This window comes from Plectropomus leopardus, chromosome 6, assembly GCF_026936395.1.
Source record: "Plectropomus leopardus strain MGB_pleo_1.0 chromosome 6, ASM2693639v1, whole genome shotgun sequence".
NCBI classification, from domain to species: Eukaryota; Metazoa; Chordata; class Actinopteri; order Perciformes; family Serranidae; genus Plectropomus; species Plectropomus leopardus.
Window position 1 is genome coordinate 36,442,028 of NC_142181.1, and position 144,179 is coordinate 36,586,206.

The following is a 144,179-nucleotide window of genomic DNA, read 5'->3' on the forward strand; positions in this document are numbered from 1 at the left end:
AAATTGTCAGGGACCCATTTCACCTGAAAAGCTTCACTCACATTAAAATGTACTCTACCACAAGTAGATGCAGATGATCTACAAAGAGACACAAAACGACTGGAGAGAGACAGAAACAAACAAAGGGAAACTCTAATGAGCACAAACAAAATTAACCTCAAAATACACAAAATAACGTGGCCAGATACAAAAGAACAAAAAAACCCAAAAAAAACCAAAAACAAAAAAAAACACAAACAAGCAAAACACACACACACGCCCTTAAGGACAGCACGTGTGGTGGTTTCGCCTATTATTATTTTTGCCTCGTTATGTGTCTCTTTCCCTGGGAGATCTTTACTTGGCCTATTTAACGTACAATTTCTGTTTTTGTTTCACACTTGCTTTTGCAATGTTTACATGCTTCCCGTGCCAATAAAGTCCACTTGAGCCGAGCTGAATAAACCCCCTTCATAATAAAAGGCAGAGCGCCTTCTTAACACTACATGTTGTTCCACCGCATCACCGCTGAGAAGTCACTTCTGAGCTCCGGTTTGTCTGCGCTGGGCTGAACGCAGCCATGATTCTACTTGACGCATGCGTTCTAACCGAGAAAGAGATTTAATAACGGAAGTTAAAAAACCCAAACAACAACTTCAAAATAAAACAAAAAGAATTTCACATGTAAGCGGTTGCAGATGTTTGAGGAAAACATCTAACGTTAACGTTGGTCTCGTTATGTAGGTTTTTCTTTCACTTTAAATCCGGAGACGGTGACGTCCAGTTCACAGTTTAAGTTGCCTTCCAAGCAGAAGAAGGAAAACTACACACGACTAGAAATACAGAAAATACAGAACTTTGAACAGGACTTTTTTTTCCTTTTAAATGTAGACTTGACCTTCGAAGTGTTCATTCGTGTGCATTCGTTTTTATCAATTCGAAAAACAATTTGTCAACAATCTCTAGCGGGGGACATTTTGCCTGGAAGTGGTCTTTTTCAATCCAGCTAGCTTGACCCTGGTCTCCAATACCTCCCATCAGTATCTCTGAAGAAGACTTCCGGTGGTGTGTCATGGCGGTGGCATGGTGAAGCCTCCAGAAAGGGAAAAATACTCGCCCCTTTCGTCCTTTCCCATCGATTCAGGACAACTTTTCATGCCTAAATAAGCGTGTGAGCTCCGGCCTCAGACGTTGGATTGAGCAGCGCAGCGTCGCGGTGTCCTCCGCCCGGCCATGGCGGCTCACAAACCCGTGGAGTGGGTCCAGGCCGTGATTACTAGATTTGATGAGCAGGTAAAATGGGTTGATTCAGTGGATGGGTGTAGCAAGCTTTAGTTTTGTGGAGGTCCTATCACCCCGGCAGACGTTTCATTTGCGCAGTAAACCTTTTGAAAAGTAATTTTGGGAGCGTTTCTCTCGTCAGGGCTGCTTCGGGGCTGTGATGTGTTATGTGTTGCTTGTCCCAGCTGCACAACACTAAACATCTTGACTAGCTAGCGCCGTCTCCACCATCAATTAGCTCATGTAACGTTATCCAGCATTTGTCCCGGGATTTGACGGACCTAGCCGCTCAGTTGCAAAATACTATAGAAAAAGCATTATGTCAGAGACATTTGGACTTGCACATAAGCGTCTGTGCATCTCTTAAGGTTCCCTGGCTAACGTTTTTTTTCGTGCCAGCTAGGTAGCTAACATTAGCAGGCCTGGCTTTCTGATGTAAACAAATAAGATGTGGCTGGGTTAACACGCTATGTTCATGGGAGCTAATCAACTCAGTGGCATGTGAGGAAAGTGAATACTGCTCTGCCTGATAGTTAAATAATTTAACTTTACAACCACTGTCTAAAGGTCCACTTGACATAACAGGTAAACAGCTAACGTTATTGTACAGCTTTATTTCACCATATTGAATCTAGCTAAAGCTACACCGACACGACCAGCTATTTTAATTTGCTCACGTTGAAACTGTTCACACTAGCTAGTTGGTTCATTTAGTTAGAACGTATCAGCAATGTTTGTATAACTTTTGTCATCTGGTGTAAAATGAAACCTACAGCCCTGTCCTTAAATAGGCAGGCTATGGACATATCAGTAAGAACTATTACAATCAGATGCAGACTATCTTCAGATCTTGGTCAGTAGTCCCAATTGGTTTGTGTTAACAAAATTAATTGTCTTTGTTGTTTAAAGGTAAATCTGACTCCCACTTTGTGTCAGGGGAAAAAATAACAGTTTGCCATTTAAAAGTAATTTTGGCCTTGTTTAGTCTCCAGAAGTCGTTGTGTCTGGTGTTAGTTGCCACAGATCATGGATTGGAGCTGGTTTAGCAGCTCAGCTTGGATTACTACTGTTGGCTTATGGTGTTATATCCACTTCTTTGTTATTGCCACCCCTAAGCCCCAACTAAAGCCTTCAGTCAGTCTGTTATAGTTTTTCCCTTAACAAATGTGTATTTTATTTAAACTTAAGAGGGTACTTTGCCAATTTTCAACCAGCTATGTATCAAAAAAATGTGGATTGAATGTGTAGATGAACTGAGGCAAACTTTCCCCCATCTAACCAGTACCTAATAACCCTCCTTCTCCCTACTTCCAGATTTTCTTATTGCCCACCTACTTCCGCCAAACTTTCTGTTGCGTTAGAACTAGGCAGTGCTGATCTAATATAAATCAAGTTAACATTGCTGCGTTGCCTATTTCTTGTCTAAATATTTTCAGAAATCTGTTTTAATGGCCAGTTTTGCTGTAATGGTGAGAGTCTGTAAACATAACGAGGGCAACGTGCTCCTTCCTGCACAGCTAAAATGAAGGCCAAAAAACTTTGATTGCACAGTGAAACTAAGCAGCGCTGATCAAATATAAACCAAGATTCTGTTACTGAGTTGCAGATTTCTCACCTCAAATGTTTTCAGAAACATGTTGTAGCTTAGCGTTTTACTGTAATATGAGGTCTAACTGGCTGCCATTTTTTCACATGGACCGGTCCACATTATGATGGGCGCAGTGCATTCTGGTAGTTGAGTTTTCTACCTCTTAAGCAAGGACCTTTCTGCTGCAGAGTCAGCCTAGTTCTGTGTGAGGGCCTTCTTTAAATCAGTGAAATTCTTCTTTAAATATTGTTACTTGTTAACTTGCTGAACATCATCTAGTTTGTAGTAATAACAGTATATTTTTTGGAATGGGCTGAACATATTGGCCATGGTGTATTTCATTTTTATACATAACACAGCTTTGCAGTGAACAGTTAACCTAGAGGGCCTACATTAAAATTCGCAAAGCCAAAACAGTTTAGAGACAATGGCCAGCTGAGGGGTTCTCCATTTAAAAAATGTAGTGTGCATTTATTGAGTTATGAGTGCAGTGTCCTACAATGTTTTGTACAATAACGGAATCAGTTTCATTGTCCAAGTACGTGAACGTATTTAGAGTATATTTAGAGTAAGGATGCTCTGATTACATTTTAATTGCTGTTGTTACCGATCGCTGATCGTCTCTTTGCTTTTGAATAGCAGCTGTTATAGTCGTACAACAGTAAAGGTCAGTTGGACTGCTTTGTAGTGTATTGAAATCCTCAGTAGGTGGCAGCATTACCTATGAATGCTGTGTGCCTACAGTTTGACTATAGCATACCAAAAAGTCAATATTGTTGGCTTGTTTTTCTGTCAACAACATGCTTCTACTGAATTTGTTCAGTCAATAGAGCAGTACAAAGAACTCCCACAGAGCAGTGCAACAAGTAGCCAACAGTAAGTCTGGAAGGACAACAGGAAGACACAGTGTGATCTCTCCCTTTGCTGTTGCTCTGTGCACTGGCAGTCAGTGAGTGGGTGGGTGATGAGGTGTCAGTTGTAGTGAGGTAAGAGCAAACAGATTACGTAGAAATGTAATATATTTATTGTTCTGGCCTGGGTATCCCTACCTGGCAGTCTAACACACAACAAACGACATCCTCCAAAATAATGATAAAGTTGAGTGATCACCTCTCTAAAATTGTATCAACAAAAAATGAACATTATATTCTTCATGAAGGTAGGATTTATTGCAGGACTGGTGTATTAGACTGCATTAGTTTGAGCTAGGTGTACCTAATAAACTGGTCACTGAGTGTATGACCTTTAGAGGAATGGCATAGCCTAGCTGTGTGAAACAAAGAGCTCACTGACTGCAAACAGAGGCATGGCCTGTTTTACATTGTATATTACGTGCATGTGATGGTGTGACAGTCTGACTTCATGATGGAACCATGAGGCTGCAGTCAGTTCCTATCCCATGACTTTCAATTAGGAGTCCAATTTTTAGGCTTGATACAACTGACCATTGTTGGGCAAAACATGGGTCAGATATGAGAATAACATTCAGAGGAAACGCTTCAGATAAAGTGAACCTAGTTTCCTTTGCATTTGAAACAAGAAAGCTTTATGGTTTTGTCATCACAGTATAATAACTAATGTGTTGTATTTTTTTTCATCATTTTGGAACAGTAGATTGTTGGTCAAACAAAAGAGGAAATTTGTGACAGGCATTTTTTAGTCATTTCAGTCAGATTGTAGACCAAATTTCAACTCCAGAAAGCAATCTTTAAAGTAGTAGACAATGAAAATAATTCTAAGTTGCTGCAATAATTTTTGTTTATTGTGCTTGTGATGATCATTAGGCCATAATATTGGAACATTTCTTTACTTCTGTAGTTATAAGCAGTTTTGTGATTGCTTGCTGATTTAATGGAAAGTTTTACTGTCGTATTGTCTTTCAAAATAGCGTCTTATTTTGCATTACAGTGCAGAGAGACTATAAGCAGAATCCAGTGCAATTAAAATAAGACATTTTTTGTGAGACATTTTGTAGTTTTGATCAGAACGTATCTCGAAATCAGCAACGTTATGACGACAGACAATTGGTGATGATAACATATAGCTTAGCATAACATAGCAAATAAGAGTCAGTTTGGCTATAATGTGGCCAACATAAACACATACAGGAGTCATTTCACATGACACATTTGTCCTGTCCATTTCCACAGCTCTGATTCCATCAGTACAGCGACACAGTCATTTCATACTAACTCACACAACCACTGTTTTCATTTACCAGTTCTTTCCAAAACGCTTCCCGTTTTTTAACTTTTGTCTGTGAAACTCCGTACCTACAGGAGAGGGAGGTGTTAAATGTAAATTGTCAGTGCAGGAAGGCTTCAGTTTCATTGGTGGTGATTGAAAAACTGAGAAGTAGAAGCAACTGGAAATACTAAGTGAATGAAAACCAATGATGTCAAAAGATGAGAGAGAGCAGAGTGGTGAGTAGAGCATGACTGTGTGTTTGTACTGATAGATGTAGAGCTGTGGAAATGTACATTACACTGAATTTATCAAGACAACAGGCAAACATGATGGAAGTGCTGAGTTTGCAATAACAGCAAATATAATCTGAAGCAGATTAGAAAATAGACGAGGTTCTTACTGAAATTAGATCTATTATGCTTTTAAGTAGGAATTAGGAATGAAAACCTGACTGGTTCTCTCTGCAGTTGAGTTTTTAAAAAGGCCCTGGCCAGTATTTGAGAATTTACAGTGGTTTATTCGTAATTTATTTGTTTTCTCTCCAAGTGTAGCTTAACATATGGTTGCAATTACTCATCTAATTACCACTTAATTAATCAGTCATTTTCTACAGTGGTCAACACAAACAATCTGTACTGAAGGATTTAGAAATTAGGAGCCGTATTTTTTTTAATAAGAACTGTGTATGGCAGAGGCTCTCCTACATTAAGGCAAAGCCACCATGTCTAATACATCATGTATATCGAGCAATAAAAGTTAGGAATCTGTGTGTGTGTGTGTGTGTGTGTGTGTGTGTGTGTGTGTGTGTGTGTGTGTGTGTGTGTGTGTGTGTGTTAGTTAGTTAGTCAGTCAGTTAGTGTGTCCTTATCGTATCTCGGGAACTGTTCATCCGAATTACTTCACACTTGAAGTCTGGAGTATTTTGACTGACTCCTATATGTCTCCTGCCTGCGTATGCACGGCGACATGTGAGAGGGACAGACCCACTGCAGAAACTTGCTAAAAAGGTCTTAATTTAAGTTGCTAGGTCTAGTGAGATATAGAATATGTGTGCGTGTGCATGCGTGTGCACACGCGTGCACACGTGTGTGCGCATGTGTGCTGTATCCCTTACTAAGGGGCGGCTGTTGATCAGAAGTAGAGGGGGTCATCCTCTAATCCGATGGTTGGCTGTTCAATCCCCAGCTCCTCCAGTCAACATGTTGAAGTGTCCTTGGGTAAGATACTGAACCCCCCAAAACTCCCCGATGCTACGCCATCAGTGTGTGAGTGTGTGTGAATGGTTACTGAGTAGCAGGTGGCACCTTGTACTGTAGCCTCGGCCACCAGTGTGTGAATGTGTGTGTGTGAATGGGTGGATGTGACTTGTAGTGTAAAAGCGCTTTGAGTGGTCGCAAGATTAGAAAAGCGCTATACACGTACAGTCCATTTACCATTAAAAATATTTGATATTCCATGCTCCACTCAAAAACTTGGGTTGTGCGGACTGATGACTGATTAGAGCATGTCCTCATTGACTACTTCCACTGTGTAAATATGCCTCATTAAAACTTTACAGCAAGCAAAATATCTCTGCAGATTAATCTATGCTCTACTTGCACTGGTTGTGTAACCATTTGGAAATAAATATGTCTGCTAAGTGTATTTCATTAGTGTTTGTAACTGCGAGTTTGGTCTGGGGTGTATTTTCTAGGGATGGATTTAATGATTTTGGGGCTGTGGGCAAAGGCTGTGTTAGCTTTACACCCTTCCTCTGACTGTGAATGTTGATATTGGCCGAAAACTTTTTCTCCAAAGTGAAACTATTACCATTAATAGTAAAACTCTTAATACAGCACAGTAAAAACCTGCATTCAAATATTAACTTAGCTCTCAGTTTTCATATAACGCTGAATAGTTTGTTGACTAATTCTGCATCATATTTGAATTGATATATTTTCTAAGTAAAATCTGAATCTGCAACATATTTAGCAGCCTAACATGTCACTGTCAGGTAAATGTAACAGTAGATCTGCAGTGCTTTTCCTCTGAAGTAAGGGCACTGCACTAGCACACTGAAAATAACAAAGCTGACAATGCTTTCAAACACAGTCCACTATTGTGTAATGGATAAATTGACTTTACTGTAATGCAGTGTGTTTTCTGCTTCATCATCATCCTCTCTTGTTTTCTCCTTTAGCTTCCCATTAAAGTTGGACACCAAAACACCCACACCAAAGTCAGCACAGAGCACAACAAGGAATGTCTGATCAACATCTCCAAGTACAAGTTCTCCCTTGTCATCAGTGGCCTCACCACCATCCTCAAGAATGTCAACAACATGGTGAGTGGGGAGGGCAGTGGGTAGATGCTATAGTTGTTGGCGGCTGTAATCGTTCCTGCTCTTCATACTGGAAGTGAAGCAAAACTTTCCTAGTTCTAACAGTCACAGTCCTAGTCATAGTCCATGAAGGCATTCATGTAGTTGCAAAGTGAAGGAAGCAGTTGTGTGAGTTAATGTTAATGTTAAAATCCTGCCTCCTTTCACACCTCTACACAGCTGGCCAATAAAGACAAAAAGTGATGTAATGGCCATTTCAGGAAGTTACAGAAATGATTGGATCCAGTCCCATAATTCCTTAGTAAGGAAGAGCTACTGAGGCTTTGAGGGAGGGCTCACTGGGTATATCATTTATGGGGCACACCTGTACAATTTAATGCAGTCCAGCACAACAGTCCTGCCAAAACATCTATCTTTACAATGTCTTTTTGGTTACATGTCAGCCATGTGTACATTGAATTCTGTTTTAGGCCATAGTTAAATTCATTGTTGATATTGAGAGGTATTTCTACTTCCCAGTTTCCAAAGAGTTGGGGCACTGTGTAAAATGTAAAACAAAGAAAAAGAAATGTTTTGCAAATCTTTTCTGATGTTTACTCAGCTGAATACAGGTCAAAAGACAAGATACTTAATGTTCAAACGGATAAACCGAATTGTTTTATGTGAAATACGCACTCATTTTTAATTTGATCGCTGTAACATGTTCCAAAAAACCTGAGACAGGAGCAACAAAAGACTATATATATATATATATATATATATGTATGTATATATACACACACACACACACACACACACACACACACACACACACACACACATATATATATATACACAGTCATGGCCAAAAATATCGGCACCCTTGCAATTCCGTCAGATAATACACCACTTCTCCCAGAAAATTGTTGAAATTTCATATATATATACACACTCTGCGTGTGTGAGCAGTGCTGGCCAGTCACAGCACATCAATAGAGAATTGGTGGCTCGCTGATTTTTTTCCATGTGCCACACTTTGTTGTCGGGAAGAAATAGACAGTGAAAATGGTGTTTTGATAACTATATTGACTCTATACCACCTTTTATTACAGTTTTGGTGTCTTTATCTGTCACAGAGATGAGGAAATACATCTCAAACTTCCCTGCTTCTGTTTCAAAATAAAAGTCCTCTGACAATGTCTCTGCTGACAGAATCCCATCAACTGTTAAGACGAGGCGTTTTATTGTGAAACATTTGCAGGACCGTGTTGCTGACTATGCAGAAGCTGCACGACTTCATAAATAAGTGGAGTATGTGCTTATAAATGAGGAAATGCAGAACTCACAGCAGCAGGCAGCTCTGCAGAAGCGTCACAGCAACAATGCTGTGTATGAACACTGCGAGCGTGAAACATGCAACAGTTCAGCAAGGTTTCCATCACAGGCTGCTCACACATATAGTGTGTTGAAGGCGGAGATAACGATGCATACTCTGACATCAAAAACAAAGGAGTCCATATCCATTTCCAGTAACCAAAAACTTAGTTTGCGTGTGTATGAAAGGCCCAAACGCACAGAAAAAAAAAGTTTCTAAAAATAAATAATACATATTCAGCACATATATAAACATAAATATATGCATACACATGTATATACAAACATATCTCATATGTCATGTATACCTATAAAAGTGTGTGTGTGTGTGTGTGTGTGTGTGTGTGTGTGTGTGTGTTATAGATTTGCTGTATAATTATAATGTATAAATGTTTGTTTAGGGTCAGTAAAGCCAAGTTCAGAAACAGTGATTCGCGACATAACTAAACCATTTTAGAACGTTCCAGAGAAAAGTTGCAGCGATGTGAACTGGCCAGTCTGAGCTCAATTTAAGCCGGAAGATGATGTCACCTGCAACTCAGCTGGCCATACTGTTAGATGCTGGTTTTAGAACATCAGGTTCGTCACTTGTTTCAGCAGCCAACAGGCTTGTAGCAGAGTCAGCTTGCCAGGTCAGTAAACTGTCCACAGATGGTGTGTTTCTCTACTGTCCCTGTCCTCAGTGAGTGAGTAAACGTTACTTTTAGAATCAGCACAGTGAACAGTTACATTTCAGTGGAATCCAGCTCCAAAAATCTAATTGTGGCAGCAGATGTTTTGATTGTGGCAGGTTGCCAAATATAAATATGTGTGTGTGTGTTTGCGTGTGCGTTTGTGCGTGCGTGCGTGCGTGTGTGCGTGCGTGCGTGCGTGCGTGTGTGTGTACTAACTGTATCTGTCTGTCTCCCTGACTGTGACTGACAGCGGATATTTGGAGAAGCCTCTGAGAAGAACCTCTACCTCTCCCAGCTCATCATCCTGGACACCCTGGAGAAGTGCCTGGCTGGGGTGAGTCTTCCCCTCTGAACACCCCGACTCACCAGCACTGTAGCTCCTAACGTCATGTTTTTATCTTCCAGATAATGTAGGCTGTCTGCAAATGCAAACGCTAACTTAGTTCACTGACAAAGTGCAAGTACCAGGTAATATTAATTTAGAAATTAGCGCCACCTCCTGATGATACCAAGAAACATTATAGAGCTGGTTAACATCAGGCCCCCTGAATAATATATAATATCATTAACAGTTTGAAGATTTATTAGCTTTTTATATCAAATACATGCACCCCACAACGCTACCTGCTAACACCAGGGAGGCTTGCTGTCTGGGAGTGCACAGGGGCTCGAGTTTATATGCAGCTGCCTGACAGAGCTGTGATCTGTTCAGAGACCAATAACAAGGAAAATGCACACATTTAGATAAAACATGTTACTCAACATAATGTGACTTTTGTTTTTTTAATTTTGTGAAACTATTTTTTTCAGTTAAATATGAAGCAACAAAGATGGTGATGGTTTACAGATTGATTTGCGGTGCCCGCTCAATTCAGTGTAATAGAAATTGCGCCAATTCTGGCTCCAATTCAAAATTTAAACACTCTCACTGACATCATTTCATCTCCGTGTATTATAGTTTATTATAGTTTATAGCCTAGTTTATCATAGTGTATAGCCTATAATGTCGCTATTGCTGTGGCCAGAGGCATTTGATTTTTCAGGTTGTGTGTTCGTCTGTCAGACAGTCTGCCCGAATCTCGTGAATGCCAGTATCTCAAGAAGGCCTTTAGGGAATTTTTTCAAATTTGGCACAAACTTTCATTTGGACTCAACAATTAACCGATTAGATTTTGGTGATCTTAGTTGAAAGGCCAAGGGCACTGTGAATAGGGGTAAATCTCCAGGCACCTCATGATTTGATTGATGAACAAATTTTATAAAATAAAACATGTAACGTCTCTGCTGGCCTCAATGGAAACACAGCATATCACAGCCTGGAGTGAGCCATTGCTCTTATAAATTGGTTACAAACAGCATTGTGAAAGTTATAGACATATCCCAATTTAAACTTTTTTTTAAATAAACCTTTAACATTGTTAAGACATAGGCCCTCCTGGCTGTGTGCATGAAGTGCGAGGGGGTTGCTATGCAATGTACCTATCGTCGCTTTGCTCGGAGGAGAGTCCTCTTCTCCATAGGTAACGTTAGACAGCCTCAGAGGTCAAAGTTGACCATCAGTTTGTTAGCTGGCTAACATGTTTGTTGGGCTAATTGTTTCCTCTTCCCACATGCGTTTGTGTGATATCAGACAGAATTATCAACTCTTTTCACTCAGTCTGAACTCGATGAAGATTTAAGATCCAGGCAAATGTAGAGTGATACTGAATTGTGTAAAGGAATTGTGTCATTTATTAGATCACAGCTAACAAACAGTCAGATTGCTGACACAGTGTGTGTATCACATTGCTTCAGTTGGCCATTTAGTAACAAAAACGAACCGATTTCTTCGGGTGTTGGCCTCGTGGAGGATCACAGCAGTGATCTTTGTCCTGAATGTCGTCCTCCTCTCTGTCCTTCTTCCTCAGCAATCCAAGGACTGCTTGCGTCTGGATGAGACCATGCTGGTCAAACAGTTGCTGCCGGAGATCTGCCATTTCATCCATACGTACCGCGAGGGGCACCAGCATGCCGCCGAGCTCCGCGCCTCTGCTTCAGCCGTCCTCTTCTCTCTGAGCTGCAACAACTTCAATGCTGTTTTCAGCCGCATCTCCACCAGGTAACTTACTTACCGAGTTTGTCAGCAGGCCAGGCTGCTCTAATGTGCTGCATGTGATCGTCTCCACAATGACTAGAAGTAAAATTTCTCTGAAATCTGCGATGATGTCTGCCCAACCAGTCTTGTTTACCTCTGATATGATTCTATTTATTTGTTGTAAAATGTGTCAATGCTGAACCATTAGTGGTCAAGGTGCTCCGTCAGAATCCCTTAACTTGATTTGTTCCACTTCGATATTTAATGAAATAAAATGTGCATAAAAATAGCACTGTTAATATTACCCTGACCTTTCATGGTGAGATGGGTCAAATTAACCCCTCTGACATTAAACATATTATAACTGAATTCTTTTTCCCATTTTTCATGTCCATACATTAAAAGGCATTGGTTGGCTAATTGAACTCACATGAACTGTAGTAACGGATGGAGTTAGCGAGATCATGTTTATACACAAACTGCCAATGTGGACCCAACGTATTTTCCCTGAGGTGGCCGTGCTAATCACACAACCACTGCTTTACACTTTGGCACATGACCATCAGATATAATTTTTCTACACATAATGTCTTGTAGAAGTGAAAGGAGGTGCACAACAACAAATGCATATTGGCCTTGAGACACCCATACTTGTCACACTATGGCTTGTTCTGGCAATAAGATTAAATTGGACGTTTTTTGAGCTGCTTCTGTGATCAACAGTAGTCTGCTGACTTTGACAGGTGTTATCCAGTGGAGCTGAAATGATTAGTTATTTTGTTGATTAACTGATATAGACAGAATTGAATTGGCAGCTGTTTGTGTTAAGTAAAAATGCCAAATATTCAGTGGTTCCAGCTTCTTAAATCTGATTTTTTAAAAATGATGTATGAGAGCAAACTGAGTGTCTTTGGGTTTTGATTGGACAAAACTGGCAACTTTAATCTGTCAGATGGGCTCTGGGTATTAATGAGGGGCATTTTTCTCTATAAGTGCCATTCTGACATTGAATAGACCAAACCATCAATTTATAATGAAAATGATCATTATCGAGTTCATCAGTTATTATTTAATTAATTAGTTATATCTTTATTTCTTTATGATTTTAGATGTCATGTTCTTATGTTAGATTTCTACAACTTTTGTTATTTATTTGAATAATCTCCAATAAGCTTTAATTTCAAAAACAAAACATAACAAAACCAGATATTTAGGCATGTATTGCCTAACAACTGTAGACATTTCATATAATCTTGATATTATATGTGGTTTGTTTTGCGTTAGAGTACCAGAAAATAAAATGTTACTTTCAAGACTGGATAGGCATAAGCAGCTATGATCAGGATCTAAGCAGATTTTTCAGCATTTGGATACTTGTCTCTACTTTACTTGACAAGAAGCAAAGCTCTTCTTCAGTGGTGCTAATCACTATGAGCTGATGCTCTGTTGACATACATTAATCTACTTTCAAAGACATTCGATGAAGCTCATGACGTGCTGGGAAAACATATTTAACATTACTACATTTGTGTCAAAGTTTTATGTTGTTCAAGATCTGAAATGCGTCCTATGTCCAGTAATTTATACACAAATACTGCTACGGTGTGACAAGTGTCTAAACTTATTCTGGAAATACAAAGATTCAGAGGTAAACTTATTTTTGTTTACTCCCTAAACCACTGACAACATGTCTCCCAAATTCCAGAAAAATATTGTCATTTAGAACATTTCTTTGCAGAAAATTACAGCGGGCTAAAATAACAAAAAACAGGCAGTGTTTTCAGACCTCAAATAATGCTCAGAAAGTAAGTTTATATTCATTTTTAAACAGCACAATACTAATGATGTAACTCTGCGTTGTAGCAGCAGTCTTTCACATGGCTGCCACTCCGGGCACAGAAATTGAATCCACACCTTGATCGGCCTGGCTGTGTGGCATGGAGCATCAGTTGGGAAACTGTCAGAACAGAAGGAAACAAGTTTTCTTCCAGGATAACCTTGAAGGTGGACTGATTCATGTGTAATTCATGAAGATGAATTTTCCTGATTCTAGCGTTACTGAAGCACCACCAGATCCTCCACCAAATCTCACAGTGGTTGCGAGACACTGTGCTCGTCGGTGTTTCAGGTCTCCGTCAGACCATTAGACGAGCAGGTTTTGGGCAAGCCTGGAAATTGGACTCATCAGAAAAGATGACCTCACTCCAGTCGTCCTCATCAGCCAGGCTTGTCACTGATGAAGGGCTTTTTTCTAGCTTTGCTCGACATAAGCTCTGCCCTTAGGAGCCTGTGTCGAACCTGCCTTGTTGTGCCCCTCACTTCCAGCTGCTGTTTGCAACCCTTTGTGTAGGTCACCTGATGTCATCCTTCAGTTGTTGAGTTACATTTGAATGAGTTGGCGGTCATCCCAGCCGATGGAGTGTCGTTTTCACCCTCTGCAGCTCTGTTGTCCCCAGTTTGTCCCTTGTCCACTGCTTGACCTTGTTCTTGTGGACAGCTGTCTTTGAAACGAATGGAAGCAACCTGATGCTCACTGTAACCCTCTGGCAGTTATATATGTGTGTGTGTGTGTGTGTGTGTGTGTGTGTGTGTGTGTGTGTGTGTGTGTGTGTGTGTGTGTGTGTGTGTGTGTGTGTGTGTGTGTGTTTAAAAATGAGATTGAACAGAAAATGTTGTGCCGTGTACACAGCCCTGGTCTACTGGCAGTAGGTAAAGCGGTATTTAAAAAAAACCTGCATCCACCCTCTAGTTTGGGTGGAAAGGCAAAGTGTTCTTTCATGTGTCTTAGCATTGGGAGGAATTTTCAGCCCACCTGCAAATTTTTTGGTCTTTTTGGTGTTTCCTGCAAACACATTTATTTGAGAAATAGTAAGGAAAGAAACAGAAGAAGATATCTTGGGGCACCAGCAGCAAGTGCTGCTGCTTGGACCCCTAATAAGGTTTTCAACCATATGCTCATAAAAAGGTTTTCACTCCAAAAATGAAGGCTAAAAGACAAAGTAGCAGAAGTCATGTGTGTTGTGGTTTGTCTCCCCAGGCTACAGGAGCTGACCGTGTGCTCTGAGGACAACGTGGATGTTCATGACATAGAGCTCATGCAGTACATCAATGTGGATTGCTCCAAGCTGAAGAGGCTGCTTCAAGGTTAGCTTCTAATGTTCATACAGCACAATATTATTAGGGTCATAACTTCTTGTCCTCTTCCACTCCACCCCTTCATACCAAGACCCTTTTTTCCTTTGGGGTGGGGGACAGGGTGTTTTTAGGGGGAAATTGGAAATCAACAGTATATGCCATGTAGAAGTGGTATACATCATCTAAAAACAGCGAACCTAAAGATTAATTTGAGATGCTGCTCAGCAGTACGTGTCAAGTTTTACAAAAATGTCACAAACATTGGGTTTTGGTTAGGCCAAGGGATATCAGTTTTGGTTAAATTAGACTCAGGTGTGGCGGGAGCTAATGTTAACAGGCTAGCAGAAAGGCTCATTTGCTGATCAGCTGGTAACACCGTCCTTGTTGCTGGGGTAATATTGTATCCACCTTTTGGTCTCCCTCAAGGTTGCCCCAGTGAGTAAGAGGCTTCTCTTTGACCCTCAAAGCCCTTCTGAATTGTTACCTCTGTTGGCCGCACTACCTACTGGCACTGACAGAGCTAACAGTGATAACATAGTTAACAATGCTGAAGGGGTTTTAAGGCTAAAAACTGAGCTGCTTACTCACCGGGGACACCTGTCGGGAGACTGGAGGGTGGACACAGTGTTTCCACAGCAGTGTTGTTGGGTCAGGGAGCTGTTATTAGCAGTAAACTGCAAATGAGCCACTCCGTCAGCTAGCTCCTGACCCGGGTGGGATACAGTGCAGCAAATGGAAGAGTAACAAAATAAACCTATATACCAACATGTGAAACTGGTCAAAAATAAATGGTAAATGGTTAACAGTTGACATCCCTAGTAAGGCCCTATTTTAATTTTTAGAACATAATTATCGCTCAGTTATGTCTCACATGTTGTAGCAGCAACTTTTAGGTTGATATTATTGATTACACAGATTTGGTGCTAATTTTAAGCACTTTTTACAAGTCAAAAGATAAAAGCAGTCAAAAATCCCTCCAAAATATCTCATTAAGACACTCAAGGTTTTGAGGGAATAAAAACGTCCACATTTGAAAAGGATCACAGAATAATACAAAAGGACGCACAAACAAGAAAAAAGAAGAAGAAAGAAACAGAAAGTTTGCTTCCTCTGTAGCTTAAATATCAGGATCCAGGAGCAGTCTCACTCCATTTCCTTTCATTACAGTTACTCATACCAGAGCAGCTCGAGTCTTCGTTTGTCTTGTCGTCTGTGGCACGGCAGCCTCCAGTGTTGAAAGGCTTTTACATGAGACCGTAACCATTCAGAATGTGCAATATATGAATTTCAGTTACTTTATTTTATCAGCTGTCGATTTAAAACAAGAAAAGAAAAAAAAGAGATTTCAATTCTAATGACAAAGAAGGGTGTGACCAGATGAGAAAGCGTGCGCAGCAGCGCTGCCAGATTAAAAAAAGTCAGTGTGGTGCCCTGTTGAGGTCGAATCAGTAGATGTGTTAATTCTGTCATTTGTTTTCTTGCAGAAACTGTGTTGAAGTTTCGAGCTCTCAAGAAGCCTGCCCAGTTAGCAGTCATCAACAGTTTAGAGAAGGTACCTCTGCTGTCCATTCTGTCTCAAACTATCACTTGACATTTGTCTTGCTCCTACAAAACGTTGACTTTTGTGTAGTTGTGTAAAGACACAATACAGTCAGTGCTTGATAGGCCTCGTACTATTGAATAGCTGTAATGTCGACAATAACTGAACAGTTATTAACTATTAGCAGAGAAATGTCTGATTGCTGTCAGTTTGCTCATTCGTATGGAACCCTGAGCAGCCTGTTTCCAGTTCTTTTTTTAATGCCGTTCTCTGGAGATCACTAGCTATTTACTTGAGTCAAGAAAATCAACGTGCTGTCATGAGAAAACAAAGCATTGCTTTATTTCATTGTCTCAAGAAAATCAGCGTTGTTATCTGGAAATTGTAGAATTACACTAAGTTATTTCCTCTTATTGGGCTACTTGTAATTCTCTATCAGAGATCAGATCTGCTGCAGCAGACAACTGTAGCATCTGATTGAAGCTGAAAATTTCCGATCCAGTAGTGGCCATTATTGACTGATTATTGATATTGATTGATGGCATCAGAAAGTAATGATATTGAAGTGGTAACACCTCTGGTGTGCACAAGAGCAGCCAGACTGCAGGTGCATCCTTCCAAAGGCTGTGAAACTTACAGCTCATCACGTTCAATACTCTCACCTTCTTTATTCATCGGCCTCCGTCATGATGACACAGGGACAGTTTGGAAATCATGCGGAGAGTTTTCCTCAGAGGAAGCTTCTTGTTGTCTGGGACTCTGGATGGAAATGACTTTTTTAAACTTCAGTTTAACGACTTTTTGTAACGATCTTGTAATCTCAGGATCACAAAGCTTGTTTTCTCAAGATAACAAAATATTTATCTCGATCTTAAGATAACGGCACGCTGCTCTCTCTCTACAGGCTTTTTGGAACTGGGTGGAGAATTACCCAGATGAGTTTACCATGCTTTACCAGCGACCACAGGCAGATATGGCAGGTATGAACAGATGCAAAGGTGAAAAGGCAGTTTTCCAGCTGGCTAGGATCCTTTATGCAAGTAGAGCTGCTCTTATATTGTGTTAAACAGAATGAACCACTCCATGCAGGACCCTGTGGTTCTTGTTAGTGCTGTTTCTGTGCTCGGCATATATGTCCCTCGTCAGGACGCTGTTGGTGGCCCTCATTGATATGTTATTCAACAGCCTAGGACTGGGCAATATATTGATTTCATGAATATCGCAATGTGAGACTAGAGATGCTCTTTTATTTTAAAAATGGTAATATGATGTTGTCTTTCCTGGTTTTAAAGGCTGCATTACAGTAAAGTGATGTATGTCCCTCACTGAACTTACCAGACTGTGTCATTATTTGTCTTTAGCCACCGCATGATTATATCTACATTACTGATCATTATTGATTAAAAAATCTCATTGTGTAAATATTTTGTGAAAGCACCGATATCAATATTGAGATAATTTGTCACAGTGTAGTCAGTGATTTTCTCTATATCACCCAGCCCTATGATAGCCCCATTCATATACAAGCTATATTCATACTGATTTAAATGAACGATTTGAAAGCATTTCCCATTTTGCTGAACAAGAGCTTGTTGTGAGCAAAGGCTTCAGCTGATGCAACAAAAGCAATGGGAAATGACAGAACAGGATGTGATGGAGTGGTAGGAGGATGGAAAACAGACACTGCATTACTGATCACTGTACACACTGTAAACTAACAATTCACTATCATAGTACCACTGCTCCTCTGTGTCACATGCTGTCACACTCAACACTGCCACATGCTGATTTCTGTATGTAGTCTACAGAGCAGCGCTACTTTGCTCTTTCTTGTGAAGGCAAACTGGGACCATAATCCGTCGATGGCATAAAGTGGCTTTTCATTTACTGACTCAAAAAAGTGGATTTACTCTTTAATAAACACTAGCTTTGTTTGTTTGATGATGTTTGCACTGTGGACTGACCTCAAATGCTGCAAATCAAATATTTCTTTGTTGCTAATGGCAGTTTCTCTGATATTTATCATGATTGTGGAAACAATCTTTTTGAATGTGGAGTTGTTGCCATTAACTGTGTGTGTTGGTGTGTTCAGAAGCTGCAGAGAAGTTGTTTGACTTAGTGGACAGCTTTGCGGAGAGCGCCAAGAGGAAGGCAGCTGTGTGGCCTCTACAGATCATCCTCCTCATCCTTTGTCCAGAGATCTTACACACCATTTCCAAAGACACTGTGGAAGACAGCAAAGCCAACAAGGTAGAAGGAAAGAGCATGCATGCAAGCAGGCACGCACGCACACATGCACATACATATACTGCTCAGAGACAGACTCCACCACTCACACACTTTCTTGGCCTGTTGTGTCTGCAGAAGCTGTTCTTGGACAGTTTGCGGAAAGCGTTAGCAGGCCAAGGTAGCAGCAAGCAGCTGACGGAGAGCGCTGCCATCGCCTGTGTCAAACTGTGTAAAGCCTCTACCTACATCAACTGGGAGGATCACTCCACCATTTTCCTCCTGGTCCAGTCCATTGTCATGGATCTCAAGGTTTGGCCACTTACACAAATTAGACTTTTCCTTTTTCTTGATGTGTTTTATTCTCTCTTTGCATCCATTTTGGTCAGACCAGGTAATAAGGCAGAAGGACGCAAAAAGTGCTGAAACTGAAAGAACGTTTATTCACATTGAAGCAAAGGCATTTCTGCGTGCTCTCATATTTCATGTCAGCCCTTTCTTAAAATACTGCTGCGTTTCAAACAAAACAAACAAATATCAGGTAGATGCATTGAAAAGATAATGATGATAATAATAATAATGATAATAATAATAATAATAATAATAATAATAATAATAATAATAATAATAATAATAAGACATTTTATTTATTGAGTACTTTTCACAATACTCAAAGATGCTTAACAGAGACAAAAACAGTGTCAATTAAAGTGAGTCAAACATACAGAATAATTATAAACAAAATCAGTAAAAGCAAGACAGACAAGCATGAAATGTGGATAAATCAAACATTAAATGCAGATTTTAAAAGGTGTGTCTTGAGGTGGGATTTGAAAGTGTTGAGGCCAGTGGGGTCTCGCAGAGGTTTGGGGAGTGAGTTCTAGAGGGTGGGGGCAACAACAGAGAAGGCTCTGTCCCCCTGGGTCCTGCGCTTGGTCCTGAGAGGGGCGGAGAGGAGGTTGGTGTCCGAAGCGTGGAGGTTACGGGAGTGAGTATACGGGTGGAGCAGGTCAGCGAGGATGTGGAGGGCTTTGAAGCTGAGGAAGAGCAGTTTGTACTGGATTCGGTGAGGGGTGAATGAGGGTTTGAGCGGCTGCAAAAGAGAGAGATGGGCAGAGACAGGCGATGTTATGGAGATAGAAGAATCTGGTTTTGGTTAATTAACGTGGGGTTCAAAAGTGAGGTTTGAGCCGGATATCACGCCGAGGTTGCGGATGTGAGGGGAGGGAGACAGGGTGGAGTTATAATAATAATGATAGGGGGGAGGGTTTCTGTGCAACATCTGCCACCTGCCATATTGACAATAGTACTGGCTGTATCTAGGGCTGTCACAATCGTGACATTGATGATAAATTGTCATACATATATTTGCGGTCAACAGCGGTTACAGTATTACTATTACTGTATTTTTTTTCATATGAAAGCTTGATCTCAAATACACACCCTCAACTTGGTGATCCAGCAGCACCCACACTTCACTAAACATGACATCTCTTAGAGGACAGTTACAGCTACATCACTTTGCTATACATTACTGCATTAAACATATCAAATCACATCTGAAGATGAGTGCTATGGAAGAGTCACACGTTTTTCTGTTTATGTTATTACACGCTGTAGGACAATTAATTTACTATGACTTGGGTCTTACTTAAATAGTTTTGTCCATGGGCCTCATTCACCAAGTGTTAGGAAAACATTTGGTCTCAAAATGCACTTCAACTGTTTTCACAAGGATTATGACATTCGTCATGTTTTCTTATTCTGGATTTGTGCTCAGGTAAGAACAGAATCTACAGACACTTAAGAGCACGTTGACACTGTGCTGACATGTTTGTGCAAAACTCTTGGTTTTGTCTTTTCTTGTCTTTGTCTTGTCTTCAATTCTACAGTTGTATAATATTATAGAATTTAAATTGCAATAATATTTTACACTTTAATATATTTTTTATATAAATTTTTTAGTGAAAAGCATAATGGTCTTCAATTAACATCAGTTATAATAATGGGAACTGTGCCATCTAATATTAGTGATTGAAAAGTGACAAAGCAATGTTCTGAAATCAAATTCCCACTGTGGCTTGAAATTTGATTTCCTTTTGGTTCACTTTGTGTGGAAGTCAAACTGAAAGTACATCTGAAAAGTAAAGTAGGAAGAAGCACAGTTGTCCTCATGGAGGAGGAGTGGATTGAAATCCAAAATGAAATTTAATCTGCTCATTCACTGAATGCTTTACAAAACAGCTGAAAGAATGGACACTGAGTAAGTGTGTATACAGTTTGAAGTTTCTGGTTTCTGAATTTCAGTGTTTTTTATTTCCTTTTATGACGGTATAACATTAATTTTTTTATGTCTCTTTATTAGATGTATCAAGATGGGACCTTAGTAGCATACACATGTGATTTCCTTTTGCTGGCCTAGACTAGTCTAGCCTAGACTTCAAAGGCCATAGTCACAAAACTCCTTGCTGTCACTAGGAGCTCCGAGAGCTTCTCCTAGTGACAAAATTATGTAAATTCTCAGAATTATGATGCTTTATAAGAATTTCTTAGTGAAAGTTAAGGTCAGGTCCTTGTAAAGATAAAAGTTATCCACAAAGCATCTTAGCCCACAAGAGAACTCCTAAGGTGACAAACTGTTAAAAGCACTGACTTTCAGGTGGCTAATAGTTTTCTTAAGCAGAGGAGACAATGGTGGAAAGACATCTGCTCTATCTATCAGAATGTGTGTTACATGTGAGTCAGGTTTGATGTGGCATCCAGTGGGGCTGGTGTGCCATAGAATCACCTCCGGCTACATGACCGTCCTCGCCCACAGAACACCTGCTGAATCTACCTTGCTGGATGCCATTGTCATGTCCTCGTTGTCACAGAGCTGGTAACATGGCATGGGAAAAAAATGCCTCATGTTGGATGCAAGAGCCAACAGTCTCATGCACTGCCACCATCTGAGACAGCGAAGACTCAAAGGATTGACTTCAATTTTGACTGAAATGCCGCCACAACAACTGGAAAACTTCTTCTCAAAGGGGCTGAGAAAGTAGGCTTCACTTCAAAACTTAGGCTCAAGAATGGATTGATACCAGCAGTCAGTGACCCAACCAGAAGAAAGTAAGTTTTGCCATGTTTTTATTGATTTGTACTGTTTATTTTGCATGTTATCCTGTTTAACACAGCATATAATGTGGCTAGCTTCAATTATAGCAAGGTACAAGGTAACTTTATTGTCATTTTTCTTAAACGTAGTTTAAGAAGACATGAAATTTTAAGGTGATCCTAAACCCTGCTACATCTTTTGGCGTCGAAGGAGGAGTTGAGGAGTTTCACAGCCTAGGAAAAGAAGCTCCTCCGTAGCCTGGTGGTTCAGCAGTGGATAATTCTGTATCTTTTTCCAGATGGCAGCAGGGTGAACAGACTGTAGCAACTGTCTTTCAGTATCCTTTGAGCTCTGTGCAGACACCTCACTTCACTGAGGTCACTGATGCTCTGTAGAAGTTAACCAGGATCCTGCTCTGGAATTTAGCCTTCCTAAGTTTCAGTAACCTGGGTGGTGATGTGTGATGACCAAGATAGGTTCTCAGTGATCGTAATTCCAAGGAACCTATAGCTGTTCACCTGCTCCACCTCAGCTCCACTGATGTAGACAGGGGTGTGTGTCTTTGCCTCCTCCTTTCTAAATTCAACAATCAGCTCCTTGGTTTTACTGACATTGAGCAGTAGGTTGTTCTCTGTGCACCACTCTGCAAGATTGTTGATTTCCTCCGGTATGAATTCTCATCGTTGTTTGTAATACGGCCGATGATGGTGGTGGTGCCGTCTGCATACTTCACAATAGAGTTCTCCTGATGTCTGGGAGTGCAGTCATGGGTGCACAGTGTGAACAGGAGGGGGCTGAGCACACAGCTCTGGGGGGCTCCAGTGTTGAGCACTAATGTAGAGGAGGTGTGACTGCCAATCTGAACTCTCTGGGGTCTGCATGTGAGGAAGTCCTGTATCCAGTTGCAGAGTGCTGTACTGAAGCCCAGAGTGTTAAGTTTTCCAACCAGCTTCATAGGTGAGATTGTGTTGAATGTTGAGCTGAAGTCAACAAACAGCATCCTGATGTAGCTGTTCTTATTCTCCAGGTGAGTGAAGACTGAGTGAAGAGCAGTAGATATGGCATCCTCTGTGGATCTGTTGGTTCTGAAAGCATACTGGTGAGGGTCCAGGCTGGCAGGGAAATTGTCTTTGATGTGCTGGAGAACCAGTTTCTCTAAGAACTTCATCAGGATGGGGGTAAGAGCCACAGGGCGGTAGTCATTAAGACTAGACACAGCAGACTTTTTGGGTACAGGAACGATGATGGCTGTCTTGAGGCAGAAGTCTCTTGTGAGAGTGAGATGTTAAAAATGTCAGTTATAACATTAACAAGCTGATCAGCACAAGTTTTTTGTACTCGTCCAGGAATGTCTGGGCCTGTAACTTGTTTATATTCACTCTCAGCAGGAGTTTTCTCACATCTGCTGTGGTCACTGAGAGTGGCCGGTCCTCTGGAGGTGGAGGAGACTTCACTGCTGAGTCTTTAGTGAGGAGGTCAAAGCCAGTTTAAAATGTGTTCAATGTGACGCTCGTGCTGTTAGTAAATAGGGCTTGGACGATATGCTTATCTGTTCCATACTATCAGGATACTTGGGTGCTGATGAGACAAACATTGCAATGTTTAAGTATTACAATTCAAGAAGTATTGCAATTTGATATTACAATTTCTTATTATTTTTATTTTTATTTATTTTTCTGCTAAACACTAGCAGACCATGAAGAAACTCATGCTAGCTTCAAACACAGACCTTCACATAAGCAACTGTAGCAACTCTGATGCAGCCAGCACCAACCCCGTCACCAGGGTGACAGCAGGCCAGGTCTAACCTCTGCCACTGCAGCAACACAAAGTTTGCTGGTGTGGGGTTTGCACTAGCTGAATTCAAGTGGCTATTCAGGCCCATCATTCAGCTTTTTTTTTTCTTGAGACAGATATGACATCAGTGGAAGTTTCTCTCCACCTCCACACTTCAGTTACATCGTTTTAGACACTAGAAAATAGATTAAAGAATCTTAAAAAAAAAACACCAACGCATAATAAATCAGTTTTTTTCCTACCAAGTAGTTAGGCTTCCTCGGCTGTCTGCATGTGTGTCTCTTGCCGTGACATCATTTTTTTACACGCTGCCTGCCACCACCTACACAGCACAATTGAGAAGTGTTTACAAGTTAAGGCTTCACCCTGTGAGCTTCTGTAAAGCCTGCTGGTTTTCGTTATAAACATCTTCAGAATTGTAACTATAATTAATCTTGATTTGTCTCTCAAACTGTGCCATGTTGGTTCTTTCATTTGTAGGAACTGAGCCTGGAAAGCCCTTGAAAAGTCATTGAGTTGTATGTTTAAGAAGGAACTGGAACCCTGACATACAGAAATAATGTCAGCAGCCCAGGTTTCTCCTGTCACGAGCATATAGTCTCATGTTGCATCACAACACCGAGCCTCACGAGGTAAGTGTGACTTTCTGCAGCAGGAGCTGATTTAAAAAGTTTTTTGTACACATTTGAGATGATGATGGAATATTATAACTTAAATCACCTGGATATTGACGGGACTGTGATCCCTGTGCAGCCTGTTAAATACATGCTTCTCTTTCGTTCAGATGGATCTGCAGTGAGACTTGGCTGGCCCTGCCCCTGAGTCTGCCATGTTTCACAGATGATCTGAGGGACCCAGCGCTCAGTCCTGAAGCTCCTGCTTGATGGGATGAACCCCCCAGACTCTCCTCGCAGTATTAGAAAGCATCAGAGGAGGAAAATGTTGCTGGGCACGTGTCATGCCTCCAGTCATGCCTCAGAGCTACTTTACCAGCTGACACAATATCTACACAGTTCACATCAAAGTGTGCATTATGTAATACCCAGTGTATATTTCACTGTCATTGATTATGAATAAAGTGCTTTATTTTTTAGGAGAGTTTTTGTCATTTTTAAATACAGTAGTAAGTTCCCTTTGGTTGTGGAGAAATACAACATATTCTTTCAGAAATGCTTAGTGTGAGTACACAGTTTAAACAGGTGATATGAAAAACTTGATTTCCTCGGGTCAGTTCTATGTAATGACTCAGCAGTGCAGATCAAGTAGGGTCAAAAGAGAAGTCACAGTTTCAAATGACATCACACCATTGGGGTACAACACACATGCAGTGAAATCAGGTCTATTTTCCAACGGTTATTCCTCTCTGTGAGTGTGTTGTGACTGGTCTGGAGTATATCTCACCAGTAAGTTTGCTTTTGGATAAACTGAAGTGACCTGTGGCCCCCCCTGTCCCACCAGGCTCTGCTGTTCAACCCAGCCAAACCCTTCTGGAGGGGGACAGGTAGCCAGAATGCTGACGTAGAGCTCATGATGGACTGCTTCGTCTCCTGTTTCCGCATCAATCCTCACAACAACCAGCACTTTAAGGTGGACTGAAAAGTGATAATGATTTGTTGTGTGTAGCATTTCCGCCCCTCAGCTGGTATGTACAGTCAGTTACTCTGACTAATTCTCATGAGTGTATCTTCTTTATCCTGAAGGTCTGTTTGGCCTCCTCCTCCCCATCCACCTTTCACTTTGTCCTGGTAAACTCGCTTCACAGAATTATCACCAATGTAAGTCTGCAGAGCTTTTTCACACATTAACCATGATGGAATAGTTTGATGTGTGACTTAATGTGTCTCACCCTGCTCTGTCTGCTTTCAGTCTCATCTGGACTGGTGGCCTAAGATTGATGCAGTGTACTGCTACTCTGGAGAGCTTCGCTTTATGTTCTCAGACACCCTCAATCGGGTCATTCAAGGCGTCGGCACCCACGCTCCACTCCGCATGACACCGGTTAGCGGACAGTAATTTCTTACATCACTTCACCACATGAAAACATGCCAAATCACAGCGGGTGTAAAGTTTGAGAATAATTAGCAATTAATTAAAATGAATTTATTAATACACCCCCCATTTAAAGCGCTACAGCTTATAAACTAACAAACCTGTTGAACTCCTAAATCTGAAGCTGTGTGGTATATCCAAGAATTACTAGAAATCGAGTTTATTGCTTTATGTTAATGACAACTTGAGTTCACTATCACTTGGGTCTAATCTTTGCAGTTTTGTCCATTATTTCTGTCTCTTATGATAACATTCAGATACTTTCAGTGTGGGTTTTTTTCTCTGCACATGTAGAATACAGAGCATCTCAGCATGCACATCAGACGGACATGAGACAGGGAACACATTTCACCATCTCTGGATTTTTCTCGCAACTTCTTTTGGCTGCCTTCATTCAGAGTGTAGAATAAACACGTGAAATTAGACCCATAGTCCACTCCTCAGCAAAACCCACACTCACTGCTCAACATACACTCTGGATGTCCTGATGCAGTTTGAAAGCAGTGTGCCTGGACCTAACACAGTTTGCTGTCCTCCCACAGAGTCTGACATTCAAAGGAAAGATGACCACCAGCCTGAAGTTCAAAGAGAAAACCACAGACCTGGACACTCGAAGCTACAAGTGCCTCCTTCTCGCTCTGGTCAAACTCATTCACGCTGACCCCAAACTCATGTTGCATGTGAGTCCACCACAACACCCATGTCACAATGACTCACTGGCATAGGAGCAACTTCTCTACATAATAGCTTTTCTTGCCTTTAGGTTTTGACACACTTGTACGCTTTAGATGTTTATTGTTCTTATTCTTGCCTATCAGTCTAAATTAATTTCATTTGTATGGAACTAGAATGATAACTTTTTGAACTTGTTTTTGTGTGTTAGAACCCAGTGAAACAAGCTCCAGAGATGCAGAGCAGCACAGCAGAGCTCATCACTGGCCTGGTGCAGCTAGTGCCTCTAACTAACACCACCCAGCTCTCACAAGAAGCCATGGAGGTTAGACACTGAATTCATCACAACACTTCTCATGTTTTTGGCAGAGGAAGAGGGCACAATTTGGAGAATTCACCCAAATTCATTCTTTTCTTGCTAGTCAGATTTTCAGTAGATTATTATGGCCATAATTGTAGACAAAGAAAATACCAAAACTATGTTGCATGTCCATTTGGTCAATGGACTTACAAAACACATGATAAAAAGAGAGGAGTAAAAATTACATACGGCAGAGGCTGTCTATTTCTGCTGACAGCCGCACACAACAAGTGGAAAAAAATCAGCAAGCCACTGTTTCTCTGGATGTGCCGAGGCTGACGGGCAGCTGAGGCGTGCCTGACCATCACTGCTCGTGCAGGCAGTAAGCATGCTCTAACTAGTTAACATGGGTGCCGAAAAAAACCAAACAGGTTCGGCGACGCTCACGCACTGTTTCCACCTGCAGTGTGAAGCGGGCCTAAAAGAGTAGCAGGTGGCACCTTGTACGGTAGACTTGGCCACGAGTGTGTGAACGTGTGTGAATGGGTGAAAGTGACATGTTGTGTGAAAGAGCTTTGAGTGGTCAAAATCATGAAAAGTGCCTACAAGTGCAGTCCATTTAATATTTTCAACTGTTTTGTCACATCACACCTCCACTGTCTGTCAACAACTTAAAAACACAATCTCGTCAACATGAGGGTGTTGACAGAGCTGTGTTCTTATGTCATATAATGAACAGGCTTAAAATCACATCTTTGCCCTCAATGCTTATATGCTAATTTTGTTATTTTAAGTTATTTTATTTTATATGTATTCAACAGTTACTATTAAACTATAATAAAACTGTAGAATTTACTGTAAAACAATTTATATATAATATTTCACATCTGTTCTTGAGTAACCCAAGTAAAAAGAAACATCTTTAACCGTCAAAAAGTCTGTTTTCCAAAAAAGGGATGTTTTAATTTGATTCAGTATGTTTCAAATGTAAGAATAATAATATGTACAATAGTGACATTATACTTATCTGAATAGAGTAATAATTAAGTCATATTTTTCACCAGTTTGTCTGTTTCTGTAGCATGCATAAAACAAAGTTGTCAGAATGCACAAGGCGAAGTATTTAAAATAATAATAATAATTATTATTATTATTATCATAATTATGATAATAATCATAATAATGATAATAACAATAATTATTATAATAGGTTAGGCTACTCTTTATTAATAGAGCACATTACAAAGTGCTTCACAAAGGCAGCAAAATAAAACAGAAATGTCATCAAATAATCAAGTTTTAAAGGAAAATGCATAAATACAAAACACACATACACAAGGTACAAAGAGAGATTTAAAAAAGTATTTTTTTTTTGTCTGCGCCTGAAAAAATTGAAGTCTAAATTAGTCCCTAAATCCTGCTACATCTGTTGGTGTCGAAGGAGGAGTTGAGGAGTCTCACAACCTGGAGAAAGAAGCTGCTCCATAGTCTGGAGCAGGCGCACACACACACACACACACACACACACACAGTCATCCTGGAAATGACTAATATGAGAACGTCATTGTATAGTTTAAGCAGTTGGACGAGCACACAGTGATATCATATATGAGGGTGGTGTATGATCAGGGTGCACTGGTATTTTGTGGCATTGTTGCATGTGGGAGCTGCATATATTTTCCTGCTTTTTGTACCTTTGGTAATCACATGACTGATAAAGTTTGAGTCTGTGTGGAAAGAAAAGCAATTCAAAACATCTGTGTTGTATTTATTTTTATTTGCATAATTTTAACTGTAAAACAAGCCAACGTCCTGTTTCTCTCCCTCTCCTGTCGTCTGACCTGTCTGTTTCCAGGCTCTGTTAGTTCTGCACCAGCCAGAGACCATAGAGTTGTGGAATCCTGATGCCCCTATAGAGACGTTTTGGGACATCAGGTACTCACCAATCCTCTCATCATTCCATAAAGCAGCGGGAGCTCAGATGCGTTGCTCTAATCCACACTCACAGCCATGGAGCCACAGTTGTATGCCTTGGCTCGGCTGCAATGTGTTGGTTAAAGTGACACAGCAGCTGTGAAGCGTCTTCAGACCTCTTTTGTAGTTTTTAAATATTTTGTTTTTATTATAGTAAATTTGAGATGTACAAAATGTGTTTAAAGCAAAGGTTTGGGGACTGAAGCCACAAAGTTACTTTAATGTGATCCCAGGAAATGTACAGTTTATTGATCTGAGTGGCCGTGCTGTGCGCGCTACAGCAAGAGCTGTGGAGTGAGTCACTGCAGCTGATTGAAAACATGAAGCACGATTGTGGATATTGGCTTTGACTTGATTTTAGTGTGTATAAAGTTGGTGTTAGATTCTTAAGACAGGCTTCAGTGGTGCTGTCAGCAAGGACATGTGTGACTTGAGTCTGATAAACATTTGTCAGTGGCAGACTACAGAGAGTCTTCAAAGACAATGAATGTGCTTGTGTGTGTTTATCATGATACAGATGGACATTTTCATGATTTATTTGTGATGAGCATTTAACACTGGAAAGCCTAAAGGTTCTATATGATATCCAGAGCAGCCGCAAACCACTGTTTGCTACGTACAGATATAGATATAGATATATAGTTAATTTTGAGCAGAGAACGAAGTCACGCTCCCTGTGTGTGTGATGTAATCTGAGTGTCTCTGTTCTTTGTTGTGGTAGCTGGGCCAGCCCCGTGTGCATGTAACTGTGCTTCCAGTTGCTGCTATTTAGGCTCAGCCACCTCAATTTTTGCTTGTGACATCAGAGGTGAGAGCTGTGTGCAGGCAATCCTGGCCCATGTATTCCACTTTTATGAAACAACTGTGATCGGTTTCTGAGACTTTGTGGAAATCATTCTTTTGCCAGTAAAACAACCTATTTTAAAAAGGGCAAATCTCTGTGATCCTGTATGATTTTAAACGTATCAGTAAAGTTTTCAGGAGAATGACTCCCCTCTTTTTTTTGCTGCTTTGTTTAGTTCACAGGTGCTCTTCCTTATCTGCCGCAAACTGATTGGTCAACAGATGGTCAATGGGACAGAAGTTCTCAAATGGCTGAGGGAGATCCTCATCTGCAGGAACAAGTTTCTGCTCAAGAACAAGGTACAGTCCCGTTCCTTCACTGTAGCAACAGGCTGCTTTGTTGGTTCCAACCAAAACACTGAGGGGAAGACAAACAAAATCAAATGTTTTTATTCACACCAAAGACGAAACAATTGATAACAGCACTGAGTGCCAGTGAGACATTATTATTATTATTATCCTCTTCCCTTACCCACCCCTCGGACCTGGACAACTCAAAAAAGCAGAATAGTTAAATGAACGAGAGACAGGACAAAAACAGCTGCAACAACAAGTGTTTAACTTAGTTTCCCAGTTTGGCTTTACTTTCCTCAGCTGCCACATGCCGAGACATAATATTCTCTTGTTTTGCATTGTGGATGTCTGCTGTGGATATTTCCAAATAAATAGCAACCAGGGATGTAAGACACCAATGTGAAATGCTGAGTGTGTGAGGTGGCTTCCATCTTTCGCAATATGTTTTTTTGCTGCTGTTAGGCCAGCAAGTAATATTCATTTATGACATTGTGAAATCTTAATCATGGACAGATTATTCAAAATAAGAATTAGAGGACTTACCGGCATATTTTGTGCCACTATCTCAGATAATGCAGCTGTCACTTCTTGCCAGAAGATGGCAACAGGTTTGCATTTCCAAAGCATATGCATATAAGTATGCAAAGCAGTGATGATGACACTGGTACGGGCTAGGACTGCAAGATTAATTGGAGAAAAAAAAAGGAAAAAATCATGATCTCAGTTCACACGTTTATAGAATCTTTATTTCTACTTGACGACAATTCACTCGTTCCTATTTCCCTGTGCATGTGTGTTAAGTCACTGCAAATTAAAAAACAATATTTCTGGTTTTGGCTGCTTCACAATAAAAGCCATTAAATAACATAACCCCTAAGGACATTTTTGTGAAGAATTTTGGAAATGAAACAACCAGAGAAGTTTTACAGCTGCCTAAATATCTGTTAACCTTAAGGTAAATTGTTAGAATGTAGAAAGATGCCATTGGCTAGTGCTAGCAATGTTAGCATGTAATGTGTTGTTTATTGCATTCTACTTTTTATATTCAGCAGTATTTAAGTTCATTACTTTGATGTTCTAACCTAAAAAATGAAAAGGGACTTGAGGTTTAGTTTTTGTTACAAAAGACTTCTAAGTTTAAATCCAGCACTTTGTTATGTTTAATCCAAGCACTTTGATCTGTCTTATGTAAATGTCATCCATTTAAAGCTCTCTCTGCACAGCAAGCATCTCGCATTAAATGTTTTTGTTTAAAAAATAAGAATGTTGAGAGAGAATCTTGATCTCGATTCATAGGATGGGATTCATAGACAAATCCTAATTCACATTTTAACAAGAATCATGCCATGCCAGGCCGGGCCGCCGAGCAGGGGAGTCCTCTTTGAGTATGTTTGGCTGGCTGAGAAGCAGATTTCTGTTGGTCTGAATGCTCTAAAAGCTGTAAGATCTGGTGTGGCACATTGCCTGTGAGAGAAGTCTAATGATGTCTGGTCCTTGATTGTTCCAGGAGTTTGCCACTATGGGTGGTGGCATCCCCATCTGCCGGCAGGCGCAGACAAAGCTAGAGGTATGTCTTTACATGTTCCTGTGGAGTCCGGACACCGAGGCGGTGCTTGTGGCCATGTCGTGTTTCCGCCACCTCTGTGAGGAGGCTGACATACGCAGCGCTGCTGACGAGGTGCCAGTCCAAACCATCCTGCCCAACTACGCCACCTTCAGTGAACTGGCCTCTGTCAGCAACATGATGGGAACAGGTCAGTCCTCCTCCAGCTGAGTCCATTCACTCTCTCAGCCTGATTACCACAGCTTAGCTAATGTTCAGTGCTACACCTCATCGTCTGACATATGATAGCATTTAAATTCAAATAGAAACCTGAACAAATGCCTGCGTTCCCTGTCATTAAGAATCATCACATGGTATGGAGGAAAACAAAGAACAGTTTCACAACAGAGAGCATAATCTGCGCATGTAGAGCAGTGGAGATTTGTGCACTTAAGTGTTTGCATGTCTTTTAAACTTTGGCAGTGAGCTCTGACATCTGTTAAAGCTGTGATGGACAGTACATGGTCCTAATATGCTGTGATTTTTCCCTGCTCAGCACCGGTGACATAGAGGTGTGCAATCAGTTGTTAAGTAAGCGCTGAGGAAAAGGCCTCAGCTTAGTTCACTGTGAACTTTTTTTCAAGATTCAGCAGCATGGCTAAAGTCAGTACAAGGCAATGCATATGAGGCTTGACACAAGGTACAAGGTAGATTTATTTGTCTTTTTTTTAAAAATATAGTTTAAGAAAAAATGAAATTCAAATTTCATCCTAAATCTTGCTACATCTTTTGTCGTCGAAGGACAGGACACCTGCGCTCTCTCTCTCTCCCAGTTCTCAACATGTTCTGTCACTTTCCATCTCTCTTCACCCTCTTTCTCTCTCTTTCCCTCTTGATCCACTCCATTAAAACTCCTGCAAAGAGCCTTTTAAGCATGAGACAGTTCACATAAAAAAAAAGAAAGAAATTAAATCAATAAATGTCAAATCGGCAAGAACGCGACGTGATTCAAGCCCGAGGGAATAGTGAGAAATTACAGCCTGGCCAGGTTCAGGCAGTGAATCAAAGCACTAGTACAGTTCTAGGTACAAGCTGGGTTATTATAGGTCTCATTGCAGCTCACTCTTATATTTTGGGGTGGTCACACTGCTTATGGTGATGCCCAGCTATTCTGGCTGGGTGGAAATACAATGTGTGCGGTTATCCTGCTGCAGTTAATCCAGTCCCTGCCCCTTTTCCAATGTTATAAGGTAGATCTTTGTCGTAGGCCATACTTGCTCCAGCAACAAAGGTGAAAAAATAATGAATGAAAAGACTGTGCACTATACAGAACTGCACTGTGGAGGTAGACTGTTAAACTCTCGACTTGATGATGCACTCGCATCAATATAAGCGCTCCCCTGCTACAGAAAAGCTAACGTTAGAATACATGAGACCAGTGTTGTCCCACCCTCCATGTTTGTTATGTCCCATGAGCTCCCTGAGCTCCTTCACTTAAATACATGAATGAACATCTATGTTTGATGCCACAGTCACATAAATACAAGCAGAATATCCGTCACTAATGGACCTGACAGTCTGTCAGCCCACATTGGCTACCCGGCTCGCTGGCAGTCACTGCTTACTGCTGTGGGTGTGTGCTTTGTGTTAACTTTAGCTGCTGAACGGGAGGCTGGCACTGTGCTGTGGCTCGCTTTTCGGCTCACTCATCAGCTCATTCTTCAGCTGAAGGGTTGTGTATTGGTTTGTGTACTGTGAGACTGGGATAGCTGCTACCAAAAGGCTGTTCCTTCATAGGGGCTTGATCTTCATTCCTGCTCCTTCAGCAGTTATCTCCAACGGTTCAAAGCTGTGATTACAGCATTAATCTAATCCTCGGTATTTGGTGATTTCTTTAATCGTTCAGATATGGCTTGGTGGTCAGTGACACATTTTTCTGTGGTGTGACAAACTCATCATACATTTAATTTTGCATTACCTGGCCTTCAAAACAAACATGTAGCAACGTTTATTGGAGCAACTGGCTGTTAGTTTTTCTTTTTTTTCTTTTTGTGTTGTAGACAATGGTGTCTCCAGTCACCTCTCTGTCTAAAATTTGGGCTAAATTTATGTTCATGCTCTAGTGTTAGTGGTGCCTTTTGTGGTTGGCATTCAGTGGTGGTGGCGTGTGGCTGCCAGTCACTTTCTAGGATAAGGAAATCAATTCACCAGTCTGTAAACTCTCCCTCTGCTGACTGCTAGCCAGCTAGCCAAATGGAGGTTTTCAAATGTAAAGATTGAAGAAAAAATGGAGAAGATGGGCACAGCCGAACTAGCATGCTGCCAGCGTTTGTACAGGTGTTGGATAACGACCACTGTGCCGCATCCTTTTCCAATAGGATATCAGAGCTCTGTACGAAATCTGCAGGCATTGTCAGTGTGAGGACTTTCCTCCATCAGCAGTTTAAATCTTGTTTCCACAGGCCGCTCCACCTTGCAGAAGAGGGTGATGGCCTTGCTGAGGAGGGTAGAGCACCCCACACCAGGAAACATCGAGGTAACATTCAGCTCCAACTGAAACCCATATACATGTCAGTTTAGGATTTTTTTCGCTCAGTTTTCTCTCACTCTTGTTAATGTTCAGTTTATTGTCACTTGGTTCCACCATCAGGCTTGGGAAGACACATATGCTAAATGGGACCAGGTCACCAAGCAGATTCTCAACTTCCCTAAAAACAAGGCAGATGATGGGCAGGTAAGTGAGTGACAGAAGGGACCTCTTCTCTCTGTGTGCTTCTGAGTGACGGATCTGTGATCATATGTGATGCTATGATAATCTGGGACTAGAATCCTGATGTTGCCACCAAATCTGTGCTTGTGGCTGTCAGGTCCCCTAGATCAAACACTTTAGAGATTTGTCTTCTCCTCATTGTGAGCTGTCCCAGATTTTCTTGAAGCTAAAAACTGGGTGCGCCTGAAGTTGGGGCGCTTTGGAAACAAGTATGAGACAAGAGTAGAGCATGAGAACACTTGGAAAACCAGAGGCAGCACACACACGTACACGCATACACAGAGAATGACAGTTTACATGTAATAGAAATCCTGGGGACGACATATAAACCATCCAAAGAAGATAAGCCCATAGATCTGATCTCAGTAAAGCACTGAGGTAAGTGCAGTTAAAAAAATATGAACAGTAATGTCAGTTACTCTCGGCCAGTGAGGGTAGCTGATATCTTTGGTTGTGGTTGTTAGCTGAACTTGAAATGGGAACGTGTGGACAAAGACACTGCGAGTAAAATAAGACACATAGAGCCTGTCTGCCGCTCAGTGTCTCTGTGTTCTCCTACAGCAGGAGTGGATCAACATGACCGGCTTCCTGTGTGCTCTGGGTGGTGTATGCCTCCAGCAACGCAGCACCCCAGGCCCAGCCACCTACAGTCCACCTATGGGCCCCATGAGCGAGCGAAAACCCTCCATGATCTCCATGGGTCCCTGCGATGCGTCCAACCCCGCGGCCTCTGCCTCCTCCTGCTCCTCATCGGCCTCCAGCGAGACGCCCGTCAGCCGCTTCCTGGACCGACTGCTGGCCCTGCTGGTGTGTGGTCACGAAAGGGTGGGGCTCCATGTTCGCACGAATGTAAAAGACCTGCTGGGGCTGGAACTCAGCCCTGCCCTCTACCCCATGCTCTTCAACAAGCTGAGGAACAGCATCGGCAAGTTCTTTGACACACAAGGACCGGTGAGTGACGCTATGGCAGTCAGTCCTTCAGACTTGCACTTTGACCTGTACCTGTTTGCCATCAAATGGTATGGAACTGATGAGTGTGGTAAATTGAATCCTAAAGCCTCATCCCAAATCTCTCTGTATTTGAGCAAGAGAAAGCTAACTGATCTGTCTATGAACTAGTTTATTTAATACTGGTGCGAATCTGTGGTTTCTTGGTCTGCCCCTTTGTACGTTCAAAGCTGGCTTAATATACAGCTCTCCAAATCTGCACAATTTCCTCCTCTTTACAGTGTCATCTTTTTGTAGCAGTTTGATTTGTCTTACAACCTCAGTTATCTTTCAATCTGAATTATGAATCTGTTTCCAGGTTCCTATCAATGAAACCAACACCCAGTTTGTGGAGCAGACCATAGCCATCATGAAGAACCTGTTGGATAACCACACAGAGGGCAGCTCGGAACATCTGGGGCAGGCCAGCATCGAGACCATGATGCTCAACCTGGTCAGGTCAGTGTGGCTGAGTCCCTGGAGAGTGCTGACGCTTGCCTTCATACTTCCTTTAGTTACTGTACAGTAAATAGTCCTAATGACCCTGACAAAAGGAATCATTCCTTTTTGGTCTTCATTGGTTAGATTACTGTTGGAGTAGTTGTGGCGACACCCTGTGGTGACTGGTGGGACCTTTTACTTCAGATCTCAGAGTACTGTTTGGTATAATACAGGGTTCCCATGGCCATGGAAAACCTGGAAGAGTCATGGAATTAGTAAAAATCATTGTAACTTTTGGAAAGGTCATGAAATTTTGTTGTGTGTAATGGGATTGTTTTAATAATTCTCCATGGATAACCTTCCAAGTAATGTAGTAAAAGGGGTTATTTATTTTCTGTAGCTGTAGATGTAGCATCGCTCAAATATGTGTTTGGTTAACCATTAAATCTCTTTTTTTTCTCACCATGTTCCATGTGTCTCAGACAGCTGAAATTATGTTGTAATAGAGTTTTAAAAATTTTGGGTAAGTGGGGCAAATAATTGCTTTAAGAGGCTCTTGAAAAGTCATGGAAAGGTTTTGAGATTTGGTTCATGAAAATGTGTGGGAGCCTTGACAATACATTTTATTAATATAACAAATATTGAAACCAGACACAATCAGAGTTTACATAAAAATGAAACATTAAAGACTAAAAAGCAAGACTGAAGTATCTGGTTGCACCTCAACTGTTTTATCTCCTTTGGGTTGCCGAAGCTTGCACACAGTTGGCTAACATGGTGAAAAGCTCCTTTTCATTGTATTGTGACTTGCGGACAGAACCTTGTGTAGCTGTTCTCCGTCTCTCAGGTATGTGCGCATCCTGGGCAATGTGGTCCATGCAATCCAGATCAAAACCAAGCTGTGCCAACTGGTGGAGGTGATGATGGAGAGACGTGACGACCTGTCCTTCTGCCAGGAGATGAAGTTCAGGTCAGTGACCTCAGCTGATCTGTAGGTACACACACATCACTCTGGATGTTAGCTCCTCTGCGACTCCTCACCAGTTTCCATATTTCACTGTGTTCACCTTCAAAACTCTGAGAAGGACAGAGACGTAGGAATTAGGTTCCAAGGCTGACAAAGTAATAGTTTCAAACCTGGTTTGAGGTCTTGTGTTTTCCTCAGCTTGTACTTGTTTATTTTCCCTGGGTCACTGTGGAAGGTTTCAATCATGCTCTTGTCTTCCCTTGTTGTTTGTAGGAACAAGATGGTGGAGTATCTGACCGACTGGGTGATGGGAACCTCCAACCAGGCTGCTGATGATGACATCAAGTGTCTGACAAGGTGCAGCTCTGTTACATGTGCTCAACTCAACTCATGCATTGAGAGAGGTCTCTCCTCACTATTGTCTCCTGTGTGTGTGTGTGTGTGTGTGTGTGTGTGTGTGTGTGTGTGTGTGTGTGTGTGTGTGTGTGATATGCAGGGACCTGGACCAGGCCAGTATGGAGGCAGTAGTGTCTCTGTTAGCAGGTCTTCCTCTTCAGCCTGAGGAGGGAGATGGAGTGGAGCTGATGGAGGCCAAATCTCAGCTCTTCCTCAAGTACGAACACACCTTCACTCAACTTCTAACTCATCTCCATAAAAGTTCAAAATCATTTTAAGTGGGGCTGTCAGCTTTAACACGTTAATCACAATGCCATAGGGTCCATAATCAACACATAATTTTTTAAAATCGCGTCAATCGCCAGCCGACATTCTTGTCTTAACAAAGCTGTACGGGGCTGAGTTTTACAGCTGCATGCTGCGGGTTTCATCTGAAACTAGAAGGCTTGAGGAATCCAGTGGTATCAGCTATGTCATGCTAGCTTTTTAGTAAAGGGGGTGCAATAATGCTCCAAAACCTAGACTTCTGGCGATGGAAAAATGGCATGGCCATTTCACAGGTGTCCTATGACCTCTGACCTTTAAGATATTTGTATGAAAATGGGTTCTGTGGGTTCCTATGAGTCTGCCCTTTACAGACATGCCCACTTTATGCTAGACCCATGCAGTTTTTGCCTTATTTGATTCCTAATCAAGAAAATCTGGTAAGAATTGCTTCACCTTGTCAATATGGACTTCAAAACTGTTTTGAAATGTAAAATATTGGAATTGAAAACATGGTAAAAAAAATGCAATTCATCTTGATTAATCATAGAAATTCTGCAATTCGACATGATTAAAAACATTAATTATTTGACAGCCCTAATTTTAAGACATTTAAAGATGAAGCACACCCTTAGTTGTTATAAGGACACTCTATACAGTGGTACAGCAGCATCAGCCAAGAAAGAGACAAAGACAGATGGGAACTGGGCACAGGGCTGAGACAATATACTGAGCTCACAATCCTCATCTATTGCAATTTTTAGGTATTGCAATTCAATATTACAATTCATTGCAATTTTTCAACACTTGATCATGGTAAAAGTGGACTCACTTCTGGAGACTGTATGTCATGAGACGTATTCCCAAAAAAAGCACATCACATGTCATTCAGCCTTTCTGACTTTTACTTCAGTACATCACATACTGCAACAGATTCTTGTGGTTCATGGCTCCATAAATCTTCCTCTTGGTATTTGGTTTCTGCTGGTGCCATGTGAAGAGAAAAAAGCTTAATATCATGATGCTTTCACCTCAGATCTTTAAAGTAGGAACAGTATTTCAAGGGTCATGTGGAGAAGTATTTCTCCAAACATTGCCCATCATATTGTTGCTAATGTATGGTCTAAATTTCATGTAAATAGCTACGTTGGTAATACGTTTTAAAAAAAAATCTTGATCTGTTGAATACTTATTTCCCCCACTGTACCGACTTGATAACTAAAATATATATGTACAATAAAACTGATAACAAATGTATGCTTTTTGAGGTAAACTTCAATCGCTATATTTAGCTGTTCCTGCACATCAAGCTAGTGCACTGTTTCCTAAACGTTTATTTATTTGTGGTGGCCGCCACAATATCAAAACAGACCGACACATATTGAGTCTCTATTTCTTTTAGCCCTTGAAATAGGTAAAATCTGAGCTCAGCCCCTCCCTTCCCCTGTTGTCACTGTGTATATCAAAGCACAGATGAGACAAGAATTAGCTGGATTGCTGACCTACAACACAGACAGACACACAGCAGGCCCTACTGAGGCAGGAAAGCCTCACACTGCCCTCCAAGGGTCATCCAACCCAGGAGCCAGAATCAGACTCAACAACACAATATTACAATATCCATCAAACTCTTCAGTTTAAACGTGAGACCAGCAGGCCTTCACCAGAGGTTAACAATGAACTTTTTATTTATATGAATTATCATCATGGACAAACACCTGATCTGGTGCTTACCTCTCACCTGAAGAGGCAGTCTTGGACCTGCATGGAGAGGCCTTCAGGAATGACTGAGTTGTTGTTGTTTGTGCTGCTGTGCAGGTACTTCACCCTCTTCATGAACCTGCTGAATGACTGCAGTGAGGTGGAGGACGAGGGCCAGGCAGTGGGGGGGCGAAAGAGAGGAATGTCCCGCCGTCTGGCCTCCCTCCGCCACTGCACGGTCCTGGCCATGTCTAACCTGCTCAATGCTAACGTGGACAGTGGCCTCATGCACTCTATCGGTAAGGCAGTCTCAGTATTTCAAGCTGCAGCTTTTAGAAAATTGTAGCTTCCACATTGAAGTTACCAAAAGAGTTTTCCCATCCTCCTGCCCCAGGGCTGGGCTACCACAAAGACCTGCAGACTCGAGCCACCTTTATGGAAGTGCTGACCAAGATCCTGCAGCAGGGAACCGAGTTCGACACGCTGGCTGAGACGGTTCTGGCTGACCGCTTTGAACGACTGGTGGAGCTGGTCACTATGATGGGAGATCAGGGGGAGCTGCCCATCGCCATGGCACTGGCTAATGTGGTTCCTGGATCCCAGTGGGTGTGTAACTCTACTTGATTTATGATTTGTTTCAAACATAAGACTTAAATACCTCCATTCAACATACAGTAAGCGCTCAGACTGAAAATATTTAAGTTGTGAGAAGTTGATGGCGACTGCTCAGCACAGGTGTGGTTCAAAATACAGCATGCATGTGGAATACAAAAGTCTCAATCGTTGCATTGAAATTTTTTCCAGTAGTGACGTATCTGTGTTTGTTGTATTTCCAGGATGAGCTTGCCCGAGTCTTGGTGACGCTGTTTGACTCCCGCCACCTCCTCTACCAGCTGCTGTGGAATATGTTCTCTAAAGAGGTGGAGCTGGCCGACTCCATGCAGACTCTCTTTAGAGGAAACAGCCTGGCTAGCAAAATAATGACCTTCTGTTTCAAGGTAGGAAACACAGCATTACCCCTACCATGAAGTCATCAGGAATGTCTGTGTGTGAGCTGAAAGCCCTTCCTAAGAGGACATGTTGTCTGTGTGTTATTGACTATATTTCATGTTGTCTTGTGTCAGGTATATGGGGCAGCATACCTGCAGAAGCTCCTGGAGCCTTTATTAAGAGGGGTCATCACCACCCCTGAACACATCAGCTTCGAGGTGGACCCCACCAGGTAACTACCTGCATCTCTGCTCTGACAGCCTTTACTATTAAAATTGCCACACAGGTAATTCACAAATAAATAATCCATATCTGCTATTGTCGTATATTCTCAGTGCATTATTATTAACTGTATACCCTCATTCCCACTGCACAAAGAACCTGCTAACGCCCGCTAACATCTGTTTTTTTAATGCAATGGGTGTACAAAAGTGTACAATCTGCATTCACGCCCACGTCAAATGATTCTGCAGTAGACACAGGGATTTATTGCCTCTGGCTCTGATGGCCATTGATGGAAACACAACATCTGGGTGAACGCGCTAATTTTTACGTCCTTAATCAGCGAGATGCAATGACGCACTGTCACTAATTACTGTTTCCTCCTAAGCAGCGCTTAAACATTGATCCAAATTAGTCTGCATTAGTTTGAAAGAGAGACTGAATAAGTAAGAGAAGTAACCACCATAAAGTTTTCATGCACTCTGTCCGCTTTCTGTTTACCTGTTCTCCGGTCCGTCTATGAGGTTGGACGGATGAAAATTCACACGCGCACTCACTCGCACACACACACACACACACACACACACACACACACACACACACACACACACACACACACAGAGAGAATGGCAGGCTTGTCTGCTGCCTGTGTGCAACGTCCTGTACACAGCTCTGCTACAGGCAATGGGAAGGCAGTGTACAGCCTGTTTTAGTGGGTTTACCTATGTTTGAAAAACACAAGCTCATTTGGGTGGGAAAAGGGTATTAGTAACACTTCTGACTTGTCCCAAGAAGGATTTTTGAATATGCATTTAGCTGCGTGTCTATTCTGTGTAAGTACATCAATACATCATATTTGGCCAGTAAAGCCCATCCAGATTCTGATTGTGATTCTGACTGTGATCAAGCACACTTTGAACCTCTTTCTACAAAGATTTTAACTCCAAACTCCTGTCTGATGGAAGTAACAGTTTTATCAAGTTTCTCAGGGGCCATTTACATGTTAACAGTTCTTGCATGAAACGTTAAACTGCTGTTGCGATTTGGCCTTGCATACACAGGACAGCAGCATTTTGGGGCCAGAGTGTAATCTTTTGAAAATGCCACCCCTTCTGTTGCGGTGTAAACTGGCAATGTAGGGATCCTGTGAGAACGGTGACATCATGTCCACGCTTTGCAGATGTGCATGTTGTTCTTCTATGGTGTGTCATTACAAAGTTATGCTCCCGATGGCTGTTCCATCAGTTTGTGAGTGTGTGTGAAAGATTACTGAGTAGCAGGTGGCACCTTGTACTGTGGCCTCAGCCACCAGTGTGTGAATGGGTGAATGTGACATGTAGTGTGAAAGTGCTTTGAATGGTCAGAAGACTAGAAAAGCGCTATACTAGTATAGTCCATTTACCATGAATAATAATAGCAGTATATGATAGTATATATATGATATGTATATATAAATTTATAGTAGTTTATGTATGTGACAATAATATTCCCATGCATATACTGTATTAACAGTAGAAGTATGACTAATAATAGTAGTTGGCATCAGGCAAGATCATGGCTCATGATCCAGACTCAACCTGGATCTGAGGGAACATGAAGCCTTAGAAGTGAAAGTGTTACTGACAGGAGCTCCCTGTTTGTCTCATCAGGCTGGAACAAGGTGAGAACCTGGAGGAGAACCAGAGGAACCTGCTGCAGATCACCGAGCGCTTCTTTCAGGCCATCATTGGTTCATCCAGCGAGTTCCCCCCACAGCTGCGCAGTGTCTGCCACTGCCTGTACCAGGTAGACCTCCCTCCATTCCACCATGGCCCTCAGCCGCTCACCCAGCCTCTGCCCTTTCCTTTGTGTGCAGTGTCACTTACACATTTCAAGCTTCTGCCTCTCCACTCAGTGCTCAGCTGCACATGCATTTCAGCTCCATACATTCTGCTGGACCAACACATTAGTACCTTTCTGTCTGATCATGTTCATTTGCTCAGTGTTTCTCTTCCTCCAAGACTTCTGATCTGTTAGGGCAGACAGCCCCTGAAGCACCATGGCACACTAAACTCGCAGTGATTCTGTGACAGGACCTTGTTTTTCTAGCTTTTGCCATTATGACAGTGAATTATTATCTCACTCAAATTGCTGCTTTTCAGTTGCACCAAAAACTGATACACTATAAACACTGACATCAGATGGGGTTGCAGTAAACTATAAATTTCCTTCAATCATTTTCCTTGCACAGCTTAGTGGAGCTACAGTTATAGCTCAGTTTAATTGGACTGCTGTCCTTCTCCCAGTATATAAGCACCGGGTGAGAATCCGTGTATTGATGGAAGAATATCTGACTCCTCCATGATAGGTGATGGTATGCCTCCTTTCAGCTAGCTGTAATAGTAGCTAATGTAATTAAAATATTTTATATATATATATATATATATATATATATATATATATATATATATATATATATATAACACGTACATATAATCAAACGGCGCTGAGCAAACTCTGCTTTCATTGATCAGTATTTAGCAACCTAAAAAAAATCAATATCAGTTTAAGTGTACGCTATATTTAGAATATTCTCATGGCTTTACCTCACTGTAAGACAACTGTTACTGAGGGGGATATGAAGCAGTTACATCAAAAGCACCAGACTCCACTAAACTCCACTGTCATGTTACTCCACTGAATGGCAGCGTTACTGCTCTACTGCTGCTTCCATCAGCTGTTGCGTGAAATAAAGAGCAAATATTCAAATGTAGTCAACACTGATACTGATCTTTTTAGGTGCTTAAAACATGTTTTGCTGTGGCCCCGTCCACTGCAGGACATCGCTTAGCTTCTGCGCCAGTGTTGTGTTGAAGACTGTTTCCCCATCGAAATGTGTTACCCCTACCTAAACCTGACTCAAATCCTCTAACGGACTGTGCCTTATTTATTAGAGGAAAGGGGTGGCTGTTGTATGACTTTTTTATTTAAAATAAATATACAATACTACCTTTTCAAGTTGTATGTTCCTCACCTAAGCCAAAATTCAAAATACAAGTCTCTCCTCAGTGCTTCATGTTTAAAGACCTGACCCATTTTGCAGCACCCCTTCCCCCCTCATAAATAACAAACAGTTCTTATCCCTCACCACCGAGGGAGCCCGGCTCCTGACGAGGAGCATGCGCAGAATGCCAAGTCAAGTTCAGGTCAGACTGAGGTGTGCACATGGCTGGAGAGCTCAATTTTCAACCACATTATCTAGCTGTGTTAGTCCGACTTTGAGAAATGCAATTTAGCATGATTCCAGTCAGACTAACATGTATACACGGATTTTAAAAATCCAGTTTTAGTCGGACTAACAAAATAATTTGACTTTTTCTAATATCACGTAAACATACTGAGTGTGATCACACCTGATCCTTTGCATTGCCATGGTGTCAGCCAAGACTGTGCTCTGTGGCTCTGATGGATGCAGTGAAGAGAGACCAGAATCATCTGTATCTGGTGTGTTAACTGATCATTATGAGGATCTCAAATGACTGCACTAACCTTCTTTATGGAGCACTCTGTGCCTTTATTCCTCAAAGTGAGCAGTAGAGAGATGACAAGGAACAAGTGGAGAGAGAGATATGAACAACATGCGGTACCTTCAGCCCAAGGCCAGCAGGGTGCTCCCTGGAGACAGACTTCCAGCTGCTCACTCATACTTTTACATTAGCTTAACATTCAGCACATACGGCACTGACATAGCTGTGAATGCATGGAATTGAATCCAGGCTGCTGCAGTGGACTCAGCCTGCATGAGGTGCACACTCTACCAGGTCACCCACACCCTGTGTGTTTAATGTGGACTGAAAATGATCAGGGTATGATAGGGACATGTCCCTCATGTCCATACCCCAAAAATCATGCATTAGGTGTGATCATTGCAACTGACTGACCCGGATCACCAACTGTATCCACCAAATGATATTTTAGTCTAACCTTAAAGCACACATACCATTTATCATTAGTATTTCCCCGAGTTTCTGAGCAGCCTCACCCTGCTGCTGCTGCTACTGCTGCTGCTGCTGCTGATGCTGCTGATGCTGCTGATGCTGCTGCTGCTCCTCTCTCCATCACTGCAGTGAGCGGGAGGCTCAGCTCCATCTACTCACACTACAATGAATGAATTGACTTTGTTATTAAGGTGTTACATTTATTACTAATTCCAAATGCCTCACACCCACACGCATAAAACAAGGTCTGGGTTTTTTTTCACAGATTTTGTTTTATTTCCATGTGTTGACATCTTTGATTTGTCATTTTCCATCTTGGATTTCCCTTTGCAACTGTGTAGGTGCACACACGCATACACGCACACATGCACACGCACGCACACACACACACACACACACACACACACACACACACACACACACACACACAGTCTGCTGAAGTCAAACCAAGCCAGCGCATGCATGGACATGCTTCGAGTTCCCTGAGCAGTGATGAACACTTTTCTAACAGCATTTATTTTCCTGTGTTTTACTACATGTGAATGTGGGCACATTTTGAGTGGTTAAGGGCTGTGCTACCTTTGTGTGTGTGTGTGTGTGTGTGTGTGTGTGTGTAGAGCTGCTGTGACCATGATTGTGCTCATCTCTGTTCTGTAGGCTACTTGCCACTCTCTACTGAATAAAGCAACAGTAAAAGAAAAAAAGGAAAACAAAAAAGCAGTAAGTTTGGAGAATCTATTTTCCCTCAGACACTTTTCCCCCTAAAGCAAAAATGCCTTTTTTGCATTTTGTTTTTTTTAATTTCTTTCTTCATTTTTATAAAAAATGGTTTTAATTTGGTGTCTCTGGAAGTGTTTTTTTCTTTTCTCCATGCTCAGCTTTGTGTACAACCCTCTCTTAAAATCATTGTTCTAATATTGGCGCCATTTGATGTATTTTCAATTAACAGTTCCCAGGAAACTGTGGCATTCTCTCTCGTCTTTTCTTTCTGGACTCTGTGTTTGCTCTCCAGGAGACATTTTCTCAGAACATTTCATCTGCACTCAAATCATGTTTCTCCATTTTATATGACTCATTTTAATAAATCAACTTTCATACCCTTTCACTCTCTCTCTCACACTCACACACACACACACACACACACACGGACACCTCACCTGCCAAGGCATGAATGATTTTAGATGAAATATTCTGATAAACTGGCCTCCCTCTGTCATGGGTTGGATTCCTCAGCTGTCTGCTTGTCTTTTTCCCACCATATATGAAGAGCGATGTCTTTTTTCCACTGCCCTCCCACAGAACCTTGTCACTCAAACCTAGCTGTTTATGGGCACATTTGCTCTTGCTTAAACTCTTTGCTTGATTATTAGCACTCACTGGTCAAAGGTGGACTCTGGAACAAACTCCTCTTTCGCACTTCTTCCATCTGAAAAATCCCATGCTGAACATGCTGAAACAGCATGGGATGGACAAATGGCCTTAATGCTTATTGGTACTGAAGCTGCAGCATTGGTTTACATCACTAAAGCATATGGTTAGAGAAGTGGCTGTGATGTCAGTTATGTAACTCGGCCTGATGTTAATGTTGATCTACAGAAGTGAGGGGAATCAGCTATAGGTGATGTAATCTGCCGCCAGAAGTGTCAGGTTTTATTTCAGCCATCAAAAGTGGTGGTCAGTGCCGTCAAAAAATGAGTTGTCCATTGAATTCAGCAGACTATAAAGAACTAGGAAGAATTAAAGAGGAACTATGCCCAAGATTCATACATGCTATTCTTGTGGTTTAAGGCCCTGTGTCCTCCAAAGCCTTTTTTCCCAGCTGAAAATGTCAGGAGCTTCACAGGAAATGCCAAGCAGGAAGCATTTGAGAGAGCTTTGTAGGCCATGGAAGTAAAGATGTCGTCACAATGGTAGAGTACGTGCTTTATGAGGGGAGGGCTGAGGCATGCAGATAGAGAGGATGGTAGAGTGGAAGCATAGTATAGGATATATGCTTTATATGTACAGATTTCTTCTCCATTGTTGTTCTTGTCCAGCACATGTACATGTCAGATGTGGCGGTTTGCCTCCTCAGTTGTGACTAGACAACTGAAGTGACAGGTATAAATGCAGCATTTTTTCCAAAGTTGAACATTTTTCAACTCTTAGTGCTCTGAAAAAAAAGAAAAAGCCCAATTGGCAGCGCTTAGTGCAGAATACAGGTCCAGTGCGTTATCATGCTGCTGGCATTTGCAGCGCAGCATAAAAATGTGGTACTCCCTTTGCAGATCATTATGAAATATGAGAAAAAAAGGATTTGGTGGACATGGGCCCTAAGACGGTCTAAAAAAATCGTAGTCTACATGAACAACTTGCCGACAAAGCGGAGTCTGCACACCATTAGACAGTTATCGGAGCTGGAAGATACGCCAGATCACCTGCAAAATTCCAGCAGCGAGAGCAGCGTTTACATCACCACGACCACATGGCCCATACAGAAACAAACAAGTCAAGGGAAGCTTGCTGTTGTGAACATCATTGTCCATGCAGGCAATTATTTGTCAACAGGAAGCCTACCATGGCTTTTGCCCCATAGGGTGACATTAATGTTTGTTCATGTAACCATGCCAGACCAAAATCAGTCAATCCGAACTCAGTGAGTGGGCGTATTCAAATGTCTGATCCCTGTCAACTCGTTTCTTTGAGTGTTGATCAATGAGCTTTGAGAGCTGAGAGTTGCTCGTGTTCACAAATACTGATTGAACTTTCCAAAGCCACAGAATTAACATATTGGAATTCTTAATTTGGTTCTTTGTTACTTTACAACGTGAGGCAGAGTCGCTGTGTTTTGTCAGTGTGTTAGATTGCTGCATACACTGTGTTATGGTCATGTTATGGTTGAATTCTCTGCACAGTAAGTGTAGTGTGTCAGAAGACAGTAAGCAGCAGTGTACTGTATGAGCCTACAGTGGTGACATGCATCCACTGTGACCTTGTCACCCTGTCTTCATGCCTCCACACTGGTGACAGCCATGGCTGGAGGCATTATGTTTTTGTGTTGTTTGTCTGTCTGCACATATGTGGGGGCTTTCTCGTGGACATAATGTGAAAAACACATTGAGGGAATTTCTTCACATTTGGCACAATGTCTACTTGGACTATAGACTGTATATAAAGATGAGAAATGCGCCCCCACTTACCCCCCCGCTATGCTTAAGTGAAGCTAAAATATCCCAGATATGGATGCTGCCATCTTGTACTTATGACATCATTCAAAGCCGGAGTCTGAGAGAGAGTTCCCGCCCAAACACCCATCCAACCAATCGTGAGCAGCCCCAATAAACACAATCGCATGGATAGGCTGACACAGATGTCAATCATGGGGGAAAATCCCATTTAGATAGAATTTTATAACCCACGAAAACCAAACTTTTCATAAAAACAAACACTTGAACAAACATCAGATGAGACACGTCACGAGAACTACGTTCAGTGACCGAAACCATCTTTGGGGAAAAATGTATTTGGCATGCACATTGAGTTTTTAGTTACGCATATGTCCATTCACTAATATGAAGGGGCGGGACTTAGGACCTGTACTACTGACAGACACCAGGGGGCGATCAAGATTGAAAAGCTTCACATTTAGAGAACAATAATGTTGTCCATCTTTAAATACAGTCTGTTTCTGGGACTACTAAATAAACTGATTAAATTTTGGTGATCAAAGTTGAAAGGTCAGTGTGACCTCATACTTTTAATTTTTTGTGAATGTGATATCTTAAAAAACACTTAGAGTATCTTTAAATTTGACATCAATGTCAGTTTGGATTCCACAATAAACTAATTAGATTTTGATGGTCAAAGGTGACTTTGACCTCACAAAACATGTTTTTGGCAATCATTCAAGAAAACATACGCTGATGATGACAACATTTTACACAAATGATGAAGTGATGACATTTTGTGTTCGAAAGGTCAAAGGCCATATTGTTTTCTGGCCATTATTCAACACCTTGATTCCAGAACAGATGGGAGACATTCGGTCAGATACTGAATTGGTGACACTGATCTATAAACTGTGCTGATTGTAGAGATCTTCTGTGCTGCTAGGGGAAGATGTGTGTGCAGCATCATGTTTGGATGTCGACTGTCATGCCTACATCAGGTCTGGACAGACTCGGATGGAAACTGTAACTGCAACTTGACTCGTGAAGGCTGCCAGACAGTAATTCTAGTCGTACCATTAAAACTAAAAGTGAGAAATAGGAGCTGCAGGTGAGATGTGGTGAAATAAGTTGCTGTCAATAGGATTACACTCACAGAGAAAGATAATGGAGCTGTTATCAGAAGTACAAAATTCAAACTGGCAGTCAGTAATAAACAACTAAAGTGGACTGTGATGGTTACTTTGTATATAATGCCCATTTTTTCTCTAATGAGCTGACTGCAGGTTGAAGCGGTTTTGTTAGTGATGATGTCAATCATTAAGTGATGTGGCATATTTAATGAGGTTAGAGGTTAGCAGTACTCTGAGGAGGTAAGTTTGAGATAATGATAGTGTGAAAAGAATCCAGTTTTCAGCCAGAACAATCATAAAATCAGTTATGTGTTCATTTATTTTCACAAGGCCTCATTTTGTTGTCAAGTTATTCCATCCACTGTTGTTTATCAAAGACATAGTATAGGCGAATATTTCCTTTTGGATTTTGAATTAATTATTAATTTCCACTTCCTTTTGATTTGGCCTGTTAAATGCCAACTAAGTTAAGCTACTTAATGCAGCCAAGGACTTGCACAGGTCTAATTAAACTGCTCCTGTGCATCATAGCTGCATTTGACTGACATGTACATCTTAAAGGAGACATTTGAAGTGGATGTCCAGTCAGGTATATTCAGTCAAGTGAAGCAATGATTTCCTTAGTGCGTGCTGTATTGATAGAAAGTGGAGTTTTCCAAGTTTTCTATCTTGCACAGCAGTTATTGTAGTGCCTACATTTACCAGGATGCATTGCACCCAACCCCCAAATATTCTCCAGACCTGCCCAGCATGTGAAGGTGGGTGGTTAGCTGAAGGACACATAGCTAGTTGGTATTTCAAGACAAGAGGGAGGATTTGTTTATGGATGCATGTAGAGCAGGGCCCCTGGACACAGAGGTAGAGACAACTAATCCAAGATGAAACTGCCTGGAGTTCTTCCGAGCAGTGGGGTCGCAGTGAGGGGGAAAGCGGGACTGATTACTCCTTGAATGTGTCTACCCTGCCAGCGTGGATTGACTCTGTGCACTGTGTGTGATGCAGTCTGCCAAAAAAAGAGAAAACAACGATATGCAGTTCTAGTTCATGTAACTGAAAGTCTGGCTCAGTTTCTGTGGAAGGACTGTCTGAAGTAAGTGCTTGTATGCCCGTCAGTCTATTCTTTGGACAGCAGTTTTTGCTCTCACATTCGGCTATCACCCAGCATCAAGTTGGCCTCAGCTCACAGTCAAACCTCTGCATGTCCTGCTGTTGTTATAACCCTGTAGACAGCTGTCACTTTGTCACAGCAGCTCACTAACATGTTAATTACTGATAATTGTCATCTTAGCCTTCGACGCATTGGATCAATGAATGTTTCTTTCTGTTAGTCAGGATGAGATGATATATTTGTTAGTGAGCAGGATGGTGGTGCAGCTGCAGAGTGAGAGAGTTTTTAAACAGATTGCACATAATCTGAAAGTCTTTTAACAGTATTTTAGTGACTGTCTATATTTAGTCTGAAATGAAGCCACTAAATGCTGTCATAGTCCAGGTGACGTGACAGAGTTGATGTGAAACGTTCACTTTTTCACAACAGAATGAAACTTTCATCTTTAGTGCCCCGAAACTTCATTGGTGTACCAGATTCTAGAGCTAGATGTAATCGAAAAATAATCAAAACCCACATTCAGAACCTCTAGCTGACGTTGTCTTTCCCATGTCTGTTATTTGACTGCTGGGCATTTCCTGTCTCGAGCTCTCACGACACTGAGGAAAATCTCACACCAAAACATAGCAACAGCAGAAATGTTGAACAATTGTGTAATAAAGTATGTGAATTTGACACTAGAATACAGCTGATAACCAACGCGGCATTTCATTATCACGGATCAAACAGCTGATGGTGTTTGACAGCAGCGCAGTGAGAGAAACAGCCAATCAGAGGGGGGCTTTTCCTCACAGCACCAAAGTGTCTGAATGAACCAACAGACAAATATTGAGCTGTGGGAAGTTACTTCTTTAGACTTCTACAGACTGCTTTGTTTTAGCTTCAGGTTCAGTCAGACTTTGGATGAATTATTTAGAAACACCAGGATGCATTGCTCCGTGTCTCATCCAGCTGCTTGTGCTGAGCTCTCATTATTATTACCAGAGGCAGATTTAGTGATTTGGGGGCCTGGGACTATAGGCATATTGTCTTATTTTCAACCTTTTCTATCGGGAATGATAGAAGGCTGATGGCAGCTATAGAGCAACAAAAAAAAAAATCTGAGCTCCATTGAGGATGGATTTTTTTATTTACCATGAGCTTGAACATACTTTCCGAGCTGACAGAACAAACTCTGATTTTCCATCACAGGGTTCCTCAGCTCAGAGTTCAGGGTTAGATGATCAGACAGGTTGGAAACAAGTCACAAGTGAAGCGACCTGCTGCATGCTTCTTGTACCATAGTTCACGCAGGCAGTAGACCTTGTTGATGATTACCAATGCATCTGTGAAGCTTCCAAGCCAATCAGCTCCATTTCCACTGGCATCAGAAATGCACCAGCAATCAACCAATGTATTTTGAGAGGTGCAAGGAGGAAGATTAAGACTGCTCACTGACTGCAATGTGGTGACATGCAGCCATTTTAAAAGTTTGAACAAAGAGCTCATGTTCCTTTATTTGCCTTTCTGTTTGCTAATGTGCCCACTACAATGACATTACAGTTGATATTGATTGATTGGGAGCTTGAGGAACAGACTGAACTGTAGCCGTCTGATTGTGGAACTCCTGACATGACTTTGTAACCCTAAGCATGGCTGTATCACACACAGCCATGCTTGGCTGTCAAGCTAGATGTGATGTGCATTTTCAACTGTAGGGCTCATCCTCTATTTTGGACCACAACTCATGGCTCTACATCTCTCATCCGCCCTCTTTTTTTTTTTGATAACTTCCAGTTCTCATGCTTCACCGACAGAGAGGAGACCGTTGGGTTCCTTGTCTTGCTCTTACTCTCTTCTCTTTCTTGGGCTGTAACTAGACTAAAAACATTTCTAGCTCCTGTTACAGCCCAAAATCAACTGGGGTTGATTGTTTTCAAGTCTCTCTTCATATGTCTTCCACCACTGTTCCTCCTTCTGAACCTGTCATCTTTTACTGTTTTGACCATGGCTCACCCTACTCTGCTCTGTTACACACATTGATACATGTATAATTTGTTAGTTGTATAGTTTGTCAGCATTTCCTGCTTTGCTCTTTTATGTAATCCATTTTCAATAGTTTTCCCTTCCCTTTGTTCAAACCTTTCTCTTCTCTTTTACATTTCCCCCTTTGTTCTCCCCTCCTTTGTCCTCCCCGGTTCCCTCCATCTTTCTTCACATAGGTGGTGAGTCAGCGTTTTCCACAGAACAGCATTGGTGCAGTGGGCAGCGCCATGTTTCTGCGCTTTGTCAACCCAGCGATTGTGTCTCCCTATGAAGCTGGCATCTTAGACAAGAAGCCCCTACCAAGGATAGAACGGGGTCTCAAACTCATGTCCAAGGTAAGGCTTGTGAACTGGAGGGTTTTGTGATGCAGCTGACTGGAGGGAAACTTAGTAAGGCCTTTGAAACTGATAAGTAACTTATAATATTGTGTGATTGTGTTTTAAAAATATAAATCCACAGATATGAAAATGTTAAGCCGAGTTATGTGGCTGTTCATTTTGAGCGTTTGGACAGGAAAGGCCATGTGGAATCATTTTAAAAGGTGTCACCATTCAGCAGTAGTGATGAAACACACCCTAGTCTCTGGGCCAGATTGACAAAGAATGGATTGCTCCCGCTACATCACCATGATCTGTGCAGATTTTAGCACTCTATCCACAAAAGAATTTGCACTAATTATATGCCGGCGCTAACACGCCCACAATGTTTGGAAGCTGATCACAATTTAATCGAGTAAGCGATATTTTCCCAGTGTTTCAGGCTTTTCTCCCTTTTTTCAGAACACAGATCGGTTCGTGATGAAAACTGCAAAGAGCACATTCTACAGAAAGCATCAGTTTAGTTTGTTGCCCACAGCTGCTGTGTGTTGCAGCTGGCTGCAGCATCTCACAGCAGCTGACACTGTACATGTGTCTCCAAAATTAGACATCGGCCGTGCGCTTTTACACATGGTGCTGCGGTTGCTGTATTAAGAGGATCGGCTAGGATTTGACGGTAATAAATGTTCTGTATTCTGCTTCACATCCAAACAGGTCGGCTGTCACACACAGATCCCAGGTTTATATGGTGGAATTGTTTATAATAAGGCAGCCTTTATGGATGAATACTGAGCTCCATCACTGTTTCATTTCAAAATCTAATATAAGCTCACAACCCACTTGATTCCCCCTCAGTATCAATTCCATATCATTCAAAGCTCGTGTGCTTTGAAGAGATAAAATGGCGCCTATTTAATACACGGGTCTCAATGGCGTTAAATAGCACCGCTGTAACTGCCTTTGGCAGTTTGTGCTGGACTTTGTGAATTAGGTGGTATTTTCAAAAAGCCATATTTGCATCGGAAGGGGATGTTTTGCACAAAATTTTGAATATTCCCCAATTTACATACATAAAAATGAGACAGGTGCAGCCAGGACGCTGTCTGCTTGGCAGTGCAGTTTGCGTGCAGTTTGCATTTATTTCTCTCTTTGCGTGTGGTTTTTTTGATTGGACACTATCTTTTTCTCTCATTTGCACAGTTTAGCAGCCGCAATCCTTTTGTGAATATGACCCTTAGTGTACTACGGGGCTGAGCGCTAGGACATAAGATCAAATTATTTCCCAGAAATTCTTGCCAAAATCTATGCTGATTTCTGTGGAAAATCCGCTCCAGAGCCTGTGATTTTGTGTTCAGTCTATCTTTGTGAGGGCATAATGATGAGTATTGTGTAAAATTCAACACATAACTTTATCAGAAATACAATCCAAAGCACAGGTTGGTGTCCAACAGGTTTAGCATGAAGGTAATTTAGGTCCAGGCTCAATTCTAGGCTTCCTCAAACCACAGCAACAAGACAAATAAGTTGTAAATAAAAGACTTTGCTTCTCTGCAGCTCAGGTCAGCACTGAGGTGATGTAAGCACTTGGACACATCAAACTGGTGATGTTTAGCATCTGGGAGCCCGGTTCTGTAGAGCTGGAATTACTTCTACCTCAGATACAGCAACTTTTAGATGGAATTGCTGTTCTACCTCTACCAAAAATATCAGTAGAAAATTTAAATGAATATTATTTTATGAATAGGTCTCCACACTGTAGTTAAAATTAATGCCATTCACTGCAGAGGTGAAGAGCTGCTTACACTAGTTAGGATTTTCATTATGCATGTTGTATGCTCCTGTCTTTTCCTTCAGATTCTGCAGAGCATTGCAAACCATGTCCTGTTTACAAAAGAAGAACACATGAGGCCTTTTAATGACTTTGTCAAGAGCAACTTTGATTCAGCCAGGAGGTAAGACACTTGGAGTGCGATGCTTATACCCTCATTCATTCTGTTTTTTTCCATATCAAACAGCTCATCAACTTTGACTCAAATGACTTGTAGAGAAAACTATCCATACTAAATTGTGATGAGAAGCATTGCTTTGGTTCAGATGGCTTCAGGCCTCCCAAAGGGTTGAAGCTAGAGGTTGTGAAAGCTTCGAAGAAATGGCCCTATGACATTGTTTAATCAAAGCCTGTGTGAGCAAATAATGGGTTATTGTAATGATGAGGAAATCACACCAGTGGTTAATAACCACTGTGTGATAAATGTTAGCAGCATTTGATTGAACACTGCGTGTGAGTTTTTACTGCATCACCTTGTGTGATGTTTGTTGAAGCAGCAGGCTGAGCAGTGGACAAGCTGCTGAAACCATAACAAAGGTTACCATATTGAAACCAGAGTTCTGTTAGCACAGATGATGCCCTCTACTGGACTCTGTGGGTAATACTACACCTCCAGTCACGTCGCCTAGCTGGCTTTCTTTATAAGCTAGGCCGCTGCAGCGCAGAAGTAGGGGGCCTCTACTCTCGGGAGGATAGATCCATGTCCTTGATGCCCTTAAACAAAGGAGGAATGATGCAGAGGTGAAGAGAAGATTGCCTAGTCTAGCTTCCTGTCCATCCATTCTGTTAATATACAACACCACTCCCTGTCAGGGGATGGGCATCCGATCTGCACCTAGGCACTCCAAGCAGAAGTTGTGAAAGTCTGTCCAGCTATGAGGCCAGGACACGACAGGCACTGACAGGGTCAAAGAAGTGGCGACTTCATCCTTGGAGGAAGCAGCTCAGGGTGCTGTTTCTGAACACATGCTTGTGATTTGAAAAGTATTACAGATAAAGTCCTGTAGTGTGTGAGATAGAACCTACTTTTGAGCTCCAGCTTTTGTGGCTTGTTTCTTATTCGTCATTTTCTTTTGACAGTTTCATAAAGGGTTAACCAGGTTATTTTGGTACTCTTACAACACTTGTGACCTTGCCTGTCGGTCACAAGTTAGAATGCCATGTGACAGTTGCTGTTCATCTCATCATCATCTTACTTCAAAGTGTCCTGTGGGCACCTGTACTGTTTTTCCATCTCAGCTTTTGGCCACGCTGACTTAAACTATGCTGCGCTGATTGCATTTCCATCATCAGTGTAGACGCACTGTGCCACGCCAAACCGTGCTGGAGATGGACCTTCTCTGAAGTAGGTCTAAAAGTACAAACACTCGCCCTCAAGTGAGTCATGGTGACAACTGCAGCCAACCTCTGAAGACCCCCCTTCTCCCCCTGAAACAAGCGTGTGTGCTGCGAGACTCCACTCACATCTGTCTGTGCAGGAGAACAGAGAGAGACATTTTTTTAAAGTGTCTATGTGTTCAGCGCTCAGTGCTTTTGTAGCCTCTAACTGAATCTCTGTGGTTTGGAGTTGAGTTTCTCTCCTGCGTCCTGTTTGTACTTAGATCTCTGCTTATGTGAAGTTGCTGCTGAAAACACAACATTTCCTTAATTTGCTGCTTCATAATAAAAGCTGTTACATAACAAAATATTTTATTGTGAGGAACCCATAGGAAATGAAATGTGATTCTCACTGAATTTGCAGAAATGTGTTTGCAGCAATAAGAACAAGTCTGATATGGCAGGGAGGAAAGAAAAAGCAGAAGCAGCCACAGTGAGATGGTAGATGAAGAGCTGCAGACAGCAGTCTCTTACTGCACCAATCAGCTCACCTCAAACCGGGCAATTTCTTTTACCTGCCTGCTGTGTGATGGAAAAACACATATAGAACCCCCCCCTTAAAAATAACATCAGACTTCAGCCTGCTGCTTTCAAACGTCATCACTGTAGGAAAGCCCTCATTGGCTAAAGACACACCTTCAAGCAGGTAGCCCTGTTAGAATGGAGACGCAAATCCATGCAGGGCTGGGCTGACGGGCAACACCGGACCAAGCCAAGCCAAGCCAGCCCATGACTGTCGAAAAGCCGCCCCGGTAGCATGATGTGTGCAAAAACAGTATCTTTACCAACAGCAGCGAAGTGCCTGTTAAGTGTCCTCTGCCTGTACTCTGTTTTCACCACAGGTTTTTCTTGGACATAGCATCTGACTCTCCACCCAGCGACTCTGTCAACCACAGTCTATCCTTCATCAGTGATGGCAACGTGCTGGCCCTCCACCGCCTGCTATGGAACAACCAGGAGAGGATTGGCCAGTACCTCTCCAGTAACAGGTCAGGATAGATGATCGATGAAGCACAAAAGTGTTGTGTTCTGCTGCTCAATAACATACTACTACATACTAATACTTCTTTACTACTTATCAGTTTTGTAAAATGATTTAATCTGATCTCATTTCCAGGGACCACAAGGCTGTAGGCAGGCGACCTTTTGACAAGATGGCCACCCTGCTGGCATATCTGGGACCTCCTGAGCACAAACCCGTGGCTGACACTCACTGGTCCAGTCTCAACCTGACCAGCTCCAAGTTTGAGGAGTTCATGACCAGGTAGCATTCCTGCCAGGCTGTAACACAAGCAGTGGTCATGCCATTCATAACATGATATAGTTAGAACATGTCATGGATGGGATGGCTCATGTATCGCTGATTATCAGCTCTAACGCTCAGCCGTCTCAGCCATGATGACTTCCTTTGATTGGAATGTAGTTGTGTGCACTTTTTGAATCTTACCGCACTATTGCTTCACTAGCTGCTTAAAGGGTTGTGGATGTGGTTCATTATTTTTCACTCAGTACGTTTAATAATCTTAGAAAAAGCTGAAATATTGTGTTATCTTTGACTATAACCGGACTTTTAAAATACATGTAAACATGTTAGTTCCACTGAAATGGTTTTAAATCAAATTTCTCAATGTTGAACTAACACACCTAGATAATGCAGTTGGGGGTTAATTTACTCTTTCATGTACCTCAACCAGACCTGAACTGGTCTAGGCATTCTGCACATGCTCTTAGTCCCCACGCGGGGCTTTGACCCGGAAGTCGAACTGCATAAATTCATAGATGATATATGGGAAAAACAAAAGAAGAAGGAGGGAAGAAAACAAAACAAGACAAAGATAAAAAGTAATAGAGTATGTATGAAGTGTACAACATGGAAAAGTTATCCGTGTTGTCACTGTTTTACATGCAACCCGTTTTCTGCTTGCTAACTTGTTTGGTGTGTGACCTAAGAGGTCAACAGGAAGAAGGTCCAATAGCAGCTAGCTGAAAGGGGGCATATCTGCACCCACCATGTTGGAGTGAGACATACGTCATCAATAAGTGGATTCTTCCCCCCGGTCCGGTGCTTGAGTACTGGGACAAGAACAATAATCCAATTGAATTTCCTAATCAAGCTATAACTGTAGCTCCACTTGACTGTGCATGGAAACATACTGATTGTTTCCATTTTGCTTGGACCAGTTAACTAATCCAAAATCAATATGGGATAGTTTTCTGTAGCCTTATGTATCAAACTTCATCACTCTTTGCGATCAAGAAAAAATTGCTGACTGTGCATCTTACTCACGCAGTGGCTCTCCCTGTTACACTGTTGTATGTGTTTATTTGGACATATGTATTTGGTTTATTACTCGGGGACAGTGTATCTTGACAAACATTACTGTAAATATGCCAGAATTAGCCAAGTAGTCTGCTTTTCCTCTGTAGCCCCTGACCACGTGTCAACTTGGCAGCCTAAGATCAAGAGCTAGGTTAAAAACCAATCATCATGGTGTAAAACACACAGAGCTACTGCTGTTGCTTTAGCTGTCTGCAAACACTGGCTTCCTGGGCTGCTTCCTCTTTTGTTTCCTTCAAGCAGCAACCACCACAACTCCATGCTGAAGTTAATGTCAAGGTGCTTTTGTAGCTGCTGTTTTTCTGCTGATCACTCCTCTTTTTACAGAGACACTTCCCTCCATCAGTCTTTGTGAAAAGCATACTGAATATTTAAAGCGAGATTGATATCAGCATCTGAAAACTAAAGATGGAGCACTGTTTTTAGTATTTAGGTTACTTTCTGAGAGGTTCTGTAAAAATTTGTTTGCGATTAACAATTAGTTATGAATGCCCTTGAGCAAGGCACTGGCTTAAGAATTGGAGTTGCTGGCTGAGAGTAGCGTGCACTGCTCTGGAATACATGTTTCCTTGCTCTAAAGGGGTAGGGTCAGTCAAACGCTGTCCCGTTGGGATTTAAAATGTGAATTAATAATAAAAAATATAATTTAAAATATAATAGAATATTCTTATCAAATAAATCCTGATGCTTGATAACCCAGTGAAACAAATGAAGGTGAGACTGAACCTGGCTCGGTTTGTTCTGTAGGCACCAGGTCCATGAGAAGGAGGAGTTCAAAGCCTTGAAGACCCTCAACATCTTCTACCAGGCGGGAACCTCCAAGACCGGCAACCCAGTCTTCTACTACGTGGCCCGCAGGTAGGACCTGGCTGTTCATCCCTCTTCTTTCCTTATTTCCAGCTTAATGCCCGGTGCTTTTGAGCTTTTTCATGGTACAAAGTAGTTGTTTAATCATATTTATGCATTTTGCTCAAAGGTTTAATAACGGGGGTTTTAACATATCTAAACACTTATTTCTGAGTAACATGGCAGCATGGTGTAATAATTGGTGTGTTAATTCCTAGAGTACAGCAAAGAAAGTGTGGGCTTTCGATTGGTTTTGGTTTAGCAGATATTGATCCTTTCAAATATACCCGGATCGGCCCTGATACTGATCCATCTCTACTTTCAACCATGCCACACAGTCATCATAAACTGTTGACTTTCCTTTACTGTCATGGAGATGCATCTGTTATTATCTGACTGATCAACTTGAGTTTAAAGTCTAATGGTAAGGAGTTCTGATTCTCCTTTCTACCAGTTTGGATTTTGGAAAGCCTTTGAACAATCTGTCCATGAACTGCAAGTTTAAAAACACATATTTGGGAATGAGCGCTGGGTCGGTCTTTATTGAGATTTTCTGAAAGGCAAATCACTTGGTACATGACTGAGCAATTGCCAACCAGTAATGTTATTCTGGTGTTTTAATTTTGAGGAAAGTTTGAACGAGATGAACAAAGTGTTTGTGAAGTCATCAGTCCAACACAGTGTTTGCATGGATGCCATTTGATCATTGCAGATTGTAGGAAAATGATGATTGAGCTTGTTTGTTTGTCGGCCCACAGTGCTGCCGCTGTGTTTAGTTCAGTCTAGTGAATCCCTCAGAAACTGGTGAATTGTGGCTTCTATATGACACAAACACTCCTGAAGTCTTGTGACTTGGACTTTAGACTTTTGTGTGGTCACTCAGGATCCTGATTTCTGGCTCATTTTCAGCATGCAGATAGCACTCCTCATCAGGATTTGTAAGTGAGGTGTAACAGAGTGCTGAATGCATTGACAGCTCACTTTTGATGGACTGTTCCATGGCCTTAATGCACAAAAAAGCAGCACCAACATTGTGATTAATAAACAGAGTCACAGCTTACTAAATTCAGGTATTTGAGCTCTTAATTTTTTTTTGGATACAGAGCAGTTCTTGCCTTCACTGAAATTTTGAAGGGCTGCCTCTTTTTAATCAATAAGTTTCCTCAGCACACAGGAACACCTATAATCATTACATTTATTCCTATTTGAATTATTTCATTTAACTAGCCCTTTATTGGTCACTGTTTATGCCTCTGCAACAGCTGTGGCAGGAGGCATCATGTTTTTAGGTTGTCTGCCTGTCCCTCAGTCCAGCCATGCCATTCTCATGAGTGCAATATCAAGGTAATGCCTTAAGGGATTTTTATTACATCTGGCATCAACAACCAGTTGGACTCAATGATGAACTTATTTCATTTTAGTGGTGTAAGGTCATTGTAACCTCACAGAACTCCTTTTTTGTCCATAAGTCGAGAATTCTTACACTCTTCCAGATTATGATCAATTTTCCAGAAATTGTGAACTAATGACATCTTATAGCCAAAAGATCAAAGGTCAACTTGACTGTGACATCATAATGTTTTCTGACCATTCTTCAGCACCATATCTCAGGAAATGAAGGAGAGATATTTGGTCAGATGCTGAGTTGGTGATGCTAATCTAACCCTGACACTGTGCTGATATATATTTTGCTGATAATAAGTTTCAGGTGATTGTTGTTGCACCGTGCCACGAAGCTCTCTATCACTCCTCTGTAAAATGGTCTCTAAGTGAAGACAGCAGGTTTCCTACTGCAAGTTATTCACTAAAATCATACATGTCTGAACAGTGATAACTTCCATTTAGCAAAAAAGTACACTTAATAGCTTTTATTAAATTCCTTCAAAGTCTTTATTACATATATGAGTCTGGACAGACATGGATGTAAACTGCAACTTGACTGGTCGGTGTAGGTATACAACCACAAGGTGGCAATTCTAGTTTCCTATATTGTTTTGTAGACTTCCTCAGACTCCTCACTACTTAGTGACAGATTGCCAACAGAGACTATTGAATGTTATGTAATGTGTATTGTCCATCCTGTTTTGAATGGCTCAGCAAGACCAAATAGCACAAGCATCACTATTCTGAAGAAAGCACAGAGCGCAGCAGTCTATCACTGTGTAGGCAATATACTGAGAGTTGAGAACTGACAGCAGCTCTCTAGTTGAACCATGTATTCTGATATTTAGAGTAGTTTTATCATATAGGTTTATACAGTTCATGTGTGTATGCCTTTGAGAGACATTGTCATGTTGTACACGTTGAGCTATTTGAAAACATGATACATTTGATGATAGGGGGAGATGTCAGTAACAGTCGCAACAGTTTTTACAGGAGAAATGTAAATGGGGGAGCTAAGTGGATTTACTGGGTCATACATTCACAGTCCAAAACAATCTGTTAGGTAGTGTAACTTGTATCCAGTCAAGGTGGCTCACAAGGTGTTGAATGCTGTAGTCATGACTAAAACAGTCAGGGGTACAGTTTGAGTCCCGATGAGGAGTCCGTGACACTTGTTCCTTGAGTTAGCGACTTTGGGCTTCCTGCTTGAAGACTGTGGGCTTGCTGTTGTGCTTGTGTGTGTTGAGAGACTGTCGAAACTTGTAGGAGATGTCCAGACAAAGCGCAGGAGGTCCACAGATTCATTCAACCCTCTTTTGTCCTGATATATTCCTGTCTCAAAAAGTGCCGATTTCACCTGGTAACTAGACGTGATCTCTGCAGTCCTTGCAGGTGATGGACCGTCATGCTCTTCACCTCTGCTGTTTACCCACAGAGGTGGCTCTGTGAACAGCGCAGAGTGCCACTCCCGCCCAGGTGTTGCCCGATGGGTTTGCCCACATATAGGTCTCGTATGGCAGGGGCAGCCTAAGATGGTTGCACGGGTCTGCTCAGCCCATGTCAGGAGCTTTGTTATGTTTTCTTCTTCTTCACAAGCCCAGGGGTTATCGCCCAGAGTCATCACCTCCAGCCCCATCAGACAGTCAAATATCCCCTCAGACAACCAGGAGAAGCGGTTAGCATGCAGATAGAATTTAGCCAGCCTTGGCAGCCGGTCCAACGATCCAGGCAGGATCTGCATCAGATAGTTATGTGACAAATCAATGCTCTCCAAGTTGTGCGGCATATTTGTGGGCACAGTCCAAAACCTGTTGTGACTGAGGTTGAGAGCTTGGAGACTTGGAAGCGTGTTGTTGATGAAGACCACTCTCTCCAGCTCGTTGTCCGACAGGTCCAGTACTTTCAGGTTCCAGTGATAAGCTGTGTCATTTTTGTCCAGCAAGCGTAAATGATTCCCTGCCACTCGCATGTCCCACAGCGACCGTGGCAAGGCAGGAGGCAGAGTCTCCAGGCGGTTGTAGGACAAGTCCAGGGTTCGCAGGTGGACATAGTGGGTCAGCTGGTTTTCCAGACCCTGCAAGCTGTCAGAAGAGTGAAATATAAATAAATGTATATATATATATATGTGTGTGTGTGTGTGTGTGTGTGTGTGTGTGTGTGTGTGTGTGTGTGTATGTGTGTGTGTTTGTGTTATTATTCTGTATTTATATTTTTATTCTGTTTTTGTTGTTTTTCTGATCCTGTTGTCCTACATAAATGATGTATGGAAATATTAATTCAACTTTTTCTGAACAGTGGCCGCTATGGTCATGAATGCAAATAACAGTATAATGGGAAATGCTAAAACCTAGCCTAACGATGAATTTCTACACATGGACTCTGCGATGTCAGTGCGTCCCTGCTGCAGTAGTTATTTACCAGCTGCTTTGCACTGCAAGTGTGAAAGCAGTGGATGTGGTGGTGTCTGATGGAGTCATGTCAGCAGCTCAGACAGATTATTATGTCAGATAGCTTTGTTTCTAACAGTCAGTTTCTGTACACTGCAACCTTCAGAGCACCATGGTATTATTCAGAGTCAACATAGCTAGGTGCAAGCAGTCACAAGGTAGTGTTGATCAAAATAAGCAGAAAAAGAACTACAAATGTCCCTGAAGTCGTTAGAAGGGGGACAAGGACAGACTGCCAATTAACTGACTGTTGGTGCGTGTAATCATGAAAAGTTTTGTCGGTTCTACCATTCACACACTGACTATATATTTCTTCAGCCTAGCCCTTTCCCTAGCCTTTTTAAAGAAACACAGGTTTATCCCAGCACCCTCTGTTACCTCTTTCATGCACAGGCAGCCAGTGTTACTTACAGAGCAGGCCTGTCACCAGAGTGACATAGCAGAACTGCAGCTGCTTACCTATTAAAAGAGAGGTTGAGAAAGCGGATGTTGTGCTGCAGACCAGGCGGCAGCTTGGTTAGGCCTCGTGAGGAGCAGTCCACCACACGGTGTCCGCGGCTGCAGGAGCACACAGTGGGGCAGATAGACAGCACCCAGCCCCCGAGCAGCCCACACAGCAGCAGGAGGAGCAGGCAGAGCAGAGAGGCAGAGCTGACGGGCATGCTCAGAGCTCTGCAGGAGGAGAGAGATTTGTCAGGGAGGATAGAAGGACAGGCGTCATGTATTGTGGTAGAAAAAGACAACCATAGAAACTAGATGGAAAGTTAAGGTCTTGCACTGTTTTGTGTGTCATGGACTTGATTTTCCAAGTGTATTATGGTAGATCAGTTTGTGTATAGCCTGCCATACTCATATTCCTCTATTCCAGCATTCCAGCTTGTAGCTCTGCCAGTGGGACTGGAGCTGGCTGTGCTGCAGTGAGACTCAGTTCATTCAGGGCATCACAGTAACTGTGTGTCCACAGCTGCAGATGGTGTTCGGCTCCAAAAAGGTCCATGTGAGTCTGTGTTTTCACAGACAGGACTGTGGGAGGTGGTAACACCCTTCAAATGTGTTCCAGAAACATCCTCATGCCACTGCATTATTTGGTTGATAATGGCAGCTGATGCTCTGCTGTGCCATCACTACAATCCTCTGTGTTTGTTTGAATGCTATAATATTACTACTTTAAATCTCTCCATGCAATACTGAGAGGAGAAATCTGCAAAGTGACAGAGCAGGGAGTATTTTCCTCATGAGCCAGCACAACATTGCATCGTATCTTACTGCGTTATGATTCCGAATGAAATGCTCCTGTGTATGTGGGTCATACATTTCTCCTTATCGTCCCATTTCAGATCACTCACCTCATCCTTTCTAGTGTTGCTCTGTCATCTCTCCTTTTCTCCCGTCGTCTCCCTCCTGCAGTTTTTTTTTACCTTTGTGCTTTATTGGTTGCGGTTGGAAGGTACTGGTCTCAACCTTTTTTCTCAGGCTGCAATGGAAGTCGTGGCGTGGCACTAAACATGCTGGCTGCAAGCGCTGGCCGCCATCCTGCTCGCCGCTCTGCAGGCTCCCGATGCAGTTGGAGGTTTGGGTTAGGAGAAGGAGAGATGCATAGAGGGGAGGGAGGGTGAGAGACAGAGAGAATTGCAGCACTGAGCCGGCCAGCTCTGCTGCTGATGAGGCAAGCAAGGGCTGGAAGTGAGTGAGTGTGTGTGTGTGTGTGTGTGTGTGTGTGTGTGTGTGTGTGTGTGTGTGTGTGTGTGTGTGTGTGTGTGTGTGTGTGTGTGTGTGCGCGCGCGCTGACAATGGCATGGTTCACAGCAGCAGCTTTCTCTCATGCACACACATTCTTATAAACACTTAATTTTCTGACAAAATAATATCCGCTCCTTTTAGCAGCTTTTACGGCACATGTATTGTTTGGGTTCGGTCTCTCAGCTTCCATCAGCAGCCCTAATCTCCACTATTCCCTGGAGTAAAACAGCCACTGTGGATTCTTTCATAATTCCCATGTATAGAATGATCGTATGAAAAGAATGTGACTGTGTGAAAGGGGTCTCTTGGAGTGATGAACCCACAGAAAAAATTCACCAAAATGTGCAGATCTTAATAGTGAGTTTGGGCTCATTGTTCTGCTGTCTTGCCCACAACTTTAGTGTTTTGGTCACTCTCGGTGGTCTCATCGCACTATTATTGCTGCAGCAGGCAGCTGTTTTCTCTAAAAAGCCACTACCTGCTCAGAAGCAAACAGCAGACAGACACAGTTAGACCAGCAGCGTGCTGCAGCTAAAGACAAAGATATATTAGACAGGGCGACAGCTAAAACAAGCCTGATTGAAGAGCATCCTTTCCACTTAAATAAATGAATGTTGTTGTGATACTATGTGAATGCCAAAAAATGTGATCATTACAATTATTGTAGGGCCATCATACAGCTAAACACTGAAAGCAGTCAATGTTACTCTTGCATCTAATGCAATGTGATAAAATAATGAAAAACACTATCATAGGTTTCCAAATTAAAACGAAAACTAACTTCAGTTGAGACCTACAGTTTGAGATATGTTGTTACTGGATTACACATTACCAAATCAGTGCTGACTGATTAAAACAAACACATGATGGCACTCTAGCATGCAGGTAGCACATGGTTGTAGCAGTGTTCTGGCTCTTGGCCATGCTAACGGGGGAATCAGAGGGCCAGTTCATGTGTGAGATTGCTGCATTTGTCAGTATAATGACTATTAAAGGGATATTTCAGTTTTTTTGAAGAGGGGACATAGACAGTATATTACCCACAGGACTTTTTTTAGGTGGCTAAAATGCATTTTGTTGCTGACCCCTCCACGGCAGTACATAGTGTAGCATCTGTATCAGACTCCAGTTTGTAATATACTCTCTGTGGGTAAGTACCCCAAACGAACCCTCTTCAAAAAATCCAAACTATCCCTTTAAGTATTATTATCATTTAGGTTGAGCTAAAATAGTTAAATACTGTAAACGTGATTGCTGTGAAGTCAGCATGTCAGGCTTGCCAGGTTTGAATAGTTATAAATTCATTTGAAGCAACCAGCTAATGTACAGCTGTTGGATTTATTGGTATGTAAAAGTAGGTGTGCTTTTTATTTTACATTCAAAACCACAACCACTCAGAGACGTGACAGAGCTTTCACCAGGCTTTTTAACAGTCACAATTCTCTATTCTCTTCAGATACAATAAAAGAAAGTCAGATATACAAAATACATAATTACAGAAATTTGAGCAAAAGCTTCATGATCAAGATAATTACCAACTTGCAAAGGAACAAAAAGACTTAACACCTCGATTAAATACATCTACATACTCTTCTCTCGCAGCCTAGAAATGACACATTATGAAAACCACATAACCACATGGAATAGTGCAGTCAACATATGAAACCATTAACCCATAACCCACTGTGGCAGTAAGCAGTACGCCCTCCTACACTACACATCTAGCCCTTTCTAACGTGTCTTTAATAGAAATGAAACGTAGAAGTACTAAGTTAACTGAACTCACGGCCTAAGCTGCACAAATAGTAATGCCGGAAATTCATTAAGAATGCTTAACAAGTTCCTGGTTCCCTACCTGGATCCTGATACACACCATGCTCTAATGTTCCACCCAGTGTCACTGAGATTTGTAATTAGTGTCTCAGATATCTTGCTAACAAATAGGCTTATGTCATCATATGTCTGAAGGCCAATAAAAGAAAATCCAGTGAATCCACATGTAAAAGCCTTGCAGTTCGATACATTTCATTTTGTGTTGTTCATTTGTGTTTGACTATCTTACACAGCCTCATGTGAGTAGTCTTCTTCTGTTTCCCATATAAAGACGCTGACAGTCTGCAGTAGGTGCAGCTGAGAGCTGAAAAGTGCCAAGCCTGGGGAAAATGGGGCGTGTGGCTGACAGTCTGACAGTGGTGCCCACACTCCCACTGGCACACCATGAGTGGCAAAACTCCCTTGTGAGCGGACATCGTATAAAGCCACTTTTTAGACTCATTGCACAAGCTTCACAAAACACATTCAGTTATGACTAATCTGAAAATCACATGTTGAGAAATTTGCTCTTGAGAAATGTTTTGAAAGTTTTGAAACCTGATATATAAACTATAGAGGGTTGTATCAGTGCCAAAGGTATGTATTGAATCTTTTTACTTGTCAACTGCACATGTTACATTACTCTACAGACAGCAATCAGTGAGACTTACGAATATGTTTCATTTTCAATTGGACTGACTTTTATGTCAGATGAAACATTATTCTGGACTTTTTTGTTTTGTAATCTTCTGTGTTAATATTATACTGCTTTGCTGTAATGCCTTTAAGTTTTTAAAATTTTGCAGTAGTACCCTGGATAAACATGACTTTTCTCTTGTCATATTTTCTTTAAACAATGGCAAGTTAGTTTCCTGTGTTCTCAATCATATTTACTGCTGCCTAGAAACTACTCACTCTTTTTTGAAGTCACTGAGACAGAGTTTTCAATGGTATCTGGATCATCTCCAGTGTTTTTCATTTCCAGGACAACTACAGCAGTCCCATTGCTGACTTGTTCATCATTTCCATCCTCCTCTTGGCCAAATGTACTCCCTTGATGTTTAGCTCCAAATGTAGTACCTGGTGTCATGTCCTCTAACTGTTCATCTGTTTCTGGGAGCAAGGACAACCTTTTTGTTAGCCTCTGAGGCAGGAAGCTAGAGAGAGAAATTCGGTTGGATGACCTCCGTGTTACCTGGACGTTGTCAGCTCCAGCCTCAAGAAACGGTGAGGGACCTGCCCAGTCTGTAGTGGTAATCTGATGCTTCTGAAGCTTCCTTTTCTTGATGTAGATGAGTAGGAATCCAACCATCATCAGTACCAGGGCTCCACCTATCAGCCCTGCCACTACCTTACTGTGGTCTGTGCTTTTATTGGACTTTGCATTATTTTCAGGGGGATCTTGTCTTTTCTTTGCTTTGGTGATGTGGATGAATGGTGTCTTTGTCATAGCCACTGAAGTTTTGTATGAACCTGCAGACTGCGTTGCATCACCTAGCGTGACGTGTCCTGAACTTGTAGAGTTGTTTTCAGCAGGCTTGGCAAATGTGGTTTTAGTAGAGATGAGGTTTGTCGACTGTGTTGGACGTGCAGATAGACGGGTAACTTTATTACTGGTGAACTGGCTTTGAGCGGAGCTGCTGAGCGTTAGTGGTACCCTTGTAGTTGTGGTTGGGATGCTCACATGACTGGTAGCAGTTGCTACTCCTGATGATGTGCCTTTGATTTGTACTGTTGTGGGCCTCATCTCTACTGTTGAGCCGTCCAACTGAGCAGATGTGGAATTGGTTGGAGTTGCTGCTGTTTGAATACCTGGGAAGACTGTCTTCAAAGAAGTTGTCCAAGTTGTTTGCAGTGAAGGTTTAGTGCTGGATTTTGTAGCTAGTTCCTCCGTTGGATTTACATATGCTTTGATAGACTGTGTGATGGTAGGATCTGAGACCGCTGAGAGTGGGTTTGAGCTGGACATCTCTTGTGTTGTCAGCTGGTCATGGGTGAACTTATTTCGTGTTACCTGAGTTCCTGTTATGGCATTATTGAAGTTGTTGTTGTGGCCAGATGTCACTGTGCTGCTTGCTGTCAGTAGTGGCAGCCATATGAACACTAGGCTTACAAAGTGGAAGGTCATTGTATCCCTCAGTCTTCAGGCTGGCTGCTGTGTTCTTGTAGCTAGAACAGAGGAAGTTAATTTCCTTAGAGATGCAGAGCATATCATCTAAAGCAATATGGTGTTATGAAATGCTGTTGCATCATTTCCTCAAAATGCAACTTCGTTTTTATCAATTCTCAATCTTGAATTCAGTTGTGATTATCACCATTAAATATTGGCAGTGACACTGTTTTCACTCCACTTAATATATACAAGTTGTCTGTAAATAGATTTGCCATCTTTCGCTCAGTCGCAGTACATTTTTGTGTGGTCCCAAATTTTAGCTGCAGCATCAATCAAAGCATTCAAGATATTAGGCGGTCCTAAAGCTCCATTAATAATTTAAATGATTAAAATGTACTTACCAGTGACTTAACGTAAATAACCTCCGTCACCCGTCAGCTGTGTTGTTCCAGGATGTGTGAAAAGTTGAATAGTTATGGGATATTTTGATATTGCTTGTCTGGCAGCGTGTCCCTTGGAGGAACTAGGGGCATAGAAGACTTCTCTCTGCTGAAATGTTGACTCGGTCTTGCCTCACTTACAGGAAGTGTGACATGTGAAACTGATGACAATCCCCTGCATTTTCAATCTGCTGTGTTAAACATAGTAGTTCTTGTTTCACACCAAAGCCTTACTGTGGTAAGGTGTTAAACACTGAACTGTGCAGAACTACACTGAATTAACATTTGTAGAAATCCAGTCTTCCAGCACATTGACTTTAATGAGCTCCAGGGCAAAGATATGTAAACATGTACTTTTAATGTATGCCTGGTGGTTTGCAGCCATTAAATTGAGAACATACAGGGCCCTTCATCCTGTGGAGTCAGTGACCACGGTGACCAGAACAGTGGATGCACCTCCACGTTCACTTAGCATCTACCTGCTGTTTCAGATAAGCACATAAGACATGACTCACTCTTTAAAAATATGCTCAGTGACTCGACCTGGCTCAAATCAAACATGGGCCATAACGTCGTAATGTTTCTTGTTGTGTCCCTCCAGGATTTCTTGATGTGGCGATTACAACAATTCAGGCAATCACTATGAATTTTACATGACCTTGCAAATTTTTCCAACCACGGCAACTTTACTGCAACTTTAACTCACTGCTGAATGGCTTTGAAATGGGCGTTTGTTTGTTTTTGTGTGTTTTGTTTTGTTTTTTCCTTATGAGTGGTTATAGACACGGTGCACTGTGAATGGCATCACAGTCGAGAAGTGCTGCTGATTAGCTGGTTGGAATGTGAATCCTGCACAAACAAATGAGTCATTGATCCAGGGACAACACTTACTCGGTGATATCAGAATGTGCTGATCCACTCTGCCCCTCTTTTTCTCTCTGTTTATCAAGAGACCGCTGCTGTGTCTGTGACAGAGTCTCACGCACATGGTGACAAAGATAACTGTGAGCATCACAGCAGTGTTTATTAACAGGTTTAATGACTGAGTTGAGCCATTTCGGTGTTGGTGTGAGTAGCACTGGAACACAACCACGACAGCTCGCAATAGCTGCTGAAAACACCAAGATGTGGCGGTAAAGTACAAGCAGTGTTGTTGTTTGTCAGTCTTGGACAGTGGTCTGCAGTGGTCTGTGGCTTGGGAGGAAGCTGTAGGAAGCAGTACCACAGACCGAGCAGTCAGCCACTTCTGAACAGGCGTGTATTGAACGGACACTGCACTCGTCCTAATGAAAATTCCAATTTGCACCACTGTAGTTGAGGTCAAGGAAAATACTTATGACACAATTACAACAGTTTTCAATGCTTTTTTTATATATAGCTGCACTTCACTAAGAAGAAAGAAGAATTATAAATTAATAGATAGTGACCAGGATCATGATTATTGTTTTGAAACACATCTGACAGACACTGACACAATGCAAAGAGCAATTTATTTCATACCTGACATTTTTACAGGCTCAATTTCATGTGCAAATATTAAGAAAGAAACGAACTATTAGAAAGTCTACAGCACAGGTAAGAGATCATAGACGGCAAAACTGACAGAAGGAAAGTTTAACAGAGATTTATTAATACAACAAGAACAATTAGTAGACATTGTGCACAACTTTCTGACCGTCATTTCTACATGGCTTTGACAGCAATCAAGGTCCCTGGTGTCAAATCAAGGAACTGATGTTGGGATCTCTTTGATGCCATAAAGTGTGTCAATCTACCTGTTGTTTGTCTACCCTTTTCTCTGTTTATTGTCCTCTCATTTTTGTTGTAAAACCAGAAAATTGAGACAAATTAAGTAGTCTTACAGTGAATACTGAATTTGCTAAGCAAGTGTGTAAAAATATGTAACATATTATGTTAGATGTTTACCAGGAAAAATGTACACCTCACCCTTTTAAAAATATTTTTTTCTTGTGTCTGACAATAAATTGGCCCAGAACACCGCTTTGCTGCGTTACTCTCGACCACAGACTTGGCCAGGAAGTACACAGTAGAGTTATACAGTCCGCAGCACTGTTCTTAACAAAAAAAAACTCAAAGTCAAATGTTCTCATTATTTGAACTTGAGTATTTCTAATCATAAATACCTCATTCCATGTACAAAGGGGGTTGTATACTGCAAACTTTTGATTTGTGATATTTGGCTGTATAAATGAAATTAAGCTGACTTGACTCAGAGTATTTTTTCCATACTATTGTCTAAGTGGTATGAAGAAGTCATTCAAAAAATGAATTACTAGGAGTAGGTATTGAACAACAACATATTTTTTGGTACTGACCAAAATGTCTGAAGGACTGAGTAAAACCATTGGGTACCCAAAACTGATATTGATTGCATTGACAGATTTGCAAACCTCCTGATAGTTACATAAACTTAAGTTTTGCCAGATATAGGTCATATAGTACTATATAAATAACATTTAAAAACTTTGGCTTCTTTTTCGAATAGTTTGTTCAAATGTATTTATATTTCTCAAAGTAGGGTATCAAAAAAAGCTGTCTTTTTTTGGTATGGGACCATAACTCTAGGTGGCGGTACCGATGTTTTAGTTTAATTCTGTGAGGTGAAATAAACTGGGAAGAACATGCAAAGTTAACCCTTTGAAACCTGGAGCTTTCAGGCACCTTTCACAAGTATACGAACCTTTGAACCTTTAAACCCTGAGCAAATTGGTGCATTATCTTTCAAAAACATGGGGAAAGGGCAATGAGCAATTTGGTAATAAATGTTTCACAAATTGGTAGATTTAGAAAATTATTTATAAAAAAGCTAGGAAAAATGTCTAGGCAAAGAAAGAAAAAAGCAAGGGAAAAACTAAATAATTATCCGAACAGTAATTTTAAAATTACATATTTAAAATTATGTTACACAATAATTTTAATTTTAAAGCACTTTTAACTAATCTTCAGGTCATTTTCCTTTACCTTTAACAAATTTCTTGCTAAATTTTGGGTCATTTCTTCTTTTGTGGCTCATTGCATTCTTCCCTTGTTTTTAAAAGATTTCCAGCCAGTTTGCTCAGGTTTCAAAGGGTTAAAGCACAACACATCAGCTGAACTGACTGGTTGCTGTTTGTCTTGAGTGAAGTATCAGGGCTGGAGTTTACAGAGGTGGGGTTAGCTCCTCACACAACAAGAGGCATGTCCTCCAGATCCCTGGGAAGCTCCAGACAGGAGTCTTTGGAGCTGGAGCTCTGCATCTGACTGCTCTTCCCTTCAGGATCAAAAGTCATTGCCGTGGCCCCTTTTTCGAGTCCGACACCAGCCTCCTCCTGTGACTCTTGAATTTCAGCCTGCCTCTCTTCCTCCATCAGGCTGTCTGCCCTTACCTCCTCTAGCATGACGCTGGCATCACACGGCCCAACCAGTCCTCCGACTTCGGGTCGGTCAGTGCCCCAGTAGCCTGTACCGCTCACCAAGTCCATGTTGGACCGAGAGGTGCGGGGGGCATAAACCCGGCGCTGAAGGAGGCAGACCTGGCATGCCAATACCACAGTGGCAGCTAGCAGACAAACAATGAGCCCCCCTGCTGAACCTATGGCAATCAGACCCATCTCAGTGTCGATCAAGCAGTCAGCACGAGTGCCATTGGTGTCTGCGTCAAGTGAGTTTGTCAGGCCAGTGGTATTGAGGTCCAGCTCCGCACCAGAGGTTGAGCTGCCAGCTTGATCTTTTGTTTTGTAGGAATACGGCTGCAGGGTTGAAAGGTCTCGGTCTGCATCAGCAGGATAGAACGGTAACTGGTTGAGTAGGAGAAACAGCCAGAGAGAAGTTCTGGTTCCTTCCATTATGTTCTGAAAAAGAAGCAGATCTGTTAAAGGTGAATGTCAATGCACTGAATCACTCTAAGCCCAGCTGAAGCAGAAGAGTACAATACCATTGCCAAAAATTCAGTACAGAAAATTAATTTTACAATAAAATTTGCCCTAAATAATTTTCAAAGTTTCCCTTTTAACATGAGTATGATCTTGTATTGATAATACTTACTTCAAAGAATTGTTATGTGGAGGTCTTGTTTGAAGGACGGAGTGAGACACCTGCTGCAGGCAGACTCTCGAAATGCTCTGAACTCACTTCCTGACCCCCTCTCTGGGCCTTTCTCTGCTCTGGTTATTCTGGGGCTTCTCGTTGATACCACAGATGCTGAAGAGCTCTTTCAAGAAAGCAAAGACAAAAATAAAATGTAGATTCTCACACGCCAAAATGTCTAACAATTTTAGGCAGGCTCATGCGTACACGACTAACCCCAAACACAGTATTGTGTTTTTTTAGTACAGAGGGCCTGAATTTGAATTTGACCTTGCTAATTTTTTTTAATCTCCTGTCTCCAGGTTCAAAACAGGCCAGATCAATGGTGACCTGCTCATCTACCACGTCCTCCTCACTCTCAAACCCTACTATGCTAAGCCCTATGAGATAGTAGTAGACCTAACACATGTAGGACCCAGCAATCGCTTCAAGACCGACTTCCTGTCCAAGTGGTTTGTGGTCTTTCCCGGCTTTGCCTATGAGAATGTAGCAGCTGTCTATGTCTACAACTGTAACACCTGGGTGAGGGAGTACACCAAGTACCATGAGCGGCTACTGACGGGCCTGAAGGGCAGCAAGCGGCTCCAGTTCATCGACTCTCCAGCTAAACTGGCCGAGCACATTGAACCCGACCAACAGAAGCTGCCCGCAGCCACGCTGACCCTGGAAGAAGACCTTAAAGTGTTTCATAATGCCCTCAAGCTGGCACATAAAGACACAAAGGTCTCAATAAAGGTGAGTTTGCAGCACACAGTTAGCTGTTTGTACTAAAAGGTGCTGAATACCTTTTGGACTGAAAGGATAATATCAAAGAAGGTAGGATTATTAGAAACATTTAAGCAAGCTTTGGGTTTCCTAAAATGTGTTTTCTTGCTGATCAGGTGGGTTCGACAGCAGTTCAGGTGACCTCAGCCGAGCGGACCCGAGTCCTCGGCCAGCCCGTCTTCCTCAATGATGTCTACTATGCCTCGGAGATTGAGGAGATTTGTCTGGTTGATGAGAGCCAGTTTACCCTCACTATGGCCAACCAGGGCACACCGCTTACATTCATGCACCAGGAGTGTGACGCCATCGTCCAGTCCATCATCCATATCCGGACACGCTGGGAGCTGTCGCAGCCTGACTCCATTCCACAGCACACCAAGATCCGACCAAAAGATGTTCCTGGCACTCTGCTCAACATCGCCCTGCTGAACCTGGGCAGTTCTGACCCGAGCCTCAGGTCAGTCCTGCAGTCCTGCGGGGCATTTACAGAGATTGTAGCAATATTTTCTGGCCTAGAAAAACACAGAAGCCTTACCAGCTTTTAAAAAAAAGGCTGCAAAAGAAAAGAGGATCTGATCCAACTATTTGAGACATCACAGGTTTTTCTTTTTGCCAAATAAGTTGTGACTAGTACTGTAGACACCTCCCAGCTGGAGGAAATGACAGTTTTAACTGAAAATTGAACTCCATATTGTTGTTTAAAGTGCAGCAGCACTTGCTTTTGTACCACTTGCACTTGCTTTAGTAAATACCAAAATTTTAAGTCATGCTTTGAGCTGCAACTGTAAAATGACCTTGTGTGGCTTTAGTTTAGAGTTAAATAACACTTAAAGAATAGGCTGTGAAAACTAGAAAACAGCTTTTTGCACTACTCCTATTAACAGGGCCTAATACCTCTGATGTATTGTCCATCCCATATCCAGGTCTGCAGCGTACAATCTACTGTGTGCTTTGACCTGCACATTCAACCTGAAGATAGAGGGACAGCTGCTGGAGACGTCAGGCCTCTGCATCCCAGCTAACAACACCCTCTTCATAGTCTCCATCAGCAAGACTCTGGCTGCCAACGAGCCCCATCTGACTCTGGAATTTCTGGAGGAGTGCATCTCAGGCTTCAGCAAGTCCAGTAAGTCCACTAAACACAACTGCTGGAAGACATACACACGATCCCATATTTATGCTGCCATACAGCCTTGTGTGGAACTTTATGCCTTAGACTACATTTACTCTTTCTGAGTCGAATAGACACATTGTAGTCTAATGGCTTTTTGAACTTCTGATCTTCGCTGTAAAGCATGAAGTTGCGTTTGCACATATCTGGCTTCCTTCAGGGTTCGTACAAATAGGTTGTTGAGCACACAAACATTAAGTCATGTTCATTACATAAACAGATAATCAGCTGAGCAGGAGTGAAAAGGAGACTTGTCCCCATTTTAGACAAGGACACTAAAAACGGCAAACTATTAAGGACAAATGTTTTCTATCAGTTTGAAGCTTTGGGTTTTCATACATTCCTTTTTACATTATGTGAAGCAGGTGTCATGTTGCTCTTGTGTCAGCAGGCTGCAATTTGCAGCGCTGAGCTGGACTAGTAGTGATAAGAGCAGAGACACTGCAGCTTTTTAACGTGTTTCTGGTTAAGTTCATTGTCATGGGTGACCGTGGTTCTTTTGCTTTGTTGAATCCTAAATGACTGGATTCTCTCACTGCTCACATGTTGGATGTTCAACTCCTAGAGCCCTCTTTTAAAAATTAACTAGAACATGTCAAATCAACTAAGTCATATAACAAGTGTTAATATGTGTAATATTGCATATATTTTGTAAGTACTGGGTGTGTTCAACGGGATCCTACACTTCCCATGATGCAAACAATAGCAACTAGGGTTGCAGCGATATACTGATTTTAGGGTATACCTTGATATGAACGTTGACGGCTATCATATCGTATACATTTGCTTATCTGCAATATTGGGGAGGAAAAAAAGCAACTAACAAGATAATTTCACCCTTTCTAAAGTTATTTTCAAAAGGGAGACACTTTAATATTAAAAAATGGTTTCAAGTTTCAATGATTGTATTAAAATGTTTGTTCAACCAAATCTAACGTTTGTATTTTCATTACTTTAAGGGTCATTCTGACTAACAGTAATAATAATTCCATAATATTGTGATATTGTGAAGCCACAATATTTTTGGAGACGTTATCATTCCGTAAAACCTCATACATTTGCAACTACATTTGTTAGAGCCTCCTTGCCAGGTTTGACAAAGCTCTCATAGAGCAAGAGGACATTATACAATCCTTTTCACAGACTGAGTGAGCACTCTGGATTCAGAGTTAAGTAATCTTTATGTGTAAAGTCAGGAAGTGGCCCTTAAAATAAAGATGGTGTGTTTGTGAACTAAAAAAATGGACTTGGCTGTTTTTCTGTTGCAGGCATTGAGCTGAAGCATCTCTGCTTGGAGTACATGACACCCTGGCTGCTCAACCTGGTACGCTTCTGTAAGCACAACGACGATGCCAAGCGCCAGCGTGTCACTGCCATTTTGGACAAACTCATCACCATGACGATCAATGAAAAGCAGATGTATCCATCTATTCAGGCCAAGATCTGGGGAAGCCTGGGCCAGGTGAGTCCACCACGCCCACAGCCTGAGACGTCAAAATGTGTTGTGGATTTGACCTCTGCTGTAACTGTCTCACTGTGTTCTCAGATAACAGACCTGCTGGACGTTGTGTTGGACAGCTTCATTAAGACCAGTGCCACGGGAGGCCTAGGCTCCATCAAAGCAGAGGTCATGGCTGATACTGCAGTGGCTCTGGCTTCAGGGAATGTCAAACTGGTGTCCAGCAAGGTGAGCTGATACATTCTGGAGTAGTGTCTGCAGTAACGGATCATGTATTTGATCATAGACAGATTTTGCACACAGAAACCTCACAGGATTTTTCCATTGGATTTTGCACAAAATAAGCTCTGTGGTAAACACGTTTATGATACTTACACATTTTGTTCAGCAAGATAATCTTCGAGAATGAGCGCCACTTCCAGGATTTTTGAAGGCTAAATGTAATCACCAGAAGTAAAAAGCTAATGTGCGGCTATTAACAAACTACACTGCAGTCTCACAACTATACGTTGCCCCACAATTAGGCTGTGAAGTCGTGTTCAGCGTGGCTCGCTGTGATGACATTCTGTAGTCTCATTTAGCCACTTGTTTGCAACCGCCTTTTTTAAGACACAAAAAAGCTTCAGATTTCACGGTGGGGTATTTGCTGACGTATTTGATGTTGTAGAACATAACATCAAAGTCTCTTCAGCTTGTGTTACCTACATACCTCATTTCAGGCTTAGAATCAAAAACTAATTTTAAAAAAACCATTGACTTTGAGAAAAGGGAACTGAAGGTGCTGTAATACGAACAGATTTCCTGTTTTTTTTTTTCAGATCTCATACCTGGGGTTCTGTAGTTAAATCCTCTACATAGTGTTGCCACTGTTGATATGCTTGAAATAATTTCATTCTAGCAGCGTTGGTATCAGTTGGCCAAATTCTAAAGGCTGTCTTTCTGTCAAAAAATACGGATAGCAGGGTCATCTGGTGGCTCAGTGGATAGAGCGGCACCCCATGTACAGAGGCTGTGTCCTCACCACAGCGGTCATGGGTTCAAATCCGGGTTCGAATCCTTTTCTGCATGTCTCCCCCTCTCTCTCTTTCCCCCTTTCACGCTCACACTGTCCTGTTAATTAAAGGTAATAAAAGCCCAAAAAAAATCTTTAAAAAAAAATACGGGTAGCAGAGGATCGTTACCATCGAGAGTCCTGCCAACTTCCGACTAATGGAAGCCATCTAAAAGCTGGAAAAATTAGGTGGCAATATGGACTAGAGTTACAGAACCTGAGAAAAGTGAGCTAGCACTTACTGTGGTTTGGTGCTATCAGAAAGAGCAAGTGAACCAGCAATAGGGCTGTCACAGTGACAGAATTTCCCCTGTGGAGATGAAGCAGCAAAAAATTTGCCTGTTTGAGAGTGTACATGCTGTGTGTATCATGTAGTGGGGGGAAGTGGGGACTCATTTTGTGAAAAAACAAGAAGTGCTGTTTTTGTCTTTTGTCTTCTTGTTGTGAACATGGTCATGGCCAGAAAAGTAGTTCTCCAATAACTTCAGAAGGTTGTGGGCTTTGGTCATCTCTGCTCACATATTAACACACACACACACAGACACACACACTGTTCTTGGTGTAGGATCCTGCTTCACCATACCTGTAGGTACTTTTTCTTCTTTGGCTGCGTCTGCTGTAAATGGTACTGTTAAACGGAGCTATGGTTGCTGCTGAAGTGGGGTAACTACTCTTTGTTTGACCACATTCACTCTCTTTTGGGCATCAATGATTTTCTTTTCAAGACCTTGTGGAGGACAGCACGTGATGCATGCGGAAACAGCTCCTCCTTTATTGTGCATTTTTTATAATCACACACTAGGAGAGTCTAGCACCAGAGAAGTAGCTTTTTCTTATTGCATTTGTTCCCTGGACTGTCCCAGCTACTGAGGCAGGTTTATGTGGAGAGCACCTCTCAACAGCACTGCTACTGCACCTCGACTGTACAGAACATCGCTGTGTGATCTGGCATCAGTTGACACAATGCTACACAATGTGCTCAGTGTTGTGTTGCACTAAAGGGATGGAGTTTCACTACCAGCCATTCTTTAAATAAAGCTAACAGAAGTAGTTACAGAGGAAAAGGAATAAGGAGCAACAACATGGTATCTGGGCAAAATACAGACGTGGACTTTGACATAATGCAGTGGAACTGAAGACATCATCTTTTGACCTTTTGCCAGAACCTTGAGTTAAAAACAGTATGTCCTTGGCCTCTGTTTTCATGTTAAAGTGCATCAGAGCGCTCCATTTACAAGTTAAAAAGGCCCAGACCTTTTTCAGACCCCCTGCAGAAGTTCACTTTCACATCTCAGCTTATTCGTACCACTTGAGTTTACAGGCCTGCATACAGATCACACTACTCTGGGAGCCCCAGCCCACTAAAGTTTGACACGACGTTTTAGACAACATACCTGTAAGCCTTGAAATACATCCACTGACCTGATGTTACATTTAGTTTGAACATTAATACAAACCTGTTAGTTACAGCATTGACATGCTGAGTGAATATTATCAAAGTGACAAGATGAAAAAATGAATTTAACTTTTGTAAAGGATGAGTTTCTGTACCACTCTAACACTGAGGTGAGAAATCAGCATTAATGTAATGACTACTTACTTTATAAGGGTAGAAATCAATCCAATGCCGTAAATCAGTCCTGACTTCAAGTATTCCAAGAGACAAACTCATTCACTCACTATCCATCAGCTGTGTGCTCTGGATCCAAATTCAGTCTGCTACTCAGATAAACAAACACAACATACAGCAGCAGACACAATAGAAAAGCCAGGCCCTGGCTCCTATGATGGCAGGCACCAGCTCCGCACTGAATAGTGGCCATTGTGAAGCTTGTTGACAAAGAAAAGCCAGTCAGTGTTGAAGCTGAAGTGCTGCTTCCCTCACTCATTTTCTCTTGTTTTACGAGAGTGTTGTTCTGACTTTAAGAACATCAAAATGAAACGTGTACATAGCTGCAGGGCCATACATGAGTCTTTATGCTGGTCTTATTCACGCTGTTACTGTGTGATGTCATGGCAGGACTTTTTTTTTCTTTTAAAGCTCACTGTGACTTTTCATCTGCCTCTTTCTCATGAACACAATAAAGATGGCCTTGAGGGAGTTTCCTCAAAGCGTCCACTTGGGCTCAAGATTAAACTGATTAGAATCTGATGGCCAAAGTCAAGGTCAAGGTGACTTCATAAAACATGTTTCGGCCATAACCCAATAATTCATATCTAACATTTCACACTATATCTAACAGGATAAAATGACATTTTATAGCCAAGAGGTCAAAGATCAACAGTGACATGTTTCTTGATTAAATGACAATAGCACAACCTTTGCTTGCTTGCTGCTATCACTGGAGCAAACAGGCTAGCTATCCTTTTTTATACTTTTAAATCAACACTTAATAGTTAGCAGCTAGCTCTCGTGACATTTGATGGCCTCCAGATGTATTGTAATGATACTGTATTATCGTATCTTGTCAGGATAGCTGCCTGCACAGAGTTGATTGATATGTTTTAATGTTTTGTTTTTCAATCATCATTTTAAGAAGGATACAAACAGTTTGGCTTGTGTGTGTAGTTTTTAAGTGTTAGTCTTCCCTCTTCTTTGTGGCAGGTTATTGGACGGATGTGTAAGATCATAGACAAGACGTGCTTGTCGCCAACGCCCACCCTAGAGCAGCACCTGATGTGGGACGACATCGCTATCTTGGCACGTTATATGCTCATGCTGTCCTTCAACAATTCCCTCGATGTTGCGGCCCACCTGCCCTACCTGTTTCACGTGGTGACCCTGCTTGTAGCCACCGGGCCCCTGTCCCTGAGGGCCTCCACCCACGGTTTGGTGATCAACATCATCCACTCCCTCTGCACCTGCTCGCAGCTGAACTTCAGTGGTGAGAGCTTAACTACAGCTGTTTGATTTGGCCTGCAGCCTGCTGTAGTAGAATGTAAAGGACATTCGTCACAGCACATGGAAATGATGTATGATGACTAATTTGAGAGCAGGCAGGAAGCTACAAGTACTCAAACCAGAGTTTGTTTCCTGTCACGATAAATGTGTGTTGTTGTGTTCAATGATTTCAGAGGAGACAAAGCAGGTTCTGAGGCTGAGCCTGACTGAGTTCTCCCTGCCCAAGTTCTACCTGCTGTTTGGCATCAGCAAAGTCAAGTCAGCCGCCGTCATTGCCTTCCGCTCCAGCTACAGAGACCGCTCCTTCTCGCCAGGCTCCTACGAGAGGGAGACGTTTGCCCTGTCCTCCCTGGAGACCGTCACTGAGGCCTTACTGGAGATTATGGAGGTCAGCTTAGAAAATGAGGCTACCTAAAATCTGTTTTCACTTCCTGCCTCTTCCACCAATGCATTTATTTCGTGCAGCAAAACCCAAGGAGCCCAGCAGAAATGACAATGTTCTCATAATAAAAATGTACATCCTGTGATAATAATCTCTTTTACAATACTGAATATACAGTGTGTTAAATGCTGAATTTGATTGTTCAACAAAACAATGGAAGAAGGAGAGCAAAACTAAAATACAACAAGCAACTCTTAATTTTTGTTACTGATATAAAACTGCTGCACTTTAGATAGATGATAGAGCACTTTCTTTGTGTTGGAGGTTATTAGCCAAATGTGACGTCCTCTGTTGTTGACCTGAAGAGCATTGGGAGTGCAGTGTTTCTTCCACATTGATAGCTTCTTAGGAGAAGATCTGTAAAATCTATCCAAATTAAAACCAGAAGTTGCATTAAGGCTCACACTTGTGTACACCTGAGTTTCTTTAAATCTGTCTGCTCTGTCTTTTCTTTCCTCCAGGCTTGTATGAGGGATATCCCAGCCTGCAAGTGGTTAGACCAGTGGACAGAGCTCGCACAGAAGTATGAAACTCCTCCATCTTATTTGAATGCATCCATGTTAAGAACATAATGTGCATTTTGTAACACGTGTGTCTTTGGATTCCAGGTTTGCATTCCAGTACAACCCCTCTCTCCAGCCCAGAGCGCTGGTGGTGTTTGGCTGCATCAGTAAGAGGGTGAGCCACGGCCAGATCAAGCAGATCATCCGAATCCTCAGCAAGGCCAGCCCTCTGCTCAGCATCGACCGGGTGAGTGACCCTCACTCAAGACCATGACATCTTCCTCTGTTTATTTAAAATAAATAGTGTGCACTGTACTGGCTCCAGCAGTAATCTTAAATGTGGATGACATTTTTGCTAATATTATTCTGGAATTGCAAGTATTAAGCTGTTACGTATCAAAGGCGGTCACACAGTGACAGATCATGTTGGGTCATAGTACACTATGACTTGGATAGGTCTTTGTATCACTGAAGGCAAAGTTAAAACCCCTTTTCCACTGATGTTTTTTTTATGTTATGTCTTTTAATGACCCTCTGTGTCCCTCCTTTTCCTCCCACTAACTCCTTCTCTCAATTCCTTCTCCATCACAGGGTCTGGAGAGCTGTCTGAAGGGGCCCGACAATTACAATAGCCAAGTATTAATCGAGGCCACAGTTATTGCCCTGACGAAACTGCAGCCCCTACTCAGCAAGGTATACAGCCACTGTAGACCCCCCTCCTGCCAAATTAGTGCTGATTATTTTCCAACCAGAGTAATCTGTTTTTAGATACATTTTTTGACCTAACCTGAAGCTGTTAATTTGGGAATGAAGGGTAATCTGTGTCAGCTTCATTGATGTTTTATGGTAAATGGACTGCACTTGTATAGCGCTTTTAAAGTCTTATTGACCACTCAAAACGCTTTAACACTACATGTCACATTCACCCATTCACACACACATTCACACACTGGTGGCTGAGACTACCGTACATGGTGCCACCTGCTACTCAGTTACCGTTCACAAGCACTCACACTCCGATGATGCAGCATTGGGAGCAATATGGGGTTCAGGATCTTGCCTAAGGATACTTACACATGCTGACTGAAGGAGCCGGGATCAAACTGCTTGACCGTCCGATTAGAGGACGACCCCCTCTACCTCTGAGCCACAGATCAATAACTGGATTCATAAGTTTTAGACTAGATTGTTTCAGTATTGAATTTTAAACTTTATGTATGGCTGACAGAGTCCTGCTAGGGGTCTGGTACCTGCGGGTACCCATCGGGTGAGCCACAAAAATGTTGTGTAAAAACATTTTGAATTCATGGTTACAGGTTAAAATGAACAAAATGTGTGCAAGCAGCAGGTCAGAAAAAATGTCTTTTCATTATTGGAGACATCAGATATGAAAATGATGTAATGGCTGTATTTTAAACGGCTTATCAGATGCCTTTTTTTATTGTGAAAGTTTATGATACAGCCTGTGCTCGTCAACACAGCATTGATTGCAGCCTGTGGCAAAGATTTTTTCTCAGCTTGATTAGTGGTTAAAGAACAGAGAGGCGGCTGTGGCTCAGACATAGAGAAGGTCATTCACGAATCAGAAGATTTGTGATTGAATCGCTGGCTCCTCCAGTCTGCATGTTGAAGGCCCCTGATGTTCTGAGGCTCCTTGAAGGTTATACGTTATATGTCACAAGCATGTCAGAGATATATTTTGGTGCTGAGCCACAGAGTCATTTATAGAAAAGTAGCAAGATTTTAAAATTAGTTCTCTGGGTGACAGGTAGCCAGCCGAAGATGTCCGAACAGCTTGTTTTGAAAGGCCTACAAACAGGCCGTTGCCATAATCTAACCGACTGCAAATACAGGCATGGGTGAGCCTTTATTAGGCAGGACCACACAAAGCACAGTCTTTATATGTAGCTGTTTCCATTCACACATTTTGTAGCAGATTAGCAGACTACGTGTTTGGTTAATGAGCAGGATAGTGATAGTGGGAAGGAACATTCATCACAACTGGTTTAGCGGTGGTAAAGTTGGATTGTTATTTTCAGCAATGCTGAGTTAATGTTTGAGTTATCTGTAGGGCAATATTTCTGCAAAGTTCAATCATATGTCATTCAGATATCAATATTTTAGTAATCAGTTAAGTTCTACATCAGTTAGAAGTAAATGTGAAGGAGTTGGAAGATCAGTTATTAAGCAGTGATTTTTTTAGAATTTGTTTCATATTTATGTCATTGGCAACCCTCTCTTGCTGTGTTGGACTGGTCTCACCACGCATCAGTTCCTGTCCTAACGCCCTCTCTGTGTGTGTCTGCAGGAGTCTCCCATGCACAAAGCTCTGTTCTGGGTGGCAGTGGCTGTGCTGCAGCTGGATGAAGTCAACCTGTACTCTGCAGGAACTGCCCTGCTGGAGCAGAACCTTCACACTCTGGACACAATGCGTGTCTTCAATGACAAGGTAAAACACACATAAAACACACACTACACATCCCTAGACCCCGTAGACACAAGGTTTTTTTCTGCTCACATATCATCACGCCCTCATGTGGGTTTGGAAAGCTCATTCAGGCTGCACTGACAGCTGCTGAAGGACACTTGACAGTGTATTGAAACAATAACTTCACACTAAATCCAAATGTGCCATCTCACTCTGGTACCATCATTTGATTGTGGTGCCACTCTGTAGTGCTCATTACAGTGGTAGTCATTTGGTAGACTGCAAAGCTTTCCTCTTGTGTAGGTAGATCAGATAAGATGAGATGACATATCTTTTATTGGCCTCATGGGAAACTTCTTTTGCTCAGTCAGCACAACAAAGAAGGCACCACAATAAATGACAATAACAGGTAATAATAATGTGAGCATTTGAATGCATTCTTTGAATCTTTGAGGAGGGTATGTTCAAGCTAAAACAAGCCATTGTATTTCTCTCTAATAGTGGTATAAATTGTAGGCTTCATCATCATACCATATTAAATGGATTTCTGAGACAACAATACAATCTTTGCTGATATCACAAAGTCTGCCACGATATGACTTTGATGTATTTGAACTTGAGATGAGAAGATATCAGTAAAAAATCTTACGGTCTTTTTCTTGCTGCTTGTCATTGTCTGCCTGATGCTAAGCTGCTAGCACTGTTTGAATGTGTAGAAAATAGGTGCTCTTGGAAGGAAACGAGGTCACAGACGTGCTGTGGCATTTTCAAAATAAAGGCAAATCTTAAAAATGATACCTATGATGATATATGTATCAATGTTACCACTTTGCTTCAGTAATATTGGTTCAGTGATCGGTGCGATTTTGTCACTGTTTTACTGGAAATCCACACTTGAAAAGCTTGTAGAGATGTATGTCTGTGGAGATTCTGTGAAGTGATCATCACCTGCTGTGTCAATAATTGCAGATGTTTAGTTAAAGAAAAAAGGAAACACACTGAACGCAATGTCATTTAATTTTAAAGTAACTTCAGGAGCCATGACTAATTTTTTGACTCATTAAGTGCATTAAGAGACCTAACGCTAGTGTGCAAATGTGAATTGTGGCAGGCCCCTGATGTGCATGTATTTAAAATGAAAATATGACTCCACAGAGCTTAGCCATTCTTGTCTTCTCTGTCTAATATGCTCCTCCAGAGTCCAGAGGAGGTGTTCATGGAGATCAGGCGTCCGTTAGAATGGCACTGTAAGCAGATGGATCACTTTGTGGGCCTCAACTTCGGTGCCAACTTCAACTTTGCACTGGTGGGCCACCTACTCAAAGGTAAAGCAGCCGCTGATGGAGATGAGTATCCACAAGCGGTCATTGATGTTCAGTGCAGTGTGGTCTCTGATGGAACCATGGGTTTACATGTTCATATCACTTACCTATAAAGAAAAACATAAATTGCAACAGTAAAACCACGGATCTGTCTGCTGTCAGTATGCAGGATACACGAGGGGTCTTAAAAGTCTTAAAAAGCCTTGAATTTAATATTCTTAAAATAGGGCCTTAAAAAGTTTTAAATCCCTTAACAAAGTCTTGAATTTTGTTTACAAAGGTCTTTTTTTCTTTCTTTCTCGTACTTTCACAGTAATGTTGCTATGAGGTGTCCAGCTGTGTTTTGGATGTTATTATCATACTGTCTGTTATGGTCAGTCTTTTAATCCTGCCTGTTGTCATCTCCACCTCTCTGTTCTGTGGGCCGAGGGGGCGGTTTTGGCAGCTCAGCATGGTGTTGCCGACAATACAAAACAATAACACTCTATTTTTAACTTCATAAAATGTACATCATTTTATATATACGTAGGATATTACTGTTAGGATATTGCATCCCTGTTATCCTCCGTACTGTGACAGCAGGTGCTGTATTGACTCATGTCAGTGACCACGGTGTTAAAACGTCCGGGGAATGCGATGTATGTTTCCCCTCATAATGCTACATTTTAATAATATGATTGTACCACTGATTAATACTGCATTCCTTCATTTCATCTCGATGATGACCTAATGTTTTACTGGCCAGCGGATGCGCTGTCTGATAAAAAAAGATTATAACTGTCACTCACCATTTTCATACCATTAAAATCATATATATCGCACAAGATGCCGAGATCCTGTTTTGATGATAGTTTCAATAAGTGAAATAAAAACATAAAAGCTCCTCATAGAATGAAAGACAGTTTATTTCTCAAAATGTGGAACTCTTAAATGTGTACAGTAACTTATTTAAATGTTCATGAATTTCACATAAAATTACGATAATATCAGATTTTATTTAGGCCTACTTGATAGATAGGTAAGTAGATGCTAACTCCAGATGTGGCATTTGTATGTCTGGTACATAGACAGTATATAAAGACACATAAGTAGAGCAGAAGTCCAAAAACTACACTTTGTTTTATGGCGTTAACTTTCACTTCATAGTAAGAGTGGATTGCTGCACTTTCTGATCCGCATCTACTTCATGGTGTCTGTTACTTTTATTGAGTCAGCTTTGGTTTAAAAAGGAGCTTTTGTGACCAAAAGGTGCTACGTGAAGCCATTGAGAAGGGTTGGGATTCTTAAATGCAACAAATACACACTTCACACAGCCGTTGTGTATTAAATATTTCTATTTTTATAGATATTTACTTAGCTTCGGTTCAAATAGGAGCTTTTTGCAAAAGGAACTATGTGAGGCCACTCAGAAGGGTTTGGACTCTAAATGCAACAAATTAGTATATTTTATATTTAATGATGTTGAGTACAGACATATGCTTCACAAAGCTGTAGAAATTGCATATGAATGTGATTAAATTCAAGCATTTGGTATATAATTATTTCTAGTGCTAAAAATCGACATTGATTTTACATTATATCCTTCACACTTTTGCTGGATGACCTTTAAGTTGGCCTTAAATTTAATTCTAGGTGGTATTAAAAAGGTCTTAAAATATCTTAAATTTAACTTTGAGAATCCTGGGATTACACTTGTGTGATTTAGTTAGACATTTTGCGAGTCACATAGATAGTGTTGAGCACTAGTGGTCCAGTTCAAGTGTTTCAGTGAGCACCTCTGCATGTAATATTATTGTTCTGTCTGGCTGGACTTTCTTCTGTTTTAATGCTAAGTATGTGCCAAATACATTTGGACCAGTGTCTTGTCCCTGACTGTCTGTCTTTATGTCTCTCACTTGTGTTTCTAGGCTACAGACACCCATCACCCACTACAGTAGCACGGACAGTGAGAATCCTGCACACACTGTTGGCTCTCATCAGCAAGCATCTCAAATGTGACAAGTTTGAAGTTAACACCCAGAGTGTGGCCTATCTGGCTGGTATGTAAAATACTTAGTAACATTTTGCATTAACATCTTCATTTCTACTTTTTTGCACTACAGTGCACCTGCCCAATGCACCATGCACTATGTGGAATATCTACAGTATCCTAAAATCCTATTCATATTTACATTGTGCATTCCATGATGTAGATGTAGACGTACCCACACGCTTCTCTGTCAGCTCCACTAAATGTAGGCTTTTATGTCTACTTGGTGGTGCTATTTGAGGTTGGTTTGGGATGGGGACATCTACTCTCCTTGTGCTACATTTTAACTAGCTGCTTGCTAGCCAGGTTGAGGTTCTCAGATGTAAATATCAGCAAAGATCAAGGAAAAGATGGAGAAGATGGGCACCCGCTGAACTAACATCCTGCTAGCTATTTTACTAGCATTGGAAAATAAATTAGACAACCCCCGTGCCACAGCAGTTTCCAACAAGATATCAGGAGCTGTAATATCCTCTGATTCACTGAAACCTGGCTGAATTCTGGACAGCACCGTTCAGCCAGGTTAATTATTTTTTTACGTGCTGATCTGATAGAGCAGCGGACTCTGGGGAGGGAAGGAAAGGAGTGTGTTTGACAGTGAATAAGGACTGGTTTGTCTGTGGGAACATGAGCTGCTGTCCTGTTCCTGCTGTGGATCACTGCTGTATGCTGTCTTGTTGAGGTTGGGATGGATGGTCAGTTAAATCATTTCACAACCAGAAATCATGGATGACCAGAACCTCACGGAAACATGGACAATTATAAAGCAGCAGCCAACAATGAAAGAAGAAGCAAAAAAGACTAAATGATAGAGCCTGAGTTAAAGGAGCCGATGGGATCACATTTTACAGTCATACCTTGTAGAATTGCGTGTGACAAATAAATGATATCAATGTCATATCACACAAGAAATATGGAAAAAGGTTCAACATCGGGAAAATCCCTGTTTTTGCTTATTGAGGTTTGGGTCTTGCTGTTAATGACCATATTTACTTTTTGTTGTTTTAATGCAGCACTGCTTACTGTATCAGAGGAGGTCAGAAGTCGCTGCAGCCTCAAACACAGGAAGTCACTGCTAATTTCTGACCTCTCCATGGACCCAGTACCCATGGACACATATTCCAGTCACATCACTGATCCCAGCTGCAGGTGAGCCAATGAGCACGCTGCTTCATCCTCAGCGTTCCAAGGATGAGTTTCTCTGAGTGTACTCCTTTTAAGAAAACAGACTTCACCGTCTGCATCCTATTTTCTCTTTATATTTGAGAGAATTCCAGTGTGTCGTGGTTTGGTCTGTGTTACCCATTTTTCCAGATTTGGGGTTTTAAGTGAGTTTTTGAGTTGTCCTCTGTTACCTGTCCTTTGGTCTCTTTACCTCAGAACTTTGCGAGAGACTCAGCCATGGACTTCACCTCAGGTTTCAGAGCGCTACCTTTCAGCCCATCATTACCCCACAGTGGGCCAGATCAGCCCACGAACTCGCAAGTCCATGAGCCTGGACATGGGTCAGCCCTCACAGGCCAACACCAAGAAGCTCTTGGGTAAGACTATCCCCCTGCTATGCACAGTACATGTTGCAGAAGTCAAATCCATTAGTTAAAACTCCAGATTTTAAATGTATCTGTTGTGTTTGTTTGGCAGGCACCAGGAAGAGCTTCGATCATCTCATATCAGACTCTAAAGCACCAAAGAGACCAGAGATGGAGTCGGGTATGACCACACCTCCCAAGATGAGGCGTGTAGCAGAGAATGACTACGAGATAGGTGAGAGTGCAATCCTGGCATTTCCCTCTACGTCTGGAAGGACGCAGTTTATTTGAGGACATGTTTCGTATAAACCTCCTATGTTGTAATCACAGAGACACAAAGAATTGGAAACTCTCACCTCCGTAAGGTGTCTGTGTCAGAGTCCAATGTTCTGCTGGATGAGGAGGTGCTGACTGACCCAAAGATCCAGGCTCTGCTGCTCACTGTGCTGGTGAGAAAACACAGAAACCAGTGGAACATGACAGTAATCTGATTCTGTTACTTTTCCTTCCTTTGTCTCCGACTCCATCTGTTAACAGACTCTTGCTGTCATTTTCTAGGCCACCCAGGTCAAATACACCACTGATGACTTTGACCAGCGGATTCTGTATGAGTACTTGGCTGAAGCTAGCGTTGTCTTCCCAAAGGTTTTTCCAGTTGTGTAAGTAACCAACATATTGCCCTTTCTTGGTTAGGTTGTAGTCTGAGCCATCACAGTTGGAGTTCTTGTGGTTGTTGTTTTCATAGTCTAATGTAGAGGTTGTTACAGGTAAACATGGTTCCATGTAACTGAGACCCAGCCAGAAATGTGAGTAGAAACTGCACCAACACATCTGAGGTCTGATCAGGAGCCTGAGAGGATCCAAGTGGATCAGCTCTGCTCACGTGGCTGTTGGTTATTTGGTGGAGCATCCTGCCGTTGCCAGTGCTGATGGAGAGCTTAAGTTTTGATCAGGTTTAACTCTCCTGTAATGGGTTTTGACCATTTTAGACTGGTCTGTAGTGCTAGACCGGTCTTAATTCTGCTCTTAGATTAGTCTAATGCAATTCTGCCACAGCATACCCGTAGCAGAGCGCGTTCGTTATAATAACTGCAGCTGCTATACCATCACGCCTGCCAGTACAGGCATCACGCCTGCCAGTACAGGCATCACGCAGCTCCTCCTAATTTTTACACGGCTGGTCTATTTATTTTTCTGTTTGTGAGTTTGCCACCATGATAGCAAATGACTCCTACTACAGACAGCTTTGTGCAACAGATGTATTTAAGTTGATGAAGATTCTCAGTCGTCCAGGTCATGGTAATTCAAAATGCGAAGTCATATGCAGCTGGACTTTCCCATGGGCTCCTCTGTTTTAGCATGTGAAGACTGATGTAAATTTTGGGGAGAGTAAATGACAAAGGAGCTGCTGTTTAAGTATTAACACACATATATATATTATATCTCCTTTAGATGTAAGCGTGCGTTCACACTTAACACGAAAAAAAAAATTGCATTGTGTTACTCGCTCGTATATTTTTGGAACATTTTGAAACCTGCAAAAATTCACCCTCAGCAGCTGTGACTGTGCTTACGCTAGGTATTAGTCTAATTCTGTCTAAGACACAGTACGAACTGTCAGCACGTGTTCATGCTCACTCATAGAGCAGCATTTCTACAGACATAACAATAGGTGGTATGTGTTCATCTCCTCAGCCACAACCTACTGGACTCCAAGATCAACACTGTGCTGTCCATGTGCCAAGACACCAACCTCCTGAATCCTGTCCACGGCATTGTACAGAGTGTGGTGTACCACGAGGAGTCGCCTCCCCAGTACCAGCCATCCTATTTACAAAGTAAGACATGCTGACATTTCTACAATCTGTACAGGCCAGTGATGTCCTAAAAATAATTGGGGGGGTATGAGCGGTATGATGTATGATTTGCAAAAAAATGGATGTCGGCTCTGTGCCAATGTTTACTCTGCCACCCCTGTCTTCCTTGTCACCTCCTTCCTTCTCCCCTCCCTTTCATGTCACAGGCTTTGGCTTTAACGGACTCTGGAGATTTGCCGGACCCTTTTCCAAGGTATAAATGACTCTTTCTCTGATGCACCCTTGCATGCCAATTGCTTATTGCTGCTGTGATGTATGACACACACACACACACACACACACACACACACACACACACACACACACACACACACACACACAGCAGTAGTAGTTAATTTCAGTTCATGTCTAGCAGCTGCTCAGCAACTGAGAAATACAACAAACAGCAGGGGCATTGTCAGATTGTGAATGGAATTTTCCAAGAATGGATTTAAAGAGGAAACTTCTCTGCGCATCCTCAGTGAGTTTCATCCAGTTCTCATAGGAAACATTCAGGGATGTGTTTGTGATTCAGCATTCAGAGGATGTCACCATCATCCTTGCAGTTAAAAATATGAAGCAGCAAGACTTTTTAAATGTGCAAAAAGAAAGTCATCATTTGGGTTTTGATTTTTAAAAGGTTATCTTCAGTTTTTTTCTGGTAAATCTTACACAGGCAAACACCCACTTCCATTTCAAATAGTCATAAGCACATGTAATCATGATCATAAAAGAGCTTATCAAATTGCCACTATTCTTGTACCTGGTTCTGGTGTTAGTTGTTCTGTGTGTAGAGTGCACGTGATGTCGCTGCACCCCTGCAGCAAATGTTGCTTGATTGCTGTGGGTCCAATCAAACACTGGACTGTCTCGGTTTCATCACTTTCAAATGCATTAAAAGTGGAAAACTAGAATGCAATGAGCGTTACGTACGGTTTAGTACTGCTGTTTTTGTAAAGCTGTTGTGTGTCAAAGAGTGTCAAAGGTTATAATATTCAGAGTGTGCTAGAAGGCCTAATCTTAGATTTTTGTCTAAAAATGCTCTAAAATGTACAGCTGTGAGGTTTCTAAAAATGTTGTTTTTCTTTTTCTTCTCTGCCAAACACAAACACTACACACACACCTGTTAACGTTGCAGCAAACACAGATACCGGACTATGCGGAGCTGATTGTCAAGTTCCTGGAGGCGCTGATTGACAGCTACCTGCCAGCAGCTGACGAGCAGCGAGGGGAGGAGCAACTGAGGACGCCCACCTCTCCCTACCCCCCCACCAGCCAGAGCCAGCTCAGCATCACTGCCAACCTCAACCTGTCCAACTCCATGACCTCACTGGCCACCTCGCAGCACTCTCCAGGTCACGCGTGCACACACACACACACACACACACACACACACACACACACACACACACACACACACACACACACACACACACACACACACACACACACTGACACTCTTCTTGGACTCAGTGAAAACTGTGACTCTCCAGAATGTTACTGGGGATTTAACAGTGCAGCACAGCTTCTCCTCACAGGCCCACATGTCCTTGGTCCCTGTTAACCCTTTGACCTCTGAACTTATTCCAGATGGAATCCAAATGTGCAGCTGATTGAAGTCACTCCAGGAGCAGAGGGGTGAGAAGAGAAATACTAAATGGGCTGCAGAAGTGCAGAAAGTCTAAAAATACAGGAAGGAATCAAGTGACCTGCTTCTGCTACAGCTCCCCCTGTTGTTTGACAAATGACATCAGAAGCAGAAAAAGATTTATTGCAAAGTAGGTTTTCACTCACAAGGTTTTTGCTTTGGATTTTTGGTGGATCCATGAAACATACATTAAACACATTAAAAGGAAAGGAAATAAGGAGAAGTACTGCAACACTCAAGAACATACATATAGAATAGAAATACTAAGTACAATAAAAATATGATGAAGATACTCTAAAAAAGCACTCTAACAACAAATATGTACAGTAGAGTGATTTCAGAATAAGCTGTATGGTTTTGAGCAGGAGGTTCAAAAGTGTTAAGCAGGCAATATACAAAAGAAAACAAGACAGAACAAAACACACCAAAAAGCCATGGCGGCCCTGAGCGGCTCCATCTTCTCATCTTACATATCAGAAGCAGGAGAAAAATGTGACTGAAGGCAGGAGAGGTCTTCCACCAGGAAGCAGAACGTGTAGTATTTGTTCTTCAGCAGTAATACTGTGATACATACTCACATGAAGCATGATGCATGAAGCATGGTCTCCCCAACATAACTCAGTTTGACCCAGACCTGCTCACCCACTGTGTAATCCCCCAAAACCTCGTCAACTGGGGCTTTAAACTCATATGAAGCAAGATGACAACAGAGCGCAATCAGGGTTTAAAACCACGTGAAAACATCACAGCTGTCTGATATTGCTCAGGCCTGTTTTTCCCTGATAGGCCTTATAAAAAGAGGAGGGCAACACAACAGCTGCAGTACTGAAAATGAGGAATAACAGAAAAGTTGTTTTCAGCTTTGGGCTCATAGCAGTACTGACCTGCATACCACTGAGCAGTCGGCGTTAGGTAGTATAATAGCAGCTTATGAATCTTCTCTGTCATATTTCTTCTCCATCTCTGCCCTGAGCTGCTTGAAGGACCTGAACCTCACAGTCAACAGACAGACAGGGTGCCAGTATGTCAACCACAAAGCCAGAATCAGCAGGCTACTGCTGCTGTAAATGTGTAGGTCATAGTTGTGGAAATGAAGCTGACCCACTCAGAACACAGTCGTGGTCCACTGTTAGACCATGTGCCACCAGTTGAGAACCACTAGCCCTTTTTAAACAGAGATGTGCCACAGAGCTGCTACTAAGTCCCCTCTATAAGCCTCCTTTACATTTACACAGTACAAACAAGAGCGGCATCATTCTGCCGCGGTGTGTGATTATACACTGCATGGCTGCATCCCGCGATCAAAAGAGGCATGAGGCATGTACCTCACCAGCCTCAGCCTCTAGTCTGAGATAAGACAAATGCATCAGCAGTGCTTTCCAAACAATAACAATGACATAACATTTCAACCACAAGCATTCACCTTCTCTGTTATATGGTGGCGGATTTTGTCCTCTGCTCGGAGAATAAGGAGCTCCTGAATCTCATTGTTTTCCCAGTTTGTGGACATTTATGACCGCTCTTCTTCTTCTTTGAATTAGCCAGTAATTCAAAACAGTGTGGTCGACAACATGACAACAATCAAAATGTCACACCGTCTTAACCACGGTCACGTCTTTCCAGCTTTTCATTTCACACTGTCACTACATCCAGTCCCAGCTCAGAGGCGAGACCACTCTGTCTCCTTAATCAAACATCATATACAGAACGTCGAGGCGGCATAACAATGTGACATTCCCGCCTTGAACTGGCAGTGTAAAACTGGCTAATGATTCAGAGGAGAGTCTGGGGAAGTTTAAGTTAGAATTCTGATTCTGTCCCAAAATGTTCGAATAGATAGCAGACTGATCTGAGAGCGACTTTTGAGAGCGAGCATAAAGCAAACACCGTCAAACTGTGCGTCTCCCTGTGCTCCTCCAGGTGTGGATAAGGAGAACGTCCAGCTGTCCCCCAGCTCTGCTCTGTCCAGTGGGGGTCGCACTCGCCACGGGTCAGCCAGTCAGGTCCAGAAGCAGCGCAGCGCCGGCAGCTTCAAGAGACCCAGCATCAAGAAGATCGTGTGATCAGCCAGAGAACAGCCCCGCCTTCCTCCTCCTGCCTTCCTCCTCCTCCTCGTCTCCACCCCTCCCTCAGCCTGCCGGCCTGCCAGGCTTCATGCTGCACTCCACTTTTGACTTTTTATTTCCTCCTTCTTCTTCATGGGTTTGGCTCCGTCGGGAGAACGTGCATTGGAGAGAAATATATTAGCAAGGGCAAACTTGAATTTTGTGCTGCTTGAAATGTTATTGGAGATTGTGCGTGGTGGAGGGAGAGCTGGAGTTGAGGCTTCAGCTCCTCTTCACGGATCCTCAGCAGCAGTTTGAGTCTCTTGCAGCGATGGAGGTCACATATGTGAAACTATTGGAGGGAAAATCCCTCTGAGCATGATGGGAGAGTCCTCACACCAAGGTTTGCTCTGGACATGGACTGTGACAGTTTACACAGGGAAGAACCACAAACTGAAAGCCTGTCTGTGAGCTGAACTTGACCCTTACACGTCCCTCAGCCTTCCTTCTGACTAAACACTCCTGTGTCAGAGAGATGGACCAAATGACAGCAGCAGTGGGGGGGCGCACCTTCACTCTGGACCTGCTCAGCCTCTCAGTTCACCTCTCCCACTTGTGTACATATTTTACATAGATGATGTATAACTAGTCCTTAGTGCTAATTTCGATGTTGACGTTTTCTCCATGGTGTGCCTTTGTCAGGGTTTTTCAATGTGTACAATTTGTAAAGTCAAAGTCAAACCTTGCTGGGGACAAAGAACAGGTACTAATTATGGAGGCGAGCCGTCCATATCACCACAAGTTCACAGGAGCTGAGTCACGACGGGCCTCTAATGATCGTCAGATATACAATCATTCATATACCCTGTTGCCTGAAAGTATTTATCCTGTACAGCTAGATAGTGCTACACAAATCCTCTTTTCAAACACTTTCCAAAAATCTTCTTTTCAAACACTTTCAATATATCAACAGGAAGACTGCAGAACACTAGGGCAAATGCAACCATGTAAATAGCTTCAAGCTGTCCTTTCTGTTTGTTTTTGTGCATTTGGCTTTTATTTCTCTGTTCATGTGAGTTCTTTTTAGTATGAACTGTATTCTCAGCAGCATAGCATTTTAATTTGTTTACTCAGTGACAAGGAAAATTGTGTAATAGGCAATAATCCTCAACTCTCAAACTCCTTTGTCAACCACCCGTTTTATTTCTGCAGCCAACAGGGAGAACACATCACTGTCAGCTCGGTGCAATATGACGCCGACCTCTGAGTGGCCTGTTAACACAGAGATTCAGCTCTTGTTGATTACCTCCAATCGCTATTTGAATAGAAACGTTTGATCTTATCTTACACACACACACACACACACAGTTCTGTTTGTTTCACTGAAACAGTCTGAGCTGGACCCACAACCACCAGAGGTTTGTCCTGTGGGCTCTTTAAAGGAAAAGTCCACCCTAAAAGAGGCCTCCACACTGTTAGGTCTACGTACCATTGGAACTTTCAGAGTGAAACACATTGTTCCACAAGCACGTTTTATTACTTAACAATGAAAGCCATTTCGAGCCCGTCCTGGTCAATGCTTTGACACCAGAACAAAAAAAACCTGTGAAGGAATGTCTGAACACAGGCAGCCATTAAGAAACGCTGCCATTTCTGTTCAGAAACTATCTGATCAAACACGTTGACGAGACTAAGAATGTGACTGAGTGTTTGGTGCCACTGGTCACTGCTTGATCAGCTCAGTCAGTACTCAGACAGAAGTGAGATCCACAGTCGACTCTGTTGTTTGGTGTATTATCTTATTTCAACACCACACAGTGTGGCACTTCTACATTGTTGTGAAATAATGGGAAGTATTACACAGATCTAAACATAAAGAGTGAACACCTGATTCTGGTCTCAGTCCCTGGAGCTGCTACCTTATACCATTACAGGGCACACAGGTCATCACACCTCTGATCTAGCTGACAGACTGATGACATTTCACAGTGGTGGATTTTTTTCCTTTTAATTGCTGTAGTAACAATAATTGAGGCTCCTGATGCGGAGGCCAGCTGTGTGATCTAAACCCTCTGTACCCTCAGAGCACCTAAGGGTGCACCACGTGCTGCTCTGCACACTTGGAGATTGCTCTCCCAGGATGGTGTTTTAACTCATTTACTACAAATCACCAACTACACATGACTGCAGACTGTTTGAGATCGCTGGGTGTGTTTCTGACCTTCCAGGCAGCTGTTGGTTTCGCTTTATTTCACTGTGTTTCACAAGAGCAACTTCCAGACAATTGAGACTTGCCTGAGGTAACTAATCCATCCCATCATATCTGTTGTCGGTGTTTTGCTTGTGGTAATCCAGTGCACACTGACATTGTGAATGGGAGCCAATGGCTGCTTTTAGGGTAGAAAGGCACACTGAGATCTATGCCACAGAAACCAAATGAGCAGAAAGGAAGTGTTTCCCATAGAATGACAGTGTATGTGTGGCAGTAGCTTTTAAATGTCAGTGTGTTTGTATTAACTCTTTTTAATCTCAGACGTTTTTGCGGGTCCGTGAATGCAGTGCACCAGGCAGAGCTCTCCATAATTTTTTTTTTTTTCCTCAGCAGCTGTTTGTCACTCGCATAGATGTTAATGGATCTTGTTTTTAGCTGTTATGGTGGTGGCACACATCAGTAAGGCTGTAAAGTGTGTACACTCACACATTTGAGAATTCCATTTCTGCCAGGTTGTTAACACCAAAATTCACCACAACTGTCTTAGTTAATGTAAGACCTTCTACTGTTCCAACAGTCACTAACTCTAGTTTGGTAGAGGAAAACCACTGAGCTGCTGTCAGCTCAGCAGCAGCTTCAGAGGCAGCAACAGAAACATTACAACATGTTTTAACCAACACTGAGTTAATGGCTACAAAAGAAACAGTGAAATTCAGTAAGATTTTAAAATAACAGATGGCATATATTATGTATTATATTCATCACTACATAACCTCACCTCAGTGAGCTTACGTCTGGCTGTAAGCTGGTTGCCATATACTGAAGTTTGAACAGAAATTAGCTTGCTGCAGTGGTTGCATTGGCAGCAGTAGACATAAAAAGGCCGTCCTGCCCTGTTGATTTGAGTGGGAATATTACTTCTATCCATTCTGCTTCTACTTCTAAAACACTACGGTTTGCTGTGGTAATGGTCTCGTGATTTGTAGTAAAGAATTAAGACACACAGATGCTCTGATGTGGGCCTATGTCAGCAGCTGTGACGGCAGCAGCTGCGCACACATGTTGCCATGGTTTGGTCCGATGGAGCAGGTGTGGAGGGAGATCAGCAGGTGAGCTGCTCAGTGCTCTGCTCAAAGCCTTCGTCCACAACTCAGCAGGGTCGGTTCGTCAAAACACTTTATCCTGCCTTAACATCTATGCATGGCAAGAGTTGAGTATTGTTGTACAACTCCGACTTAATTTTTGTCTGAGCAGCGTCTCCACACATCTGCTGTTCAGTCTGACTTTGTTTCTAAGTGTTCATGTGACCTGGTTCAATCCATTTGTCAATTAATCCACTATTGATCTATCTATTTTTTTTTTTTGTATTGCAGTCCTCTGAAGGGATGTGCTATTCTCTCCTGTCCATGCAGCTTATCCAGTAAACGTATGATTCATTTAGATAAATTCCATGCAAAGGGACATTTTCATTGGAGACAGCCTTAGAAACTGTATTCTCTTCTGTAATTCAACCTCAGAGAATGACAAAAAGGGAAGACTGAAAGTGACAAGTAAGAACTGAATTCAGTCGTGGAAGCAGAGTTTTGATTGGGTCCATCAGAATTTAACTTCTCCTGTCGCCCTCCATCACAGACATGTCATTCACAGAGTGGCTCGTATGAAGGGAATCCACCCAATCCACTCCACTCCAATCACCTTTTGGTTGGCAAGGTCCTGTTTTCAAATGTATGGAGCAGGGATGTGCAGGGCCAGACAGGCTATACAGGTCGGATTAGGGTTGTGTCCGGATTTAAGATTCTGGTATCAGGGCGTCTGAAGCTGTAAAGGTTCATGTTTTTCAGACATTAATGTCCATTTCGACAGAAACATCTCACCAAAAACTCAAGCCATTGTCTCTATTTTTCAGTCTTTACTGCTCTTAAAGCTACACTCCCTGATTTCCTTCTAAAACGAGCCCACAAACCTTGAATTACAAAACCAGTGACTGTACCTTTAACGAGACACAACCAGGACAGATCTGAAAGCAAGGTTTATTTGAGCGCCGTGTTAGCAGGTTGCCATCGTTTCCAGGTTTAAGTTTGACTTGTGTGTGAATGGAAATATTGAGGATTATGTATCCATAACCTCTTAAACAAGTGGTTGACTTGCACTAATTTAAAAACAGTCATGGGTTTGTAAAGATGAAAAACCTCAAAATGTGGCATGTTTTATTTGATGTTATGCAAAATCTAATGTCTGTAGAGTAATAGTCTGAGTTTTGTTTTAATGCAGTATGTGTGATAATTGTAAATACTTTGTGTACAATTTGAGATGGTATATTTACTACACTGTACATACATGTGATATTGTATCATTTTGTTTTTGTAAAGCAGTTAGTTTCTGTATAATACTATACAAATTGAACTATTCCAGTGTTAGTAATAAAATGTTTTGCTCTCCACAAAATTTGAATCTGTGTGATAATACAAACCAGCTTTTATTTTACATTACCTAAAGTTTCAACCCCAAACTTGGGCTGAGCTTTATGGAGAATATCAAATAGTCAGGCTTCCAACGGTCATGAAAAACCTGGAAAAGTCATGAAATTTCACAATCACCTTTTCCAGTCCTAAGAAAGTCATAATAATTCAAAGTTTTGGAAAAGTCATGGAATTTTGTTTTGTAATGACATTGTTTCAGTAATCTCAAGTGAATAACCCTACATGTAATGTAATAACAACAGTTTTATTTTCTGCAGCTGTCAATGTGATGTAGCTTTAATATGTGTCGATGTGCGACGTTTACCATCAGATACATTTTTATTCATTTGGTCTTTCTCTCCATGTATGCCAGCTGATTATGTTTGAATTGAGTTTGAATCTGATATGTCTGGAAAGTGCCTGGCAAGTGAGGCAAGAAAAAACTATTTGTTATTGTGTTTTTTTGAAAAGTCATGGAAAAGTGAATATTACATTTTTTAACAAATACCTCAATCTTGATATTGTAGGGTTGACTTTTGGTGCTTTCACAAAATATTTACACTGACATTTTTGATCAGTATTCATCAGTAATGTGGTTATAATGATGCTGGGAGTAAAGACTAATAATAGAACAGCTCTCAAAGTCTGGTAAGTTAAGTAAATGACATCATTTTACTGTAATGCATCCTTTAAACCAGGAAAAGACAACACTTACCATATCACCAGATTCAAAATCTAAGACCATAGTCTCATACAATGATATCACTATGTTGCTCAGTCCTACCCCAAACCATGATTTATTATGTTTTTTCGTTATTAAGTAGTGCACTCTAGTAGAGACGATTCAGTACGTTTCCATGCAGATTTAAGTGGCGCTATGGTTTTAGCTCTATTAGGCCAATTAATTGGACTACTGTCCTTGTCCCAGTATTCAAGCAGCAGGGAAGAATCCATTTAAGAATGTCCGACTCTGCCACCATAGGTGGAGATATGCCTCCTTTCAGCTAACTGTTATTGAACCTTTTTCTGGTTGACCTATTACATCACATACCAAACAAGTTAGCAAGCAGCAAACAAGTTCCATGTTGAACAGTTAAAACAAAAATGCACCGTTCTTGCTCTAGCAGTCGGCATGCTGATACCTTTGATTACCTTTTGTTTTCTTCCCTTCTTCTTCTTTTTTTCTTCTTCAACAAATTCATGCTTTTGACTTCAGGGTCAAAGCCCAGCGCATGAACGATGGAGGTGCATTGGCCCTGCCAGTTCAGGTGTAGTTTAAGCGTATACATTAGAGAGAGTAAATCACCCCTAACTGCATTATCCATTATGTGAATGTCCAACTTTGAGAATTCGACTACAATTATGATTTTGACGTGTCTTATTTCATGTCACTGACACTTTGCCAGTTCGACTGTGTTTTAAAAGAGCCACAAGTGTACTTTTACCCGAGAAAACCCGAGTGACATGTCCAGGTAGCATTTTATAATATGCAAGAGATAATTGCTACAGTTGCACTTGATGTCATGATGAAATGGCAAAAAAAAAAGAAAAAAAAGAGAGGCTCTAGACTTTGAAGCCGTCCATGGGTATAACAAGAGAATACCCGGGGTAGTATGCAAATTCATAATGTGAACAAGAGACAGGAGATCTCCCCTCTTTTGTAAATTTCTCCCATCTATTTCCAGAGCAGTTATGACATTTAGAGGAGTTGGTGTCACTGCTCATCAGTGGAGAGACAATAACTATCCAGACATTATTTTACCAGGGGAGCTGCTGATGATAGCACTGCACTTCTGGGCAACAGGTGAGTTCCAGCCCATAGATACTGAGAAAAAAGATACACTGTATAACGCTATTCCTAACCAAGCTTTTACATGACTGAATGTTTTACAAGGGAATAGAGGGCATGTTTCATCATTAAAAAAAGTTAAACTGTCCTCCTGACTATGCTGGAACAACTTCAGGCTATTATTCTTGCTTTTCCATCAGTCATTAAGTGATGTCAGCAGTGCTGGCAGGTACATTTTGAATGTAAAAGGTTACAGATTACTAGCTACCCTGTGAAAATGTGTCAAGTGATCCACTTATTGTAACTATGTCATCCAAGTAATGTAATTATTACATTTTCTTAAGTTGGAATTAAGCCACTGCCTTGTAGAGGTATACTAATACTCTCTTACCTTAAATGATTGAGAAATGCAAAGATCTTAGTCCTCGCCCCATTACAACTGGTCTCGCTACCTACATTTGTAAGTATGTTTTTACCTATCTTGGGGTGAGGTGTTATGATATTAACACTATTTAGTATGACAAGGCAGGCTCCAGAACCTCTTTTTGACACAGCAGCTACCTGGAGTGTACCTTTTGCGCAAACCCTCCCCCATACCCATATCTGGCAGGACACGTGAAGTTCACATTTCACATGGGAAACTAAATATCACACTTTATTAACTCTTGCCTGAAACTCAGTGTCCCAATGTAAAACTCAGTGTCAATCCATAAAATGTCCACATTTTCTGATTTCCAAAAGTAATGTCCAATGCACTGCAGCAGATAAACAAATCACTAAATGACAGGTTTAATTAAATTGTCATGATCATGGTCAAGTTATCTTTATTTTGTTCATTTCATTTCATGTCTTGTGTTTCCTGTTTGTTTTACTTTGAAATCAGTAACCCCTGTCTCTGTTTCAGATGTGTTCCTGTCTGTCCTGCCCCGTCTTGTCACACCTGCCTCCTGACTGTTCATCCCCGCCTGTTTCCCATCACCCTCATACCTCTTGTATTTAACCTCATGTCTCTCACTGTCTTGTTGCCAGTTCGTTGTACCTCCTAGTCATGTTCCAGCATTCTTTTGTATTCATAGCCTTCTCGTATTGACCTTGATAGTTTTTTGACTCTGCTTTTCGCCTGACGTTTTGGATACCTCTGCCTGTGTTGATTGCCTTGCTGTGGACCGAACCTTGGACTGATTAAACCCTGATTTTTGCCTTTGAGGACTGGTCTCGTGTGTCCTGCATATGAGTTCCTCTTCGTTACTTGGTAATGACATGAATAGGTCTAAGGGTCACACATTCAGCTCAGTCTCAGCAACTGCAGTTTCTGTGGGTCCTCACACCATGCCTCTCTGACTGTCACTACACACACTGCGTGTTGCACCGTGCCAAACAAGCTGGCTGATGGCCAATAAGGTAGAAGAGTTCAGAATTTAGATTTATACTCCTACAACAAATCCTGTCTTCCTTCACTCACAGTCCACAATTGTCCCCTAAATGTGGGCCTGCTCTGTTTCCTGCTTGTCCAGTTATTAAGAAGCCACTTATTTTTATCACTTAAAAGCACAACACTGACCACAAAGCTCTATCTGGCTTGACACTCTGTTTGCACATTTGGTCCTTTTTTTAGGAGTGTACTCTGCAGGAGGTAACAAATATACAGCAGGCAAAAACCTGGCATCCACATAACATCTAAACCAACGTCTCCACCTCTCTAGATATACACCTCTCCATGCAAACTGAGAGTGCAAACACCAAATCATTACTCCTAATGGGACAATATCAGCCCATTCTCATTTTGAACCCACAATAACAAATAACAAACAAATAGCTCTGATCCGTCAGTGCTTTTGGTAAGTATGAAATGCCAAAAGGCACCTTTCGTGTGCACGTGGAATGCTGCCGGACAGCGTCAGCTGAGAGCAGGGCCGGACAGAACCGGTCACATTGTTATTACAGTATATAGTGGACGTCCAGATGCACTTGCCACGTCTGACTGATACGTACAAGACCTGTTGCATGAGTATGAAATGCATCAGGTCTGCATCAGGTTGTACTGCTGCCATAACCAATGCAATACAAGGAGCACGAGGGGTTTCCAGGGCAGACTTTGATCCGGGAGTCCGGTGTTCCTTTCCCATCTGAAGATGATGTTTTTTTCTACACTTTACCATCTGCCTCCTCTTCCCAAACCTAACTATCTGTGACTAGTCTAAACATAACCATCCCTACTGCTGTTGCCTAAACACAACCACGTGCACATCATCCCACCATGTGCATTTGGCATCCTGGAGCTTAAACATCACACGCAGAAGGATACCTAACTCATGCAGAAGTCCACTGAAAAAGCTGTAACGTGAGGAGCTAGGATGAGAACGTGTTGATAATTTACCTGCCCAACAATAGCTCACGACATCTGGACTCAAAAATCTTAAAATCCTAAAAAGCTTGTAAACATACCTGTATACCTTATAATTTGATTACTTTTTGATTTATTTCCTTGCAAATAGGCTATTGTATTTTACCTATAAACCTTTTACAGAAAATAATATGTTTGATTGTAACCTTTTTGTAACATTTTTTGTAAATACTGGATCAACACTGGATGCCAGATGTATATCGAAATTTTATTAAAAAAAAAAAGTGAATCCCGTTCTTGTCATGACAGATATAAAAGTTAAAGCCTCTGGGAACCCAAATCCCAAAGAAATTATCACACATTAGCCATATTTCCAAATCTGAAATATTGTCATTTTAGCTTTTTGTTTTTTTTCCTTCTTTTCTTCAGTTTCCTTAGGCTGTGTTGATTTGGGCTTGGTTATCTCTAGTCCATATTACATAATATGGATAAAGCCAATCAAAAGTCAGGTGTCATTTGATACTTGATACTTCTCCTGCTTCAGCTCCCCGCGCGCACAGGGCAGACTTGTTTCCCTCCAGGGCTGAAGTAACTTTGGGGTTAACTCCCTTCACTTTAACCAGCAACATGGTCTTGAGAAGCAGCAGCATTTATACCATGAGGTTGTTGCGTTATTTTTGACAACATACTTTAATAAACTAATTGTACGTGGAGGGGGAGAACACAAATAAGGTTAATACTGTCTTTTCAGGCATATTATTGTAGCAGGGTATAGTAATACTCTAGCAAGACTCCAGTGTTTTAAAAAACCCTTTTTATGCCTGTCGCAAGTTCCTAATGTGTTCCTTTGAGGTATTAAAAAGGTTTAACTTTTATTGTTAGAGTTTGTAGGTTAAATGTGGGAGAAGCGGTAGGAATAAGTTAGTATCACGATATGCTGATCAGTGTATCAGAATGCACTGTTGCAGCAACTAAGTTAGGGTTAAGGGGCGGGGCGGTATGTTTAGTGCATTTTAGTTTGGTTTTCTTGTATGTGGTATTATTCATGCTTTCATTGTTTCTACATGTGTGCTACTCTCATATTCAACATTCAGCTTGGTCAAGTGCCATGTCTTGTTATTCTGTGCTGCTAAACCACAGGCAGGGGGCACTCATTTTGTGGGTCAAGATGTTATCGGAACAACACCTGCCCAGGTCCCATAGTATTATTTTATGTTAAGCTCTAACATGTCAACAGCACAAAGCGGTGCTTTAAGATTTACTAGTTAGAATGTCTAAGGGCTGAATTCCTCTGCAAAATGTAACAAAGTGATCAGGCATTTAAATCAGTTAAACACTAAAATTGCTTTTCTGCAGGAAACCCAGCTCAAGCCATCAAAACACCTTAAACTTCTCAGAGGGTGGGTAGGCCAGCTTTACCACTCCTCATTCTCAAGTAAGGCCCGAGGAGCAGCAATTCTTGTTCACAAATCAGTCCCACTTTCTGTATCCCAGGTTGTATCTGACCCCAATGGGCTCTTTATTATCATTTTATTATTTATGGAAATAATTGGACTCTGGCAAATGTGTATGGCCCAAACTGGGACAATGAAACTTTTTTTTTTTCTTTTCCTAACTTAAATTCTTCTCAGCTCATTATTAGAGGTGACTTTAATTGTTGTCTCGACCCTTCATTAGACCGTTCATCTAACAAGCCCTCTGCTCAATCTAAATCCTCTAAAGCAGTTCAGTTGTTTATTGAGCAGTATGCCGTCTCAGATGTTGGGCGCTTTTTCAATCCTAGTGCAAAACAGTTTTCTTTCTTTTCTCTTGTCCATTGTACTTTCTCTCGCATTGATTTCTTTTTAATGGACAACAAATTACTGTCCTCTGTCTGCTCATGATCCCGCAGCCCTAGAGTAATATCAGACCATGCCACTGTCATAGATGATCTCACTCTCTGGTAGGTCCTTGTCACGATCCCCATGGCATTTTAATTCGCTATTACTGACTGACCCTGATTTTATTAAAACTATTAGCAATTGCATTGACCTATTCATTGTTAATCCAACTGTCTCTGCATCAACAATATGGGAGACATGCGAGGGCTACTTGCAGGGAGAAATATCTTATTCAGCTTACCAGAGGAAGATTAACACTGAAAAGAGTGTTTGTCTCTCTAAAGCTATATCAGAACTGCAGAAATGATGCGCAGATTCACCTGATGCAGATCTTTTTAAAGAATTACTCACAAAAAAGGCTGAATTTGACATCCTAGCTTTCAATCACTTTTAAAAACACAACATGAATATTAGGAGTTTGGAGATAAACAGACAGTCCTCTTCATCACAACATATAACACAAATGAATATCACATATGGAATAACTATTAGTGACTGTGAGCGTGTACGGTTGTCTGTCTGTATGTGTCGGCCCTGCGATAGTCTGGCGACCTGTCCAGGGTGTACCCCGCCTTCCGCCCAATGACAGCTGGGATTGGCTCCAGCCCCCCCGCGACCCTTACGAGGACAAGCGGTTACAGAAAATGACGGAATAACTATTGATCCTCAAACAATCAATGACCAATTTAGGGATTTTTATAGCTTGTTGTATGCTTCTGAGAGCCCATCTGATGAGACACAATATGAACATTTTTTTAGGTCCCTAAATATCCCCTCTATTAATCCTGAAACTTCCTCTAGGTTGGATGAACCCTTCACAGTTGGTGAAATTAAGCTTTATTGTTGATGCAGAATGTGAAATGTCCGGGTCTTGATGATTTCCCTGTTGAATTTTGGAAAACATTGGCTGAGAAACTATCACCATTGTTGCTTAACATGTTTAACGAATCGTTGCATCTTGGCATACTCCCCCCTATGTTACGTCAGGCTATAATCTCTCTTATATCATAAAAGGAAAAAGATCCCCTTTTTTGTAGTAACTATTGTCCTATTTCTTTGCTTTGTGTGGATGTCAAGCTATTTGCTAAGATGCTCGCATGGCATTTGGAGTCTGTCCTGCCAACTTTTATTTCCACAGACCAAACAGGGTTTGTTAAGGACAGACACTCTTTTCACAACATTAGACGCTTTTTAGATATATTCACCCACATCTTCTGACTCCCCTGAATTGGTTATTTCAATGGATCCCCAGAAGGCATTTGACCGCGTGGAGTGGCCCTACTTTTTTTCACATTAAAGCAATTTAGATTTGGTAACAAATTTAATTCATGGATTAAGCTCTTGTACTTTTCCCTCCTAGCTTGCGTCCATACAAACAATTATTATTACAACTATTTTCCTCTCAAACGTGGAACACGGCAGGGTTGTCCACTGTCTCCACTGCTTTTTGCCATTGCCATCGAACCATTAGCAGTGGCCTGCAGGTCCAGTCAGATACTGGGCTTTTTTACATAAATGGGCTTTGAACATAAATTGAACATAAATTGGCCCTGTATGCTAATGACCATTTGCTGTTCACCTCTGACCCAGACGGTTGTATTACTCCAGTGCTAGCTCTGTTGAATGAATTTGGGCAAATTTCTGGATATAAATTCAATTTTGATAAAAGTGTGCTTATGCCAGTTAATGCTACAGCCACAACCTACCCCTTCTCAAAATTACCTTTTAAGACATCTTGGGATAGTTTTAAGTATCTGGGCATCTGTGTAACCAGGAACTATTCAGATCTGTTTAAATACAATTTTTCTTCCTTGCTTGGCCGACTAACTCAGGACTTCTATCGCTTCTATTGTCTCTCATACCTCTTTCTCTTGCTGGTGGGTTTAACTTTATAAAAATGAACGTTTTTCCCGAACTCCTGTACCTCTTTCAATGTATTCCTGTCTTCATCCCCCAAAAAAATGTTCACATCCCTCGATAGCTCTGTCTCTCAGTTTATATGGAAAGGAAGAGTTACCAGAACTCGCAAAACAATTTTAGAAAAAAACAAAGAGTTGGGTGGGTTAGCCTTACCTAAGTTTTTATTTTATTATTGGGCTGCAAATATTTAACTATACTGTACTGGCGTGGCACAGTAAATCAGCCCCCATCGTGGCTGCCGATCGAAGAGGTGTCATGCAGTTCTTCCTCCCTTGTGTCCCTTTTGTGTCTCCCCCTGACACTAGAATCATCAAAACACTCCAGTAATATTAGAGTCCAAAACTGTCTCAAGATCTGGTGTCAACTCAAATGTCACTTTGGTTTCCAGGCAACACCCCTCCTATCCCCTGTACATTTTAATCCTCTGTTTCCTCCTTCTATTACTGATGGAGCTTTTGCAACATGGGAAGAGCATGGGATTGTCTCTGTGGGGCATCTGTACACCTTTGCATCTTTTGATCAGTTAATTCATGTCTTAAGATTTTACTCGTAAACCTTTCCCTGGTTTCCCTGCTATACCTTCTTCTCCCTCTGTTGATGGTATATTTAATATTAATCCCAAACTCAAAGGTACCATTTCCAAGTTGTACAACATTTTTCTCACGTGCCTACCCTCGGACTCTGACAGTCTACATAGTACTTGGTCCAGTGATCTAAATATAGAGATAGACACTGAGGTTTGGCAGTCAATTTTAAAAAGGATCCACACATCATCCATGTGTGCGCGTCACAGGGTTTTGCAGTGTAAAGTAGTTCCCGGCACCAATCCAAACAGTGATAAATGTCATCTAGGTCCGGCTAATCCATATCCATGTTTTGGACATGTCTTGCCCTGTCTTCATTTAGGAAATCTGTTTTCGACTCTCTTTCGTCCATTATATCTGCCAACATTCACCAGCATTTCTCACATTGCTAGCAAGGCATGTCATTCTGATGCACTGGAAGAATGCATAAAAAAAAACAATATACTATAATACGACGTTTGCTGATGATTTTTGACGTCATACCATGCTATGATGTTTTTGTATGTTTTTCGACAACATATTATAATAGAATGTTATCATATTATACTACGACATTTGTTGATGATACTATGTTTTTTAATTAGTTTTGATGAGTAACTATATAATGACATTTTTGCATGATTTTTGACATCATACGTTACTATAATGTTTTTGCGTGGATGGTGACAACATACTTTACTATGATGTTTTTTTCTGATGATGTTTGACGACTTACTGTACTATACTTTGTTGCGTGGTTGTTGACGACATACTATTCCATGATGATTTTGTGCGATTTTTGATGACATACTATACCATGATGTTTAAGCATGATTTTTGAGCACATAGTATACTATGTTTTATGTGTTTTTGCGTCATTTTTGATGACATACCATACTATAACGCTTTTGCCTGTTTTTACATGACATACTATATACTATGACGTTTTTTGATGATATTTTGTGACATACTATACTATTACATTTTTGCATGATTTTTGACGAGATCCTATACTATGACATATTTTCATGATTTTTGACAACAAATTATAGTCAAGTCAAGTCAATTTTATTTATAAAGCCCATTTTCACAAAACCCGGTTTGCCTCAGAGGGCTTTATACAGTGTACCACATCCCTCTGCCCTTAGACCCTCACATCACCTCAGGAAGAGAGACAGAGGATGACGAGAGATCGCTTTTCCAGGACAGACAGACAAGCAATAGAAATAACAGTTGAAATACAATCATGACAAAAAGCAAAGAGAAAGAGAGAGGGAAAGAGAGAGGGAGAGAGGAGGAGAGATGCTCAGCAATAATGGAAACAGATGCATTTCATATTACATTAACGACAGGTGTGAAATTACTAAATTCACTCTATGATGATATTGTGGGTGTTGATAAGAGTCCCATGCATATATTGATAGTGGAGGTGTTGCTCATAATAAAGGCAGTAAAGGGTTGTGTCAAGCACAATTGCGGCATCGGTGCAACCAGGACCCACAACACAGGAGTAGCTTTAGGCAGGACCACAGCAGTGACAAAACCAAGGCCACAGGGGGCGAGCTGGGGGTACACAATCAGTGCAGCCACAGCACGACCAAAGGCAGGATCACAGCACTAGCACAGCTTTCATCACGATCAGGCACAGCCAAGATTGCTGCCAGGATCCGGGAAAACTAGGAGACGAGGGAGCAGGAATGCTCCGGAGAGGCAACAGAGTTAGCGTAATGCAGTGAGTGTAAAGTAGTGAACGTTTTCAGATGGAGGGAGAAAGAGAAGGAAAAAGAGCTCAGTGTATCAGTTCAACTAAAACACAAGAAAATTGTGCTCCAGAAAAGGATAAGTGTTCAATGAAGAACCTAGGGTCACTAATCAGCAATTATGACTTAAGTATACAGGCCAGAGAGCAACAATAGAAAAGAAAGAAAGAAAGAAAGAGGAGGCAAAGCCAGAAAGGAAGAGGAAAGAAGAAAGGAAGAGGAGGCAGAGCCAGGGTGGCAGGTCTGAACTGACTAAAAACCACCCCTGCTGGATCAGGCTGAAAGCTCTGCCACCTCCTCCCCGTCACATGGAAGGGGATTTCAACTAAACACAAGAAACTTGTGCTCCAGAAAAGAATAAGCACTCACTAAAGAAACTGTGGTCACTAATCAGATATCATGGCTTAAATATAAAGGTCAGAGAGCAGTGATGACTAACAAGTCCCCCGGCAGATAAAACCTATATCAACCTAACCAAGGGCTGGTCCAGGCAACCTGAGCCAGCCCTAATTATAAGATTATTATTTAATATTTATCATTTATCATTTATTTATCAAAGAGGAAGGAAGTCACCCTTAAAAGTGGAAACAGTGTCTGCCTCCTGTACCGAAACTGGGAGATGGTTCCATAAAAGAGGAACGTGGTAGCTGAAGGCTCTGGCTCCCATCCTATTTTTGGAGATTTTGGGAACCATAAGTAACCCTGCGTTACTTATGGCAGTGATCCTGAGGGTTGGTAAGGAACTATGAGCTGCAACAGATAGGATGGAGCCTGATCATGTAGAGCTTTGTATGTAAGGAGGAGGTTTTTAAACTCAGTCCTGGATTTTACAGGGAGCCAGTGCAAAGAAGCTAAAACAGGAGAAATATGATCCCTTTTCTTGGTTCCGGTTAGAACACATGCAGCAGCATTCTGCACCAGTTTGAGAGACCTAAGAGATTTATTGGGGCAACCGAATAATAGGGAGTTACAGTAATCCAGCCTAGAGGTGACAAATGCATGTACTAATTTTTCAGCATTTGTCTGGGATAGGATATGTCTAATTTTTACAATGTTATGCAAGTGAAAGAAAACAGTCCTAGAGGTTTGTTTTATATGGAAGGCAAACATAAATCTTGATCAAATAAAACTCCAAGGTTCCTTACAGTTGTGCTAGAGGCCAAGGTAATGCCATCTAGAGATATTACATTCTTAGAAAAGAAGTTTCTGAGGTGTTTGGGGCCAAGAACAATAACTTCAGTTCTGAATTCAACATCAAGACATTACAGTTCATCCAGGCTTTTATGTCCTTAAGACATGATTGAATTCTATATAACTAATCAGTTTCATCTGGTTTCATAGACATAGATATAGTTGCGTATCATCAGCATAACAGTGAAAAGAGTGTTTTCTAATTATGTTGGCTAGGGGAAGCATATATAAAGTAATATGGATTGGTCCAAGCACAGAACCTTGTGGCACCCCGAAGATTTTGACTACATACCATGCGATGGCGATTTTGTGGGATTTTTGACGACATACTATACTATGACGTTTTTGTGTGATGTTTGATGACATATTATTCTATGATGTTTTTGATGATTTTTGAAGACATACTAGACTATGAGGTTTTTGCATGATTTTTGATGAAATACTTTATCATGAACTTTTTCCATGGTTGTTGACGACATACTCTGCTATGACAATTTTGTGTGAATTCTGACGACATGCTATACTACTACGTTTTTGCATGGATGTTGACTACATGCTATACTTTGGCGTGTTTTGATGATTTTTGACAACATACTACGCTATGAGGTTTTTTGAAAATTTTTGACTACAAACTATATTGTGAGGTTTTTGCATTATTTTTCACGACATACCTTTCTATGATGTTTTTGCGTGGTTTTTGACGTCATACTATACTATGTCATTGTTGTGTGGTTTTTTGACAACATAGCATATTATGAGGTTTTTGCATGATTTTTTTTTACAACAAACCATACCATGGCGTTTTTTGATTATTTGTGATGAATTACTATTCGATAACATTATTGCGTGATTTTTGGCGACATACTTAAGTATAATGTTTTTGTGTGGATTTTGACTATATACTTTACTATGATGTTTTTTGCTGATTTTTAATGGCTTACTTTACTACTACCTTGTTGAGTAGTTGTTGACGCTCTATGACGATTTTGCGTGATTCTTGACCACATACTATACTATGATATTTTTTGATGATTTTTGACAACCTACCATACTATCATGTTTTTGCATGATTTTTGACGACATGCTATACTATGATGTTTTTTAATGATATTGGATGACATAACATAGTATGACGTTTTTGCATGATTTTTGACAGCATACTATACCATGAGGTTTTCACATGATTTTTGACGACATAAAAGACTGACGTTTTTGCGTAGTTTTTGATGAAATACTATATCATGACCTTTTTGCATGGTTGTTGACTACCTACCTACCTATGCTATAACAATTTTGCGTGATTTTTGACAACATACTATAGTGTTTTTGCGTGATTATTGATGACATGCTATATTATGACTTTTTTTGACATTTGACAAAAGACCATAATATGAAGTTTTTGCATGATTTTTGATGACATACTGTACTATGACGTTTTTGCATGATCTTTGATGGCATGCTATACCATGACATTTTTTGATGATATTTGACAACCTGCCATAGTACGATGTTTATGCATGATATTTGATGATATAAAATTCAATGATGTTTTTGTGTGATTTTCTTTTTCTCCCAAATCTGTTTATTGAATTTTTCAAATAAGACAGTTAAGGACAGTAAAAAAGGAAAGTAATAACTGGTCAATCTAAAGAAGACTACTACTACTACTATGACTAATGATAATGTTTTTGCAGGATTTTTGACAACATGCTACACTGTGATGTTTTTTTTGATGATTTGTGACGACAACGACTGATGTTTAAGTGTGATTTTTGAAAACATACAGTACTATGAGGTTTTGGTATGATTTTTGATGACATACCATACTATCACATTTTTGTGTGATTTCCGACATCATACAATAACATTTTTGTGTGATTTTTGATGACATGCTATATTACAACATTTTTTGATTATATTTGATAACGTACCATAGTATGATGTTTTTGCATGATTTTTGACGACATACTAGACTATGACGTTTTTGCGTGATTTTTGTCACAATACTATACTATGATGTTTTTTGTTGATTTTTGACGCCATACTATACTATGACATTTTTGCCTGATTTTTGATGATATGCTATACCATCATGTTTTTTGATGATATTTGACGACATACCATAGTATGACGTCTTTGATGATATTTGGTGACAAACTATTCAATGACATTTTTACGTGAATGTTGACTAAATACTATACTATGATTATTTTGCATGATGTGTGACGACATACCATACTATGACCTTTTTTGCTGATTTTTTTACAGCATACCATACTATCACATTTGTTTTGACAACGTACTATAACGTTTTTTGATTTTTGATGACATGCTATATTATGACTTTTTTTATGACATTTGACGACCTACCTTGGTATGACCTTTTTGCATGATTTTTGATGACATACAATACCATAATGATTGACGTATTAAAATATAATGACATATTATACTACGACATTTTTTGATGATTGTTGACAACATACTATACTATGACATTTTCGTGTTATTTTTTGACAGCATACTATACTATGTTGTTTTTGCGTGATTTTTGACAACACAGCATTCTATGAGGTTCTTGCGGGATTTTTGACGACACACTATACCTTCAAGTTTTTGATGATTTTTGACGACACACTATACCATGACATTTTTGTGTGATGTTTGACGTCACACTATACCATGACATTTTTGTGTGATTTTTGATGACATATTATACTGTGTTTTTGTGTGAATTTTGAAGTTAAAAATCATCAAAATACGTCATAATGTAGTACGTTGTCAAAAATCATGCAAAAACGTCACAGTATAGCATGTCTTCAAAAATCACACAAAAAACGTCATAGTATAGCATGTCATTAAAAACCAGATAAAAACATCATAGTACAGTATGATGTCAAAAACCAAGCAAAAATGTCATAGTAAGGTATGTTGTAAAAAATTCATCAAAAACATCATACTATAGTATGTCATCACAAACCATGCAAAAACATCATTCACATCATCATGTATAGTATGTTGTCAAAAACAACGCAAAAGCGTCACAGTATAGTATGTCGACAAAAATCATTAAAAAATTGCATAGGATAGTGTGATGTCAAAACTCACACAAAAACATCATAGTATAGTATTTTGCCAAAATCATCAAATTACATCATGGTGTAGTATGTATGTCAAAAATCACACAAAAACGTCATATCGTCAATGACATATTACAGTATGTCACCACAAATCATGAAAAAATATCATAGTATTGTATGTCTTCAAAAATCATACGAAAATGTAATTGTATAGTACGTTGTCTAAAATTATGCAAAAACGTCATAGTGTAGTATGGCATCAAAAATCATCAAAACATGTCATGGTAAAATATGTTGTCAAAAATCATGCAGAAATATCAGAGTATGGTATGTCATCAAAAATCATGGAACAACTTCATAGTATAGTATGTCGTCAAAAATCACGCAACAACTTCACATCATAGTATAATATGTCTTCAAAAGTCACGCAAAATTGTTAAAGAATAGTCTGTCGTCAAAAATCACACAAAAATGTCATAGTACAGTCTGTTGTCAAAAATCACACAAAAGCGTCACAGAATAGTATGTTGTCAAAATTCAAGTGAAGCCAACTTAAGATTCAACAAAGGATTAACTTATGATCACTAACAGGCTGGTCAGGTTCAAGCCACGCACAAAGTTCTATCCATTTCTTGGTGACAGTTTCCAGAGTCTTGCCTACCTGTTCCACACAGGGTACACCCTGGCTGAAATCCTCCCAGAGTCCTGCAGTGTGATCCACACTGTCCTGAAAGATGACTTCTTTAAGGGAAGTTCTTTCAATTTGAAATCATAGTATATACAATGCAGTCCATAACTAACATTTAGGTCAGTGACACATTTTCTGTTGTCTTGGCTGTTTTTGTTTTATGACCACTCATTTATTTGTGACTTATGCAACTGTAATAAAATCAGCTTTGAATAACATTGAAAACACTTGTAGGTTTTCAATCAGTGAAGCCTTAGATCGACGCTCTTACGTCCTCTTAAAAAAATCTGTACTAGACGGGTACTTTGTTTTTGTTTGTTTTTAATTTATTTTATTTGCTTTAATTTCCGAATATGTTGTCTAACCTTTTTTATCATTACATTGTGTTTTATATTGTAATGCTTATGACACGTGACTCACAGTTAGCCCCGTCCTTCCGATGAGCTGATTGGGTCGATGACAACGTTTCTGTGTTCTGATTGGCTCACAGTTACACCACACAGTTCCGCAAATCCCGTCTGTTTGTGTTTTGACGTTTTTGTGGAGAGCCACCAGTCCCTAGACCACCACACCATCCACAAACAAGGACACAATCATCGTTCTACACACAGGTTCGTAACTATAACCGCTTGAAAATAATGTCTTACTGAAACGTGACAGTTGCAACTCGTGCTTCAAGGCTTCAGCTGTGGTTTTGTCACCACAGGAAAGTGTTGTCAGTTAACGTTCATGCTAATGCTAGCCGAGTTAGCTGCGGGCTCTTATCTCCAGTAGAAGTTAAGCGTTAGCCAGTAGCTGTATTGTGTGAACAGTTGTCACAAATGCTGCGGTATCGGCTCGCTCGTTGCCATTGCTGCAAGCTAGCTGAATAATGTTGTGGACATTTAACCGAGGATGTGACAGCCGAGCCTCTCAGTGCGGTTCAGTAGAGAAGCTCATCTGTTTGTCCCTCCATGCAGACACTGGTCTCTGCATGAAGTCTGTGTCTGCTGTTGTCATAGTTGTGTAAGCATCAGACCAGTGCGATATTGACGTCTTCAGAGTCCATACACATAGCCTGCGGTGGACTTAAGCCCTGATATGCACAGTTAAAAAGGGAAATACTGAAATTCTTCTGTAGCAGATGACAAAGGAATATTGCTTTACCAAGTTTCTTTAAAACTGGTTGATTTCGGCTGGTCAGTTATATTTGAGGTCAAGGAGTAGGGTAAATCTGAGTAGTTATCGTAATCGGTCATATTAGCTCCTCCTGTATTCTGATGGCACAGCAGCATATCCCTGATTTAAAGTTTTGATTTGGTTGATGGGCCATTTCCAAAATCTGCATCCATCTATCATCCACTGGCTTGAGTTCATGTTGTCAGCAGACTTTAGTGTCAGTGTCGGCAGCTCAGACATCCAGGGAGGCTCAAAGTAAAACAGTTGTTCCTGAACAGTGAAAGGAGGGATGCACAATATTAACGGCATGTTATCAGTTTCAGCAGACATTGGCTTTGAAGTGAAATATCAGAATTGGCTAACATGCTGATTTCTGCAGATATGATGAACAAATATAGATTCTTTTTTCAAATGACAAAGTGAACTTGTACAAATCATCAATCCTAAATTGAAGTATTTCTTTTATTTTTATCTGCACAGTGAATAAATATTACATACACTGAAGAGCATTGCATTTCATGACTCTATCTGGTGGTGGGCCATCATGATAAGAATATGCATAATATGATGATAATTCCACTACTGGAAAGACTTGATTACCCCTTAAATCAGGTGGAGGGAAAAAATGAAACATATCATTAGTAGTTTTCAGCCAAATGAGTTGTTTGTCCTGCATCTTGCATTATTTGTCCTCTTGTTTAAATTTGATGCTAACTCTACCCTAGTTTCATCTCACCTATGCTCACTAGGACTGTTTGGCTCTCTGTTGTTGTATTGCCTTCTATTATTTCTCTTTGTGAACTCTGTTTCTAAAGGTGCTACATAAATAAAATGTATTATGTTATTTATTATTATATATCGGTATATTAGAGATCAGCAAAATATCCAATATTGTGCATCCCTTGTTTCATCATTTGATGTAGGTGCCTCCCAATCCTGACTGTGTTGCAGCAGTGCAGGCAGGTCTCATGGTTAGGAGTAGACCTTTGAGCTGATCCTGAACATGCTGATGGGATTCTGTTTCACAGCTAACCTCAGGGCATCTCAGGGTGCTCCTGTACGAGCTGGAGGATGTGAAAGGGCAAGGCTGACCTCAGCCACACGATGTAAGACGCTCATTTCACTCGCCTTTGATACTCAAAGCTCATGACAAACTAAAGGTTGGAACATACGTAGTTTTAACGAAAACACTGCAGGCTAACTGATCAGGTTTGACTTTTTCCTCACAAGCCTGATCCAACATCTGCATGGCTGCAGTCGCTGCACCCATGCTTACTGTTTACCTCCCTTCACCTAAAAATACCATTAGGGATAGTAGATTTTGTTGGCCAGACTGAGAGGTAAGACTCTGCTGATGATGCTTGGTGGTATATTTTAACATCATTTGAAGATTACTCCTAAGAATTATGTTTTGAGTGGAGTTTGGTGTTAATCATTGTAGTTTTTGACTGTTTTCAAATGTAGTTTAACTAATACAGACTAAAATCCAGGAAACACTCTGGATTCATAAAGCATTGTACGCTCTGTGTTGTTCACTCGTATTCTCGAATTAGAATGACTTTGTGGAAGAATGGGGTAAAACCTACAAAAGCATCCTACAATCATTATGCATACTACAAAAAAACCCATATGGACAATGTTGGATATCAGTAACACATTGACAACATGTTTCAAAGTCCCATGCATTGAAAATCATGGATCTGGTGGAATTTAAGACTGCACAAATAATATACAAAGCACGAAATAATCTATTTCTGGGGATAATACACAAAAAAGTTATTGGTCAGAGAAGAAGGTTATAACTTAATGTTGTTAAAAAAATTACTTCCACCAACCTTAAAAGTATATGTACATCTATTTTTGTGGTGTGCTTTTTGTAATAGATGAGAAAAAAAATATTTTTGCATGGTACAGAAATAAGGAAGGGGAATGTAAAGCATGCTCATAGTGATATTATTGTTTTTGGAATTCATTTTATTTTTTGGGTAGTGTTGTTGATAACATATTAAAGGAAAATATCAAAATAAGACAGAAGAGTGTAGGTTTATAAAAATCCAATACAGTGAAGATACACTTTTAGTAAAGCATCTTTTTTGTTAGACAAAAAAAAAAAAAAAAAATTCAAACTGGTTAAAATTGCACATTCATAGTGTGGCTTAATCATAGGTTTAAAGAGCCAAGTGAAGTAACTGCTGTCTATTGTCCACATGTTGACTGCTCAAAATATTCACATTTATTTGCTGCTGTCCACTTAAAATGTCTATTTGTACCTTTTCAGGAAGAAAACAGCAGACAAAATGGCAACGGACTCTCCACGCAGACCTAGTCGCTGTGCTGGAGGGGTTCTAGTGCGAGCACAAGCTGCTACGTAAGGACTGACATGAGCTTTATTTATGTATCTTTGGATCTATGTAGATATGTGTCTGTATACTGGATATTTATGTTTGTGTCCTTGGGCACCAAGAATAAGGAACAGCATGCTTGATGGAGTTAGATGCTTAGATGATTCAGTGTCTTTTCTACAATCAGTCTCCAGATTGCACTCCAATAAGGCCCTATCTAGATGTATACAGATATTTTTGAAAAACGTATATTTTCTCCTCCTTTAAAGGAAAAGATTATATCTACACTTATTTTGACAAAATATCTCAATCCACACTAGAAGGCAAGAGCGACATCAAATGCTTGCTGGGCTGGTAAATGGCGATAAAAGCTGTGTCCAAGAAAGTCAAATCTGTGAGAAGAAGATTCTGAGCCTATGGCGTGGTCTTATTTTTCTTTGGTGACATTAACAAATCAAACAATAGTAGCTCCTTATGTCTTTATTTATACTTATTGGATACCTGTTTATTTAACATCTTCCTGGTACAAGGCCCAAGGTGGTATAGCAAAACCAAAATATGATTAAAACGGATGGAAGATGAGGGACGTAAGAAATGTAGACAAACCTTAGTTTATCAATGTTATTGTTGTTTTTGGTGCATGCTCGTGAAGCTACACAGAGCATGGACAAAATGTGGAGTCATTGTTTCCCTAAAGCTCAATTTAAGATGTTCACACAGATCTAAAATCTATAACTGGAGTTTTGAAAAATGTGCACCTTTTCAAAAATCTCAGTGTTAGTGACATAAAACTCTGTGTTTGAAAGAGAGTTGACAACGTAGAGGAAGATATCTGTTTTTTTAAAAATATGTTTATATGTGGAGACTGGGCCTGAATGTTTCCCCAAATCACATTGAATTTTGTTTTGCAAACTAATATTTTATTTGTAGAAAATGGAGTATTGTCTATGAATGCATTATCATGAGAAGTGAGATGAGCTTTTTGCTATCACAGGGAGCAGTCTTACATGGAAAGTGTAGTGACATTCCTGCAGGATGTGGTCCCCCAGGTAAGTTTATTTTGTCATTTTTCTCTCATATTAGCAGCTATTACAAGTTGTATCCCAGTTCCCCTTACTGTACTAATTTGACTTAGTATAGCCTGTCTGGAATATGTTGTTGTGTTCCTACTAAAAAAGTGTCAAATTTGAGTATACTTAAAGTCAGTATTCTTACTGAAAAGCTTGATCTTTGTAGTGGGCTGCTGAAGAACATTGTTGTCCCATAATACAATGCACAAAGGTAGTGTAAGTGGTGTTGTCAAAAATTTTGATCAATCATAATCAGTTGTGAATATGTGAAATGGTTTCACGACTCATTTCCGGCAGTATTGATATACTGGTAACAGCTGTATGTATTATATCCTATAATACATACAGCTATTATAGGATATAAGTTTTAAAAGTTTTAATTGTATGCCCTTAATGTTAATTTCTTCCTATTTCAACAGAAATGGTATCAAATATCTATATTTTTCAAGGTATTGTATCAAAGTTAGAAATTCCAATATCAAGACAACACTGGTGATGAAACAGCTTCAGACAAATATTAGAAAACAAACAAAACAAGAAAAACAAACTAATTCAACATTTTGTCAACCATTTAGCCTCTTTATTGTTAACTTTAACTTGCATTCCAAAGTTGATGTTTGCCATCTTCATCTTACAGTGCACAAATAATTTGCTGTCAGTCTAAAACTGTTAAGTAGCCTACGTTGATATATATTTTTTATATTTATATATTATATACTCTATTCTGTCAGTATGTAGTATGGAGATGAAGAACATCAATAGTCTCAAGACTTAAATAGTAAGTTTGCCCCCTACTATCCCTCTGTCGGAGACTTCTCAGTCAACTGAGATTGCTTCAAGTTGAACAATTGTTTTGCTAGTCAGTGGGCAATGCAGTGTGCTTCTAGGGGCATTTGGTCCCCAGATTTTGCTGCTTAGCGAATGCTCTTGACTGTCACGCTAATCTTTGGAAGAAACTGTGTCGGACATGTTGCAGCAGCACAGAGGAGAGACTCTGCTCTGTGAGGCTTTGAGATAACACTAGCCGCATGTACGCTGCCTGTTTAAGGTGTGAATATCATGCCGGTATGCCACCTCACTGTTCTACACAAAACGTCTGATTGCAGAAAGAGGGGACTGTATGGTCTTGCCTCAAGCTGGGAACAGAGGTAATAACAGCCCCGTAACGAGGGCTTTGTTAAACATAAAGCCAGAAAGATGTGACCATGGGCGGCACAATTGTGAAGTTTTGACGATGTGTTTATGTGTTCGACCCACCGCGGGAGATTTAAAAAGCAGCTGTTAGCAAAGTGGCTAATACAAAGAAAAAGAACAGCAGCCATAAATTTCTGCAAACTGTGAAAACAATGAGGTTCAGGAGCTCCTTACCCTCTGAGCAGAGGACCAGATCAGCTGCCATATAACAGAGAGGATAAATGATTGTGATTGACATGTTATGCCATTGTTATTGTTGCTAATGCGTATATTATATGTCACAACAGAGGCAGATGCTCGTGTGTCCACCATAATGCCCCTCATGGCTCTTTTGATTACAGGATGCTAGATTGAAGATAAAAGGTAGAAAGTAGATTTATTGGTCATTTTTTAGATAAAGCTTAAAAAACTTAAATTACATTTATCCTTGATCCTGCTACATCTTTGGAGTTGAAGGTTGAGTTGATTAAAATCAGCAGCTACTATGAAGATTCCATCTGATTGTTTGGGCATGTTGCTGCTGATAGCATCATTCAATTCCTGAAGTACATTTTTTGAATTTGCATCAGAGTCTTGTGTCCTTATAGCTCCCAACAAGGTCTGCCCAACCAGTGCAACAGCTTGATCCAAGATGTTAGGGGTTAGCCATGTCTCTGCAAAGATGTGTGTGGAGCAGTCCTTGATCTCCCGTTGCTGAGTGAGCCTCAATCATATCTCATCCACTTTATTCTCCTGTGACCGAACATTAGCCAGAAGGAGGCTTGGTAGAGGAACAGCTCTCGGTCCAAGTCAGGTCAGCCTGATGCTGGCTTTCCCCCCTTTCTTTGTCTGGCACTTTCAGTTTTGTTTCTTCCCTCTGGTCTGACTGGCCGCTTGGCAAATGCCGTTTCTGGGGATGCTCTCACAGTCTGCTGCATTCAGTCTAAGCCCCACACAACTTTTCCTGATGTTGATAGGTGTTTCTCTATCACAGAAAAGTCATGCTTCAGCAGAAGGGGCCATGGTGTAGAACAAATAGAAAAATAGAGCAAAAAAGTAGCAAGGATTTGAGGGGCTACAGGCTGCAGCATCTACATGCGCTGAAAGACATATTCTGCTGCCAGACTGCAGCAGAATGCTTGTTATCAGCAACTGATGGGATTCTGTTCACAGAGACGTGGTCAGAGGGCTTTTGTTTTGAAAGGGAAGCAGGGAAATTGGAGTAAAACAGAAGTCTGTATTTCCTCATCTCTGTGACAGTGAGAGACTTTTAAACTGCAGTAAAAAGTATAATAATAATAAAATACCAATAATAATAATAATGCCAATATAATAAAATACCATTTTCACGGTCTATTTCTTGCTGGAATGCACTACTCATGAAAAATGTGGTACATATTTTCTGTCAATTCACCACTGCCTATCAATGAATGGAAATTCCAGAGATTCCAGTTGCTTGTATGGCAGTTTTAGATTTACCATCTCAAAATTATGATTTACCATGCAATTTTTTTTAATCAGGAGTAATTTTTCCACCAATTTTTTTTTTAACTGGTGGAAACAGGTTCTGATAGTCTAATCATTGAATTTAGTGTAAAGAGACAAAAACCACACTACTTCTGTCCATGTTTTGCACATAATATGAAATGAGTATGAAAAAACTATGAAATGCGATATCCATGTTGTGCACATAAACAGATATTAGATTAATATGAGAACACAATTTAAATGCAAGCTGGGGAGAAGTTATGCCTCTGAATCGAAGTTAAATAATACAGAAGACAATCTTCCATGTCAACCTGTAGTTTTATCTCCAAGTTGAGAGAATAAGTGTTGTTTGAACTTTTTTATAATCACAAAGTTTGTACTGTATGTTAGTTCCAAACAAGTTTTAGTTCAGAACAATACGTTTTACAGGATATTATGTGCTGTTCTTGCTTTGACTCAATCTTATTCTTTGTCACTTTACTTAAAGGCAAACAAAGACTACTTTATAGTGACTTACAGTCACTTTATAATATATTACGTCTGCCTATAACACAGGGATTTCATTACTTTACTTAAAGCACCCAATGACCACTTAAAGTGAGTTTTACTCACATTATAATACATTATAATAGGAATTATAATGTGTCATGACAGTTGTGAGAATTGTAATACACTTTGATCTTTGCAAAGACAGTGATTGGAGAGCAAATATGTAGTATGGACAATATGGACTATGATTATACAGCATTATAGAGGCATTTTAACACATTCTAAGTATGTTCATTATGTTTTATAATGCATTATAGACATGGGGTTTATTTTTTTATTTTTTATTTTTATTAAGTTTATTTTAATCAGGGACAATGTACAGAATAACCTTAGTCTTAGAAGACAAAGTGTTACAAGAAAAACAAAACAAATAGTTGAATATTTGTATTTAACAGCTGAATCTGATTCGACTGACATGATTCTGAGTCGGGTGCAGCCCTATTAAATATTTCTATTCAAATGATATTACGCTGTGTGGTTAAGGAGTTGTGAGCCATGAGATTGAAGAGTCTAATGTCCAAAAATGCAATTATCAGTAAAGGTTCCAGAAAAATCAATGTGCCAACAGGAGTTTTCAAGAGTGTCTGCCTCATATTGCCACTAACCATTCTAAAGTTGTGTAAAGATGACAATACACAATAAAAATCGAATTGTGAAGGATGATCTTTTTCATGCAAGTGTCACATCACAGTAAGGCCAGTTTCAAACGGGCCTCCAGCCCAGAACAATGTATACTTTGACTGCATGCAAGTTGTCTTCCAGCTATTCTAGATTGGTCATTCTTCTACATGCATACTTTGGCTGGCAAACTAAATGTGGTTAATAGAATTTGGATTTTACATTTGCATTAGGTGTGTTGGGTGTTTTTACTGTATATGTTATATATATACTCTGCTCTGTCTTCCAAACTACAGGCATATACTGGGGCTCCGCCCACTGATGAAAAAGAGAAAATCATTTGGGTTCGATTTGAGAAAGCAGACATCAACGGTAAGTCTGTAACTGACAAATAATTTAATTTGGTTTGTTCGAAAATTGAAAAAGGAACACTTTTCTATGACACCCATGTTAATATTACATTATAACCATACTTATAATGCCATAAAATCTCACTTCGTAATCATAGTTTAAAGCACTCATAAATAACAATGCTTCGTAACAATAATCATAGCACATTATAAAGCATTTTTATAATGACCTTCTTCAGGATCACTAACTGACATTTTTTTCTGCAAAAACGAAAGCGCGTTAAAGTTTCATAGTTGTGAGACATTAACATTTTAAAAAGCATTATAACAGCTGATATAATGTATTATAACATCAATATAAGTTACTCTAAGTGGTCAAGCATGGGATAAGTCACAGGTCAATGTGTTGATTCACCTACATCGTCCTAAGCTCTTTCTTCAATTCGTTGTCAAGAAAGGAAAAGTCTGTGTCACATTAATGATGTGTACTTAAACCCCAGAATTGTTTGCATCTGTGTTGTTATAATGATATTGGCTTCGTAATTTCAAAGTGGGTGTCAGTTTATCCTTAATTGCGAAGGTAATTAGTCCCCATAAAAGGGCATGGGGTGGAAGAAGAGAAATGCCCTGCTCTGTGGAGTGTACGGTTTAAAGTGGTCCTATGGACAGATACTCCAGTCTCTGAAGTGGTGCTTTCATGCCAAATTGAATTTGGAGACATCCTGCACAAAAAATTTACATCTGCAAAAGGCAAAATGTTTAGCATGCAGTTATTGAAATGCTGCATACATTATAAGGATGAAACAAGTCTTTGATTGGTTTCACCTCTATTGACAAAATTAAACTAGTTGAAGTGACTTTGCCCAGCTTTGTGAAGCCCAAAGCCCATACACTACATGCAGATAGGAAAGAGAGTAAACTAGTTTTATTCTTATTACTCAAAATCACACCTTTGTCTTCAACAGAGAAAACTCAACACAACCCTGAGGAAATAATCATTTGAACTATATTTCTCATGCTTTTAAATGTGTCTGCATTCATGCTACCATGTTGACTGTGATATTTCAAACTGCATGATGACATGCATGGCACTACATGTGCTGCCATTTTCACATTCAGTTTAGGACTGTTATTTGTAAAAGGTTGTGAATTTCAGCTTTAACCTCTCTGCGGGCTGGCACATCCACTGCCTCTTTTGGATACTTTCTTCATCCAGTCTAGGATTTTTAAAAACTGATGTTTCCAAGGTTGAGAAAGACCATTTATGTTAAATGGACTTTTTGTGGCAAGGATGTTTTTCTTTCCCATACTAACTTAAAACAATATTAATGTTGCCCCACTGAAATGCAATTAGTTAAGGGTTTGTTTGTCATAGTATAGGATGATTTAACACATCCTCTCGTTAAAGTTGACCAAATGTCTCACTTTGTGTTTGAACAGACACTGCCCGCAATCCAGAGTTTATGGAAATGCACAGTGGTACAACGGACCCTCCTCTCTGCCTCATGATTGGCTACACTGACGGGATGCAGATCTGGAGCGTATCTGTAAGTCATATGCCACACACCAGTAATACTAATCCATTTTCTACACGGAGCTTTTGTGCTGAAAGTTTTAATCACAATGATAAATTCAGTGACAGACGTGTGCTGAAACACATACTTGAATGTTGACAGTCTGTTCATTACAGAGCATTGTTTGGCTGCAGCTCTTTGTACAGTACTAAGGAGCTGATAGACTCTTCGAAAGTCATCAATAAAAACATTTAAAGGGGCCCTATAATGTTCAATTTTGGGATCGTATTTGTATTTTGGGGGAGTACTAGAATAGCTTTACATGCTTTAATCTTCTAAAAACACATCACGTGTCTCATACTGCCCTCTGCTGCAGCCCCAGAATCCCAATCTGCTCTGATTGGTCAGCTGACTCTCTCTCTGGCCCAGAAAGACTTTTTCTGATTGACTTACATCAAGCTAGAGACGTCTGTAAATCAGTAAATAATTTTTTTGTGAGCGTCAAAACCCCCGCAAAACGTCTTCTATCACTGTCTAAATGTAAACCATCCAGGTTGATAATTTTTTAGACTGCCATTCAAGCTAGCGAGGCACTAATCCAGAAGTCGGCGGAAGTTACCCGGTCGGGCACACTCAGCCAGGCTTGGCTGCGTTTGGCTGCCGTTAATCTATACTAGGCATGCACTGTAGGCCAGTAGATCCGGGTATTTTAAATATTTCTAAACCTGGAAAAAGAGCTTTTTCTTCTTCCTATGCCAATGAGCAGCTCTGATAGGAATGAATGAGGCCCCGCCCTGATGGCTGTATCCAGACTTCCCTATAATACATCCATGAAGTAAACACCTAAACTCAGATGGGCTGTTTCAGGCAGCTTAGGAGTAGAGCCCTCTGAGGGAGAGAGAGTTCCCTTTGGCTTGGACTTAAGGCTGTATTTCCTGGAGACCCTTTACAAGCACAAAAATGCCACACAAAACAATGAAGAAGGGGGAAAAACCCAAAATGCATAATAGGTCTCCTTTAGATATATTCTTATACAAACACTTTCACTGTTATAAGATTACAGATGATCACTATGACCAAGCCAGCAGCTGCAGGGACAGAAGCTGTTGCAATGTTAAAAATAGGCCTGTTATGATTGATAAAGCATGTTCTTTTCTGTATGCGTCATCAATCCATTTTACCCAACTTAAAGACTACCTTTAACTAAAAGTGTTAACTTTCTACTGACTGTGTTGATGGACAGTCCTTTCAGTTGATTCTGAAAGTAGATGTAAACATGTTCTTTTTGGGGTCAAAAGTCAAACTCTGGTCAAATCATTTGCTAACCGAAGACCTGTCAGGACAAGTCCACTGCCCTACCAAGAGGCTTATGATAAAACAAAGAGTAAACAAAGGAAAGTAGCTATTTTACCCCTGTGTGGTGAGGTTTTTTGGTCAGACCAACACTGCTAAATGATTAACAGAGCAGCAAAACACCACATATCAAAAGAATAGAAACAAAGAAAGAAAAAAACAGAATGTGTTCCAAAGAAGACTTGAACTCCATAACACTGTTGTTAATAAAGGTTTCAGACACACACTCGCTACATTTTATACATAAGTTACATAAATTATTACCTCAGTTAACTGTGTTGCCAGTTTTACTCATTACGAATAATAACTTTCCTTGCTCTAGTCAACAGTTTCTCTCGAGTTCCTCGAGATGATCTTAAATGAAATACAACATAGTTTAAACTTATGTTGTTGAGAGTTGTCAGTGTCCAGTAATGGACTTGTATGTTGGCTGTGTTTGAAAATCCTCTTAGCAGTGTATCTGCTATAGTTTTTTTAAGTAGTACTAAAGTATATAACAAACAACAAACTTTTTAAAGCATCTTACATACATCATAGTGTAATCTAAGCTCTTTATACATTTCTGCCAGACTGATCATGGAACAGTACAAAAATGAAAAAAAAAAACTACTATAAAAATGTGTACAAAATATATGAAAGACAATGACAGATAAAATAGAACAAAGACAACTAAAATGAAAACAACTGAAATTGTAATAGATGTAAATTGTTAATTGATTGTAAATGTATTATGGGCATTATTATAGGTATTTTGTTAGAGTACAGTGAAACATAATAAAATACAATGGCAAAGCAAATATGAAGTACCTAGAACTAATCTAATAATGCTTTTTATTGTATCATATTTAACAAAAATCAGTGTCTCACCTCACTTGGTTTCGCCCCTCTTTCTGTTTTGCAGTATAGCCTTTCTCCACTAGGTGACAGTGTTGACCATGATACAGACCGTATTTGACCCAAACAGTACCACTCCGGGCTGGAACATACCAAAACAAATCCCAAGGTCCTACTTAACTTTACAACTCGCTTTTATCTCTGCTGGTTTGGAAAACAAACAAACAAACACACAAACAAACAAACCAAAACAAAAGAGGAAGACAAATACACAAAATAAACATGTGTTGTGTGGGCAGTGTATGATAAGTTAGATATCTATTAATGAAAGCAAGTGAAGCCAATCATAAGGTGCTTTTGGAGTTCAGTAGTTTGGAAACGACAAAAGATGGATATGATTATAAAAAGAGTTCCGACATCCACATTGCTTCTAGTTGGTTTTACAGTACTTTGCTTCTCTTGAGTATGCCTTTTTAGTTTGCAGTGGTCATTTAGCTTCAGGAGCCTTTTGAGCCTTTTTAAACTGCCACAAAGAACAAGTGAGAATGACTTTAAAAACAAAACACAATTTATTGATACTAACTGTGTTACACTACATTGAGAATTTGGGGTAAGTGATCAGCAATCATTGTAGTATAAGAGAAATAATTACAGCTAATACAAATAAGGTTACAGGAAAAAAGAGACAGACATGATCAAATCAAGTGCAGTACCATTACAACCTACAGCCCTGGAAACACAGTAGTAGTGGTATAGTAATAATATTAAAGATAATAATGATGATGATAATGTATTGGCATGCATTTGTTGAAGGGCTATTAGCTTATATTGCATTAGAATGTACAGGTAGCCTGTTTGTATCGTCATTTGCATTGAAATTCTTGTTCTCAGGCGCCAACAATGGGCCTCATTAACAAACAGTGCGTACGTCTGAATCTGAACAAGTGAAGAAATCTTTTCAATCAATTATTTTCTTAACTGAATTTGTTTGTATTCTGTGCACAAATTTTAAAACTGCCCCAGAACATGCGTTTGCACAAATGATGAAGGCCTGGCTGCCTTTTAACTAAATGCCTATAATATTAACACCACATTCATTAAAAAAGGCTTTAATAGACAATATTAAAAATTGTTAATTAACTAATGCATGCACTTATTTTAAGCCCTTTCATCCTCATCAATTATCATCATTATGGCATAATAAAATATTCAACTATAAATGTCAAAATTAAAATATAATTGTTTCAGTTACCATTGTTTTAATCGAACCTGCCTGCATTGATGGCTATTCCAACAACTTTTTAGGGCCATGAAATTACTTTTATCACAAACAAGCATCCAGGGTATATAAAACACTCTGATTTTGCCATCTAAATTCCAAAAGAGTTGAGACACTGTGTATGTGAATAAAAACAGAATGCAATGATTTTTCAAATCTTTTTCAACTTAAATTCAATTGAATACATTACAAAGACATGATATTTAATGTTCAAACTGATAAACATAATTGTTTTTTGTAAAATTATACGCTCACTCTGAATTTGATGCCTCTAGCATGCTCCAGAAAAGTTGGGACAGGGACAACAAAAGACGAGGAAAGATGTAGAATGCTCAAAATACACCTATTTGGAACATTTCCCTGTTAAACCGGAGATTTAGAATATAAATGTAAGATTTCAACTTGTTTTCTCTGAAGCTCTACCCACTGATCTAGATCGTTTTGGCTTCACTTAACCTCCTGTTTTACTCTGGTTGGTGATGGATGTGACCAGTGGAGGCTTAACAGCTGTCAGCCACTATTAGAGGCATGTTCTTCCATAACGATAGTGTGTAAAACCTCCTTTCTGTACCATTCTGATAAACCGGTTGACCGCTTATAGAGAGAGATGTAATCACATTGTAACATTTAGCCTGGCGTTGAACCTCCTCAGGTTGTGGAGGGAACAGAGCCATTGTCCATGGTGTCTGTGTGGTGTCTGTGTAGTGAGTCCAGGTCAGGTCCTCACTGATGTTAACCCTGAGGAACCTGAAGTTGCTGATTCTGTCCACCATTGTCCCATTGACTGAGATGGGGGTGTGTCCTTCTCTCTGTTGCCTCCTGTAGTCCACAATCGCTTAGCTTGTTTTGCTTACATCGAGATGGAGGTTATTGTCCTGGCACCAAGTTGTCAGAACTCTGACTTCCTCTCATCATCACCAGTAATGGTTGTGTAGTCAGCAAACTCAAGGAGTTCCAGCACTCCTCTGATGTAATCTTAAATATGGCCACAAGATGGAGACCTCCTGATAATATCATCAAGCTTGTTAATATAACCTCTTTTGCTGAAATAATGCTATATAAATAAAATAATAATAATAATAATTATAATGGAAATGCACAAATATAAATAAATAAATAAAAGAATTGTCAAAAGGCATACATACTATATACACAGCATGACATAAATGTTCTTATCTTTGCAAGCCTCATGTTTTAAAGACATTATTTTCCGTTCAAACATGTTTTGATTGGGTCAGTGTTAAAAACTTCAACACTCTTCCCAAGCAGAATGGCTAAAATATCATATTCAGAAAACTGACTTCTTTAAAGTCAGTCTTGAAAAATCGTTAGAAGATTGTCTGCTCTTTGACTTAACAAATTAGCCACAACTCTTGGAAGGCTTCACTCACCTAGTATCACCTTTCATGTACAAGCTGTCACAGAAACACACAAACTTCACATACATCCTGTGAGATCTAAACACACCAAAGTCCTTAATCAGTCTCTTTGTAAACATCCACAGACCGCGGTTAAGAGGACACACTCTCACTTTACCCATGAACACACACATTGAACACTGTGATGTGGCGACTCCTGCGCTGCTAAGAGATTTTTTTTTGCAGTTCTTGTAATGGTGCAGAGGATTGACGCTGTCTGAGCCACACTACACACGCCCAGTGAAAATCTAAGCTCGGTCAGGCTCCTCTTTCACTTTGATTTGAACACCAGTTCTGATTCACACAGCACAGCCTGACTTGTTATCACACCTCATTCCTTCTTCATTGTTTTTCTTTCAGTTTTCAAAGTTTATGGGATGTTTCTGGGTTGTGTTTTTTCGCAGGGTTTTAAGTAAGCACTGAAGGTGCCTTGGTCTCTGGCTGTTGAGTGGTTTTGAAGTGTTTGTGACAGTTGCTAAGCCAACACCCTCTGTAATGGCCTGGCAGAGTAGGAGCATACACGTGTACACACACACACTTTGACACTCTGGTGAGATGGGGACTCCTGCTTGGTTGTATGGATGCTGACAGAGCTTTTTAGTTGATGTAGATTAGTGTCGCCTCACCCTGGAGAGGTGTCATCCACCCCAGCCTGATAAGAGGCAGACTGTGGTAGACTAATGGCCTGTATGCAAACATGTTGAGATGAAATGACCTGCTTGAAGAAAATTGTCTGCAGTAAGTGTCAGTGGATGTGCTGGCAATCTGGAGCTGTATCTCAAAATGTTGTATGTCCACCATCCTGTCCTAGATGTGTTGATGTGTTAACACGTGACTTTAGATAGGAAGTTTCTGTAATACAGACACTGAAGTACAAGTTTTATGCTAGCAGTGTGTTTGTAGGATTTCCTGTCCATGTCCAAGCAAAGTCCTCCATTGTTTTGTTTAATTTAAATTTTGACAAAACTTATTGCAGATCTAAAATTGATTAGATGTAGTTCAGGCCTGTGCGGTTGGCAGCACGCATGTCACATTTGGCCCAGAAAGAACCTTTTTGTGGCTCAGCTAGGGATGGGTAACAAAAGCTGGTATTAAACAGCCTTTGGGGCTAAATTATTAAAGATCACAGAATTGATAAGCTTGGATGTTATTGGTTCTTTTATGCAGAGCTTTAAAAGTTTTGGTTCCACTGTTTTTGGTTCTGTGAATTGATAGCTCTTTTTTATTCTGTTTCGGCACTTCTTATCTGCCTGTCAGATATGTGACCAAAACTATGTTGTGTTTTTAGTTTAAAAGTGAATTATAAACATTGCCATTTTTCATTAATTTGAATTTGTTAAAAAAATTTGATGAACAAGAGCTAAAAAAATAAATAAATAAAAAAGGTTGTGATCAGGCCTGCGACCTGACTCCAGATAAGCGGAAGAAAATGGATGGATGGATGGATGGATGGTGATTAGGCTGCTCGCCACTGAAAATGTCTGGCCCATCAACATTTCCTGGTTTTAGAAGTTGTAATTTAATAGCCCTCATGTAGTTTGAAGACTGGACACGATCTTTGCAAAGTTCAGGCTTATGAAAATAATAATAATAATAATAATAATGATGATAATAATAATAATAATAATTTGTTCACAATGTTGATGTGAAGGCAACACAGTATGAGAGATATAATTTGTATAGATAGGCCTTTAATAATTACAATATAAACATGTCAAATACAATTATGTACTGTGTTGTAAAACTTAATTTAAATACCATAGAACGCGCAACACTAAGAACTGGGTATTCAGAGCATTAATACAGCAGCAAAACAGAATTTTCTCTGTAAAGACATAGTTGAACAATAACGGTACTGTTGTCCCAGCTTCTCTTCTCTCGTTGTTGTGGTACACAGTCCGGCTGTACGTGGATGTTCATGTGAGTTTCTGTGTGTATTCCACTGGCTCACTAATCTCCGCCACTCTGCATTCTGCTCAAACAACCGTTTCCCTGACCTGTTCCCCCCCTGGTTAATACAGTCACCTGTGTCAGCACTGTTGCCATGGTCAATTTATGCTGTTAGCACCATTATTTGCTCGTAACCTGCTCAGCCACATCTATGTTGGAAACAATCCTGGCTCAGACTCTGAGTCGTAGATATGCTCTCATGTGTAACAGACATTTAAAGCTCAGTGAACTGTGCTGTGTGCTCTATATTGTCCACAAGGGGGCGTTCTTAGTTTTATGTAATTGTATGGGCGCACTTGGTTCTTCAGTTGTATGCATGCTTTGAGGAGAGATAACTGCAGTTCTCTGTAGGTGAGTAAGTCCATTCAATTTTTTTTTTAATGGACTTACTGACCTACAGACCTACCTTTTTTCACAATTGAATAGCAGTTTTCATATTTGAATTGAGATGAACTGAGATTTTATATTTACTTTTAGAATCTACATCCAAATTGAGAACATTTATTACAGCCCTGCTTTTTACACATAAAAAAAGTATTTAATTTTACTTAGTGGCACTGTCAACATCAAAATCAACATAAAGTCTGTTGCTGGCCCTGTCAAAGACCCTTTAACTCTGACCTACACCAGGCCCTCTTCAAAAAATACATGCCACCTGTCTAACAATGCCTCTGGAGAAAATCCTGGATCCATTAGTACATCTATTGGAAATATATTAGTTAATCTGGCTACAGAGTTTCATAACCAGTAAATTATTTCACTTGTTGTGATAGACAAGATGCGCTCTACACAGCTGATGCCTACTTGGATTTATCTGTATCTTTCAACAGGTCAACTGACTGTAAGTGGAAAAGTTTCATAATTCATTTTTAGATCCTGAGATACCTCAAAAGTTAATTTTCATTTGTTTTGCAGTTCAGCATCAGAAATAGTGCTGGCTAAGTCCAGGCTACCCTTATGGTTTTAGTGCAGCGTGTTATGGAAGCCCATGAACAGGCACCTGTTACTGTTCGATCCCTGAAGCACCTGCTCCCTCCAAACCTCCAATATGTCCAGGTCTGTGTTAGTGAGCTGACTTGCGAGTGAATATGCCCCAGATATCTGTTCACAGCTTATGGTATTACATTTGAGAGATTAAAACAGAAGAGCAGACACTGTGATTCCACAAAAACATCCGAGCCACAAATGAAATGAATATAATGAATAACTGTGTGCAGAGAAAACAACTTTGAAAAAGCAATTTGGCATATTACATACGCCGGGCCACTAATGTAATGGTGGGGATGTTGTTGTTGCAGTGGATGTCACTCAGAGCCGTGTAAGGCGAGGATGAGCGGCAGGGTAATGCACAATAACCCAGCGCATTAACCTCCAGCCCTCCCCTCCTCTCATTTTAATCCAGCAAATTCTATTATTCCCCCTCGCAGGTCCATTTGCCTGTACAGGAATCCTACCCTGCTGCCAACCTCCTTTTATTCCTACTATCAGTGCTCCTATAACATGCCAGTGTCTCCAGTGTTAATCTACCACCGCTGGGTCTCAAGCACTTTGAATAAAAACAGCTCCAAAGCCGCCACTTTGAAAAGGCTACTAATTGCACAAAAGAGCAATCATCCCCTCAGATGGGCTTAAAGACTTCCAACAACCAGATTAAAGCACTAGGGAAGTGATAATGCAGGTTTCACTGTAATTTAACGCATAAAAGAACAAAAGTGGGGCATTCTGTGTTTAGAACAATGTGCCATTACACATGCTAGACACTGCCAAGAGCCCGGCAGGCCACTGACATGATATACTGTCATCACATATGAACAAATGGAGTCTAAACCAGCCTGGAAGACACAACTACATATCCAGCTTGTATTTCCTCTGTAAAAACAAGACATGCACAAAACCTTAAAATTCTATCTGAGGGCAACCTTTAGTGTTTATCCCAAAATTTAATTTCAAGTTTTTGCAAATGTGCAGGTGTGTACCTGTTTGATTAGTGAAGCGGGTTGATGGAAAGAATTTTTGGAACCCCCCCCAAAAACATTTAAAGTCCTTGCATTGATCTTCAACTGTAAAACAATCAAACACTTGAGTCAGGGATGTTTATTTATATAGCACCCTTCAGACACAAGGCAATTCAAAGTGCTTTACAGGGGCACAGAAAATACATTAATAAGAATGAGAAGACATTAAAAACATGTTCATACACAGCAAGAGAGAGAGAGGGAGGGAAAAAAAGTCACTGAAAAGCAACAGTGAATAATAATGTTTTAAGACCTGATTAGAACGAGTTGACAGTTTCAGCAGACCTCAGGTATGTTCCACAGGTGAGGAGCATAGAAACTAAAAGCTGCTTCGCCTTGCTTGGTTCTGGTCCTGGGAACACAGAGCAAACCTGTCCAAGATGACCTGAGGGGTCTAGATGCCTCATAACGTAGAAGTAAATCCGAAATGTATTTAGGTCCAAGACCATGTAGCGCTTTATATACGACTAACAGTGTTTTAAAATCTACCCTTTGACATGTAGGAAGCCAGTGCAGTGATTGAAGGACAAGTGTAATGTGCTTCACTTCCTTGGTGTTAGTAGGGACTAGGGCTGGTCAATATGGTCTAAAACACCAAATCTGATTCAGGATTTTAATTGATTTTTTTTCTTTCTTTAAAACAAACTACAAATGACAAAGAAATTACTCAAAACAAGTTTGCTTTTGATTTTTAGTTGAAAAAACTAAAGGCAAACTGAATTTCCCTTCTGTTTATATAATAAACTGAATGTCCCTCTTGGGGTGAAAGTGGATGCTGCAAACTTCTCCTTAACACTGAACGATGCAGAAATTTCACAAAACATATTTACATGAATTCATTTGTGTCATATCTTTAGCAATATGCAGCGCAACTGTATCAGAAACAGCTTTCAGTGTTTCTACATCACCTGCACGAGTCTATATAACTTACATTGATGGTTTAGAAAACAGCATAACTTCTACAACTGCCAACAGCCCACCATCACTCCAAGTTACAGAATGGGGGAAATCCAAGCATGGAGTTGGGCTGGGGCACCAGGCCCCCAAATCACTGAATCCGCCCCTGATAACAAGGAGAGCAGCCGAGAGCAGCTGGATGAGAGGTCTGTCACTGCTCTGCTCTCAGTCTGCTCTGATGGATCTATCGATCAGCTGTGTGATCAGCCAGGTGTGATGTTTGTTTTTATTAGGCCCACTTTTTGTCAGTCTTTGAAAATAGTAAAAAAGTTACTTTGGTTCGGACAGGAATGTGTAGCACGAGCTGTGCTCTAGTATCCAAATGTGCACACACACCTGGCGCACAGTCTGTATTCAGGCATGTTTCTTTTTCAGTATTTACTCTGTAACCAGCTGCTGTTGAATGTTCTGTCAGGCGGACATGACCCCTGGTCCTCCGTGGAGATTAGGCGCGTGGTCATGGGCTCTAATTGGGAGAAATACGGTAAAGATTGGACGCCGAGAAGACACTGGGAGAGGGAAGGGAAAAATGGGGGTGTCCTGGGAAAATTGGGAGGGTTGGCAAGTTTGCTACTACCTCCTAAGAAGAAAAAATACAGTGTACTCTGCCGTCCTACGCAAACCTCGCTAAGGTTTAGTGCCTGGCGGGGGTCTCTTGTCTTGTTAACATTGTAGTGAACACTGCAGATTTGCAGCGGGTCCCTGTCCTGCCATAAAGGACACAGTGGGAAAATGCTTCCACTAATGTCGGCTGCTTTTTACTGGCTGTTTGTGGGCCGATGCAGTTTTGTGCATCTCAGAGTGAGACCCATTTTCCCATTCGGCTGCTTCCTCTGTTTGAGATGTTGAAACAAAATGTTCACGCTGCTGCCTTTAGTTGCAACAGCCTTTAAATAAGCTTTCACTGGACTGTGGTTTGTTCAAGATCTGACGCCGCAAAACTGAAACCAGTTCCAAATGAATGACCAGACGGTGTCCTTTTTGGGAATGTATGGCAGAGGTGAAATTGAGATTTTCATTAGAAATCGCTCTGAACCACAAATTCAAATTAATTGACAATATGGTTTTATCGCCCAGCCCTGGTAAGGACTCTTGCAGCAGCATTTTGGACAAGCTGCAGCTGTCTGATTGATTTATTCTGAGACCTGTAAAGACAGAACAAGTTTTTCTGCATCTTGTATAGAAAGAAATCCTTTAATCCTCCTTGTTTTTCAGGTGGTGGCTGATTTTCTGACTGTTTTTATGTGGCTGTTGAAATTTAGGTCAGAATCCATAAGTACACCAAGATTTCTGGCTTGATATGTAGGTTTTAAGTTCAAGGATTCAAGGTGAGCAGTAACTTTTAATCTTCCATGTTTGGGGCCAAATGCAATTATTTCAGTTTTTTCTGTGTTAAGCTGCAGAAAATTCTGGCGCATCCATCAATGATATGTTCAATGCACTTGTTCAGTAAATGTAAGGTACTGTAGTCTTGTGTTGATACTGTTATGTAGAGCTGCGTGTTGTCAGCATAGGTATGGTAAGAAATGTTGTAAAATCCCATAATCTGAGCAAGAGGGCACAAGTAAATATTGAACAGAAGAGGCTCAAGAATGGACCCTTGAGGGACTCCACATGTGATTTTTGTATGCTCAGACACAAATTACCAATTGAAACAAAATAGTCCCCGTTTTGTAAATACAATACACCCACTCTTCTAGTCTGTGGACCAGTATCTTATGGTTGACTGTATCTCAGCACTGAGATCCAGCAACACCAAAACTGAAATTTTTGATGCATAACTATTAAGATGAATGTCATCTAAAACTTTGACAAGTGCAGTGTCAGTGCTGTAGTGTGACCGTCCAGAATGGAATGCATTAAAATAATGATTTTGTACCAAGAAAGTGTTAAACCACTTTTTCAATAAACTTTCCTAGAAACGGCAGGTTTGGTATGGGCCTGTAGTTATTCATAACTGAGGCATCCAAAACTGCAGTTTTCAGGGCACATGGATAAAGGCCTGACTTGTGAAGTATTAACTATTTCGTAAACATCTGATACTATGCAGTTAAAAACGTCTTTGAAGAAACTTACAGGCAAAATGTCTAGACAACAGGTAGTTAGGTGGAGATTGTGAATAATATTGGTCAAGGTTGCATGGTCTAGGAGGTGAAAGTGCAAAATTTGCAAGATTGATCTTGTTAGGAGGCACAGCTGACATAACCATTTAGCTTGAACTGATGGAAATACAAACTGTTTGTCTTTTTTTGAGATTTTTTCAGAGTAAAAAGAAGCAAAATCATTGCAGTTTACCAACCAGAATAATTTTTAGTGGTTGTGCATGTTGGCCTGCCGGTTAATTTATGAATTCTTCAGTTTATTGCACTGTGCTCCAACCTGGACTAGTGGGAGCTAGCTAGCAGTAGTGCTCATTTGATGAGTACTGCAAGTAATGCTGTCTGCACCCACCACTTTTGCTGCAGAGACACCCCCTGGCTGTTTTATGTTTTTTTAACATTCATCCATCTATCCATCCATTTTCATCCTCTCATCCATGGATGAGTATCTTAAAGCAATTTATGTTAACCTATGGTATTTGAATTTTCAGCGATACATTTTGTTACTAATATTGGACAACAATGATAACAAATTACTTTGAGTCACATATCAAGATGAGGAAATCAACTCTCCTGCTGATTCTGCTAATTGGTTGGCAGACGTTTTTAAATTTAAACGTCAGAAAACACATCAAGGGAAAAGTGGAAAAAATGAACTGCAGCTGCAGTCTGAACTGCATGGACAGGCAGGATCATCTCTGCCTCCATCTCAGCGTTGGAGGAGGCGTCAAAGCAAACGTGGAGGGTTCAAACATCAGTTAAAATCCTGTCCATATAAATAGCTATCAGGAACTGTAATGTGCTAATGTGTTTCACCAAGTCTTGATTAAATCCTGAAATATCGGATGGTGCATTTCAACCAGGTGACTCATCTTCCATCCATTTATCGATGATACAGATGAAAGAACTCATGCTTTATGGTGAATAAGAACTGGTGTGACAGTTATCCTATTCCTGCTCATCTGATCTTGAGCTACTGTCAGTCAAAAGCGGACAGCACTTTTCACAGAGGAGATTGCCATCAGTCATTATCACAGCAGTCTATATTCCACCACAAGCAAACACAGAGGCTGCCCTGTCCGATCTCTGCAAAGAGCTGAACTCCTCACAGACTTGGTTATCCTGATGCTGTGGACATTGTTGCTGGAGACTTTAATGAAGCAGATCTTAAGAGTGTTCTGCCTGATTTCCAGCAACATACTGACTACTCCACAAGGGAATATAAACATTGGATCATGCTATAGAGCATTCAGATGCAGCAACAGAGCAGAATCCCTCGCCATGCCTGGCAAGAGCAACCATGTAGCCATCCTGTTGAGACCAAAGAACAACCCCAATGCCCAAAAGGCTGGGACGTTGTGCCAAATGTAATTAAAAACAGAATGTAGTGCAGTACAAAGACAAGGTATTTGATGTTTAAACTGACAAACTTCATTGTTGTTTTGTAAATATACACTCATTCTGAATTTGATGCCTACAACGGTTTCTGAAAAAGTTGCACAGGGGCATGATTACCACTGTGAGACATCACCCTTCTTTTCAGCGCCAAACCTTTTCAGTGGGAGTCAGGTTTGTACTGCAGGCAGGTCAGTCTAGTAGCTGCACTCTTTTACTAATGAAGCCACATTGTTGGAACACATGCAAAATGTGTCTCATTGTCTCGCTCAAATAAGCAGGGACGTCCCTGAAAAAGACATCCTCTGGATGGCAGCATATGTTGCTCCAAAACCTGTATGTACCTTTCAGCATTCATAGAACCTTTACAGATGTGAAAATCACTCATGATGCCAGAGGCACTAACACACACCCCATACCGTCATAGATGCTGGCAAGATTAGTTTTTGTCTTTTTGCCTTTATTGGACAGGTTGGCTTCAGAGTGAAAGTGAGAGAGAGAGGGGATGATATGTAGCTAAGGGCTGCGGGTTAGAATTCAACCTGCGGCTGCTGTGGCAAGGACAAAACCTTTGCACATGAGGTGCCCATTCTACCTAGTGAGCAACTGGGCACCAGGGCTTTTGATCTTTCTGGATGGTCCTTTTTCTCTTTAGCCTGGAGGACATGACATCCATGATTTCCAAAAACAATTTGAAATGTGGACTTGTTAGGCAAAAGCACACTTTTCCACTTTGTGTTAGTCCATCTCAGATGGGCTTGGTCCAGAGAAGTCGGAGATCTCTCAGGATGTTGCTGGTATGTGGCTTTCACTTTGCATGGTAAAGTCTTAACTTGCATTTGTAGATGCGGCAGTGAACTGTGTTTACTGACAGAAGTTTTTTCAAAGTGTTCCTGAGCTCAAAATAATACCTTTTGTATAATCATTTTGGTTTTCAATGCAGTGCAACCTGAGGGGTCAAAGGTAATGGGCATTCAATGTTGGTTTTCAGCCCTGCCCCTTATAGCAGAGACTTCTCTGGTCCCCTGAATCTTTTGATGCACATCAGCTTCATGCTTTGTTTGAAACTATGTTTAACTACATCATTGCTTTAAAATAAATAAATTCAATTCAATTCAATTATGGACCGGAGATGGTGAAATCCATAAATTCTTTGCAACTGTGCAGGAGAAATGTTGTAAAACTGTTTACCTATACAGTTTTTCACAACTGGTGAACCTTGTTCTCTTGCTTGTAAACAACTGAGCATTTTGAGGATGCCCCTTTCATAGCCTACTCAATAATGATACTTTTATTTGTTACCAGTTGACCTATTCACCTTTCAGATGTTCCAAACTGGTGTTTTTTTTTTAGCGTTTCACAACTTTCCAGGCTTTTGTTGGCCCTGCCCCAACCTTTTTTAAAAATGTTGCAGGCATCAAAATCAGAATGAGTTTATATATACAAAAAACAGACAGATGTATTAGTGTGAACATCAGATTTCTTTGCCCTGTATTCAATTGAAAATAGGTCAAAGGATTTGCACGTTTTACACAGCAGGTATGCATTTGTAAACGTATGTTTATGTATATACACTTTCACTCCTTTCACTCAGATAGATTATTTATATTAGAATATTTTTCTTACAGTATGTAAACAAATACACATTTGTGTTTGTGTTGTTCAGCAGGGATCCATAGGCTTATATTCTTCATGCTTATTTCATTTTGTTGAGTAAAAAAAAAAAGAAAAAGAGAAGATGCATACCTATATAAACCAACTGAAGGTGGTATTTCCAGACATAAACTCAACATCAGACAGAAAAAGGCAGGAAACCATGCCTTTAATAAGTGACACCTATGACTACAGTAGGCCATGTGGCCACCAGTAGCCTATACAACATCTCTGGATTACCTAATGCCTGAATATGTAGTGTAGGCTTAACTTTTAGTTTAATGTTGGTCTGTATCATGGAGAGCTGAATGTCCCTTTTCTTAAATCTATCAGATATGTGAACTTCTACATTATTTTTAATTTAAATAATTTCTTTCAGTTGGCAGGAGAAGCCCAAGAGCTGTTCTCAGTGCGCCATGGTCCTGTACGAGCTGCTCACATTCTGCCAGCCCCTCATATCAGTAAGTATCTTCATTACCTTACCTAATTAGGAAACAAAAACCTCCAAAGTAAATACTACACATTCTAATACTATTTGCTGCCCTGATCAGTATATATAGTTTTTTTGTAACTAGGCCAATCCCAGCTGTCATCGGGCGGAAAGCAGGGTTCATTCTAGACAGGTTGCCAGACTATCGCAGGGCCGACACATATAGACAGACAACCCTTCACACTCACAGTCACACCTAAGGGCAATTTAGAGTCACCAATCAACCTGAGCTGCATGTCTTTGGACTGTGGGAGGAAGCCGGAGACTCCGGAGAGAACCCACGCAGACACAGGGAGAAGGTGCAAAATTTGCATAGAAGGGCCTCAATTGACAAAGTTGGAAAACAAGTTATAATTGATATATATTTTCATTAAAACATTTTAAAAATAATTTTACCAGCTTTGAAAATTGCTAAATTTGGATAAAAATTTGACTCTTGACCATTATTACTGTATTATTATTGTATTTATAGTTTGCATATCCTTTACTTATTGGACATAACTTGGTTGCCATGACAGTGTATTTTGTATCTTTAGAAAAACTATCTTTATATAAACCCTTAGTGAATCTGGAAAAATTGTGCTGGCCTGCTTAAATTGTGCCATCTAGCAGTGCAGAAAGTAGTGCAGAAAGTGAAGAGTGGAGTGAACTGTACAGGTGAACAACCTGTACAGCTGTCCAGCAGCTGGCACCAGGCTCTGCCTCTGCGCTGCTGGTAGCCAGTGTGTAGGGCAGCACAGCAGGTTACCTAGCTGTGTCGCACGCTGGCTGGAAGCCAACAGTTGTAGTATGATGACAATGTTCCTTTTTATTTTCTCTAGCAATTGGGTAATTCGTGTAGGTGGGGGGCATCCTAAGTTTTTTGAATGGGGGCCAGATAAGATAATGTGAAAAAACCTAGAGCCACTTGTTCTTGACTTCGAAAATCACATACAGATTAGATAACACAACTGTGATGCAATTTGCTGTTGATGCTGTTGTAATTGTAATTTTGTCCTGGTTCCTCAATCTTTTTATTTAAGACTGCAAAAACTGACATGCTTTGTGCATTTTGTAATTCTGTACAGTAGTTGAAAATGATTTGATTTCTTCTAGTTTCACAATTTAACATCATGATGATAGTTGCTCGCCATAGAAAAAAATGAAAATTCATGAGAATTAATAAAATGTTCAGTAAAGATCCCCAAGTCTTAACGTCAGAAAAAAAAAATTTCAGCCTACTTTTTAAAGAAACGATGCACACCAAGTTGTGTAAATATATATATTAACATTTCTGCTTCCCCAACTGTTGATCTTAATCCTGTTCCCACTTTTTATTATCATATTAATTGGTGTCTCAACAACATTGGACCATTTCATTTAATTCATAATGATAATATAATGAAATAATTAACTATTCTAAGTGATGACAAAGAAATGTTTCGCAGGTGTCTTTTTCAGATGCTGGAAAGTTGAATGCAGTGTGAATACTAGTGTTCATGTCCTCAAAACAGTTTGGTGTTTCCACTGATTAGATCCTTTCCATACATGAAGTTTAAATTTGATCTCTGCAGGTGTCAATCAGTACTTAGAAAGCTGCTATACAGTCTCTCTGGTTTGCGGGTTTTTTTCTCTGTGAGAAAATCGTCTTTTTGTTCTCCATCCATGTTCCGGTCTTTTGGCAGATTTCACGGACACACAATGGCAGCATTTGAAGAGCGCTGGAAGTGGATGAAAGCTAACCACAGTAATAAGAAGCAGCAGATAGCCCCAACACATGAGGGGAGCAATTCTCTCAGCAGAAAATAAATATGAATTGTACTGCTTGGGGGAAGGACACTGATTACAATCTGCCAGGGCGCAAACAGTGTTGCACTGTGGGTAGCCATTAAAAGGCCAATTGTCTGGGATGAGAGGCCATGGGTAGGCGGATTTAGAAAGACCCCAAAATAGGTGTTGATTATAATAAGGCAAGGTTCCCCTTTCCTGGAACAGAGAGTGAAATACTGGTTTTCCAAAGGCAGTAAGTGCGTTTATCCACATCCTCTCTGGAGTTTACAGCTGTGATCTTCTGTTGTGGTAGACAATGAGGCAACACTGTTCCCTTGATTGACAAGAATTAAGCCTTGAATGATGGTGGTATATATATACAGTATATTTATATATATATAATGATAACTACTGTTGGTGTTTGAGCCCTTTTTCAGTGGAGCACAGTTTGTATGTCCTCACAATAAAGCTATATTTGGATAGCTCCCATACTAGTCACATCAAGCCAAGTCAACTTTATTTATATAGCACGTTTAAAATAACCAGGTTGACCAAAGTGCTTTACAGGGTAAAAAGGCAAATAGAATACATCACACAACCTAAAACAATATCAAAATTCTTAGCAATATCAACAAAAAAAGTAAAATCTTTTGGGATAAAAACATTTTCATCTTAAACGAAGGCCAGGGAGAAAAGATGTGTCATCAACAAAGAAGACTGTACTATACATACTATAGAAATAACTCCATGAAGTTTAGAAGGAAGTTTGAGTCAATGTTATAGTTACAGTTACAGTATTATCTGAACTTGCAATCATCCTGTCTGTTACATTAAATTATGCAAATGTCCACACCTAAGTCAGCATTACCTGCTACAATCATCATCCATTACCGTAATAGTCAATTCAAAGTCTCTATTTATCAAATGGCGCATTTTTCCCCAGAAATGTCATTTTAGTAAATCTGCCATTTCACTAAGTCTCTGACAGTCATATTTAATTAAATGCCAGTGTGATGTCGGATGAGATAAACATTAAAGAAGAAAGGACCCTATCTGGTGTGTTAAAGGCTGGTAGGAAAGACACATTTGCTCTCATGCCATACCACAGGAACTCAGGCTGATTACTGACAAGCCTGAAATTACAGTCCTCTAAAGGGTAATCTAAGTTCCTCCATCCACTCAATCCCCTCATCCTCCGTCGGTCTTCTAGAGATAATCAGGGAAAATACTGGATCAGTTGCTTAATGCAACATGTTTTCTCCTCATCTAAAAAAAATATGCCTGCTGGGTATTACCATGCCAAGTTATTCCACTCTGAAACTCCCAAACAAACAAGCAGATTGTGCAACATTCACAAGATTTCTCCAGCTCATTTTAGTTGTGTCATTTTTAAAAAAACTAATTTCCCCCCAGCTTTTTCTTCCTTTGAAAAGTTCACACAGTGGAGGATCAGAAAAGATAGAACAACAAAGTCTTAACAGTAGGTCAGGTTTGCTAACTTGCAAAATATGGACTGATTTGGAAAAAATAAATCTTCCTACATCAAAAATGTTTTGTGACCATAATTGAATTACAGGGCAACAGTAGTAATGTAATCTGTGCGTTTCCTGTCATGGTAATAGGCTGCCTGTTGAATGAGGGTGGGCAGCACTTGAGGCCTCACATGCTTGTTTAAAGAATGTGCCTCTTTGTTGTGTGCACATTATTCTGTGTCTGATCTTTCTGTAACTCCTCTTCCTCCTCAGGTCCTCTGAAGACGGACATTTTTGCCGACAAGAGGCCTTTGTTGGGGGTGTGCAAGAGCACAGGGTCTTCTGGGTGAGTTCACGCATAATAACAAAGCTTACATTACTTACTGCCTTTCCCTACAGGATTTTAGGTGTTCCTAACTCTACAATACAGCTATTATAAATATCTAGTTAGGTGGAATGGGACCCCTGAATGGTTTGAGACCACTGCTGTATATCTTTATTGTAATGTGGCCAAATGACGTAAATCAAAAATAAAAACGACAGAAGGATTCCCCCAAAACATGTAGTAGTTCAACATATCTTTAATTTATATGGATTATGTGACACACATGAATTGAAAACATAAAGAAGAACTTAAATGAAACCACGAGGGAGTCCACAGGTAATGAGTGTTGCAGAATAGGGCAGATTGTGACAGAATTTAAAAGCAGGTATATTCAGGGTTAACTCTTGACATTTGAGTTCAAAGTATTAAAATTCTACACATTGTGCATAAATATACGTAGTAACTGGCCTATAAAAGTTGAAACCTGCTATTACAAGTGATTTTGCTATTGGCTGAACTTAATGGCAGGAGCCTGCTTTCATCACCGGTCGAACTACCTGTTGCTGCCATATCACCACCCTCTCACAAGCCATCTTCTTCGTGGGTGTGTGCAGGGGGCAGGGAGGTGCTGTGGTTCAAGAGGCAGCACAGCTTGGTGACTGGGCATGTCTTAGCCCCCCTCCTAGCCAGCTGTATGAAATAGAGAAATCTGACAGAACATCCAACGGCAGCTGGTTAGAGAGTAAATACTGAAAATGCACAAACGTAGTTATTGTTTTGTTTTTATGAAACGTGCCTGAATATAGACTGTGCGCCAGGTGTGTGTGCACATTTGGATACTAGAGCACAGCTCGTGCTACACATTCTTGTCCAAATCAAAGTAAGTGAGCCCGAGAGATTAATTTTACTATTTTCAAAGACTGACAAAAAGTGGGCCTAATAAAAACAAACATCACACCTGGCTGATCACACAGCTGATCGATAGATCCATCAGAGCAGACTGAGAGCAGAGCAGTGACAGACCTCTCATCCAGCTGCTCTCCTTGTTATCAGATGCGGATTTAGTGATTTGGGGGCCTGGTGCCCCAGCCCAACTCCATGCTTTGATTTCCCCCATTCTCAAACTTGGAGTGATGGTGGGCTGCAGTTGTAGAAGAAGTTATGCTGTTTTCTAAACCATCAATGTAAGTTATATAGACTTGTGCAGGTGATGTAGAAACACTGAAAGCTGTTTCTGATACAGTTGCGCCGCATATTGCTAAAGATGTGATACAAATGAATTCATGTAAATATGTTGTGTGAAATTACTGCAGCCTTCAGAGTTAAAGCTTGCACTTTAACCCCAAAACCCAAAAGGGACATTCAGTTTACTATATTAACAGAAGGGATATTCAGTTTGCCTTTGTTTTTTACTGCTAGAATCAAAAGCAAAACTTGTTTTCAGTGATTTCTTTGTCATTTGTAGTTTGTTTTAAAGAAGGAAAAATAATCGATTAAAATCTTTAATTGGGTTTGGTGTGAAAAAATCTGAGATTTTATTCTTAAGCCATATTGCCCAGCTTTCGTCTGCAGTTGTTAAGGGCAGTGATAGTTGTTTTCTTAGGGACAGGAACTATGATTGTAGATTTGAAGAATTTGGGGACAGTGCATGTTGACAGGGAAAGGTTGAAGATGTTGCGAAATACCTCTGGCAGCTTATCTGCACAGGCACCAAGTACCCTCCCTTGAATTCAGCAGCCTTCCTGGGGTTGAGCAGTAACAGTAAGTGCCATGCTGTTAGCGGTAGGCATCAGTGCAGGCCTGGCCTCTTCCTCAGTTACCTCACGGCAGGCAAAGAAATTCTTCAGCTAGCACTTTGCTGCTACTGCTGGTTGGTTTTTTAACTGCTCCGTTATTTAAACATTTTTTCCGTTTCCATCATGAAAAGTTGTGGATGGTACCTTTTGCAACCGTCCCTGTTTTTGGTCCCCCCTCTGATTTAGGTACAAACACACAGATCTGATACTAAAATGTGGAGCTAACAACACTGCAGTCTGTTGACTGGTCAGTAGAGAATCAACACTGTGTTCAGGGCTGAGCTGTGGCTGCTTTAACCACTGTTCATACCAGGA

The 144,179-nt window shown here is 40.8% G+C and overlaps 5 protein-coding genes across 10 annotated transcripts in view; 2 read left to right on the plus strand and 3 right to left on the minus strand.

The window, feature by feature from the left end:
- Nucleotides 1-795: 795 nt before the first annotated feature.
- On the plus strand, nt 796-97,588 carry nf1a (neurofibromin 1a). 3 transcript variants are annotated; one of them, XM_088079368.1, is made up of 57 exons: nt 796-1,272; nt 7,215-7,358; nt 9,633-9,716; nt 11,290-11,480; nt 14,494-14,600; nt 16,076-16,143; nt 17,036-17,111; nt 18,224-18,381; nt 18,496-18,669; nt 24,710-24,838; nt 24,952-25,026; nt 25,118-25,249; nt 25,843-25,980; nt 26,184-26,297; nt 28,129-28,208; nt 29,267-29,390; nt 30,892-31,138; nt 33,390-33,463; nt 33,578-33,661; nt 34,259-34,648; nt 35,004-35,143; nt 35,973-36,095; nt 36,366-36,449; nt 36,589-36,705; nt 38,571-38,752; nt 38,848-39,059; nt 39,290-39,451; nt 39,578-39,675; nt 41,315-41,450; nt 44,300-44,362; nt 51,231-51,389; nt 53,226-53,323; nt 55,419-55,565; nt 55,694-55,840; nt 57,662-57,772; nt 72,084-72,516; nt 72,663-73,003; nt 73,470-73,672; nt 74,986-75,179; nt 75,264-75,404; nt 78,833-79,112; nt 79,303-79,517; nt 80,033-80,094; nt 80,180-80,321; nt 80,666-80,767; nt 82,383-82,523; nt 83,701-83,827; nt 85,732-85,863; nt 86,867-87,002; nt 87,234-87,394; nt 87,495-87,617; nt 87,713-87,831; nt 87,941-88,041; nt 89,078-89,220; nt 89,406-89,452; nt 90,377-90,593; nt 92,807-97,588. In XM_088079368.1, the coding sequence occupies exons 1-57, from the start codon at nt 1,213-1,215 to the stop codon at nt 92,947-92,949; spliced, it is 8,331 nt and encodes a 2,776-aa protein (XP_087935494.1). In that variant the 5' UTR covers nt 796-1,212; the 3' UTR covers nt 92,950-97,588. The 3 variants fall into 3 exon arrangements, with proteins under 3 accessions (XP_087935494.1, XP_087935495.1, XP_087935496.1); XM_088079369.1 differs by having other exon boundaries at nt 34,262-34,648; XM_088079370.1 differs by lacking the exon at nt 44,300-44,362.
- LOC121942971 (oligodendrocyte-myelin glycoprotein) lies at nt 59,646-63,240 on the minus strand. The gene is made up of 3 exons (XM_088079372.1): nt 62,937-63,240; nt 62,050-62,262; nt 59,646-61,224 (listed from the first exon to the last, which is right to left on the minus strand). The coding sequence occupies exons 1-3, from the start codon at nt 62,939-62,941 to the stop codon at nt 60,237-60,239; spliced, it is 1,206 nt and encodes a 401-aa protein (XP_087935498.1). The 5' UTR covers nt 62,942-63,240; the 3' UTR covers nt 59,646-60,236.
- Nucleotides 64,650-67,816, minus strand: evi2b (ecotropic viral integration site 2B). Its single transcript, XM_042486300.2, has 2 exons — nt 67,657-67,816; nt 64,650-67,311 (listed from the first exon to the last, which is right to left on the minus strand). The coding sequence occupies exon 2, from the start codon at nt 67,268-67,270 to the stop codon at nt 66,050-66,052; it is 1,221 nt and encodes a 406-aa protein (XP_042342234.2). The 5' UTR covers nt 67,271-67,311; nt 67,657-67,816; the 3' UTR covers nt 64,650-66,049.
- Nucleotides 69,167-78,000, minus strand: LOC148189455 (uncharacterized). The gene is made up of 3 exons (XM_088079373.1): nt 77,828-78,000; nt 71,740-71,905; nt 69,167-71,546 (listed from the first exon to the last, which is right to left on the minus strand). The coding sequence occupies exon 3, from the start codon at nt 71,538-71,540 to the stop codon at nt 70,878-70,880; it is 663 nt and encodes a 220-aa protein (XP_087935499.1). The 5' UTR covers nt 71,541-71,546; nt 71,740-71,905; nt 77,828-78,000; the 3' UTR covers nt 69,167-70,877.
- A 15,718-nt stretch (nt 97,589-113,306) lies between the features above and the next one.
- bcas3 (BCAS3 microtubule associated cell migration factor) overlaps nt 113,307-144,179 on the plus strand; it is a 479,979-nt gene continuing 449,106 nt past the window's right edge. For 3 of the 4 annotated variants that reach the window (XM_088079374.1, XM_088079375.1, XM_088079376.1), the window contains exons 1-7: nt 113,307-113,428; nt 116,254-116,343; nt 117,312-117,366; nt 121,512-121,587; nt 123,006-123,112; nt 138,412-138,493; nt 142,017-142,089. In XM_088079374.1, the coding sequence (XP_087935500.1) occupies nt 116,273-116,343; nt 117,312-117,366; nt 121,512-121,587; nt 123,006-123,112; nt 138,412-138,493; nt 142,017-142,089 (464 nt within the window). In that variant the 5' untranslated portion in view covers nt 113,307-113,428; nt 116,254-116,272. The remainder of the gene's footprint in view (nt 113,429-116,253; nt 116,344-117,311; nt 117,367-121,511; nt 121,588-123,005; nt 123,113-138,411; nt 138,494-142,016; nt 142,090-144,179) is intronic. The other variant, XM_088079377.1, reaches the window with a different exon arrangement.

Bases quoted from the DNA above. Each gene is read 5' to 3' on its own strand.
- LOC148189455 (XM_088079373.1), bottom strand. From the start codon at position 71,540: ATGGAAGGAACCAGAACTTCTCTCTGGCTGTTTCTCCTACTCAACCAG.
- LOC121942971 (XM_088079372.1), bottom strand. The intron at 61,225-62,049 runs GTAAGCAGCTGC...CTCTTCTGACAG, and splicing joins CTCAACCTCTCTTTTAATAG to CTTGCAGGGTCTGGAAAACC.
- nf1a (XM_088079368.1), top strand. From the start codon at position 1,213: ATGGCGGCTCACAAACCCGTGGAGTGGGTCCAGGCCGTGATTACTAGA. The intron at 25,027-25,117 runs GTAAGTCTGCAG...GTCTGCTTTCAG, and splicing joins TTCACAGAATTATCACCAAT to TCTCATCTGGACTGGTGGCC. The intron at 80,768-82,382 runs GTATACAGCCAC...GTGTGTCTGCAG, and splicing joins TGCAGCCCCTACTCAGCAAG to GAGTCTCCCATGCACAAAGC.
- evi2b (XM_042486300.2), bottom strand. From the start codon at position 67,270: ATGACCTTCCACTTTGTAAGCCTAGTGTTCATATGGCTGCCACTACTG.